Source organism: Coenobita brevimanus, chromosome 85 (genome assembly GCF_032717465.1).
Source record: "Coenobita brevimanus isolate Jiangsu-jjx chromosome 85, ASM3271746v2, whole genome shotgun sequence".
In the NCBI taxonomy this organism is placed as follows: Eukaryota; Metazoa; Arthropoda; class Malacostraca; order Decapoda; family Coenobitidae; genus Coenobita; species Coenobita brevimanus.
In genome coordinates, this window is record NC_137038.1 from 6,686,633 (window position 1) to 6,830,811 (window position 144,179).

General features: G+C 41.1%; 2 protein-coding genes across 2 annotated transcripts; one reads left to right on the forward strand and one right to left on the reverse strand.

Moving 5' to 3' along the window:
- Positions 1–8,722: 8,722 nt before the first annotated feature.
- Positions 8,723–101,846, reverse strand: HBS1 (translation elongation factor EF-1alpha (GTPase) HBS1). The gene is made up of 15 exons (XM_080280526.1): positions 101,759–101,846; positions 95,323–95,400; positions 94,173–94,285; positions 89,839–89,910; positions 88,388–88,604; positions 79,972–80,235; positions 74,962–75,100; positions 56,786–56,924; positions 55,258–55,364; positions 38,489–38,718; positions 35,982–36,215; positions 20,202–20,375; positions 18,881–19,083; positions 17,219–17,464; positions 8,723–8,944 (listed from the first exon to the last, which is right to left on the reverse strand). Exons 1-15 carry the CDS (start codon positions 101,799–101,801, stop codon positions 8,933–8,935), a joined length of 2,271 nt encoding a protein of 756 aa, XP_080136652.1. The 5' UTR covers positions 101,802–101,846; the 3' UTR covers positions 8,723–8,932.
- Positions 101,847–114,690: 12,844 nt separating this feature from the next.
- Positions 114,691–131,293, forward strand: LOC145410411 (uncharacterized). Its single transcript, XM_080280563.1, has 6 exons — positions 114,691–114,877; positions 125,728–125,969; positions 128,536–128,784; positions 129,072–129,255; positions 130,167–130,339; positions 131,073–131,293. The coding sequence occupies exons 1-6, from the start codon at positions 114,691–114,693 to the stop codon at positions 131,265–131,267; spliced, it is 1,230 nt and encodes a 409-aa protein (XP_080136689.1). The 3' UTR covers positions 131,268–131,293.
- The last annotated feature ends 12,886 nt before the right edge of the window (positions 131,294–144,179 follow it).

Below are 144,179 nucleotides of genomic sequence, written 5' to 3' on the forward strand. Positions count from 1 at the left end.
CAGACATAGTTCTTGGATAGCCAGTACCACTCTAGCCAACCTTTTAACTAAACCACCAGTGGTTGCCCGAGTTATTGTTGCTGTTGCAATCCAGGCTCATCTGGTTGTGAACCCAGTAGACCGCAGGAAGCTGACCACATCAACCAATTGTTCCCAGAGGTCTTTTGTTGAGGTCATGTCGCAACTGTATGGTGCACGAGATGTGTTGTGGTTTTGTTACTGTTTGTTTAACCTCAGTTTGTCTGGCTAAGCATACCCATCAACCACAGGTAGGCAAATGCATCTTTAGGATCATCCTGCATGTACACTCCCAAAAAAAGTATCGGTACTCTTACAGCACATATCATTCTGAAACATGGATGAAGCATTGCGATATATGGGGCATCCTTATATTATAAATGCAAATATTATCATTTAATTTTTAGAACTCAAATTTGCAAAAAGATTCACCTACTGGGTGGTATGTGTCTTGAGGCACCACATTTATAGACTCAAGTGTGTCTAAGTTGCTCATTTTCACAACCACCATACCTAAAGGGGTTGATACTTTTTTGGGAGGGTGTACATACACCATGTAGGGATCTAACACCCCCTTATAGACAGCGCCTCACAAGGGTCCCTCCCACAGCAAGGTGCAAGGAGATATATGGGTAGGTTTGGCTCTCAGGTGGATGCTGCAGCAGCTTCACCTATGGTGCACAGTGCTACCACATGCACCCATTCAGCACTGGTGTTGAGAGGGGCTGCATTGCAGTGTGGGCAAAGTGAAATGCTTGTGAGTTGTATTTTGTACTAGCATTGTAGCAGGGATGGCTAGGTGTACTAGTGTCTCTCTGGGTAAAGTAGTTAATGACGGGTAGGTTATATTTGTGTCTCAGTGGGCAGGGTAGTAGTTTTTGATAGAAGTATGTCTGGTGGTAAGTTCATGAAGGATGCAATTTGGCCCGAGGTTTGGTTGGCTGTGGTGACATGTGCTTATGAATGTTTGAAAAGTGTTGTGTTGGATGAAGGAGGGGATGGGTGTTGCCAAGATGTTTTATGCAGTTGTTCATTTCTTGTTCTCTATGGATGGTGATGCAACAGAAATTGCAAGGGTGAAATGAGACGAGTTGAAGCAGTGAACTGTGTGCCTCTCATGTTCGTATGATCTTCAACTGGAAGTATTTATGCTTCTTGATTTAAGTGACTGATAATTATTTGAGATCTTGATGCACTCTCTTATAATTCTTCAGGCTTTGTTTTGTGCAAAAACATAATGGATCATGCCACACTCCTGTCACCCACTGACAATTTAAGCCCTTTTCATGTAAGTACATCAGTGACATTGCTCAGCCTCCCACATTTTGAGAACAACCCATCTTGAAAGCATATACCTGAAGTGGTATCTGTCTTGCAATCTGGTCGTCTAGGACAATGACCTTACCCTGCCATATAAAAAAACTCAGTGCACCACTAATGGACCTCTCCTCTTGCCCCAGCAAAACAAAGTTGCTGTTATCAAATGTCATTGCACAGCAAGGAGGTGGGCAGCTCAGTCAATGCTTGGAGTCTCATTTGGTGACACTGGAGATACAGTACTATTGTATATAAACATCCAGCACTGACCTAAGTACCAAAATATTACACCACCTTGACTTTATAAGGAAGGGTTACCCAAATGATACCTCCCTGGCAGTTACAATCTCTGTGCCAGCAGCTCCTGCAGAGGTATGCCAACCCTTAACCATTGACTCTACCAGACCCTTTCATGGACTTGAACCTACAGTTTGTAAATTCTATGGCTCCATGGCTGGGTCCTCCACAATGGGAAGCTGGGAAAAGTTTGATGGTTTTTAGACTTACCAAATTCACAATGCTTTAGCCAATGAAAGTTGTGCAGTTTTACTACAACCTGTTTTGATAATCTGTGGCCTCAGATGACAAAAATGTGGCTGTATATTTTGGGTACATTCTCAGTTGAGAAAATTTCTGCAGCTGCAGATGTGTACATACTTTTATTGGAAGTGACCAAAAAAGTCTCTTGTTAATCAAGCTACAGTACATGCTGTCAAGGAAAGCAGGATTTTATTAACTTAAAATTAATCTTTTACATCACTCATATTTATTATTGAAGAGAAACAAGGGTATTAATAGAGGAAACTGATAACAGCTTATAAATAACATCAATGACAATCAACCACCTTTAACAATAAAGATGGGTGGTAACAAAGGGAAAAATAACAGCTGGGATAAAGTTGGTGTGCATCAGAAATCCTGAAACATAATGTTAGACAAGCCCGCCACTCCAGACTTAATTTCTCAATAAAGCATATAGACATGCAAGTTCGCAAGACTGAACTTGAATCAGCTGAGAGTGATATCTTGTCTAGGCTAGTCCAGTTTTCATTATTCAAATCAACACTGCAAACCTTGCCAGGCAAAATACACATGGATCTATTATTTTACAATTTTAAGTTTACATCTGCAGTTCCTTTCATTCCTGGCTCTAAGGTGCAACCAGAAATACCACAGGTAGAAAACCCTGACATTATCACTACGTAAGTTAAGAACTAGATGACATACTTTGCATATGCCTACAATGCAGCAGTCATAATGAAACATCCATCATATATATGGATTAAAATACCTAACATTTTTATTTCACAAATTATATGAAGGTGCATTTCTTTTCTGGACCCCACTCTGTTTTCATGGGTATGGTTGAAGCAGCTCTTACATCAATGTTCAGATTTGTGCAGTGCTTCACCTAATTACCATTATACATACACCCCACACTATGCCCGTTTTAGCCTACCTGTTCACATCATCTAAATATCCCCATAATTCACTATAGGATATTTTGTCCTATGGTGACATTACACATTCATCTCTGTCATATCAATACACTTTTATCTTGATATTCTCATTCCATATTGCCATTTTTTGTCTTTTTACCAGTTAGCATTATGCTTCTCACACATAAAACAACATCCTTCTCACACAAGTCCTTTTACTGTTAATGTATCATCATCCTTACGTCCTTTCAGTTTTATAGGAATTTAGCAAATTTTCACTAGAAAATAATGGAAACCTCAGACTGCACTATGAACCTGAGTCTTGGATACAATAATGTTCTTTTCTGGCTTAGCTATGGGTAAAATCAATTGAGTATTTTTATGATACTGGTCAGAAGAAATTATGAAAGTTACATAAATCATCCTTTTCAGAGCAGCAGTCAGAGGTGGTTTGCTTTTGTATAAATAATTCATTCATTCATTCATTATCCAATCCTGCGTTGTCCCATGAGCAGCATACGAGCCCAGGGCTAGGCAAGTTGGTTCTGACATTAAAGATGAGAGTGATCAGCCTCAGTCATCCATGAGTGGCATTACGTGAGCAATAAACCCCAACCATCCCTTGGTTATAAACCTGCACAGGCTCAATCCGATTGGAACGCCTTAATTACCCACTAAACCACCAGGCATCATAATCTGGTAATATGGTTACCACCCAGCATACTAAATGGAAACCTGGTGTACTGGAAACCATTTAGCTTGTCATTCAGTGTACAGTCATAATTTTGTAATTCTGTCATTAGAATTAAAACTTCCCCTTTGTCATATTTATTTTTACCATAAAAAAAAAAGGGGGGGGGGGCTATTAAAAAGGTACCACAATCTGTAAGTAGAGTTTCAGTGTTTATAGTACATATACAGTATACATAACTGAAGTACTGTACAACTTTCATGGCAATAAAAGTATCAGTAATACACACAATCAATACCACTGAAACCTGAATTTCAAAATACATAGCATTACTCCTTGTGCCTGATGAAAAAATTAGCCGAGAAGAAACTGTTCCTAACATATGTATTCTTTTGACTCCATCAGCCAACAGACATCTTTTGTATTTAAATCTTGCTGCTACCAGATTATTTTATTTAGCACATGAGAACATGCTAGTACTGTAGTTTTAAATAGTCTACAAGTCTGTCATCAGCATAACTATAATAAAGACATCATATTAAAGGGGCTAAATGAAAGCGGTAAAGAAACATGTTATCAGCTGTAATTTTAAGTGGCCCAAAACAGATTTTCAACACAGGAAAACCTTTACTACTGACTGACACAGTATATCACAAATTATTGTTAAATGATCTGCATTTTTATGATGCTTGTGACTAAGCCCTTCTGCTCCTTAAGTTGTACCTATTGGACATTTCTCAGGGAGTAATAGTGAACCATACCTGCTCAAACTCAGTTGCACTTCTGTTTGGAGCCTCTCAAGGATCAGTTCTAGGGCCAAGTCTATGTATAATTTACACTAACAGCTTGTCATCTTTGCTTGATGCAAATCATGCAGCCTATCACTTTAATGTTGATGACACTCAACTTTGTTGTTAATGACAAAAAAGACTAAAATGGAATCTCTGCCGTTTGACATTAATATCTGGATGGCCATGAGAACACTTAGCAAAATAATGGTAAAACCAAGATCACCATTACTCAAGGATGAAGATGGGGTGATGACACAGACTGCTCTGACTCGATACTGTTACTATACTGGCAAGTCACCACTTTGTCCAGTGAGCTTTGTACAAGGACTTAGCCCATGCATAATGAGAGGATACAGTTGGAACTGAATATGTCCTCTAGAACGTTCTTTCATCACCTCAGCTATATTCTTGGTTGCTTTCCCATGCTTCCCTCACTTGTCAGGTACATGGGGCCCCCCCCCAAGCATAAATTTCTTACAACAGTAAGCATTCATCAGTCACCAGTGCCAAATATAGACAGGACGCCATTCTTACATATTGTATAATCATTTTTAGTGGCTCACATTTCGTAAAGAATGGTTTGTGACTGGTGAAAGCCTTCTTCTTCAATTGGCTTTTGGCATCTTTAAACAGAAACTGAATCCACAAGTGACTGTAAGCATGGTGACTTATAACTTCCTAACTCCCCCAAATTTTAAAAAATTTTCTTTATTACATCCAAAGTAATCTCAGTAAAGTGGCTACAATGACAAGGAGGTCCAATCTTCCTTGCAGGTACAACATTCCCAGTAGAACTGCTAGTACTGTATATTCCTGCCCAGAATCATGAAGCCATTTGGTTTAAATTTCCTTCCACAAAACCTTATTAATCTGTTGTTTCCTTGATCATGAAGGTCCAGGCTGGTCCAATACTTCATTTTACACATCATCAACATCACTCACGATGCAGCAATAATCAAGATAAATGCTGTAAATCTATGCAACACAAAGTACATGCAAACTGAATGTTTATGCATGGGAGAGGCCCAAAGTGGAGATGAGAGACAGTCACTGATTTACTAAGAACTTCCTAACTGTGCACTCACTGGCTGAAGCTGCCTACATGATAACAGAAATGAGTGATGATTGGAGCACTCCTGGGCAGCCAAAATGTTAGCCTATTGCATGGGACTGGCTGACATGAGATATAAAAGGACAGAATAGACTTGGGTCTTTCTGGTCCTGTGGAGTGACCTGTGAACTGTTTCTGGGGGAGTAATGAACTATAGTTATTAATTCTGAACACCATTTCCACCATACTAACAAGGTCAGAAAAACTTACATCCAATTGTCATGGGGCAGAGGAAGTGTTGGGAACCCAGTACTATACATAACTCAATTTTTTGTCTGACAGCACTTATGTCTTTTTGGTCCCAGACCCCTCATTTAAGGTTTCAGTATATTTGGACTTCAGTACCACTCTTCCATACCTGTAATGAAAGGTCTGCATACTGAAATCAGTTCTCAAGAAACATGGATACAAATATGGTAATACTGTATACAGTTGTAAAACCTGTTCATAAAATCAGCAATTGGAAGATTCCATATATAAAAGCAACACTGCAAAACAGAATTTCCTACAAGAAACAAACTTGACCATCATTCTGAAAATATCCCTGCACCATACCTGTACTATTAAAATGTGCTCCATGAATATAACTTAAATTCTTATTAGACATACTTAAAGTATGTACGGTAATGTTTGATGCCAAAGACTATTCAAAATTCTTATTCCTGCTGTGGGTTTGGTTTCAAGCTGGCTATGCACAGTATTACTCCCCCTGCATCACTCATCCCAGCAAGTCTTCTTGCCAAGTTAACACATGTCCACCAACTGTTCAGTATAACCACAATATTCAGGCTGTCTAATTGGATGACGGAATTTTGAATAACAATTTTTAATACTGTATATTGTTCCACTGATTAGGAATTCAATCTGGCTTCTATATATGGGAATTTACAGGCCTCTCAGGATGCACTGCTGTAAATAATCTCAAATCTATATATCCTATGCCAGGTCTAGAACAGGTTTTATGTACTTTAAATGGGCAGAGAATAGAATCTTCAGTGATAAATCACCAGCAACGTATCTACAGTACTTACGCGTCAATCCACTGGCTGCAACATACGTCATGAGGTTGGTCTGACAGGCTGTGACATGCCTCATATTAGTGAGACTTTCAATATCATACCACAAAGATCCTTAGAGAGGAAGCATCACACAAATTTTCTGGCATATCAGACTAACTGTCATCTTTAATCCCCTTCCTCAAGGTTGAGCTCTGAGGCAAAAAATGGCAGCTTCCATGAGCTAATTTCATGCACTTCCTTACCCATTTACTGCAGCACCAGCATTGGAAGTATGGTAAGGCCTGTTTACAAAAACCTGTCCCTGATGATGAAATTGAGTGCAAGGTCAATAATAGTTATGGACAATGGAGGGAGAGAAACAGTGTCTGAAAGAGCATGTCATGCACATTTTATGATGCATTAGTCTACATGGCAATCCAATGAGCCTCTGACACTGTCATGTTTGCTGTTTTTCTGTACACTGGGGAACTTCTGATCAAAGTGACTTCAATACATTGCTAAACTGCGCAAAATTATTTCAAGGGTAGGTGTGCCATGTCATTTCCAAAGTACTAATGTAAACCTAAAGGCATTTCATGAAGGTTGCTAAATCTTCATAACTGCCACACCACCAGGGATTTCATGACCAGGGTATTTCACAGCCAATGGGTTAATGTTGATCTTCAGTTCAAAGAAGTCCCAGTACTGCTCTGAGATAATGCACCTTTTGAGACTTTTTTATTTTTTTAATAGTATTGTATTCTAAAGATCCTAACACTGCTTTGTGGTTGGACATAAGAAAGGGACCCATAAAAAATATAAACATGAATCTTGTAGGCCTCAAATCAGCATATACAAGAGCTCTATGGTATCTGTCATTTTTGCTTTGATCTGGCTTTATTTCAATTTTAATATCATAAAAATTAACGTAAATAACCGAAAGTACCATTCCTGTGTTACAAGAACCAATATGCTACTACAGTAAATGAATCAGGAATTGCTGTATTTGGATATTCAGCTTACAACAAATAAATGCATAGTAAACAGTGATGCAGTAAAACCAATAGGTTGCTCTTCATGGCACAAACTTCCATTAAGGCTTTACCAACATGACTTCTCTCCCTATGGTGACTGAAAAAATATGGAGAGAGTTGCAAGAATAATCATCATTATCACCTAATCCTGTGCTGCCCCATGAGAAGTGTAGGAGCCCGGGCCAGGCAAGTTGGTCCTGACATTTAAGATCAGAGTGACTAGCCTCCTTCATCCCTGAGTGGCAATACATGAGCAATAAACCCCAACCACCCCTTGGCTATGGAAACCTGCACAGGCCCAATCCGACTGGAGCGCCTTAACCCGCTGACTCCCGTTGACATGTATATACGTCCGAACGTTTTGTCACTGTGACTCCCACTGACGTATATAAATGAGGCACTGCAAGGTCCATCATTTGCACATTTTTCAAATTTCGTGTGTGATTTTTGGTACGTATACACGAGACACCTTCCTCTACCTGACGCCAGGCAGGGACAATGCCTTACCCAGCATGACCTCCACCCCCCCCTCCCCCCGCACACTTGTCTCAGCAATTCACCTGTTACCAGTGACCTGGCCAGTAAAGACATATCACACCACGGTATGAAATTCAAAGCCAGAATGATTCCCCAATCGATGACAATGTGGAGGACAAAGTTTACATAGCATTAGAAAAAGAAACAGTCAGAAATGATGGTCAGGTAATGTCACCAAAAAGGGTGAGGTATGTTGATGTATTTGGTGAGTGAAACAATGCTTATATTGCCTATATTACTGTGTGAAAACCAATACACTCTTGTACTACATATAAATTCATACCAAATAAATAAATAAATACCGTTTATGAGTGGTGTGGAATAGTTACCCCTCCCATAGAACTTGTTTTCTCTGGAGCCTGCCTCGTAGAAAACACAGTAAGGTATGGGGTACTGTTACCTGTATCCAGTATTTTAAACCTCAGGTGAGCGATTTCTCTATAAATTTTTAAAGTTTCTCACTAAAAACAGAGGTTTGGAAAAAAAAAAAAAAAAAAAAAAAAAAAAAAAAAAAAAAAAATGGTTGGGGGGGGGGGTCAATGGTGGAAAATCGGTTGGGATGGGGCAGGTTAATTACCCACTAAACCACCAGGTGCCTTAATTTGTTTATATGGTTACCATCCAGCTTGTCACTCAATGTACAGTCACCTATAGGCAGAAGGGAGAGGAGAGAATGAAGGAAAAAAAAAAGACAAAAGAGGGAGTGTAGGGTCACTTGTAGGCATAAGGAAGAGGAAAGAATGAAGGAAACAAAAACAGAAGAGGACAGAAGGAAAGAAGGAACGAAAAGAGGAATGGGCACTCATACGAGAGGAAGAAAATTTAAAAAATACATAATTGAAATAAAAGGGTTAAATGAAGCTTGTGCTGCCAGATTTCCTCACACCTGTTTCTTCCTGGCTCTCCTCTTCTTGTAAATGTAGCTCTAAGTAATTAGGTTCCTGAGGTCACTCCTGTTGGCTATCTCAACTTGTGCACCAGCATGTATACACCGATTTATGCCAAAATCTGCAAGAGGAGGAACATTAACTGCAGTGTGGTGAGACAGCAGTTAACAATATGGACTGCTAAGTAAAATCACAATGAGTAAAGAGAACAGCTCATAAGGCCATTAACAAATTTCTGAATGTTTGTATATTATGCCCACAGCAAGAAAAGACTTCTTGGGAGGAGACTGCTGGCCAGAATTTAACTCCCCTATGTAAAGATCAAATGGAGAAGGAGAATGTCTGTAAGAAGTGACGCACGTGGAAGATGACGTAATGCAATACGTGTAACTAAGTTTGCATGCATTAGTCTGCTTTCAGTTTGTCACTTGTACAACCAACAGGGTATGAACATCTACAACCATGTGAAAGGACATACGGTACTACCAATACCCACATTAAAATCCAGAGAACTTGGGTTCAAACCTTACACTCCAGAAACACTGTAGCTTCAAGTAAGTATATAGATTAAGTGTGGCTTCATATTTCTAGTACTACAATATTTTAGCATTTAAATGCTACTGGAAAGGGACATCTTCATGTGATGGCATTAATACAGCTAGGTGGTACCACTACCCAGTTATAAACATTCCTTAACTCCCTTTCTGTCCCCTGAAAGGAGACTGGTGAACTGCTGGAAAACAGGCAACTTCAGCCTGAAATCCACTGGGTTCATATTCAGATGAGCCAGGGACTAAAACAATAGCATTTCACTACTTTAGCCTTGCTACTCATTTGTTTTATATCTAGGTGCTGAGTTGGGTGGAGTTGCCTTGGACCATAACACTAGTGGAAAAATATTTGTATAATATCTGAAAAATAAATAAATAAATAAATAAACAATGTCTGTTACTGCAATTTGTGGTAGTTGCCCCCCTTTTTGATTTGCAGTTGATGTTAATACTGTACATGTAAAAGGCCAAAAAAACAAAAAAACAAAAAGGGGTGCATTTTGTATGGCCCATCACTTAGAGGTCTGGGTCCATACAAACTCAGAGGCACCACCACAATATCACACACGCAAGAACACACACGTAAATAAATGAAAATGTTTCCTGCATTTGGTATGCTAATTTCTTGGAAGAGAGGAAGAATATATTACAATGGAAAATCATGTTCCTACAGTAAGTCATATTCATGGACATTGATGAATAATGAACTGAGAAATAGGGAAGGGAACTTTTATTAAGCTACCAAGTCTTTTTGTTGTTTGTTTGGTAGGCATCAGGAAAATTTCCACTATACTGCTTGTATCAACTCCCTACTCTGCAACTGATGGGAATACAAAGGTGTCCTTTCCATCTGACTTATTACTGAACCTAAGATACAACTTCACTCACAACAGTCTTTTCTTTTGCCCATCTCAGTCATTTTCTTTCTTTTTTTTTACCATTTTCCCTTCTTTATCCCTCGGTTCACTGAACATAGATTTACTTCAATATGTTTCCTTCATTCTATCCTCTTCCTTCTGCCTATGGGTGACTTTACAATCCCTCTTCTGTCTTTCCTTCATTTTTTCCTCTTCCTTCTGCCAATGGGTGACTCTACATTAAGTGACAAGCCAAATGGTTTCCAGTACACCAGGAAACCATTTACAGTACTATGCTGGGTGGTAATCATATAACCAAATTATGGGACCTGGTGGTTTAGTGAGTAATTAAGGCATTCCAATCAGATTGAGCTGGTGCAGGTTTATATCCATGGGGTGGTTTCAGTTTATTGCTCACATAATGTCACTCAGGGATGAGTGAGGCTGGCCACTCTCATCCTGTATGTCAGGACAACTTGCTTAGCCCCGGGATCCTACGCTCCTCATGGGGCAACATGGGGGAAGATGGATGGATGGATGGATGGACCTGTCAAGCACAATTTAAGTCTCTTGCCTTTCCTGTAGATATTATATAGGTGTTTTATTACACTATATTACCTGTATTTTAATATGTATGTAGTGTGGTAGGGGGGGGCGCTCACCATCCACTCACTCGACGTAGTGCTGCTCTTGGGTGTCTGCTCTTTTCTCTCCTCTATCCTTCTTTCCTTCCATTCTCTTCTGTCTTTCTTTCCTTCATTCTTTCCTCATCCTTCTGCCTGTGGGTGACTCTACACTGAGTGACAAGCAAAATGGTTTCCTAGACACCAGGAAACCATTTACTGCTGGGTGGTAACCATATAACCAAATTTGGGCACCTGGTGGTTTAGTGGGTAATTAAGGCGCTCCAATCGGATTGAGCTGGTGAAGATTTTATGTCCAAGGTGTGGTTGGGGTTTATTGCTCAAGTAATGCTACTGAGGGATGAGTGAGGCTGGCCGTTCTCATCTTAAATGTCAGGACTAACTTGCCTAGCCCCAGGCTCCTACACTCCTCATGGGACAATGTAGGACTGGATGATGGATGGATGGAAGGACCATGTTCTACTAAACAAAAAAATCACAAACACTAGTTAGGGTGAGTGTAATGTACCATACATAGGTGCAATGAAATGCACACTCCTAAACTGTCAAATATGGACCAGGACTTACATGTTAGGCAGGAAGCAATTTAAGTAACTACATTATAACCAATGCCATGACTTTTATACTCACTTTTATTATGTCTTATCACTGATAGCCATTATCCTTACCCATTTCACAATGATCCTGAGTAATTAAGTTACACAAGGAATATAAATATAATAATGAAAAATTACATCAGGTGGGAGGGGAAATGAAAGTCTTACCCCCAGTTGGGATACGCAGGAGGTAGACATATGCCAAGTGGTGAGGAAATTAAAGTCTTACCCCCAGCTGGGATACGCAGGAGGTAGACATATGCCAAGTGGTGAGCTGATCAGTGACCCTACAGTGTTGCCAAAGATATTGGCTTCATTTATAGCGATTTTAGCGGAAAGGTACATTATGTCACCTCATGTAGGCCACGGAAACTCTACTCTCATTTCACTTTGTTTATAAAGGCTCCAACATGCTTGCGTGCATCTGCTCTGGTCGCATAATGGCGGCTTTCCATGTTGACCAGTATCTAATAGCCTCCCTATTCAGTTTCTTGTCCTTGAGGTCACACTCTATGACCTCACCTCAGGTCCTTTTTGGTCTGCTTCTTGCAACTTACCCCTAACATCTACACTCCTCACCCCCTGCACCCAACTCTCATCCTTCCTCCTCTCAACATGCCTAGACCATCTCAATCTACCCTCCTCATCACAAAACCAATACAGTACTGTACATTCAAGCCCCATCCTTCCTCTCAACTCTTCAACCGTAATTCTAGCCCTCTCAGGCCTCGTATTCCAGGATGCCCTACATATTCATCTAATCACTGCCATTGCTGTACGTTTGAGCTTACAAATATCCTCTTCCTTTACTGCCCATGTCTCACTATCATACAGCACTACAATCCTAACACGTGCCCTATACAAAGACCCCTTATCATGGAGGGAGAGCCCTCCAACGTACATTACAATACAACTGTATTATGTGACTGCTTGTAAGTAGTAACTGGAGAAAATACATTACATTGGTAGTTGATTTTCTGGTCAACATCCATGAATTAAACTAAGGTTTTACTGCAATTTGCTTAAACTCAATACTGCATGCATCACTAAGCACTCAACACTGCATGGGCAAAAACAAATTGGGTGGCAATGCAAAAATTAGTCGATATTACCATAAACACAAAAAACACCGAAAAATGCAAAATCTATCTATCTATCTAGCTATTGCCAGACGCCTGAATCGCGGTTCGGGGTGGCCAAAAACAAATCACCTCCACATCACCCTGTCCCCCACCATTTCACTGCCCTGCTCCCAATATGTACTGAAAAACTTCAACATAAGCATAACTAGTTATTTCACACCCTTTCAGCACCATTGACAATGTTTTTTGGTTAAAAAAAAAGTGCCATGTTGCATCACTGCAATACCTACATGTGACTAGTAATTGCTGCCTATATTTACGTAACTTCCGCGTTCGACTGCATGCCATGGAATGAGTCTAGGAAGCTGAAATTTGCACTGCCAGGTGCAACGGAACGTCCTCTTCAATATGGCAAGGAAAAAAAAAATCAATTTTTGAAACTTCACAAAATGGCCCCGGCATCAGCCAGGGAAGCACATAAAATTCCGGACCTACGGCCACAGAGGGATTAAAGATGTTTCTATTTGAGGCTATAAAACACTATCTGTTGCAAGAGCATATAATGTCAAACAATCTCCCCAAGGAGAGGGAACAAACTTGTCTTCTGCATCCAAGTTCACAACAGTGCCTTGTGTCAGACCATTCGTTGACTCTAAAAACTGGATCAAGAATAAATGCTACCATTAGATGACTCAAGAAGGCTGACTTGCAACCTAGGAAATGGCAAACACATATTTGGAAGTTCAAGAGGATAAAACAAGACGGTTTGAAGTCAGAAAAAGGTGGTCCATTATGAAGCATTCTGGATGGGTTAGATACAATTTTCATTAATCCCAACATAACAAGAAATCTCCCCTACAGTAAATCAAATACACAGTACAGTACAAGGTAATCTAAACTCCAGGTTTATCTGAATGTGGATCCAGTGGTGTGCAGGCTGAAGTTGCCACACTCCAGCAGCTTACCATCTTCCATTCAGGGAACAAGAAGGGAGCTAAGGAATGTTTGTACTGTATTACTAGGCAGTTCCACAGCCCAGTTATATCAGTGCCATCACATGATGGCATCCCTCTCCAGTACCACATCCTTGAGCTGAAGCAGATAATCATCATCATCATCATTATCATCTAATCCTGTGTTGCCCCCTAAAGAGTGTAGGAGCCCGGGGCTAGGCAAGTTGGTCTTGACATTTAAGATGAGAGTAACCGGCCTCACTCATCCCTAAGTGGCATTACATGAGTAATAAACCCCAACCACCCCTTGGATATAAACCTGCCCAGGCTCAGTCCGACTGGAGTGCCTTTATTACCCACTAAACCACCAGGTGCCATAATTTAAGCAATTAATAATGATAATAATAACAACCAAACAATGGCACCTAGTGGTTTAGTGGGTTGTTATGGCACTCCAACTGAAGTCAGCCTGCGCTGGTTCATATCCAAGGGGTGGTTGGGGTTTATTGCTCACATAATGCCACTCAGGGATGAGTTAGGCTGGTCACTTTCGACTCAAATGTCAGGACCAACTTGCCTAGCCATGGGCCCCTATGCTCCTCATGGGGCAACACACGTTTAGATGATGGATGTATGTATGTATAATAATGACAGGAGTGAGAGAGAGAAAAACAGGTTTTGGGATGAGTGAGCTGCATGAAGCAGTGGGAGAAGTGCCCAGGAGCTATAAAGTGATCATGATGGGCAATATGGAAGAGTTGGCACTGGTCCTGAGGATGACATAATGGGTTGTAATGGAGTACCAGGAGAAAATGATAATGGGAAGTGGCTGAAGGATGTGCCTGGAATGGAGGATGAGCATTTGTAACTCGTACTTCAAACACACAGATGCACATAAATGGTATCAAAGGAACAGGGATAGTGTTCAAAGGAGCCTGACTGATTATGTGCTTGTAGAGAGGTTGATGCTGGGAATGGTTGCTTATATGAGAGTAGTGAGACGACAATGTGGAGGTCTGTCAGATTATATGATTATGGTGTGCAAGATCAAGCTGAGAGGAGTGAGGTGGACCAAGAGAGAGAGAAGCATTTAGGTAGAAAGACTGAAAGTTGAGAAACTAAGGATCAAAGAAATTGCAGATGAATGCAGGACCAAAGTAGGGAAGGTGTTGGAATCAGTGAAATAGCATGAAATGGATCTGGACAATATGTGGATTGCATATAGGGACAGCTTAGTTAGGAATGCTAAAGGGGTGTGTGGTGTGCAAGAGTAACAACAAAGAAAGGTATGGCATGGTGGGATGAAGAGGTTAAGAGAGCAATGGAGGAAAAAAGCAAGTGGCTAGAATGGATACAGGACAGAGGTTTTAAACTGAAATAAGAACTGAATATATTGAGAGCAAGAAGCACATAAAGAGACTAGTGAAGGGGAAAAAGGAGGAGGTAAATGATGATCTAGGAAGAAAAATGAATGCAAATTCTGGAAAGAGGTGCAGAAATGTAGAAGAGACAGTGGAAAGAAATGGGACAGTGTGTAAAATGGTAGATTACTAACCCATGGGGATGAAGTATGGACCAGATGGAAAGAATATTTTGAAAGTCTGATGAATGAGAATGAAGAGAGCAAAGCGGCTTTAAACATGATTGGTTTTGGGAGTGTGCAGAGAAGGAATGCAGTGATTGGAAACGTGACACTGGCACAGGTGACGAACGCTGTGAAACGGCTGAAAAATGGGAAAGCAGCTGGAGATGATGAGGTGTATGCAGAGATGATTAAGTGTAGTGGAAAAAGCGGAATGAAGTACAGTACTTGTTGCAGATATGTATGAAGGCATGGATGAGTGAAACTGTGCCAGGAGAGTGGAAGAAGGCTTTGATTGTACTCCTGTACAAAAATAAAGGTAAGCAAAGTGAGTGCAAGAATTATCGTGGCATAAGTTTACTGAGTGTTGTAGGGAAGTATTTGAAAAAATTATTATAGAGAAGTAAGAGAGATATCAGAATCTTTGAGAGTGATGAACAGGGTGGCTTTAAGAGTGGCAGAGGATGTGTGGATCAAATATCTGCAGTAGGACAGATAATGGAAAAAGCTTGTGAGTAGGACTATAAAGTGTTTATGGCATTTATGGATCTGAAAAAAGCATACAACAAAGTAGACAGAGAAGGATTGTAGAAGGTTTTGTGCATGTATGGTGTAGATGGTAAGCTGCAAGGTGCTGTCAGGAGCTTTAAGATGGTAGTGATGCATGTGTAAGGGTAAAAGAGCATCTAAGTGAATGGCTCACTATCAATGCAGGCGTGTGGCAAGGTTGTGTGATGTCCCCAGGGTTGTTCGATACATGTATGGATGGGGTGATGAGAGAAGTAAAAACACAAGTAATGGAGGAAGGGATGGTGCTGGTAATGAATGGTGATGGATGGAATATCTTAAATTTTTGTATGCTGATGATGCGGTGCTACTAGCAAATACCGGACAAGAACTTGGTAGACTACTGCACTAATCTGTGAGTGTTGTGCCTTAAAAGTAAATGCAGAAAAGAGTAAAGTCATTGCAATCAAGAGAGAAGGTGACTCCCAGTGTGGTGTTACAGTGAATGGAGAGGAACTGGAATTGGTGAGAGAGTTCAAATACCTGGGTACAGTGATAGAAAAGAGAGGAAAATGCACTAAAGAAGTGGAAAGAAGAGTGACACAAGGAAGGAGAGTAGATGGTGCTATGAAGGCCTAGATAAGAAACAAAGGCTTGTGTTGCAGCTGCACAAGGCTTACATGAAGGAGTGTTAGTTCCAGCTTTAACATATGGATGTGAGACTATGGTGTGGCATGAAAATGAAAAGTCAAGAGTGAGAGCAGTGGAGATGGGACTGTTGAGGAATGTATATGGAGTACAAAGAGTGGACAGGATAGGAAATAATGTGATGCAGGAATGATGTGGAGTGAGGAAGTCTGTGGACGCCAGAATCGAAGAGAGTGTATTGAGATGGTATGATCATGTTGAGAGAATAGATAACAATAGAGTGGTGAAAAGGGTATATCGGAGTGAATTTGAAGGTGCGAGTAGGTGAGGTAGGCCAAGGAAAGGGTGGAAGGATATGGTGGATTAGTGTGTGAGAAAGAGAGGTATGGAAGTCGGTGGGGCTAGGCAACTGACAAGAGATCAAGCTGGCTGGATGAATGTTGTGAGAAGAAGCGCATGATCAAGGATTTGGCACCCCTTTTAATTGTGACAGTGGCCGGATTTACTCTATCGGATACATTTATGTGAAGCTACAGAATGTGGTGAAAGTTTTTGGTGTATCAGATAGAGCCAAGATTATGGGGGCTTGAATGATGACTGAATGGAAGTGTGGCCCATTGGACTGGGCAAACTTAGGCTATCTGGACATTCCTACTCCTCACCTTGTCCCAGAATGGGAAAGGAGGTCCAGATGATGAATGAATAATCCACCCATCCATCCATCCATCATCCAATTCTATGTCACCCCATGAGAAGCGCAGGAACCCGGGGCTAGGCAAGTTGGACCTGATATTTAAGATGAAAGTGCCCAGCCTCACTTATCCCTGAGTGGCATTATGTGAGCAATAAATCCCAACAACAACAACAATAATAATAATAATCATCATCATTATCATCATCCAGACCTCCTTTCCCAATAATAATAATAATAATAATGATAATACACGGGCAACGTACAGTGAGGAGTTACTGTACCTGCGTAATAAGTCCAGCTGCTACAGTTGTCCCAGCAGATCGCAACATGAAGCGTCCAAATTCTTTATAGTCCCTGAACAACTCTAAACACAATGGCCGAGTGAATTCCAGTTCAACTAGGGCAGCAGAATTTTTTACCAATGCCCTGGGCCGGCTTTTGACCAACTGGCCAGTGGTCTTGTGAAGCTGAGATACCAGCTTACGGATTCGGGCAGGTTCGGTGGTGGCTTGGTAGTGGAAGTCAACCTGGGGATTGAATCCAGATTAACCTCTTCACTGCTGTTGATAACAAAACTGGTAAAAGCCTATCCCGGTTTACCCTCTTTGGGGTGTAGGAGCCCAAGCCAAGGCTACTATAGTCCAGTACATTACAAATGACCAACTTCCTACATCACTTGGTGTGGTATCACCCAGAAGCCTATCCTCCTCATATTTCCCAGGATCTTCCCATTGGGAAGGACCTCGCATGAACCCTGAAGTGCTGTACCATAAGGGGGTACCAGTTCCTTACATAGTCTTTGTTCTGTACTGTACCTGCAGGACGGCCCCTAAGAAGCTGCTTACCTGTGGTCAATCAGTATGCTTGGCCAAAAAGACCTGGGGTAGACAACACAATACTCCCTATTCACAACAGCCATGTTCAAACATGATAAAAACCAACACAATTTCAAAGCAAAAGCTGTCTACTCATTACAAACAACATAATTTCTTTAGTACAGTTATGTCATAATGGTTGGTGGGGGCACTCACCATCCACTCACTTGATGTAGTGCTGCTCTCAGATGCCTGCTCTTTCCTTTCTTCCTTCCTTCTTTCGATCCTTCCTCTTCTGACTTTCTTTCCTTCATTCTTTCCTCTTCCTTCTATCTATGGGTGACTCTACACTGAGTGACATACCAAATGGTTTCCTGTACACCAGGAAACAATTTACTATGCTGGGTGGTAACCATACAACCAAAATATGGCGCCTGGTTTATTGGGCAATAAAGGCACTGCATTCGTATTGAGATGGCGCAGGTTTATATCCATAGGGTGGTTGGGGTTTACTGCTCACGCATTGCCACTCAGAGATGAGTAAGGCTGGTCACTCTCATCTTAAATGTCAGGACCAACTTGCCTAGACCTGGGCTCCTACACTCCAAATGGGGCAACACTGGATTAGATGATGGATGGATGGATGCCTTTCATACAGTGTACTGCTACTGCTACTACCAAACTATTTTACTTAGTTTTGGGGAGGTTTTTGGTGGTGAATGAATTATTGGATACTCACACTAATCTAATACAATCAAAGCTCTTATATTCTATTCATGCTATTTCCAAACAATTTTATTAAACTCAAGAGAAAGTCCTCACACTCGCAGTCAGAAGAGTTAAAACTACTGATTTATGAAACTAACAGCCATATACTTAAACCTGAAATCTTGGAATGGAAGGCAAGCCCCAGTTTTTGACAATATTTTCTAATATACATGATGAAGATAAAACATGTCTAGCCTCACAGTTTCATTTCTGGCTGTGGTCCACAAGTTGATCAAATCTAATAGGGTACCCAAGGTCATTCCATAAGTGACCATCAATTAATAGGTGCTTGTCTACAATTTCACACTCTCAGTTTTAAGCATACTAAGAGTATTGTGAAGTACATTTATTCTAACTCACCTGAGCACCTTTGATGAGTGGCACAACAATATTAAAGACGACAATGCGAGCCTGAACACGGGTGGCGAGGGGTATTGGGTGGGAAGGGTCACAAAGGAAGTCCCCAACATGTAGGGAAGATGGGTCAACACCTCCCACCATCAAGGTTACGTGGTCACCGGCAAATGCTGACCCCACCCCACCACCACTGTCTGTCTGAACAGCTGTGTGAGCAAGAAGTAAAGTACCATGATAAACAGGGAAGGAGAGTTCTACTGAGCAAAGTGGAAAATTGTTAAGGTGACTATAGTCAGTCTGCTTTCTCCTAATGGAACTGGGCCAATCCTACAACTTGAATAGTGTTGGTCAAAGGAAATTCAGTGAGAATTAGCTATAAGGCACCAATCAATCTTCTCAGTTACATCCATCCATCCATCATCCAATCCTACATTGCCCCATGAGGAGCATAGGACCCCGGGGTTAGGCAGGTGGTCCTGTCATATAAGATGGCAGTGACCAGCCTCACTCATCCCTGAGTGGCATTACATAGGCAATCAACCCCAACCACACCTTGGATATAAACCTTCACTGGCTCAATCCATTTGGAGCACAATAATTACCCACTAATCCACCTGGCGTCAAAATCTGGTTATATGGTTACCACCCAGAGTAGTAAATGGTTTCCTGGTGTACAGGAAACCATTTGGCTTGTCACTCAGTGTAGAGTCACCCACAGGCAGAAGGAAGAGGAAAGAATGAAGGAAAGAAAGACAGAAGAAGGAGTGTAAAGTTACCTGTAGGCAAAAGGACAAGGAAAGAATGAAGGAAAGGAAGACAGAAGAGGATGGAAGGAAAGAAGGATGAAGGAGAGGAAAGGGCAGACACCTGACAGCATCACTACATCGAGTGAGTTACTATTCAAATAAACTCTCCACTCTAACTACACTTGGCCATCTACTGACCTGAAAGGGACTGAGGATCTTTACCAAATTACAATATACATGTTATCTACATAACATTTACCTAGTGATCTCTCCACATAAATTCACATGACCTTCTCTATCGAATCAATTCCACTTTACCTTGCCCAAGAGTTGCTACCTCTTCACCTTCAATGCTGATGCTCAAAACTTAAATATGATACTGGTCAAAAAGACATGCAATAAAAAAAAAAAAAAAATCTTATTCAGCCACTGAAGTATGTGAAGTTAACTACAAACAAATTAGTCTCTTCAGAGTTGATGAACTATAGGTACAATTTCTGCCAAAGAAGTTTCTGAAATAAGCCGTAAAAGGACGACAGTCTCCATCAGGTCATGGTGGGCAAACTCTAATTACTTACATTTGACAGTAAGTACATCTCCCTGGGGCAGCAGAAGGAGTCGATCGCCAGCTTGAATATATCCCGTCTCCAATCGGCCAGACACACACATGCTGCTACCCTGGCCTTTGTAAATATCACCTGCACACATTCGGACTGGACGATTCACACCTCGCTCTGGCACTTGCATCTGGTCTATAGGTAAGCTGGTCAGTTGGTAAGCTAACTGTGATTTGCATTAAAATATAAATGTGTACAGTATTCAATGAAGAGTTGTGCTTTCCATTTTATTCTTGCTCATCATCATCGAAATCTCTCTTCCCATCTAAAGAAGGAGTATGGAAGGGTTAAGTGGGCAAGAAAAAAATAACTGATAGGAAAAACCAACCAAAAGTCTGCCCATACAAACAAGTCATACTCTCAATCACTCACCATTCAAGCCCCTGGATTCCTGACTCCACTCCACAGGCATAACATCTACAGTTATACACTTCATATCACCTATCAGTCTGAATCAATCCACAGACTATCACTTCACCAGGAAAGAATGAGTAGCAATCCCTAATTGTGCACCCTCCTGTGCATATTTCCTCCAAGCTGTTCAAGTGGCCATTAGATTCCTAGCTTTAACATTCTCCATACCTCACTTTCATACATATTCATTTACCATATCTATCCACTTTCTTGGCCTACCATGCCTCCTCCCACCTTCAAACTCACTTATGCTCATATACTGTACCTTTTTCACCACAATTCACAACCACTCTTTCCACATGACTATACCATCTAAGCACACTCTCTCCAACTCTGGTGTCCAGACTTCCTTACTACACATTTTTTACAAATCACATTATTCCTTATCCTGTCCACTCCACACATTCTTCAACGGCCCCATTTCCACTGCTCTCACTCTTGACTTTTCATATTAATGCTGCACCATACTCTCACAACCGAATATCACAGTAGGCACTGAAATTCCTTCATGTAAGCCTCTCACAGCCACCACACCCAGCCTTCTGTATCAAGACCTTCACAGAACCAGCTAACACTTTCCTTCCACGTGCCAATCAACTATCTACTTCTCTGCATACTGTATCTACCTTTCTTCTTAACCCCAGCCGTGCTCATCACCTCATATGAGGTGATATGCAGGCTACCCCTTGCTGCACTGATCGCCTCATAGGATGCAATAGGTCTCTGCGCCATAATTTCAAGAACGAGGAAATGTCAGTGGTTTCCACAGGAATGTTGACTTTCCCTCTACGCCATCAGAACTGTTGCCATGCCATGCCGTACCATAGTTGCCAAATACCACATATTTAGTAATTTAGATATGCAGGCCACCACTGGCCGCGCTGATTGCCTCATATGAGACAATGGGTCTACGCGCCATAATTTCAAGCATGAGGAAGCGTCAATGGTTTCCATGGGAATGTTGTGTCTCCCTCTATGCCACCAGAACTGTTGCCAAATACCGCATATTTAGTATTTTAGTTCTCGTTTGTAGTCCAGCAATGCAGAATTCACACCCGTCAACCTCCCATGGTGCTAGAGACTTATTGCCGCCCTCAAACCCACCCAAGAGGCATAAGTTACAAAAAGACGAGGGTGACGAAGAGTTTGAGCTCAGAAACACTTGATCTGATGACAAAAAATCTATCTATCTATTGCCAGACGCCTCAATCCCGTTTGGGGTGGCCACAAGCAAATCGCCCTGTCCCCTGCCATTTCACTGCCCTGCTCCCAACTCACACACCCCCTCTCTCATATACCTCTCCACCCCATCCCTCCATCTCATCCTCGGCCTCCCCCTCCCTCTTCCCCCCTCCACCTCATTCACATACACTCTCTTCATCAGTCTTTCACCCTCCACCCTCTCCACATGGCCAAACCACCTCAGTGTGTTCCTCATAACGCTTCTTATCACATCCACATCCACACCACAACGCTCCTTTATATCCTCATTCGTCAGCCTGTCTCTCCATGTGACTCCACAGGCTCCTCTTAAATAACTCATTTCCACTGCTCTCACTCTTGACTTGTGTCCTTCCAACAACGTCCAAGCTTCACTTCCATATGTTAGAGTTGGTACCACAATACTGTCATGTAGTAACTTTTTCACTTCCATGCTCACTTCCCTGTTTCTTATCACTGCTTTCAAAGAACCAGCAACCTTTCTTCCCTGCTGTACCCTTTCAAGCACTTCACCCTCCAAACTTCCATCCTTACTCATTACACTACCCAAGTACTTAAACGTACTCACATTTTCCAATTCCTCACCATCCAACCTCGCTGTACATTCACTGACTTCACCTCTCTCTCAAAGACCATCACTTTACTCTTCCCTACATTCACCTTTAGATTCCGTTTCTTACACACTCTCCCAAACTCATCCACCAAGCCTTGCAGCTCCCCTTTGTCTTCACTCAACAACACAGTATCATCTGCAAACAACAGTACAGGGAGTTTCCAAACACTATCCTCTCTCACCAGGGCCACTCCAACATCCATTACCCTACCTTGTACCTCTTTTATTACCCCATCCATCTACAGATTGAACAACCATGGAGACATGACACATCCCTGTTTCAATCCAACTTTCAAAGAGAAAAATTCACTTAGTTCACCATCCACATGCACTGCAGCCTTCGCACCATCGTACATACTCTTCACAGCATTCAACAACTTCCCATCTACTCCATATATTCTTAACACTTTCCACAATCCTTGTCTATCCACCCTGTCATATGCTTTCTCCAAATCCATGAAAGCCGCATACAACTTCTTTCCCTTCTCTAGAATCTTTTCTACTAAAGATCTAAGATTGAATATCTGATCTACACAACCTCTTCCCTTCCTAAAGCCTCTCTGTTCTTCTCCAACTAATTTCTCTGTTCTTTCTCTAACTCTGTCAATAAGTATCCTACCATACACTTTTCCTATTATACTAAGAAGACAAATGCCCCTATGATTACCACACACTTCTTTTTCCCCTTTTCCTTTGTACAAGGGAATAATTATACCTGACTTCCAATCCTCCGGGGCTCTACCTTCCTCCCAGGCCAATCTGCACATCTTCCACATCCATTCTACTACTATCTCTCCCCCATGGTTCAGCATTTCGCCACACACTCCATCAATTCCTGGGGCTTTCCCCGATTTAACTTTCTTCATTGCTTCCACAACTTCTATCCTACTGATTTCTTCCTGTCTTCTCACCTCCCTCCTTCTCCCAACCATTTCCCAGCCACTTATACTCGCATTACTTCCATCCTCTATGTTCAACAATTCCTTAAAGTGTTCTCTCCATCTGCTCACTTTTTCTCCCTTCTCCACTAGTAATCTACCATTTTTATCTTTCACTCCCCTGCTAACTTCATTTCCACCCTGTCTTACTCTTTTCACCTCTGTCCAGAACATTTTCTTACAGTCCCTCCACTTTACACTCAAATTCCTTCCAAATTCCTCATCCACTCTCTTCTTACTCTCTCTTACTAATCTTTTCACCTCTCTCTTTCTTTCTACATATAACTCTCTCTTCTGCCTCTCAACTTCTTCCACGCCCCTATTTCTCATCCATTCATTGTATGCTTTCTTCTTCTGTGCCACAGCCTGTCTCACCTCTTCAGTCCACCACGCTGTTCCTTGCACCTCCCTCCGTCTTCTCTTCCTTCCACACACCACATCACATGCTGCACATATTTCTTCTGTAAATATCCTACACACACATTCCACATCTCCCATCTGCTCCAATTCATATTTGCCCAATCGTTCCTCCACTTCTCTCTTATACTCTGCCTTTATCTCATCCTCTTGTAACCTTTCCACTCTCCTTGCAACTACTCCTTCCTCTCGTCTTTCCCTTCTTCTATTCCTCCATCTTACTTGAATCCTAATTCTGGCCACCACCAAGTAGTGGTCAGAAAGTCCACTCCCCCAACCTCTATAAGCTCTTGCATCCATTACACATTTTCGCATCCTTTCATCCACACACACATAATCAATCATTGCCTTCCTTTCATTCAGTTCACCACCCACCCTTCTCATAACTCGCCATGTATACCTGTGGATCATTTTATGCCTGAAGAGGGTATTGGCTATCACCAACCCCCTCCCAGCACAATTGTCCACTAACGCACTCCCATTCTCATCGATCTCAGCAGGCACACCCCACTCACCAACTATTCCATCCACCTTCACATTCCCAACTTTACCATTCATATCACCGATCAAAAACACTCATTCCTTCCAAACTTTTCCATGCACACTTCTACAACAACACTTCAAAAAATCAACTTAATATAAAAAATTCCTAAAACAATGACTAAGGGAAAGTAATCAGGCTGATAAAAATTTGCATGGCGTGGGTTATTCTCCCTCACCATCATGTCATATCCCAGGTCATAATCTCTCTCAGTAATCGTCACTTAATCTTACTCACAGAGGGCCACAATTTACAAAAGTCATGTGCATTCTCAGATCAAATACTGTTCACCACTGTGGAGTGGATGTGGAGCGGTTGCATTGAGGCGGTTGAACAAAATTCAAAATAAAGCCATTAGATTAATCAATAATCCTGCCATCACGCACGACCTTCCTCCATTATCAGTACGTAGAGTTGTTGCTTCTTTAGCATTATTTTATAGATATTTTTACCGTAAGTGTTCAGACGAACTGGCTTCAATTGTTCCTCCCCTTCACATTTTCTCCCGAAATACTCGGGCAGCTGGGAGCGCCCATGAATTCACACTCTCTCCCCCGCAATGCAGAATCTCTGCTTATCAAAATTCATTTATCGCCAGAACTACAGTACTACTCTCTGGAATTCACTTCCTGGGAGTTGTTTCCCACAAACATTTAATCCACTTCAATTCAAATCCAGTTGTTATAAATATTTTATGAATGGAAGATGTCTTTAGGCACATGGACTTATTTTTTTTTTCCCTTTGTTTTTCCTTCCTCCATTCATTATCTATTTAAAAAAAAATAAATTTACTTTCACAGCCAATGCTCACAGACATCTACAAAACTTTGCATCAATCTATCAAGCTCTTGTCCATTATTTGCAAGCAACATGGTATCATATCATCATGTTCAAACAGCACATCATATTTGCTTCTCCACCTGTATCATTCAATAACAATTCCATCCCTCTCTCCATTACTCAAGTTTTTAACTCACTCATAACCCCATCCATATATTTATGCCAGATTCGATCAAATGCCTTTGATAAGTTAAGTGCAATGGCAAAGCTTTCACCAAAGTCCCAAAATGAGGATAAACGGGAGTTTGAAAGGTAGGTGAGAAGATCGCCAGTGGAGCGTCCCTGATGTAACCCATATTGATGATCAGAAAGAAGGTTGTGATAGGAAAGATGCTTTACAATTTTTCTGTTAAGAATAGACTCAAAAACTTTTGAAATACAGGATGTTAAAACAATTGGACAACAGTTAGAAAGTTGTGAATGGTCACTCTTCTTTGGAACTGGCTGAATGAGAGCAAACCTCCAGCAAGCACAATAGGTACAAGTTGATACACAAAGGCGAAAGAGTTTACCTAGGCAGGGTGTAAGCATAGAAGCACAGTTCTTGAGGACAACAGGAGGGACCCCATCAGGTCCATATGCCTTGTTAGTATTGAGGCCAATGATGACAGAAAATATATCAGTTGAAGAAATTTTAATGTCAGCCATGAGGAAGGCAGAGGGGGGAACTGAGGGAGGAGCATCACTGGAATCGTCCAAGGTGGAACTGGAGGAAAAATTCTGAGCAAAGAGATCTGCTTTATGAGTAGAAGAAATAACTACAGAGCCATCAGAATAGAAAAGAGGAGGAAAGGATGATGAGGTAATGTTGTTAGAAAGGTTTTTGGCAAGGTGCCAGAAGGAGCGGGAATTATTCGAGTTGGAGAATTGAGAGCATTAAGTATGGATAAAATTATTTTTAGCAAAGCGAAAAACAGACTTAGCACAATTCCAGGCAGAAACATAAAATGTGATTCAGGGGTGGGTTGACTCTGGTACCTTTTTTATAGGCCTTCTCCTTGTTGTGGACAGCAACAGAACAAGTGTGATCAGACCAAGCCTTATTTGCATTAGTCAAAGGATATGAGAAAGGAATGTATGCTTCCATGCCTGAAAGAATAACCTCCATAATGCACATGGCACACTCAGATGGCTCCCGGTCATGAAAACGATAATCATTCTGAGGAAAATCAAAGAAGTACTGCCTGAGGGCCTCCCAGTCAGCAGCTCCAAAGTGCCACAACCGATGTTTCTTTGGAGGGTCCACAGGCAGTATGGTTTAATCATATCTCACTCAATCCTGCCATCTTTAAACATACTTAGGGTTTCATTCTCTTGAGACTTATCTTGGAAAGATTATACTACACCTCTTGTAAAATCAGCTTCCAAGAGATTAGACGTGCTAAGCCATCTCTGTACCTTCTTTACCCCTGCACAGCTGTTGACTTTATACATGAGTTTCATTCGCCCCTGTGTAGAATACAACTCTCATGTGTGGGGAGACTCCCCACATGCAGCTCTTTTCAACAGAGTGGAGTCAAAGGCTTTTCATCCCATTAACTCTCTTCCTCTTACTGGCTCCCTTCAACCTCTGTCTCTTTGCCGCACTGCTGCATCTTTATCTCTTTTCTATCACTACTTCAATGGTCACTTCTCCTCTGAACTGTCTGCTTGCATCCCTCCACCTCTATGACGGGCATGTATCACCTGTCTAGCAACAAACTCTCATCCCTTTTCTGTCCAACTCTCTAATGCCAGAGTTAACCATTACTCCCAGTCCTTCATTTATGCAACTGGTCAACTCTGTCTCCCTATGTCTGTATTTCCTACTTCCTGTGATCTCCAGTCTTTCAAACGCAGTGTGTCCAGGCATCTCTAAATGAATGGATCTTGAATTTGGCTCTCATTTGTATTGTTTTTGCTTTTTTTTCTTGGAAGGAAAAATTTGCAGGCTCCTGGCCTTTGGTTCCTTCTTCCCTACATAAAAATACACACACACACACACACACATATATATATATATATATATATATAATATATATTGTATAGTGAACAGGCATGAGGACATCACACAACCTTGCTTCACTCCAACAATGATCTTACACCACTCACTTGCTGTAGATTCTCATCTATCCCTGTGCAGGCTTCACTACTGTCATTGACACTTAACAGCATTCAACAGCTTACCATCCACACATACATGCAAAACCTTCCATTATCCCTCTCTGTTTACCTTGTTGTATGCTTTTCTCAAGATCCATATATCCATCCATCCATCCATCATCCAATCCTACGTTGCCCCATGAAGAGCGTAGGAGCCCGGGGCTAGGAAAATTGGTCCTGACATTTAAGATGAGAGTGATCAGCCTTGCTCATCCCTGAGTGGCATTACGTGAGCAATAAACCCCAACCACCATTTGGATATAAACCTTCACCAGCTCAATCCGATTGGAGCGCCACAATTACCCACTATCTATATATTTATTTCATTTCACAAGCCTCCTCCATGGTCCATCTCACCAGAAATATCTGATCCACACATCTTCAACCACTCCTAAAAACACCCTGTTGAATCAGTCCTTCTGTTATATCCCTTATTCTCTGTACGATAATTCTTCCATGTACCATTCCTGTAACACTAAACAGACTTATGCCACAATAATTTTTGCAATCACGTCACTCACCATTTTGTGGAGAGCATAATTACAAGCTGTTTTCCATGCTCCTGGTACAGTTCCACTCATCCCAGCTTTTTCTACATACCTCTAACAAAGACTTCATTCCATTCTCTCCACTGAACTTTATCATCTTTGTGTATGTTACAGAGAATTAGTGTAACCAGTGATTTCATGAAATTCCTAGTGAATTCGTGAAATAAGTTTAAACTGGGTTGGGTTAATTTAAGTTAGGTTAATTTAGGCTGCGGTCTGGTTAGGCTGGGATAATCTACGTTAAGTTTAGGTTATGTTAGGGTAGGCTAGTTAGGTTGGGTTAGGTTAGATTAATTTAGATAAGCACTAAACAAAACTTAGCATTCATCCCAGCCTAACCTAATCGCAGCATAAATTAACCTAACCTATATTAACCCATCCCTGTTTAAACTCATTTCACAAAATCACTAGGGATTTCATCAAAACACTGGTTACACAAATTCCCTGTACAATATACACTACATCAACACCTGTTGCCTTCCCATTCTTCATGTTTATTCCAACATTCTTTACTTTTGCCTCATCACATTTCCTGAAGCAACATTTCCTTCTCTGTACACCACCAACAATTGCTCAGTTCTCATTATTCCCATTCACCAGCCTTTCAAAATATTCTTTCCAAGTGATCCTTACTTCAATTCCATTGTTCAGCATTCTTCTACTTTCATCCCTCACAACCTTACATTTTCTTTCCACCTCTATTTCTACATTTTTTGCACCTCTTTCCAGAATAGTTTCATATTTTCAAATTAATTTGCATTCATTTTTCTTCCAAGATCATCACTTACATTGTTCTTTTCTCACTTTACTGGTATCTTTGCATATTTCTTACTCTCAAGTATTCCCCTCCCCTTTTTAGCTCCTTTTTTGCATTCATTCTAGTCACTGCTTCCTCTTTTCTTCCACTGTCATTTCAACCTCTCCAACCCTCCAAGATGAACCATTCTTTCTAGTTGCTAACCTCACAACATCACACAGCTTTGGCATTTGAAAGTTGTCCAGATCCATTTGTTTCCAATTTACTGACTCCAACTCCTCAACTACCTTAATCTGATATTCATCTGTCAATTCTTTGTTTCTCAGCATCTTCACTTTCAGTCTTTCACTCTGTTTACTCCTCTTGCTCTCTTTATCTATCTTGCTCCGCTATTTAAATCACACAATGTATAAATCAAAACAACCATGCTGTCAGCAATTCAACATTTTACCAATTCATCAAGAATACTCCCCCAGTATCCCTGCTTGTCGTACAAGGCGATTAAAAGGGTTGGCGGAGGGTTAGTGCCCCTCCCTGGAAAACAACTAACTAAAAAGACAAACAAGAAGCCTCGGACAAGGACTGACCAAACGATGACGACCCAGGACCGGACAAAGGACTTGGTAATGGCAACATGGAATGTACAAGGAGCGAATGATGAGGTGAAAGAGAGAGAGATTGCCCAGGTGCTTGAGGGTGCAAAAGTGGATGTATGTGGAATAATTGAAACAAAATGGAGAGAAGAAACTGTGAGAGAATGGGAGTATGGATGGGGTATATGTGCAGGAGTAGGTGAGAATGAGAGGGCAAAGGAAGGAGTATGTACTGTATAGTTGTGAGTAAAAGATGGAAGAAGAGCATAAGACAGTATGGATCACTTGGGTCAAGGATTGTGTGGGTAAGATTGAAAGTTGGAATACAATTGTGGGCGATTGTGTGTGTGTATGTGCCAACGCAAGATCGTGCTAGCAGAGTGAGAGAAGAGTTCTGGACAATTGTGGAAGTGTGCATGGAAAAGTTTGGAAGGAATGAGAGAGAGTTTTTGATCAGTGATATGAATGGTAAAGTAGGGAATGTGAAGGTGGATGGAATAGTTGGTGAGTGGGGTGTGCCTGCTGAGATAGATGAGAATAGCAGTGAGTTAGAGGACATTTGTGCTGGGAGGGGGTTGGTGATAGCCAATTCCCTCTTCTGGCATAAAATGATCCACAGGTATACATGGCGAGTGATGAGAAGGGTGGGTGGTGAAATGAATGAAAAGAAGGCAATGATTGATTATGTGTGTGTGGATGAAAGGATGTGAAGATGTGTAATGGATGCAAGAGCTTATAGAGATTGGGGGAGTGGACTTTCTGACCACTAATTGGTGGTGGCCAGAATTAGGATCCAAGTAAGATGGAGAAATAGAAGAAGGGAAAGACAAGAGGAAGGAGTAGTTGCAAGGAGAGTGGAAAGGTTACAAGAGGATGAGAAAAAGGCAGAGTATAAGAGAGAAGTGGAGGAACGATTGGGCAAATATGAATTGGAGCAGATGGGGGATGTGGAAGGTGTGTGCAGGATATTTACAGAAGAAATATGTGCAGCATGTGATGTGGTGTGTGGGAGGAAGAGAAGATGGGGGGGGGGGTGCAAGGAAAAGCGTGGTGGACTGAAGAGGTGAGACAGGCTGTGGCACAGAAGAAGAAAGCATACAGCGAATGAATGAGAAATAGGGGCATGGAAGAAGTTGAGAGGTGGAAGAAAGAGTTACATGTAGAAAGAAAAAGAGAGGTGAAAAGATTAGTAAGAGAGAGTAAGAAGAGAGTGGATGAGGAATTTGGAAGGAATTTGAGTGTAAAGTGGAGGGACTGTAAGAAAATGTTCTGGAAAGAGGTGAAGAGAGTAAGACAGGGTGGAAGTGTGGTTAGCAGGGGAATGAAAGATAAAAATGGTAGATTACTAGTGGAGATGGGAGAAAAAGTGAGCAGATGGAGAGAACACTTGAAGGAATTGTTGAACATACAAGATGGAAGTAATGTGAGTATAAGTGGCTGGGGAATGGCTGGGAGAAGGAGGGAGGTGAGAAGACAGAAAGAAATCAGTAAGATAGAAGCTGTGGAAGCAATGAAGAAAGTTAAATTGGGGAAAGCCCCAGGAATTGATGGAGTGTGTGGTGAAATGCTGAACCATGGGGGAGAGACAGTAGTAGAATGGATGTGGAAGATGTGTAGATTGGCCAAAAAGGAAAAGGGGAAAAAGAAGTGTGTGGTAATCATAGGGGCATTTGTCTTCTTAGTATAATAGGAAAAGTGTATGGTAGGATACTTATTGACAGAGTTAGAGAATGAACAGAGGAATTAGTTGAAGAACAGGGAGGCTTTAGGATGGGAAGAGGTTGTGTAGATCAGATATTCATTCTTAGATCTTTAATGGAAAAGTTTCTAGAGAAGGGAAAGAAGTTGTATGCGGCTTTCATGGATTTGGAGAAAGCATATGACAGGGTGGATCGACAAGGATTGTGGAAAGTATTAAGAATATATGGAGTAGATGGGAAGTTGGTGAATGCTGTGAAGAGTAGGTATGATGGTGCTAAGGCTGCAGTGCGTGTGGATGGTAAACTAAATGAATTTTTCTCTTTGAAAGTTGGGTTGAAACAGGGATGTGTCATGTTTCCATGGTTGTTCAATCTGTACATGGATGGGGTAATAAAAGAGGTACAAGGTAGGGTAATGGATGTTGGAGTGGCCCTGGTGAGAGAGGATAGTGTTTGGAAACTCCCTGTACTGTTGTTTGCAGATGATACTGTGTTGTTGAGTGACGACGAAGGGGAGCTGCAAGGCTTGGTGGATGAGTTTGGGAGTGTGTGTAAGAAACGGAATCTAAAGGTGAATGTAGGGAAGAGTAAAGTGATGGTCTTTGAGAGAGGTGAAGTCAGTGAATGTACAGCGAGGCTGGATAGTGAGGAATTGGAAAATGTGAGTACGTTTAAGTACTTGGGTAGTGTGATGAGTAAGGATGGAGGTTTGGTGGGTGAAGTGCTTGAAAGGGTACAGCAGGGAAGAAAGGTTGCTGGTTCTTTGAAAGCAGTGATAAGAAACAGGGAAGTGAGCATGGAAGTGAAAAAGTTACTACATGACAGTATTGTGATACCAACTCTAACGTATGGAAGTGAAGCTTGGATGTTGTTAGAAAGACACAAGTCAAGAGTGAGAGCAGTGGAAATGAGTTATTTAAGAGGAGCCTGTGGAATCACATGGAGAGACAGGCTGACGAATGAGGATATAAAGGAGCGTTGTGGTGTGGATGTGGATGTGATAGGAAGCGTTATGAGGAACACACTGAGGTGGTTTGGCCATGTGGAGAGGATGGAGGGTGAAAGACTGACGAAGAGAGTGTATGTGAGCGAGGTGGAGGGGGGAAGAGGGAGGGGGAGGCCGAGGATGAGATGGAGGGATGGGGTGGAGAGGTATATGAAAGAGGGGGGTGTGAGTTGGGAGCAGGGCAGTGAAATGGCGGAGGACAGGACAACGTGGAGGCAATTTGTTTGTGGCCACCCCAAACGTGATTGAGGCGTCTGGCAATAGATAGACAGATAGATTAAGGACGGATGCAGGACAGTGCTAAAAAGTTTAACATGAAAGCACTGTGGAGCTTATATAATATTTAGTCTTTCTTACCTTCTTGAAGTTTACCAATGTTAGACTGGAAAAATGGATGAAATGAATAGGTTTTGTGCAGAGTTATGAAAAGCCAACAAACTGGCACTAAATCAACTACCATATTTACTGGCGTATAGGGCAGAGCTTGACCCTCAAAAAAAAAAATGCCCAAAATTGGGGGTCGTCCTAAACACTGGGTATAAAATCCTAACTTCTACATTCTGTGGTTACGGGATCCATAGGAGTGATAGGGAACATTGCCAAACACTCACCTTGACCCTTGTTTCCCTGAATATAGTGCATATACTGTCAAAAACTCCTGAAATTACTAACACCATCATCAAACACAACTTGTTTTCTATATGAAGGCAAATTTTTATATAAAAAAAATAATATCTCCATGGATATGGCCATGAGGACATAAGAAAGATGAGTAACCTGCTGAGCCCACACCACGAACACCATCGTGTGTCTCAGCAGCGACTGGCTGGGTTGTTTTCAAATCACCACCAAGCGCAGAGTTGCCAGACCTGAAGCAGGGCTCATTACCACCAGTGATAAACAACAGTGACATTGCTGTTATTCCTGGTGGATTAACTTCAGTCCTACAACCACTTGATGTCTGTCTGAACAAATCATTCAAAGACCGCATCACTGAGCAACGGAATGAGTAGATGATCAGTGGTAAATAGTCGTATACAAGTGGTGGAAATATGCGTGTTCCAGGTCTGGATGTGCTGTGTGATTTTATTATCAAGGCATGGAATTATATTTATGTGGAAATAGTCATCAACTTTCAAGAATTGTGGAATATCCAATTCAGTGGATGGCATAGAAAATGACATTCTGTGGGGGGATGTGGAAGAGCAAGCTGATGCTGAAGCTACACTTTTGAATTCAGAGTTCGATCCTTACAAAAAAGAACTGCAAACTTTAACCCAGGATGAAGTTGATGAACTGATGATGTCAGATGTGGATGATACTGATTTTGAAGGTTTTTAATCACTGACAGTTGATGTGATGATTTTCATAAAATGTAACTTCCCCTTCACCTACTGTATAAAATTCACAGTAACATGATTTTAAGTTTTTAATGCAGTATGAATTTATATTCGAATACCAAATGTATAATCCATTTTGATATTGGAGGTGGTACAGGCAGCTTAGATGGCCTGCAAAACCAATACTCGTAGAAGCTGGTTTAAAGTAAAACCTAACCAAAGGCTGTGTTGCTTAGGAACGTGTTAACAGAATCACCTGATTGGTCAGTGGGAGGAGTGATAAAGGACTGGGGTTACTGGGGCAGCAAGCTGCCTGTGTCTAAAGAGCTGGGGCTCATCTTATACACAGAGTATACTTCTAAACCCACATTTTGTTTGGAAATATTGGAAGTAGTCTTATACACAGGTCGGCCTTATACACCGGCAAATATGGTACATGAGGGAAGCACCACACAGCAAATGAATTAACCTGTCTTATCTTATTATATCGTCACCCTCATAAAGATACAGCCAAAGTCATTTTTCGGCGATTTCTGGATTTTTGCCTAAATCAGTTCTTCATCACATGACACACCTATTAGTATAGCTGCCTTTGCCAGGTCTAGGGTGTGAGCGGTCTAAAATGCACCTCAGGTGTCTGCCAATGTCATTGAAAATTAAGAAAATGAGACAGTTTTCTTTTGATTCCCGAAAAGTAGAAAAAATGACTTAGGCAGGTTCTTCATGAGGGTGATGACATCCTAAGTGAGATTCGTTTTCATTTTTGAAGGCTCCAACATGCTTGCATGCGTCAGCCTTGGTCACCTAATCGCGGCTCTCCATGCGCACAATCTATTGCAGCCTCCATGTTCAGTTTCTTACCCCAGAAATCACACTTAATGACCTCATCCCACGTCTTTCTCGGTCTACTCCTCACAATCCCACCCCCAATATTAACACTTCTCACCTTCTGCACCCAATTATCATCCCCCATCCTCTCCACATGCCCAAACCACCTCAATCTACCTCTCCTCATCACAACACCAGTACACTCCAGTCCCATCCTACCTCTCAACTCTTCCATTGTAAACCCAGCCCCCCCAGGCCTTGCACACAGGGACACACTGCACATCCACCTGATCATTGTCATTTCTGTACGTCTGAGCCTGCGAATATCCTCCTCCTTTACTGCCCAAGTCTCACTATCATACAGCATTACACTCCTAACACATGCTGCATACAAAGATCCATTACCACGTAGGGAGAGTCCACTCAATGTCAGTAGAGGCACCTGCTCCCTAAACTTCTTCAAATCACTTCTCACCCTAGCCACAGAGCTAGCTCTAGCCCCAACTCCAGCATACAACATGTCTACTGAATAACAAAACTCTTCCACACACTCAAGAGACTCACCAGCAGGTTCAACCCTTTCACACCTGACAATCTCCACCTCCTCTTCCTGACATGCCGCACACACAAAATCAGCATTATCTCACAGTCTACCTCTGATACCACTACATCTCTCATGCACAAACTTATCACAAACACCACACAAGATGAAATTACTTTCCACGCCCTTGTGGCAAACTGCACATGACCACCCTCCCTCATCTTTGACAGTACTGCCACCAACCCTAGATATCGCCACTTTTGTTTTATCTGCATTTACCCTTAAGCCCTTGTGCCCCATACCATCTCTCCACTTCCTACATCTTTCCTCTGCCTCCCTTTCATTCTCTGCAATCAACACCAAATCATCAGCATACAACATCTCCCACGGGAGTCCGTTTCAGAAGTCACGTGAGGGGGCTTCAAGTACCATGATAAACAACGTGGGAGTCAAAACTGACCCCTGATGCACACCAAAGTTCACAGAAAACTCATCACTCAAATCCCCATTCACTCTTACCTGGGTGCGTGCACCCACATACATGGCCAAAACCATCCTAACCAGCCACTCCTCCAAGCCAAGCTTTCTCATTGGCCACTTCACCACCTCTCAAGAGACTCTGTCAAAGGCCTTTTCCAAATCAACAAAAACAAAATACAGATCCCTTTTCTTCCCGAAATATTTTTCCTGAAACTGTTGAACAATGAATATGGCATCAGTGGTCCTCCTGCCTGGCATAAACCCAAAATGCATCTCATCAATATTCACTCTTTCTCCAATCATACCTTCTAGAACTCTCTCCATTACTTTCATTATCTGATCTAAAAGCTTTATACCTCTATCATTTCCTCTCTCCAGGGCATCACCCTTCCCTTAGTACACATTTACAATTACACTCTTCAACCAATCATCTAGGACAACACACTCATATATAATCATATTTATCTGGTCAGTGACTAACCTCACCCCTATATCTCCTGAGGCCTTCAACAGTTCGGCAGTCAACCCAGACACACTTGTTGCCTTCCCCACCTGCATCCTACCTATTGCCTCACTCACAGTAGCAGCGTCAATCAGAGGCCAAGCGCCAAATACTGGATCTGCTGGCTCCAAACCTTCCCTGTCCCAGTCAAACTCCTCATTCACTGAGTGGCCATAATGCTCTCCATGCATCTTTAATATCCTCACTGTTCACCATTACCCTTCCTTCATCATTCTTCACACACTGCTCACCTATAATATCCAGATTATCCCTCTTCATCTGGTTTGTCAGATGAATATTAAATCCTTGTAAAAACTTACCTATGGCCTGTAGTAAAGTTGGGCCAGAATACCATGAACAAAGCCTTGCATCCTTCCCAGGCTCAACTAAGTTCTCTCCTGTGAGTCCTGAGCAAGGAATGTAAACAACATCACTGTCTTTAAATCCAATGGTCTTAAGGAACTGACGTAAACTATGGCGAATCTCCCGGAATCTTTCTTCAGACCACTCAGCTACATCTAGTTTGTTAACTGCAACGGTTAACTGTGATAACCCTGGAAAAAACGGAGAATTTGTAATAAATGAAAATTATCTAGCCAATATTAAACAACTGACATGGTACTACATGCTTCAATGCTGTGATTTCTTTTTTAAAGAATGCAGACACTTTCCACACAATTTTATTCAGCTTAAGAGAGCTCCATCACAAAAAAGTTTAATTGTATAGCATCAGATACCATCTACCAACCAACCCTATATTATTCTACCACTCAGTTTTTTTTCAGTGAGGCTAGGGAACTGACAGGAGATCGAGCTGGCTGGATGAATTTTGTGAGGAGAAGTGCATGATCAGGGATTTTTGGCACCCCTTTTAAAATGGCAGCGTCTGGATTGACTCTGTCGGATACGATTATGTGAAGCTACAGAACATGGTGAATGTTTTTGGCGTATCCAATAAAGCCAGGATTCTGGGGGCTTGAATGATGAGTGAATGGAAGCGTAGCCCATTGGACTGGGCAATTTTGGGCTGTCTGGACATTGCTACTCCTCACCCTGCCCTTGGGTGGGAAAGGAGGTCCGAATGATAATGATGATGATGGAAAGATGCACTTGACAGGTTGCTGATGACTGGCTGAAGGCAACATATCTGAATAACATTGTTGTATTCCAAATAATTCCCAGTAATTCCCAGTAATTATTTGAAATACAATGATGTTATCCTACATGTTGCATTCAGCCAATCATCACCAACCTGTCAAGTGCATCTTTGCCTCAATAAAAAAAACTGAGTGCAGGAGCATAAGGACTTTTTGTGTGTGAAATACTGAAACTTGTGACTTGGAAATTATGTCAGGCAAGGATGCTACCCCAAGTGGAAAGCATGATGGTACCATTTTGTATCAACTCTGTTAAGGGATAAATCAATATGCAATGGGTTTTCACTTCACATAACCCCATCATATAGCGAGTCCTGACTGTACAGTACAGTACAGTAAAACCTCAATATAATGGACTTCAATATATCATAATTCACTTTTATTGGACTCAAGGAGCCTACCAGACTAAATTCTTATGTGTCGGGAACAGTCCAGCCTGCCAGACCTCAGTACAGCTTGGGCAGGGGGATGGTGGAGGATGAGGATGTTTGGGTAGGTTGTTGTGACCTTAATAATGGGTGTTGGATGGGCATTGGGTGGTTGTCATGACCTTGATGATGTGAACTGGATGGGGAATGGGAGGTTGCGTGACCTTGATGATGGGCATTGGATGGTCATTGAGGGTTGTTGTGACCTTGATGATGGGCATTGGGTGGTTGTCGTGACCTTGATGATGGGAGTTGGATGGGTATTGGAGTGGGTTAGGATCTTGAGGATGCAGATTGCTGGATATGAGTTGGATAACAAGTAAAAAAAAAACAGTGCTAATGAAAAAATGAAGTTGGTACCACCTGGACTAATGTCTGATATATCGGAAAAAGTCCGGATGTCGCTTTTATCGGAAATTCGCTTTTTTCAGAATGGCTTGAGCCCCAATTAGTCCGTTATAGTGAGGTTTTACTGTGATATTTTGGAACACATTTATCAATTATCATGGAGACTGTCTATACCCTCAAAATATGCATTTCTTCCTGATAAGCAGCTGCTGCATCATTAAGTAAGAGCTAGACCTGATACTGTAGTAAAAGAAGTTAACTATTGTTAACCATTTCAATACCGTGGTGTAATTTATTTTGCAATAGTTACTGCCCAATGATTTTATTCATACTAGGCAAGGCTGATTGTACTGAATAAATTAATGAAACCTGTAACTAACCCTCCCAGTCTGAAAAGTCTGGGGATACCACAAATAAAATAAACACTGCCATTGGACTGGGTTAACTATTTCATTCAAATGGGATATTTCCTATCCTAATACTCTTATCACCAACCAGACAGTTTTACCCAGGTGAAGGCAGACATTTTAAACTGGAGGGGTCAGATACAGCCTTCATTAACTATTTCATCATCCACTCTGAGTTGTTAGCATCTTCACAATTAGAGGTTTGTCCCACGGTATATTAAACTGTCTGCTGTAGGCAAGGATAAAATAAAACCTACATCATCAGGTTGGTAGAGTTAACAAGAAAGGGAGAAGACAGCAAGGCCAGTAAATTTTATCTAATGATCTGATAAGCCTGTTCACATCACCTGCTCTGCTCTCAAAGCTATCAACCCCCACCAAATGATCTCATAAGAATAGCATGTTACCTGGTCCAGCCATCACTCAAAAGCTATCAAAACTTACTCAAACCTACCTAATCACTCTCACAACCCAATCTTAAACTCACCTAATGATCTGATAAGAATAGCATGTTCCCTGGTTTGGCCGCCGCTCTCAAATCCAGCCTCAAACTCGCCCTTGGAGGCATCAACCACCAGAACAGCCACATCGGCCCTGGCTGCCCCAGTGATCATGTTGGGTATAAAGTCACGGTGGCCTGGGGCATCAAGCAGGGTCACCACCTTGTTGTCAGTCTCAAAAACTCTTTGAGCCACGTCAACTGTGACTCCTCGTGATCTAAAGAAAAAGAATTTATATATATATATATATATATATATATATACTGTATATATATATATATATATATATATATATATATACTGTATATATATATATCCATCCATTCATCATCCAATCCTACATTGCCTCATGAGACGCGTAGAAGGCCGGGGCTAGGCAAGTCAGTCCTGACATTTAAGATGAGAGTGACCAGCCTCACTCATCCCTAAGTGGCATTACATGAACAATAAACCCCAACCACCCCTTGGATATAAAGCTTCACCGGCTCAATGCGATTGGAGCGCCGCAAATACCCACTAAACCACCAGGCACCATAATTTGGTAATATGATTACCACCCAGCATAGTAAATGGTTTCCTGGTATTATATATATATATATATATATCTATATATATCTATCTATATATATATATATATATATATATATATATATAAAACTGCATAAATAGTACAAAACAAATCCTCTGCAGCCTGGCTGGGCCATTTTGCACTTGCTCCCATAGGCTCCGCCCTCAAATCTCAGTCATTGCAGCTACCTGGGTTGTTTCAATCATTTCAGAATTACAATACAATGGCTGAATGTGTGGGAAATCTGTTTACACAGCCAAATGAGCAACACAGCCCCAGTGCAATTATATTCTTAAATTCAAAGTAATTGTGACTGAAGATCACCAATTTTCAGTGGTTCATGCTTTCCTACTGCCTGCCAGGAGTTGTTTCAATTACACATGATTGGATCAAAAACTATACATCTGCTTGCAATAGCTTTTGCACCACTGCATGCAGAACTATACATAGATGCCAATTATACATGTACTGTTGAGGAAAAACGTGATTTTGTAAGAAAGATAACTGTTCAAATAAGAGTCATTTTTCAACTGCACCTCCTGCTGCTTGAAATCCCACTGCCTGAAAATTTCAACTGACATGGAATTGAAATGGACCCATCTGTGTTCCAACTGCAACCATCCTGCCAAGTTTCACTGCAATCCTTTTTCCAGTTTTGACTGCACTACACTCAGACAGACAGAGAGACAAACACACACACACACACACACACACACACACACACACACACACACACACAGGGAGTCATCAGCGGTAGACGTCCGCAATTGGCGCTCCGTACGAAACCAACACGGCCAGTGGCATTACCTAAATTAGTATCTTTGAATGAGTCAAGCTCTGTACCAGGTTAGACTAAATGATTTTTCATTATTAAAAGGAAAAAAAAAAAAAAGTTTAAACAAGACTACAAACAAAGAACCACTAGGAAAAAAAAAATGCGCTGAGTCAGCTGGGTTTGTTTAGACTACAGCAACACGGGGAAAGTGTACATACTCTGTAAGTACATACTCTGTTCATTTAGTATTACAAAATGGATACATACTTCAGTAAAACAAATTTGGAAAAGAAAAGGGATAAAAGTAAAAAGCAAAATGATGATTTCTACCAAGAACTGGTTGAAGTGGAGACTCACAATAGACTGGTTGAACGTGTACACAAACTAGAAATGGCTTTCAAAAATGAAATTGATGAAATAAAGAAGCAAATGCACTTGCAAAAGGAAGAAATAGAAAAACTAGGAAGGGAGGCCAATAAGAAAGACACAACCATCAGTGAACTAACAGTGGAATTGAGTACGCTTAGGAAGAAAGTGAGTGAAATGGCAAGTACAGTAGTCAATCACGAGAGTGTTATGGAAGAGTTCAAAAATGACACAGAGACAATTAGGCAAGCAAGCAGTCTTATGGACCAGAGCAGTGATATTGAGGAGAAGATAACACAGGTGAACGAAGCTGTGCAAAGCTACAAAAATGATGCAGAAACCACGTATGCTGAAATGGTGAAAGTAAAGAAAGACTTAGAAACAAGGGTGGAGGAAAAAAGCATTAAAAAGGAAGTGAAAAGAATAATCCAAAACAATCCAAAGTTAGTCAGAAATTCAGTAGAGATAAACAAATCAATAGTAATCACTGGTATAGAAGAGGAAGAAGTTAAAAACAAGATCACAAGAGACAAAAAGGAGATGGCAAATGTAATGAGCTTAATGAAAGAAGTATCAGAGGAAATCTGTAGTAAAGACATAGAGGGACAAAAAAGGTTAGGGAAATACGAGAAAAGCAAGACAAGACCTCTAAAGGTGACTTTCCAGAGTGTAAACACCGTGGAAGAGATACTAAAAAATGCAAAGAATCTTATGGAAAAAGAGGAGTTCAAAAATGTATGGATAAAAAGATGCCTAACACAAGAGGAACTGGAATTACTGAAAGAAAAAAGGGAGGAAGCAAAAACAAAAAATAAGGGAAGATCAGAAGAGGAGAAGAAATTTTTTTACAAAGTAATAGGATTGCAGGTACGAAAGTGGTACACAAACAGGATGGAAGAAAAAGGAGGAAGGTAGTAGAACCATGTCATGACAAGTATATAAACAAGATGATAAAGTTGATGTACTCAAATGTGGATGGAATGGTATCTAAATTACTAGAGATGAATGATTATGTCAGAGAAAATGAACCACAAATAATATGCCTAACTGAAACAAGATTAACACCAAGGATATCCAGTGACATACTAAACTTAGAGGAATACAATATATGGAGAAGAGACAGAAATTTAAAAAAAGGAGGAGGAATTATAATATTAACTACGAAAAATCTAAAAGTCAAGGAAATAAAACTAGATATACCATCACAAGCAGAACTGATTGCAGTAGAGATCGACACATCTGAAGGTAAAGTAATTGTAGCCAATTTGTACATGCCACCCAGATCAAACACATGGGAAAGAGACGAATATGAGGACCTGGCAGAGAGTACAATTCAGAGTATAAGATCATTGCTACACAAAATGGAAGAGACATCGGAAAGAATTATACTAACTGGGGACTTCAATACAAATATAAATTGGAATACTCTAGATATAAATAGCCAAGAAAGCTGTTGGGACCAAATGCTCCTGGATCTCGTACAAGAGTTTTTCTTAACGCAACATGTGAGGGAAACCACCAGAAAAAGAGGACTTGATGTACCTTCAGTGCTAGATCTAATATTTACTAGGCAAGAAAATGATATTGACAGTTTAATATATCACCCTCCACTCGACAAAAGCGATCATGCAGTACTAAATTATAACTTCAGGATAGCATATGACATAGTACACAGCAATGACAGTTACAAAAAGAGCCTAAACTATAAAAAGGGAAATTATCAAGACCTAAAGAAGTATTTCTTAGAAGTTGATAGGGAAAATGAGCTTAGAGGACAAGATTTAAATGCTGTATATAAAAAATTTTGTGAATTTTATGAAATAGGAGTCCAGAAGTACATCCCACAGCACAAAGAAGCAGATAAGAAAATACAGAAATAGTTCAATACAGAATGTAAAAAATCAAAAGAAAGAAGAGATTTGTTGTGGAATAGATACAGAAGATACAATAGTGAAAGGGCGTATAATAATTACAAACAGGCAAGAAACAACTATACAAAAATAAGGAGGGAAGCCCAAAAACAGTTTGAGGAGGATATAAGAAATAAAAGTAGTGATCGACCAAAGCTGTTTTACAACTATATCAGAAGCAAAACCAAAGTAAAAGATATAATACAATCCATTACGGACGAGGGAATCAATTATACACAAGAGAAAGATATTTGTGAAGCACTAAATAAGAATTTCCAATTAGTTTTTACAGAAGAAAAAAATTCTGAGAGGGACTATGTGGAACATGCATGTCCACACATACTACCAGATATACAAATAGCAGAAAAAGTAATACAGGAGGAGTTAAGTAGATTAGACAGAGGAAAAGCAAGTGGTCCTGATGAAATTTCATGTTGGGTATTACGAGAATGTGCAAAGGAGTTAAGTAAACCATTATTTTTAATTTTCAAGAAATCCTTGAGTCAAGGGAAACTACCTGATATTTGGAAAAAAGCAAATATTGTCCCCTTATTCAAGAAAGGAAATAGACAAAATCCACTCAACTACTGACCAGTATCACTGACCAGTGTTGTAAGCAAGGTATTAGAAAAACTTGTAAGAAAAGCTTGGGTAAATCATCTAGAAGAACACAGTATGATAACAGAAAGACAGTTTGGTTTCAGAAAAGGAAAATCATGTGTTAATAATCTGTTGAGCTACTATGACAGAGTAACAAACACAATACAGGAAAGGGAAGGATGGGTGGACAGTATCTATTTAGATTTCAAGAAAGCTTTTGACACAGTACCACACCAAAGACTTTTATGGAAACTGTACCATCAAGGAGGAATTCGAGGCAAACTGTTTTGTTGGATGCAAGACTTTCTCATAAAAAGAGAAATGAGGACAGTACCAAGAGGAAACTACTCATCATGGAAAGAAGTGACTAGTGGAGTACCACAGGGTTCAGTGCTTGCACCAATCATGTTTTTAGTATATATAAATGATATAAAAAGTAACACTGGAAATGAGAGCTATCTGAATATGTTTGCAGATGATGCAAAAATACAAAGGAGAATTACTAACACAGACTCTTGTAAAGAGCTACAAGAAGAATTAAATAAACTTCAAGAATGGAGTAGTACATGGCAAATGGAATTCAATGTGGACAAGTGTCATGTAATCAAGTTCGGTAAAAGTTGAAAAAGACCTGATTGGGATTATAAGTTAGGAAATAAAACCCTATACACATCAGAAAGAGAGAAAGACCTAGGTGTGATTATCAATAACAGACTATCTCCGGCTGACCACATCAGCGAGAAGGTACGGAACATGTATACACTGCTTGCAAATATAAGAATAGCATTCACATACATAAATGAAGACATGCTAAGAAAGATAATAACATCATTCATTAGACCAACCCTGGAATATGCATCAGTAGTCTGGAGTCCTCATCTCAAAAAGCATATAGACAAGATTGAAAAAGTTCAAAGGGCCGCTACAAGATGGATACCAAGCTTAAGGGACCTAAGCTACGAAGAAAGACTAAATAAACTGAATCTACCAACACTACAGGAGAGAAGGAAAAGAGGTGACATGATAATGCTATATAAGTGCATATCAAGAAAGGAGAAAATAGACATAAATGATTACTTAACATATGGAGAAGCATCAGCAAGAGGACACTGCAAAAAACTATATAAGAAGAGAGGTGATAAAGACATAAGGAAATTCAGTTTCCCAAACAGAGCAATTGATCAATGGAATGCACTACCGAATAAAATAGCGTGTGCCAAAACAATTCACAAATTTAAGGATATGTACGATAAATATGGTTTAAGACACGGGACAGTACGAGCTTGACTCATTCCTGTAAAGATACAATTAGGCAAGAACACACAGCAAGAAATACAGTATGGGTACATTATATAAAAACTGCACTTACAAATCACGCTGAAATGATTACCGTATTAATTTTTTTTTAAGAATCAGAATACCACTGTTGCAAAAAATACTTAAGTGATCTTGAACCATAAATGAAAGCCTCATGCTCTAGTCAGTTAAGGCATTCTAAATAGAAGTGGTCCCCAGAGCTCACATCCTCAGCACTTTAAAGTGCATATAGTAGAACTCTTCTAACTCTAACCTCTCTAACTCGAATCCCGCATTACCTTGGGCAAGAAATCGGGGCAGACAAATCTGATGTAACTCAGATGAGTATAACTTAAATAACTGGCATGTGACTCGGACAATACGACAGCAAATATGTGTTTAAAGTGAATGATTTTCAGCTACATATATGTCTGTGTATATATATAAATATATATATACAGTGGATTCTCAAATTTTGATGGGGATATGTATCAAAAAACCGCATCGAAATTGAAAACATCGAAATTTAAACTGAACTTCTTATGGGAAAAATTAGTCTGGGTCTGGGGCCTCCGAACCTAACTACCTAAAATCATGATTTTTTGCCCACACCCCCTGTAAACTTTATGAATTATAATTGTGGTTAAGTAACTGGAGTTCTGCATTGTATTGCTATACTGTCAGCAAGTGCATACTTGGTGTATTTCTACCCTTTCCTCTATTGCCATTTTTCCTTTGGCTGCGAAGATTTAGACATGCCAGGCTGCTCTCGTCCATTACCACTGCTACCCGAAGCACCACTCTTGCTTGCCATCTTGAAACGGGTAAGTTGCAACGAAAATACAAAGAAAATACATACAACTGAATTGCAGTGAAATGCATGTCCACATGTGGAAGATACAGGCTGAAAGTGTAGCACCTGGCTGTAGAGGGCTGGCCGCTGGAAGGACAGTCGCAAGATGGCCGCCAACAATAGAGCATCGCCTTGCACATGGCTTGTTGTTGGTGGTGCCTACTCTCACCCGGGAACTCTTGTCCTTAAACAACATGACTATTTTTTTTCTTGGTCTCTATCGTTCATTTCTATGCTGCTCCTTATATTAATAATTACTGTACTTCTCTTCGGTTCATTATTCTGCCTACTGTATTTGTTACCACCTATAATTCATTTCGTTTTAGTATTTCTACTATTGATTCTCTTCCTTTAATTTCTCTTGTTATATCTTCGAGTTCTGAAAGTATTGATTAGTTAATAATAAGTATATTTACAGAATGACAGGGAATTGTCCAGGGGGCTAATTGTCCTGACAGGAAATCGTCCATGTTTTGACGGGGAATTATCTGACGGGTGAATTGACTGGACGGTGAATTGCCTCGGAACCATATCATCGTATGCTTCATATACTGTATGAATAAATGATGTTGATTTTCATTCTCTTCTTGACACGTCACATACAATATAAGGTTAGTCTCATACTTCTTATAATTTTCCCTCACTTCAAGCATTTTGGTTCGCATCAAAAATATTATCTTTGCTTGTTTTGGTTTGAGTCTGGCCCTAAGAGCACACGTCACGTACGATATTAGGTTAGGTTCATACTTTTTCTTAAATTTTTCCTTCACTTCTAGCGTTTTGGTTCGCATAAAAAATATTATCTTTGCTTGTTTTGGTTGGAGTCTGGCCCTGACAGCACATGTCACATACGATATTAGGTTAGGCTCACTCTTTTTCTTAAAATTTTCCTTCACTTCTAGCATTTTGGTTTGCATAAAAAACATTATCTTTGCTTGTTTTGGTTGGAGTCTGGCCCTGAGAGCACATGTCACATACGATATTAGAGCTGTGATTTCGCGAGAAATAAGTCAAATATTCTGATTGACTGACCAACTCAGCTGGGTTGATCTTCAGCGAGTGATCACCTATACAACAAACTATCAGCTGATCACTCTCCCTCCTCCCGCTCGTTCACCGACAACAACAAATATGGCGACATAAATAATTAATAAACAATGTCTACCTGTATATGGAAAGCACAGAAGCAACTGCATGACTCAGTATTTACTACTCAGTACACTCAATCCTCGTAAATCGCGTGTTCATAAATCACGGATTCGTAAATCACAGCTAGGTGGCTGTCAGATTGTTGGCAACCTTAAATCACTGTTAAGTCACAAAAATCGCAGACCTAGGCACCCAAGTGGGCCTTTTCCGAGGAAAACTGTAAACCGCAGCATTCAAACTGAAAATCGCGACCCAACAACCAATCACCGCATGTCCCTGGTGGCATATGTGCATACTAATGCCTCCATGTTGTTGTTGTTCTTGTCCCGCCAGTCCGCACACTACAGACCGTTGCCGTGGAGTACGAGAGTTACCTGCCTTTTTTGTGCAACTTCCCCCCACCTCCTACCTGCCATGGCCCCTCCCGACCCCCCGATGAAGCGCTTTAAGCAGTATGGCGTCAAGAAGCTGCCGCAGTTGTTGTACAGTCAACGTTTGGAGCTCATTTGTCGTGTTGAGAGGGGAGAGAAGTTTTCAAAGCTGGCGAAACAGTTTGGGAAGAACAAGTGCTGAGAGGTTCTAAGCTCTTCCCAACACCACCCCACTCCATTCACTTAAGCAAAATCATCATAGGATTAAGGTGAGATCCCTTAACATGGCTTATTTCTACTTAATACATGCACTGAATATTCCTAAATTTGTATGTTTGTGCTTGATGGTGCCTAGATAGGTGTAGGTGGAGTGCTGTGGGAGTGGGTTGGCCAAAGTCCAGACCCAAATTAATTTTTCACATGAGTTATTATTCATAAATCATGGAATTCGTAAATCACGGCAGTGGTCCAGACCCAAATTACCGCGATTTACAAGGACTGTGTACGTAATGACATTACAAAAGTTTGTTATCGTAACACCAGCCACACTACATTCACAAGCTGACACTATTATCAAAATGTTGAGCTTGTAAATCTTCGAACTTGTCTGCTTTCACCACATATACTTTGAGTACTTTAATTCTGTGAAGAAATTTGCAAGTTTAACTAAATAATAACCACCATATAATTCTTATTTACTTTGCCATGGTTAAATATGAGGAAAAGTGGGAAGAATGTGGAGAAGTACTGAGAATCAGCTGAGAGGTGTTTATGTTTGCGATCCAATGGCAGCAGGTTGGAAGGGGGCAACACTGCTCCCAACCACTGTTGAGGCAAAGTCAACCTGAAGGGTCCCGGTTGGAATTTGATGACGTCACAATGTCGGATTTTGTCCTCGCCTGGACAAGACAATGGCGCCCAAGTCAAAATTATGGCGTAACAAGTCAACAGAAGTAAACTTCAGTTGACTTTTAATTCTCGTGAAATCACGGCTTAAGTTAGGTTCATACTTTTTCTTATAATTTTCCTTCACTTCTAGCATTTTGGTTCGCATCAAAAATATTATCTTTGCTTGTTTTGGTTTGAGTCTGGCCCTGAAAGCATTGAAATACGTGACTTTGCATCAAAAAGTAAGGTAGGCAGACCACTCCAAAATGCATCGAAATTTGATTAATCAGCGCTCACCATCCACTCACTCGATGTAGTGCTGCTGTCGGGTGTCTACCCTTTCCTCTCCTCCATCCTTCTTTCATTCCATCCTCTTCTGTCTTCCTTTACTTCATTCTTTCTTTGTCCTTCTGCCTACAGGTAACTACACTCCCTCTTCTGTCTTTCTTTCCTTCATTCTTTCCTCTTTCTTCTGCCTGTGGGTGACTCTACACTGTGTGACAGGCCAAATGGTTTCCTGTACACCAGGAAACCATTTACTATGCTGAGTGGTAACCATATAACCAAATTTTGGCGCCTGGTGGTTTAGTGAGTAATTATTGCGCTCCAATCGGATCGAGCCGGTGATGGTTTATATTCAAGGGGTGGTTGGGGTTGATTGCTCATGTAATGCCACTCAGGGATGAGTGAGGCTGGTCACTCTCATCTTAATTGTTGGGACCAACTGCTTAGCCCCGGGCTCCTACGCTCCTCATGGGGTAATGTAGGATTGGATGATGGATGGATGGATGGAATTCTAAACTGTCAAATTTGAGACTTCACTGTATGTATATATATATATATATATATATATATATATATATCATCAGCCATTTGAGTATCCACTGCAGGACCGGCCTATCCCAACAGAAGTGGGGACGATACAGCCAATGTATCTGGCTTAGGCTGTCTGGTAGACACTATATACGGTGTGAAGTGCTTGTAAGTGTAATTGTAGTGTTGGAGTGGCTTTGGATGTGTGTGTAGTTTGTGAACCATGTGTAATCAGCCCACGCAAGCTGACTGGGTGCAAGCATACTTTATAGTATGCGACACTGGTTCAACCACAGCACCCCTGATGTCCACCAAGCAGTACGTGGCCAGGAGAATGCTCCCAAAGTTTTTTACCCAAGCGGGGCGTAAACCCTCGCTCTCCAGTGTACAAAAACACACACTTTACCACTGTACCACAGAGGCTATAGATAGATAGATAGATAGATAGATAGATAGACAGACAGATAGATAGATAGATGGACAGATAGATAGGCAGATACAGACAGACAGATAGATATAGATACAGATATAGATATACACTGGTATACATATATACATACATACACACACACACACACACACACACATATATACATATATATATATATATACAGTACATCCATCCATCATCCAACCTTACACTGCCCCATGAGGAGTGTGGGAGCCCACAGCTGGGCAGTTGGTCCCAACATTTAAGATGAGAGTGATCAGCCTCACTCATCCCTGAGTGGCAATACATGAGCAATCAACCCCAATCCCCCCTTGGATATAACTCTTCACTGGCTCAATCCGATTGGAGTGCAGTAATTACCCACTAAACCACCAGGTGCCATAATTTGATTATATGGTTACCACCCAGCATAATAAATAGTTTCCTGGTGTACAGTAAAACCCCTACAACTTGGCATAATACATGAGCAAGCCTTCCCGAGTTAGCCTATTTGCCGAGTTGTAGGAATGAACTTTAAGTTCCCCCCCCAGCACACACACACAAAAAAGGAAAATATGGAAAAAAATGGAAAAAAATTAAAAGTTTTTACAACAGACAGTAAAAGCTGCCTTACCATGATTCCAGGCAGATGTAGGGTGTATTCCAGGCATGGAGGAGGACTTTTGGTAGTTTTTGGAGGTGTTAGGGGGGCTCAAGATCACTTTTGGGGACACCTTTACTGTACTGTACTTGACACACTACACTATGTAAAGCACAATTAACACACTAAAGGCCATTACTGTAATGTATTTTTCACTTGTACTATACAGTACTGGGGAACTAAAACACTAAACACTTAAACATTACTGTACAACTCAACATCTTATCGAGTTGGGGGAATTATTGCCGACTCTCTTCCTCTCACGTGTGCATTTTTGGGAATTTTTGAATTTTGATTATTTAAATGAATATTTTGGAGCCTTCCTGAGTTGTAGAGGTTTCCGACTTGAAGGATGACAAATTGTAGAGGTTTTACTGTATATATATATATACATATACCGGTATATATATACAGTAAAAGTCCTATTATTCGGCAGCTGATTATTCGGTAGATCCGACATTTCGGCAGTTTTGAGAAATAGTCCCATTTACGAAAAGCGTTGATTGTTCGGCAGATGTCCGGAATCATCTCGGCAGTCTAGGAAGTGTTATCTGTGGCTCGTAGGCCTAATGTTTCATTACACTTCTGTATGTTCACTAATTTCTATATTTTTATTCAGATTCAGGTATAGTACTGTATTGATTACAATATTGCACAGTATCATACACTACAGTAACCACCCCCACCAAATTAGAGAAGGTTACGTTCCAAGCCCCCACACTAATTCTTGAAATTCATTCTTGATGCCTTCCTGAAAATGACACCGGTAATTGAGTAGCCCATGAACCACTGACACTGTAATGCATTACCCATAAATAAATGTTGCTTGTTAAATCAGTTTCCCCGTTGTTTTTAGCTGTACGGCTGTGACAGCTCTAGTATTTTTATTCCTCAGCATAATGGTGGAAGGGACTGTCCTGTTTAACTGAACCTAACCTAACCGAGTTTAACTGTACCTTATAATTTAACCAAACCTAACCTAACCTAAAGTCAGAAAAATACTTAAAAATAAACTGGAGGAATATGAATTGCTAAGGTCTCTCTGATGAAAGTTAAACGTACATTAAGTGCTCATTCTTTTGTTTGTTTTTGTGCTTAACGTGAAAGAGAGAGCATTGATGCAAACAGTAATATATCCCATTAATCCTTTAATAACCTCCGGCACTGAACAACCTTTTACAGTACCGATGTCAGTGATGTTAAGTTAGTGTGAGCTATAAAGAAAACTGAACAATTATGGGGAGGGAACGAAGGTCAGTGGTATGTTTACATGACTACGCTACGATTCCAAGCAGTTAGGCGGTCGGTTAATCTCAGATGTTTTCGCCCATTTGGTAAATACACCGTAACTTTATCAATCTTTCCGTGACTCATAGCGAATCATAGCATGGGTTTAGGAAGCTAAATAACACATTGCTAGGTGAGCCAGATGATTATCTTCCCATCTTTAAGAAAAATAAATTGATTTCAGAAGAATGGAAGAACTTTACGTACTCAGAAAGGGATTTAATTTCTTCCATTTTCTTATAAGATGTGAAGATAATCGTCTGGCGCACCTAGAAATGTGTTATTTAGCTCCCTAAACCCATGCTATGATTCGCTATGATTGACTGGAGAATTGATAAAGTTACGGTGCATTTACCAAACCGGCGAAAACATCTGAGATTAACTGACCCCCTGACTGCTGAGAATCGTAGCATAGAGTCGTGTAAACATACCAGTGACCTTCGTTCCATTCCCATAATTGTTCACAGTTTTTCCATAGCTCACTAACTCGACATCGGTACTTTAAAGGGTTGTTCAATGTCGGAAGTTATTAAGGGGTTCATGGAATACATTACTGTTTCCATCAGTACTCTCCTTTCACATGTAAAAAAAAAAAAACAAACAAACAAAAGAGTGAGTGCTAAATGTAATTTATGACTTTCATCAGAAAGACCTTACCAGTTCAGATCCCTTTATTTTATGCAATTTTCCGACTATTTTATTTTGTTTGGAAAAAGTACTGTATACAGTACTCACTCCAAACATATTTGTAATAATATAAGTAGTGATGAGTTCACCAATACAAGTGATGTACTGAGCTGGTAGGTAATATTCCGTATCATTTCGGCCATCCAGGAAGTGTTATCTGACTTGTAGGCCTACTGTGTCATTACCCTTGTATATGTTCACTAATATATATATATATATTTCAGATTCAGGTATAGTACTGTATTGATTGCAGTATTGTACAGTATACAGTACTCTCCCCGAACACAGTTGTAATACCGTACCATAAGTGGTGATAAGTGTTCACCAATATGTTTAAGGTACTGAGTGGGTAGGTTTTTGATTATTCGGCAAATCTAATTTCTCGGCATCATCCTGGTCCCATAGATGCCAAATAATGGGACTTGTACTGTATATATATATATATATATATATATATATATATATACATATATATTATGAATATCTACAGGTATATATATATATATATATATATATATATATATATATATATGTATTTTTAAGGCAAGATAAAGATATACAGGAAAGATGTCCAAAAAGACTTTCAACCCTTAGACTAAGCCTACCCCCAGACATAAACAACAGTGTATTTCTATCCTGAGAAAATCTGGAAATCCTTGAAAAGCTAAACAAAAGGGCATCTCCAACCTGAATCATAACTGAATATAAGATTTTGTAACAGTGTCTCTGATATAGGGAAAGCTAAAAACAATCTTTTGAGTAATGTAACCAAGTTTGGTGCTAGGAGTGCACAATCAGCAATGAAGCAATTTATGAGGCTTAACTAAGAAAATTTAGATGAGGCTGTTTATAAATAATACCAACAGCAATGTTCAGCGGGTGTTGGAGTTAGAGACACTGAAATTCAATCAGCTGCTGAATGTCTGGCACAACATATGAAATGTGAGGGTTTCAAGGCCAGTGCTGGGTGGCTATATAGAATTCAGAAAGACGTAACACAGTGAATCATAATTGTAGATAAACAAAAATTTTGAGGCTGTTCAAAATTACCTATTATAACTCTGACAACCTCATAACTTGGACAGTCTTCACTCCCCCCCCCCCCAGTTCTCAGAGTTAGAAGGGTTCTACTGCATTAATCATTACATAAGTATTAGCCACAGAGAAGACACAGTGGGGTTAGAAGGTGTACAGACATGGTAAATGTGTGTGTGAGAAAGAAAGGTATAGGCTTCAACAACTCTGGGGAAACAACAAATGATTGAGGAGACTGGATGAACTTTGTGTGGAAGAGTGTATGACCAGGGTTTGGCACCCCATTCTAACTTGGCGGTCACTGAACTGACTGTCAGACAGGTTAGTGTGAAGCTACATACGGAGGGTTTTTTACCAATCAAGTTGAGCCAATATTTTGGTGGCTTGACTGGCAAGTGAATGGAAGTGTGGCTCATTCAACTGAGCAAACTTTGTCTAATACTTTATTCTATTAATTTTGGGGGAGCTCTCTGAAGATGATGATGATGATTAATCATAGATCTTATCCCTGAAGTTAGGACAGAAATAATGTTGCCCAGTATTCCTGTGTGTGTGTAGCGTAGGCTAAAAGGGAGATTGTATTTAGGATTGGAAATCTTGATATATACAGATGAAGCTGCTTTCCTTATGAATAACAAATTGAAGAGAAAAAAAAATTATCATAAATATACCAACTCAAGCTGCACACATGCTAAGTTTGAGGTAGTGAAAGTGGCTCTGATTACTACATACACATCCTGTGATGGAAGAAGCATAGAGGAAAAAGCATTGACGAGGACAAGTCTTGGGATCGGCTTAAGTGATACAACACATTCCAAGACTGTATGCTTATGATGGAGAATCTGAATGGAAGAGCTGACATGGGCCTGTGAATGATATTATGGGTCATTCTGAAGTGCCATCAAGTGCAACATGAAGCCCTTGGGTAAGCAACTGTCTTTGCATATCCATACTATCACCATAAACTAGCCAAAAACAAAAATTGTTTGGGTACAATGCTGGTAAGATAGAGTTAGTGAAAATGTGTGCATGTTGCATTTGTTTCACTCAGCAGACAAAGTCAGTGTGAGACTCAGCAAACAATTTACTCTTTCTGCTTTATGACAATTTTAACCCCTAATCATTGGATGCTGGTCGGAATTGTCAAAATATCGGTGGTGGGGTGATGCCGAGTGTCAAAAGGAACCACACTTGTTTTCCCGGCACAGTTTGAAGTGGGCGCCACTTTATCTCGTCACCAAAAGCCCGGGGAAGACTCTCACAAGCACATCCAACCATACCTTAGTCATCCTTGTAACTCTGCCAGGTGTAGGATGATCTGTTCTTAACCTTTCTCGTCCAATTTTGTTCCTGCCTCACATGAACTTTTGCCTCATCCACCTCTGCCAAGCATCTGTCCAAGGATACTAGGAGAGGACTCAGTGACAGTGCCACAGGGCATGCCTTGGACACCACTGTGTCTAGTTTTTCTAGTAATGGAGACGTTATCACACTGAGTGCAAAGCCACAGTTGGAGTCACGGGCAGACACATGAACACATCCTGTTCTCACAGCGAAAATTTGTCCTCTTCCTCAAGTCAGTACTCATCAACAAAACAACCTAGACCTGGAGATACTTTCATTAACAAGAAGAGGAGTTGGTGAGTAATACTGTCTTTAATTCGTTTCCCTAACTACTATAGTTTCTGAGATATTAGGGTTAGAAGTATATACATATATTTTTTTTTCCATCTTGAGATGAGGTGCGAGCAGATTGTAGCCCGGCATCCAGGGGTTAAAAATCTTATTCTTGGAATCTCCAAACTATATAGCATTTCATGACTCAATGACCTCACACACAGAGAGAGAAGACAAAAAAATCCTTACACCAGTCACTGTGGAGTGTGTGCCTATGTGTATATGTAGGTTGTCAACTGATATGCCAGTAAAGAGGGGGGGGGGGACCGAGTTCCTCTTATTCCCCTCTTTTGGAGGGACTCAAAATTTCCTCAAATTATTCTCTTTTACTGCTTCCTTTTCTACCCTGTGGAGATACCAGGAAAAGGAATAAGAAAAAGGGATAGAAGTAGCACAAGGAGGAAATGTGGATAGAGAGAGAGAGAAATAAGAAAAGAGCTGGAAAAATGGGAGTTTGGTCGAGAAGAGAGAGAAGGATGGTAGATACAAGGTTGTCGACTATTCAAGTGAATTTTTCCCACTTCTCGATTCATTAAATCCACTCACCCATCATCCAATCCTATATTGCCTCATGAGAAGCGTAGGAACCCAGGGCTAGGCAGTTGGTCCCAACATTTAAGATGAGAGTGACCAGCCTCACTCATCCCTGAGTGGCATTACATGAGCAATCAACCCCAATCCCCCCTTGGATATAAATCTTCACCGGCTCAATCCGACTGGAGTGCAGTAATTACCCACTAAACCACCAGATGCCAAAATTTGGTTATATGGTTACCACCCAGCATAGCAAATGGTTTCCTGGTGTACAGGAAACCATTTGGCTTGTTACTCAGTGCAGAGTCACCCACACGCAGAAGGAAATGGAAAGAATGAAGGAAAGAAAGACAGAAGAGGGAGTGTAAAGTCACCCAAAGGCAGAAGGACAAGGAAAGAATGAAGGAAAGAAAGACAGAAGAGGGAGTGTAAAGTCACCCAAAGGCAGAAGGACAAGGAAAGAATGAAGGAAAGAAAGACAGAAGAGGATGGAAGGAAGGAAGGATGAAGGAGAGGAAAGGGGAGACACCCGAGCAGCACTACATTGAGTGAGTGGATGGTGAGTGTCCCCACCTACCACACAACCTCTTTAATATTACTATCTTATGTCTGTTTCACCTCTATACAGTGGCCTATGCTCTTAAAAACCATATCTGTTGTCTAACTGAGGTCATAAGGGGTCTTCTGTAGGTAAGTTGGGATCAAACCAGAGGGCTGGTTATCAAATTAGATTTTTCTAATGGAAAATGGATTTCAACATGTGTGCACTCTGCTTCCGTGGTACCCAACATTAACATGTTATCCATGCAAGAGAAGTGTTATTTATAAATAAAGAGGAAAAAAAAATTACACCAACCTCTCCTCTTCAGTATCATCCAGCACCCAGGCATACATAAATGACTGCTTGCCTAATTTGCGACTCTCCTGTTCATATTTATGCATCGTGCGCTGCCCAACATTCCCCTGAAATATAAACAAGAATTTAATTAATTGTCTTGTTAAGATCATACCCTTCACAATCATCATAACTATCACCATCATCATTACCAAAAACAGTAGTCAACTTCACTATCCTAAACGGCCTGCACACTGAGTCAAGTCAAAATGAAGAGAATCATGAATCTATATGATTCATCATTCTCACCCTATTCATCTTGTATGTACTGTAATTCTACAGAAGGGTGGGTCAATTCTAATCATACTGTGGAGGTATGCTTTCTAGAGATTGGTTAAGATCCATGAAAAATATGATCCACCCAATCAAAATACACTCCAGCCAAACAGGCAGGAGGAGGACCAGCCACTCAGCATAGCAACTCAAATTTAAACTTATGTGCCATCTAATGAAATTCTATGTTTTTTTTACAATTTTGTTTTCATTACTTTACTTTATGTTTCCTCTTATCAGTCAGCTGTTTCATGTCACATAACTGAGTGCCAGTTAAATGTTCTACTCTATTACTCTTTGTATCTGGCCACGTGTATATGACCCCATCCCTGATTCCTCATGAAGGCATCCATCTCCAGCATTATGATGGTAGTTTGAAACTTTTTCTAGACCACACAAGAAACGGCTTGCAATGACTATTGCTTGCGTGGTTTAGAAAGCTTTCCAACTAACAGCAGCAGATCTTCATTCCATGTGAAATCATTGCTACAATTTTTTTTTAGCCAGACGAAGAGGATGAGCACAAACTATAGCTTGCTTGTGTACACCTCCTTTTGTAAAGAGATGAAGCTGCTTGTAACACCTGTGCTATACACACAGGTTTCCACATTCCCATGTCAATACAAAGGGAACTGGTTTCCAGCCTCTTATTCCCACCCCTATAAATAGCATTTTATCATATGCAAGGAAAAAGAGAGTAGAATTTTCTTGCCTATCAATTACATTTTGTCTACCTTAATGTGGGAGAGATATTAATCTCTTTTGAGTTTATTTTCTGTAGCCCAATGGCAGAATACAACAATGTTGTGGTTCTATATCTATCCTATGTCAATTTTTCCATGGTTAGCAATGTATTTTTGTGTTTATCCCCTGCTACAGCTCAACACCCACTTGTTGACACATGACAAACAAGTATGGGTTGGTTATATGGTTACCACCCTGCACTGTAAATGGTTTCCTGGCTTACAGCAAATCATTAGGCTTGTCACTCAATGGAAAGCAACCTGAAAAGGAAAAAAAGAGTTATAAAAAGTGACAGGAAAGATGGGAGGGTAGACACAGAAAAAGAATGATAAAGGTGAAGGATGAAGTAGGCAGCACTACATCAAGTGAGTGGATGATGGTCTCCATCTAAAAGCTAAGTTAAAGTGGAGAGAGTATTGCTTTCTAACCAAAGCAGCCCACCACTCTAATTCCTACTCACTGGCATACTCACCCTAAGATAGAGAAGGTGACCCATAAGTGTAGACTTGCCAGCATCCACATGGCCCACCACCACCAGGTTTAGCAAAACTTTCCCTTCACCTCGCTGTTCTCGGTACTCTGAGCCCACATCAACGGCCTTATCCCTAATTCTGTACAGAGTTACCGGTACCAGGATTAGTGGCATCCTCTCTACGTGACAGATGAAGTCTGGGGTAATAAATTTAACATTAACAAATTACCAGAAATCTCTAATTCTGTACAGTACTAAGATACAAGGCTTACTGGTATCATATACAGTAGTGTGTGTGTGTGTGTGTGTGTGTGTGTGTGTGTGTGTGTGTGTGTGTGTGTGTGTGTGTGTGTGTGTGTGTGTGTGTGTGTGTGTGTGTGTGTGTGTGTGTGTGTGTGTGTGTGGCACAACTGACACAGTATTATAATTTCGATGAAACATAGCAGGATGGTTGGAGCTGGGTCACACAAGAGCATGTTTCAGTGACAACTGAATTATTCTCAAGGAGTGTTTTAGCCCCTAATAATTTCTTCACTGGTGCTATATTATATATAAAATGGGGCAGGGCATTTCTGTGGAGTTTCATGCATTTCCGTACAAGCAAGTCACAATGCATTTCCTTCTGCGTCAGTGCATAAATAACTTATTTTATGCAAAGTGAAGTGCAGTTCATAAATAGTTCTCATTTGGGCATGTGCTATGCATCCAGGTTAGGCTGTGAGACGTTTGTCTTCTCTATACGACAGATGAAGTTCTGGGACAGTAAACTTAACATCAACATCCTTTAAACAGAATTCTGCATCAAGATACAGTACCAGGCTTATACCCATATTCTCATCAGCTTAGAAAGACTCTCTTGCGCATCTTCCTCATCCGTTTATCCCTCCATATGACACACCAATATTCTCTTGTATATTGTTGTTCTTATTCATGCAGACTGTATCATGTAAATAAATGCAAGAGAAATACAAAGTCTAAAATGCAATGTAAACCGTTAAGAAACAGATGCTACAAACCTTCCTCAGCTGATGAGAACACAAACATTAGTGGCACCTTCTCTACACCCAGCATTTGTTAGCCATTTCTATCCAGCAATGTGTTTTACTGATAATTCTTGTTATCTCCAGATAATTTTACTCAGCTTTGTAGAAACATTTAGAGGTAGAGGGGTCAGACATATCCTTCATTTACTCCTTCACTACAAAATTTCTAAACAGAAAAAAATCATTTGGAAGTAGCATGAACAGAAGAATATGTCACTGGATTCAAAGGCTTAAAATGGGGGATTTTTATTTTTTTTTTTAACCACTGTTGCTAACCATACATTTATAATTTATTTTTAAAAAAATCAAATATATTAACACAGTGTATCTTAAAAACAAAAACTATGAACTTGCATCAACTTAGACAATTTCATGCAGTAAGAAAATTTCAAATATTGATCGCTTTATCATTATACGATTCTATACACATATTGGAGGGAAACTAATGACAGTGATTTTTATATACATATCCATTCATCCATCCATCATCCAATCTTGTGTTGCCAGAAGAGAAGCGCAGGAGCCTGGGGCTAGGCAAATTGGTCCTGGCATTTAAGATGAGAGCGACCAGCTTCACTCATCCCTGAGTGGCATTACGTGAGCAATAAACCCAAACCACCCAGTGGATATACACCCACCGCAAAATGACTTAGGACCTACACACAGAATTGCTAAGGGAGAGTTGTTTGGCTTTGCTTTGTGTTTGCACCTCTACCAAGTGAATTTTTTGGGCAGAAAGTAACTGGCAACTGCTCTGGTGTTGGCGGGAGGTGGCGAAACACTCAGCACATCAATGCTTGCCCAGAAGTGAGAATGGGAGTATACAGTATGTTCCCACCGCTCCGAGCTTGCACCTCCCCCTTTTTTCGTATGCATTACTGTTTGCTGTTATTTTCCTGGAGTCGAGTTGTCATGCCTGGAAAGTGCTGCTCAAGGGATGAGAGGGTCCGTATCATTGCACGTAGGCAGGATAATGTGCCTATCAACACGATCTGTGAACGTACTGGACACGCAGAGTCGCCCGTCATAAAGATTCTTGCTGCAAACTGCAGCCTGCCACCTGATGTCATACCAGAGCACAAGCATGGCCGTGGAAAGAAGAGGACAACTTCCAGAGGTACAGATACGCTTCTGAAGAGGGAAGTACGCAAGAATCCTCGACTGACAGCAGCAGAATTGAAGAGAATGCATCCCCAGCTGTTACAAGGCATCTCAATTCGAACTATCCAACACCAATTGCAGAAGGAGCTGGGTATACCAAGCTGCACCGCAGCCAAGAAACTGCTTCTTACTGACCACATGAAGAAGCAACGCATTCAGTTTGCCAAGAAGTATGCACATTGGACATCAGATGAGTGGAGAAAAATTATTTTTCCAATGAAAGCACATTTCAAGTGTTCCAGGTGCGTTCTGCCAAGGTTCGTCGCCCTGCCTCCCGTAGTCGATATGACCCTGCTTAAACAGTGCCGACTGTTAAGTATCCACAATCAATATTGGTATGGGGGGTTTTCTCAAGTGAAATGGGAAGGGGAGGCCTCTACTTTCTTCCTAGGAACATGATGATGAATGGTGGCCATACATTCAAGTTCTGAAAGATCATTTGTTAAACATTTTTGCTATTTATGGGTGCAACTTTTCATGCATGATTCAGCTCCATGTCACAAGTCATGAAAGGTGACAAAATGGTTTCAGAATAATCGGATTGAGGTCTTCGACTGACCTGGCAACAGTCCGGATCTTAATCCAATAGAAAACTGCTGGGCAAAGATGAAGAAAATCATGGCATAGAAGAAGACAACCAATCTGGACAACCTCAAGACTGAATAGACAACTGTTTGGTGCAAAGAAATGTCCTTAGATTACTTTGGAGTTCTAAGTGATTCCATGCTATAACGCAACCAACTGATCCTGAAAAACAAGGGAAACATGATTTCAAATTAATGAATGGCATTTCATGAACAAACATTGTGATATACTATGATTTCTGTGTTTTTTAATACCTTGTTGGGGGAGGTCCCAAGTCAATTTGCGGTAGCTATACCTGCACCGGGTCAATCAGACTCAAATGCCATAATTACCCACTAAACCACCAGGCACCATAATTTGGTTATATGGTTACCACCCAGCATAGTAAACAGTTTCCTGGTGGACAGGAAACCATTTGGCTTGTCATTCAGTGTAGTCACTCATATATATAATCGTATTTATCAGGTCAGTGACTAATCTCACTCCTATATCTCATGAGGCATTCACCATTTCAGTAGTGAATCCAGACACACTCACTGCCCTCCGCACCTGCATCCTGACTATTCCCTGCTAACAGTGGTAGTGTTAATCAAAGGTCAAGGGCCAAATTCTGGATCTGCTGGCTCCAAACTTTCCCTGTTCCAGTCAAACTCCTCATGCAACAACCAGTTGTAATGCTCTCTCCAGGCATCTTTAACCCCTTAACCGCAAGGCGTCACTTTCGTGACACTTGGGAGCAAGGGATCATACCGCAGGGCATCACTTTTGTGATTCTGTGTTATTTTGAATTCACCCGGGCTTTCAAGTGGTGGCTTGTATCATCTATCAGAACTGCCAATGTCCAACACTAGTCAGCACTCCTAATCTCATCTGTACTCCCATCCATTGTTGACAATTTTGCCATTTCTCCCCGTTCTTGACTCCCCTCCCTACCCCCCCTCCATTACCCTATCCTCTCGCCCGCCCGGCCGTGCTATGCTAAGTAAATCTTCCCTGGAATTTTACACTGATTTCATCCATTGAAACAAGTCCTATGCCCTATTCTTATACCAAATAATATATACAAGAAAGAAATAAGGTAAGTGAGAGTGCCATACACCTAGAATTGGCTAATTATCACCTGACAACACCTCACGTGCACTCGTTCGCCAATTTTTGCTGTTTATTTCCCCTTGAAATATGCTGTATAATCTATTTTCGTAATAAAAATATATATAAGAAAGGAAGGGATAAGCCTAAGTGATATTTACATTCACCTGGAACGACCTAATTATTGCAGGCCACCACACTGTATTCTACGCTAAGTAAATCTTCCCTGGAATTTTACACTGATTTCATCCATTGAAATAAGCCCTATGCCCTATTCTTATTCCAAATAATATATACAAAAAAGAAATAAGGTAAGTGATAGTGCCATACACCTGGAATTGGCTAATTATCACCTGACAACACCTCAAGTGCACTCGTTCGCTAATTTTTGCTGTTTATTTCCCCTTGAAATATGCCGTATAATCTATTTTCGTAATAAATATACATATAAGGAGGGAAGAGAGAAGCCTAAGTGATATTTATATTCACCTGGAACTACCTAATTTATAATGTATTGTCTAGATTTCCTGCCAATCATTTCACTGCTATATATTAGCTGCTGTCAAGAGGCTGACGTTGGCAGTAATGCATTTCCCTAGGTAGGCCACCCCGGCCCACCCCTATCAGTTCACTGTCATCTTCCAAAGTGAAGGTATGTCTGTTTGCTCCTGCTAACTTCAGCCACTTTTCACCCCCATGCAAAGGGCCCTGTGACCTTTACCCCCTACTGAACCTCGTGTGGAAAGAGGTAAAGAGCTGACAATTGATAAAAGAGTGACTACGATCTTTCTATTGAGTAAAACAGTGCAAGTGGAGTTGTAAATAATGTGTAAACACTACAGCAAGTGAAAGTAATGAATGTAAATATACGTGAACAGTGGAAAATAGTTTTATAAGTTACTTCAAGTGACAGTGCATAACACAGCGTAAATAAAATAAAAATGTAAATAACGTAAATAAAATAGAGAATGTAAATAGAAATGTAAATGAGTGGTATTATAAGAATACGAGTATATACCCTAGGAGTAATGAAAGTGAAAGTTTCACTCTAGCATGTATGAATACTATGAGTTATGAGAGTGAAGGTGAAAGTGACATTCACTCTCAATACTGGTATACAGGACAAGAAAGTGAATGCTACGTATTTTTACTGAAAGAAATTGAATCCCTACAGTGACAATAAACTACTATTACTGAAGGAAACTTATGGATAAAGACTGTAGATATATATAAGTGTTATATAGTAACAGAAATATAAACTGTGAGTGTTTTTATGAATAATAGACAACACTGGCAGCGAACGATCGGAAGTGGGATGGTCATACGCCCTCGTAATTTTCATTGCTTTCACAGTGTTTCTTTTTGGGGTTGGGAGTATGGATACCAAACTATTTGAGAATCATAGATTAGTGTTTCTAGTGATAATATCAGGCTGTGGTAATCATATTATGAGCTGTCGGGAAGTGTAAAGTGGAGACTTCGTTACCCAACTTCAGAGGTCTCCACAAGTCCTACGGTACTCGACAAAGGCTCAACAAACCCCCAAGGAGAAAGCTGAAGGTATGTGCCATAAGTATATGTGATTTTAATATTCTAGGACTAATAACTGATTTTTGGCAAATATTTTTAGAGAGTCTGTCGGAGCGCGAATATGCCCGCGGGAGCCGCAAGTCAAAGCAAAACAAGCCCGCGGTGTAAGGGTTAATATTCCCACTTTTCACAACTACCCTCCCTTCATCATTCTTCACACATTGCTCACCTATGATATCCCTATTCTCCCTCTTCATCCGATTTGCCACCTTAAATATCATATTCTTCCTTTCCACACGATATAGGTTATCAAGGAAAAGTCTCTGTGAATCAGACTTCGTCCTGTAAACCTCTTTTTTAGCCCTACACTTGGCAGCCAAGCATTCCTCTTTGTTACCACCCTTCTTCCATTCCTAGATGCATCTTCTTTTCACCTTAACTGCAGCTTCTACACCCTCATCCCACCACCAAGTTACTTTATGTCTTGGTGGGCCTCTTGTCCATCCACATACAGAATCAGTAACTCTCAAGAGGTTGCTCTTGAGGCTCTGTACTGTTCATTAACACTTCTGTCATCGTCTCCCTGTTCAGCCACCGCTCTCCTTATCTCCCTGTAAAAGGCATCTCTTCCTGCTTGGTTTTTCAACTTCCATATTTTCCTCCTAGGTGCAGTGGTCCTTGTTTTCATCATCCACTTCTTAAGCACTGTGTCACATATCAATAACTTGTGTTGCTGCACACACTCCTTGCTCCCTATAACTTCAACATCCCTCACTAACTTGCTATCAGCCCTTCTGATCAAGAAATAGTCTATCTGGCTGCTATTTCCCCGACTCGTATGTAATCAACCTACTCTATCCCTTAATAAAATGTGTGTTGCATACAATCATGTTCATTGCCTCTCCAAACTCAAGTATCCTTTCCACTTCCTCATTTCTTGCACCATATGCACATCTCCCATGTACTGCTTCATATCCTTGGGCTGCTTCACCTACATGACCACTTAAATCTCCTCTCTAAACAACAATCTCATCATCCCCCATACCACTTACTACATGTATTATGCCATTCCAAAATCTATCCTTCTCTACCTCATCCAAGCCTGCCTGTGGAGCATATGGTGATACAAATGCAACTATTTTCTCACTGAACAAAATTTTCACTACTATTACCCTATCACTTACCGGTACTTTCATAACATTCATGACATATTCCATCCCACCCATTTCTCACCAACCAACACACCCAAACCACCATAATCCATCTGTTCTACCCTGCCAAAACAACTTAAAATAACAATCCCTCACAGCAATCTTTCTGGCTGATCTACCCCTATATTGGATTTCTTGCACACATCTCACACCCACTCACCTCCTACTCAATGTCTTAACCACTTCCCCCATTCCAACTCTCAAACTTCTCACATTCCATGATGCCACACTGATTTCCCTGGGTGATTTAGCGTCCTCAGGCTTGCTTTGAAAGTCATTCCTTAACTTGGTCATCCATCCATCATCGAATCCTACGTTGCCCCATGAGAAGCATAGGAGCCCAGGGCTAGGCAGTTGGTCCCGACATTTAAGATGAGAGTGATCAGCCTCACTCATCCATGAGTGGCATTATATGAGTAATAAACCCCACCCACCCCTTGAATATAAACCTTCACCGGCTCAATCCAACTGGAGCGCAACAATTACCCATTAAACCACCAGGCGCCAAAATTTGGTTATATTGTTACCACCCAGCATGGTAAATGGTTTCCTGGTGTACAGGAAACCATTTGGCTTGTCACTTGGTGTAGAGTCACCCACAGGCAGAAGGAAGAAGAAAGAATGAAGAAGAGAAACACAGAAGAGGGAGTGTAAAGTCACTCGTAGGCAGAAGGACAAGGAAAGAATGAAGGAAAGAAGGATGGAGGAGAGGAAGGGTCAGACATCCGAGAGCAACACTACATCCAGTGAGTGGATGGTAAGTGCCCCCACCTACCACATAAACGGGGAAAGACATACCACACGCCCCACCCACTGCACTGTCCCAGGTCCAGGCAATGAATCTGGGACCCCTAGCTCACCAGCCTTGACCAGTGGCCGTGGTAGTGGCCTCAGGGCACCCTGCCAGAACAGCTACAGGGAAACCCTCCAAGCGCGCCTTGGCACTGTAACTGCCCCGCCATTATAAACCCATTGATAGAGCAACCTCCTGGGGGGCTACTCCCAGGTTCAGGCTCCTCTCTACTGGATGGAAGCGGCAGCCTGGTAACCGCAATGCCCTGTACCCTCTAGCACAGGTTTGAGCCCCATCTCACCCTTGCCCCACGATCTATGCTGGTGGAGCCATCGTCACGCCTCCCCTCAAAAAATCTGCCACTAGGTAGCAGGGGCAATGTTTTCTGGTCCCATGCCCTTGCTGGTGTCAACCCCTGTGACGTAGTGGGGTACGCTGTGTGATATGTGAGGTGCATGTGGTGTAGTGTATGAGATAAAGGAAGTGTTTGGGAGAATATAGTGGTCTACTCTCCATGTTAGTGTCACAGTGAAAAGGTCAGCAAAGGGGGATGGTTTGGTAGTTAGTGAAACAGGAGCTCCAGCTCTCCCTGTCATCAGCATTCCCATCCCCCTCGGGAGTACCACCCTGATCGGCTGGTGCTCCAGCCTCCTCCCTATTACATAAGTGTGTAATAAAGTCTATAAAGTATACTGTTATTACACTATACGTTTTAATGCACTGTATAAGGAGAGCAAAACAGGACCTACATTACTGTATAATAATAGGCTATGAAAATTATTCATCAGTTCATTTGTATCGCATCGTTTGTTAAGGCTCCAACATGCTTGCATGTGTCTGCCTTTGTTACCTCATGGCAGCTCTCCACAATGATCAACCTCTGGCAGCCTCCATATTCAGTCCCGTATCCCTGAGGTCACACTCTATGATCTCATCGCAGGTCTTTTTCTTCAGTCTGCCTCTCGCAATCCTACCTCAGACATTCACTCTTCTCACCAACTGTCATCCACCATCCTCTTAATATGTCCAAACCATCTCAATCTACCCCTCCTCATCACAACACTAATACATTCCAATCCCATCCTTCCTCTCAACTCTACAATCATAATCCTAGCCCCCCCCTTAGGCCTCACATTCAAGGAAGCACTACACATCCATCTAATCACTGTCATTTCTGTATATTTGAGCCTATGAATATCTTCTTCCTTTACTGCCCAGGTCTCACCATCATACAGCATTACACTCCTAACACATGCTGCATACAAAGATCTTTTAGCATGGAGGGGCAATCTTCTCAATGTCAGGAGAGGCAACAGCTCCCTGAACTTCCTCCAACCAGTTCTTACCCTAGTCCAGATCCACCTCCAGCACATAACATGTCCCCTAAATAACAAAACTCTTCCATACACTCAAGAGACTCACCACCATGATAAATCCTTTCATGTATATACAGTAAACCCACGATATAATGAACTAATTGGAGAAAGGGGTGGGTCGCTATAACCAAAAGTTCGTTATATATGATGGGTCGGTATTATCGACTGATTACCAAACTCAGTTCACTATAAAGGGAGAGAAGTTTGGTACTACGTGCTCAAACATATCCTAAGCTTACTCTATGAAGTTTTACACGGAGTATTCAATGGTTTACGAAGTAGTACATGTAAATACAATACTGTATGAAGTTGTACATATAAATACAATACCTATAATAAGAATACAGTATAATGCAGTACTGTTACAGTACACCTACAGTCCCAGGAAGGGATGCTCTTGAAGTACATTTACTGTGCCAGGAATGGATGCTGTTGTCACCGTGGGGTGATTCATGAACTTCCCCCTCATTTAGTGACCTTTGTTCGCAAAATTTGGGTGAAGTTCAGTCCCGATTTGGCCATTCATTATATCCAAAATTTGGAATACCGGGGTTCGTTATATCAAGGGTTTACTGTAGAGAGAGAGAGAGAGAAAACGAGACTGATATACTGTATGTATATACAGACAGATAGATACATAGATAGATAGATGATAGAAGATATATACCGTATATAGATAGATGATAGATGGATAGATAGATACTGGTGTGTGTGTGTGTGTGTGTGTGTGTGTGTGTGTGTGTGTGTGTATACATATATATATATATATATATATATATATATACAGTATATTGTGTTTGGCTCTTGGCCTTTGATTGACGCTGCTACTGTGAGTGAGGCAATAGGCACGGTGTAGGTGGGGAAGGCAGTAAGAGTGTCTGGGTTGACTGCTAAAATGATGAAGGCCTCAGGAGAATGAGGTTAGTCACTGATCTAATAAATATGATTATATATGAACGTGTTGTCCCAGATGATTGGCTGAAGTGTAACTGTAAATGTATACATGGGGAAGGGTGATGCCCTGGAAAGAGAAAATTATAGTCATAAAGCTTTTAGATCAGATAATGAAGGTAATGGAGAGAGTTCTTGAAGGTATGATTAAAGAAAGAGTAAATACTGATGAGATGTAATTTGGGTTTATGTCAAGCAAAGGGACAACTGTTGCCATATTCAGTGTTCGACAGCGTCAAGAAAAATATATAGAAAAGAAAGGGAACTGTACTTTGTTTTTGTTGATTTGGAGAAGGTCTTTGACAGAGTCCCATGAGTGGTGGTGAAGTGGAAAATGAGAAAGCTTGGGATGGAGGAGTGGCTGGTTAGGGTGGTCATGGCCATGTATGTGGGTGCTCATATCCAGGTAAGAGTGAATGCAGATTTGAGTGATGAGTTTTCTGTGAATGTTGGTGAGCACCAGGGGTCAGTCTTGAGTCCCTTGTTGTTTATCATGGTACCTGAAGCCCACTCACGTGACTTCAGATATGGACTCCCATAGGAGATGTTGTATGCTGATGATCTGACGTTGATTGCAGAGAATGAAAGGGAGGCAGAGGAAATATTTAGGAAGTGGACAGACGGTATGTGGCACAAGGGCTTAAGAGTATATGCAGATGAAACATAAGTGATGACATATAGGGTTGGTGGCAGTACTGTCAAAGAAGAGGGAGAGTGGCCATGTGCAATTTGCCCCACAGGCATGGGAAGTACAGTAATTCCATCTTGTGCAGTGTTTGTGATAAGTGGGTGCATAGGCAATGTAGTGGTATTAGAGGCAGACTGCAAAATAATGCTGATATGTGTGCGGCATGTTGGGGAGAGCAGGTGGTGATTGTCAGGCATGAAAGTATTGAACTTGTTGGTGAGTCACTGAGTGTGTGGAAGAGTTCTGTTATTTTGGAAACATGTTATGTGCTGGAGGTGTGGGAGGAGCTTGCTCTGTGGCCGGTGAGGAGTGGTTGGAAGAAGTTCAAGGGGCTGCTGCCTCTCCTGACATTAAGAGGGTTCTCCCTATGTGCTAAGGGATCTTTGTATGCAGCATGTGTTAGGAGCATACTGCCTCTCCTGACATTAAGAGGGTTCTCCCTATGTGCTAAGGGATCTTTGTATGCAGCATGCGTTAGGAGCGTAATACTGTATGGTAGTGAGACCTGGGCAGTAAAGGAAGTGGATAATCACAGGCTCAAACACAGAAATGACCACGATTAGGTGGATGTGCAGTGCATCCATGAGGCAAGGCCTGAGTGGGCTGGGTTTACGATGGAAGAGTTGAAAAGTAGGATGGGACTGGAGTGTATTGGTGTCGTGATGAGGAGAGGCAGATTTTATACGTTTCTGCCCAGAATCGTGCTAAGTCTGTTCTTCGCTCTGCTAAAAATAATTTCATCTGTACTAAATGCTCTCAACTCTCCAACTCGAATTCTTCCTGCTCCTTCTGGCACCTTGCCAAAAACCTTTCTAACAACTTTACCTCATCATCCTTCCCTCCTCTTTTCTACTCTGATGGCTCTGTAGCTATTTCTTCTACTCATAAAGCAGAGCTCTTCACTCAGATTTTCTCCTCCAATTCCACCTTAGACGATTCTGGTGCTGCTCCTCCCTCAGTTCCCCCCTCTGACTTCCTCATGGCTGACATTAAAATTTCTTCAGTTGATGTATTTTCTGCCATCACAGGCCTCAATACTAATAAGGCATATGGGCCTGATGGAGTCCATCCTGTTGTTCTCAAGAACTGTGCTTCAGTGCGTACACCCTGCCTAGGCAAACTCTTTAGACTTTGTCTATCAACTTGTACCTTTTCTTCTTGCTGGAAGTTTGCTCTCATTCAGCCAGTCCCAAAAAAGGGTGACCTTTCCCAACCTTCTAACTATTGTCCAATTGCTTTAACATCCTGTATCTCAAAAGTTTTCGAGTCAATTCTTATTAGAAAAATTTTAAAGCATCTTTCCTATCAAAACCTTCTTTCTGATCATCAGTATGAGTTCCATCAGGGATGCTCCACTGGCAATCTTCTCACCTACCTTTCAGACTCCTGGTCATCCTCCTTTCGTGACTTTGGCGAAAGCTCTGCCATTGCACTTGACATCTCAAAGGTTTTCGATCGAGTCTGGCATAAATCCTTAATTTCCAAACTGCCCTCTTACGGTTCCTATCCTTCTATCTGTGCCTTCATCTCTAGCTTCCTTTCTAGTCGTTTTATAGCCACTGTTGTAGACGGTCATCGATCTACTCCTAAATCTATTGACAGTGGTGTTCCTCAGGGCTCTGTCCTATCACCAACTCTCTTCTTTTTATTCATCAATGACCTAAGCTGTACATCTATCCCTATCCACTCATCCGCTGATGACTCCACCCTTCACCTTTCCATTCAGTTCCTGCAACGTCCATCTCAGCAGTTACTTCAACAAACAAGGGATGAGGCTATGACACACCTAATGTCTGACTTGGCTTGTATCTCTGACTGGGGTAAAAATAATCTGGTTGTTTTTAATACATCAAAGACTCAGTTTTTACACCTATCAACCTGACAAAATCTTCAACAGGTATACCCACTAATGTTTAATAATATTCAGCTTAATCCTGCATCATCCTTGAACATGCTTGGGGTTTCATTTACTCGGGACTTATCTTGGAAAGATCATATTACATCTCTTGTAAAATCTGCTTCCAAAAGATTGGGTGTGATAAGCCAACTCCGTTCCTTCTTTACCCCTGCACAATTGTTGACTCTATACAGGGGTTTTATACGCCTCTGTATGGAGTACAACTCTCATGTGTGGGGAGACTCCCCACATACAGCCCTTCTCAATAGGGTGGAGTCAAAGGCTTTTCGTCTCATTAACTCTCCTCCTCTTACTGACTCCCTTCAACCTCTGTCTCTTCGCCGCACTGTTGCATCTTTATCTCTTTTCTATCGCTACTGCAATAGTCACTGCTCCTCTGAACTGTCTGCATGCATTCCTCCACCTCTACGAAGGGCACGTAGCATCCGTCTAGCAGCAAACTCTCATCCCTTTTCTGTCCAACTCTCTAATGCATGAGTTAACCGTTACTCCCAGTCCTTCATTTATGCAACAGGTCAACTCTGGAACTGTCTCCCTCTGTCTGTATTTCCTGCTTCCTATGATCTCCACTCTTTCAAACACAGTGTGTCCAGGCATCTCGAAATGATCGGATTTTGAATTTGGCTCTCTCTTGTATTTTGTTTTTCTCTTGGAAGGAGCAATTTTGCGGGCTCGCAGCACGTGGTTCCTTCTTCCTCACATAAAAAAAAAAAAATTGAGGTGGTCTGGGCATGTGGAGAGGATGGGCGATGACAACTGGGTGCAGAAAGTGAGAAGCGTTAATATTGGGGATGAGGTTGCGAGGGGCAGACAATATTGGGTGTGGCGTTGCGAGGGCTAGACCGAAAAAGACTGGAACGAGGTCATTAAGTGTGACATCTGGGTTAAGGGACTGAACAGGGAGGCTGCCATAGATGTAGCAGCATGGAGGGCTGCCATTAGGTGACCAAGGCCGACGCATGCAAGCATGATGGAGCCTTCAAAAACGAAAACGAAATGAAAACGACAACATCCTCTGCCACTCCTAAAGCCACCTGTTCGTCACTCACTAGGACTTCTGACATCTCTCATACTTTCTCTATTACAAATCTTCCATATACCTTCCCTACAACACTCAACAGACTTATCATGATAATTCTTGGACTCACTTTGCTCACTTTTATTATTGTACAGGGGTACAATCACAGCCTTTTTCCACTTAACTGGCATTGTTTCACTCATCCATGGCTTCTTACATGTCTCCAACAAGCACTTCATTCCGCTCTCTCCACTGAACTTAATCATTTCTGCATACGACTCATCAACCCTCAGTTGCTATCCCATTTTTCAGCCGCTTCACAGCGTTCTTCACCTCTGTGAGTGTCATGTTTTCTGGCACTGCATTCCTTCTCTGTACACGCCCAAAACCAATCATGCTGCCAGTCGCTCTGCTCTCTCCATTCCCATCCATCAGACTTTCAAAATATTCTTTCCATATGGTCCTTATTTCATCCCCATGGGTTAATAATTTACCACTTACATCCTTCACACTTTCACATTTCTTTCCATTGTCACTTATACAATTCCACACCTCTTTCCAGAATAACTTCCTATTTTCAGAGTAATTTGCATTCGTTTTTCATCCTACAGTAGATCATCATTTACCTGTTTCTTTTTCCCCTTCACCAGTCTCTTTACATGATTCTTGCTCTCAATATATTCAGTTCTTATTTCAACTGAACCCCTGTCCTGTAACCACTCTAGCCACTTCTCCCTCTTTTCTTTCACTGTTCTCTTAACTTCTTCATCCCACCATGCTGCACCTGTCTTCTTTGTTGTTACTCCTGCCACATCACATATTGCTTTAGCATTCCTAACTGAGCAATCCCTACATGTATTCCATAGGTAGTCCAGATCTATTTCATTCCAATTTTCACTGATTCAAACTCATCCCTTACTCTGGCCCTGTATTCATCTGCCATTTCTTTGATACATATACTGTACACACACACACACACACACACACACACACATATATACAGTAATCCCTCCAATATCTGGACGCCCATTTTCCGGACATCCCCAATAACAGGACATTTTCGTCCCAGGATCCGATATTCCCAAAATGGGCCAAAAACAGCAAAAAATTAGAAAAAAATCCGACTTTTTCCCGCCCGTAATTTGAAGTTGGTGCGCACGGCGCGGGTGAGCTGTGTTTTGATGCGTTGTTCCGCCGAAGTCCGCTAGAGCGCCCCTGCATCCTCCCCACTTACCACCCGTCTCTTGTTGTGTGTGCATGCTCCTCGTCATGGCTGCCCACGTGCTCGCTTTTGTGGTGGTGCCTTACCTGCTGCAAGCTCTCCTGCTACTCTCGTGCCTCTCCTTCGTGTGTGTGATGAGAAGAGGAAGAGAGTGGTTTTGACTCTGGAGAAGAAGAGGGAGATATTGGACAAGGTGGATGTGGGATGGTCTACCTCGCATATCCTCCGTGAATTCAACCTGGCCCGGTCTACTTTGTTTGATATCAAGAGATCCCCCGACAAACTCATGCAGTCCACGGCTGACTTCTCGTCGAAAAGCAAACGCAACGTGGAGAGGAAGGTGGTGTATACTCCCAAGTATTCAGAAGTCGACCGCTCTACGTTGATTTGGTATCGACAGCAACGTGCTGCTGGTGTGATGGTGCGAGGCATGGAGCTGAAGGCTGCTGCTGAGAAGTTCGCAAGGCTTCACGACGCCCTAGACTTCAAGGCATCCGAAGGTTGGCTCTTCACGTTCAAGTTACGACATGGCCTTACCAACCGTAAGTCTCATGGCGAAGCTTTGGACGCCAACGAGGATGGAGTTGACGAGTTTCGGCACAAGATGAAGAGCTTGATCGACAGGGAGGGCCTAACTCATGGTCAAGTCTACAACGCTGACGAAACTGGCTTATTATATCGCTCTTTGTCTAAGAACACTCTAGCAAGGGAGACAGAGAAGAGTGTACCTGGCTGCAAGCTCTGCAAGCAACGGATATCTGCTTTGTGTTGTGCCAATGCTAACGGCATGCACCGGCTCAAGCCCGTTATTGTTGACCGTGCAAAGCAGCCTCGGTGTCTTCGTGGGGTGATGGATGTCCTTCCTGTCGTCTGGTACCATTCCTTGAAGGCATGGTTCACAGCCCAGATCTTCAAAGACTGGTTCCACCGCCATTTCGTCAAGGAGGTCATCCATTACCAGACGGAGAAACTGGGAATCCCACACGACCAGGTAAAGGGCCTCCTACCCCTCGACAATGCACCTGCCCACCCGTGCGACAAGGAGTTGGTGGCTGAGAATGGGCACATTAGGTGCATGTTTCTGCCACCTAATACTACTGCTCTCATCCAACCAATGGACCAAGGAGTGATCATTGCAACGAAGAGGCCGTACCAGCGGAAGTTCCTGGACGAGGTGAAGGTTGTCTTCAAGGACGAGGACGAGCGCAGGGAGGGACGGGACACACGAGGCCAGTGGACTTTGGAAAACATTCGCCGCTACAGCATCAAGTCTGCCATCTACAACTGGGCAAGTGCATGGAAGGAAATCCCTGTCAAGACTCTAGAAAATGGTTGGTCTCGTCCACTTCTCGGAACAGATGTGGAGCACAATTTCCTAGGTTTTGACGTGGCACTCCGGGAACACCTAGAGTTCGTTCTGGACTACCTGGAGCACCCGGACTGCGACAGGGAGATGGGACCCTTGGGACTTGTGAAGGAAGTGCGCGCTTTCAGGCAGCGCATCATTAATCGTCAAAATCGTCGTTCCTTGCGTCAATCAACGATTGACAGCGTTTTCAGGCCCATGACCCCTGCTGTGCCCTGCCCTGCCTCCACTTCATTGCCTCCCCAAGACAAGCCCTCATGCTGCGAGCCACAGCCCAGCACATCAGGCACGGTGGAGTCACCACTCGATGTGAGTTTGCGCCTATCTTCAGAGTTGTCTGCAGTGGGTACGCCATCACCACGACCCAGCGACGCACCCCTAGGTCACCTGCATGTGCTACTCTCAGACTCTGATAGTGATTAGACGCCAAGAACTTCTCCACTAGACCACATGGGAATTTACAGTGTTGTGTAGTGAAAAAAACAGTGCATAGTGTTAAGGATTTAGAGTTGTGAGTGAAAAGCAAAAAAAAATTAATGGACTGTAAATGTAACGTAAATTAACTTGAGTGTGTTTTGTTTAGAAAATGGTTTCAAGAGTGGAAAGACTTAAAGTGCAGAGTGCAACACTTATTTCATTAAGGTACAATGGAGAGCAAGTAAGACAAGAATGCACAGTGTTAAGAGAATGGAATTCTGAGTGCAAATGACTAAGTTCTGCGCAAAACTTCATGAACAGTGTACTGCAAGTGCTTCAGGAACTCCTCCTTACTGTCAGAGTCTGAGAGGAGGCGGGTTATTCATTGAGATGGCCAGGGACTTGCTGTAAGTACCCAGAATGTTTCATATTGTACTGTACTGTTTTTTCCATACTTACCTCTAACACCTCATTTCACTTTTTTATGTCCCTTATTGGTGTGAATAGTGTCTTAGGTGCTATGCATGTGCAGTAGGGAGATGTTTTTCTGAGTTAGGCTAGGTTAGGGTCCATAACTACAAGTCCAGGAGCCAGGGACTTGTTGTATGTACCCAGAATGATTAACATTGTATAAACCTACCCCAAAAACCTCATTTTATGGTTCTTTTGCATTTATTTCAGTCTTTTATGTCCCTTATTGGTGTGAATTGGGTCTTAAATAGGTGCTATGCATGTCCAGAGGGAGTTGTATAGGTGTTTTTCTGAGTTAGGGTCCATAAGTATAAGTCCAGAAGGCTGGGGCCCAATATCCGGACGGGATCAGTACCCGGACATGCCGTTGGCTCTATTACATCAGATATTGGAGGGACTACTGTACCGGGTATGTATATATAAAGAAACAGGCAACTATCAATACATATCCATTTTCTAAATTCTTTCTTCTGTCTTACATTCCTCTCCTTACCGCTTCATAGTCTAGCTGTTCCTTTCCTTTCATGCTTGAGAAAGAGGCTACTGAAACTTCAGTATCATCACCATCATGATCATCATCATGACCTTTTATCTTAAATTTACACAATGCTTATAATTCATCAGAAAGCAGTAGATGGTTTTATATTTCAGTATGTACTCAAAACATAAAAGCACTACCTGTAAGTGGTGAAGATGGTACTGTATATGTGAGTGAGTCTGATGGTCAGGGGAGGCATGAATGGACATTATGAGTAAGTGAGAAAGAAAGGCATGAAAGTTGAAGAAGCCAAGGTAATGACAAAGTAATGAAAGGCATGGATGAAGAATACATGACAAAAGCCTGGCACCCTATTTTAAACTGGTAGCTGACAAAATGACCATCTTAAACACCTCACGTGTATAAGCTAAGTGCATCTATAAAAAAATAAAAATAAAAAAAATAAAATAAATAACACCGTAACATGTGCAAATGGTTTTCCTTGTGAGGTGAAGCCAGGATCCTGATGACCTGATTGATAACTGGATTGCTGTGTACCCACTTAACAGGGTATCCTGTCAATCTCTCTCTCTCTCCATCTCTTTGATCCTACATTACCCCATCTTTCAGGTGAAAACAGAAGGTGAATAATGATAACAGCAGAAGGGTGAGGTACAGAAACACAAGGAAAGAACAAAACTTTTTCCAGACTAGTTTCACAAAAAGGCTCATTGGCAAAAACCAGTCAGGACTCTCATGCTTCTCCATATCACCCTTTTATAACTGTCCTAACCTCACAGTAATGAAAATAATGATAAGACATGCATTTTTATTTCATGTACATCTATATCACACTTACTTGGCAGGAGTCTTAGCTAAGGGTGTGGCACCTAGGTTGTCTCGCTCTTTATTAAAACCAGACCTCACAGGAGTGCTGGATCGAGACCGTTTAGACTCTTGATCCTCTTGGTTACTCTCAGCAGCAGGGGTGGCACCATCTTGAGAGAGGAATGAAATGGAATGAAACTGGTTTTTATTTCCTATATAAGACAAAGTGGAAGAATGATACCCACATATTAAACATTTGTTGTTATTGCTACGGCACTAGGCTCTCCTAGATGTAAACCCTGTGGACTGCAGGAAACCTGACAATTCAGCCAGGCATGCCCTGATATTTTAAAATTCAGGTAATGATGAAGGACTGTCTGTGTTGTGAAAGTAATGTGAACAAGGTAAATGTGTTGTAGTGTGAGGGGGAAACATTACATTTCATTTTTTGAACATGACAAATAAAGTGGAAGAATTACTGTATACCCAGATATGGAAATGTTATTTGTTCTGAAAATACAACAGTTTCAGGTCTGAGACATTTGGTGGTCTAGTGGTCTGAATGCCCTAGTCTGTGAAAACTCTGCATATACTGAAAAGAAGACTGGGGATTTTTCAATTATATACCAGCAATGCCAACAAGGAGAGTAGGCTGGTATCCTAGCCCTGAGTTCCAACACCTCAAAGGGATTGGCTGCTAATGTTTTTACCTAATATGACAATTAAACTTGAAAATTTATAACTACCATACATAAAGAAAATTCTGCAACATTAGAATGTGATGCTAGTCATGAACACGTGCTACAGAATGGATGTGGAACCAAAATACTATTATTCTGCAAATGCATTATGGGAAACAATCTGCAACAGGACAGAAAACTGCAAAGTTAACCCCTTCAACTCGATGATATACTGTTACTGTACATGTCATTCCTGGTATCCACAGACAATTACATTCTGAGCTTAGTAATATATAATTACTGTACATCTCTGGAAGTTAAATATGATCTTCAGTAACTTTATGCATCTCAATACCAGAGAGGGATGCCTTCATACACTGGTACTGATATTACTGGGTAGCTGCACTGCCGTTATATAAATGCCTTTCAACTCCTTCCCTACCCCTTGAGAGGAGGATGGTGAATTACATGAGAAGGGCAAATTCAGGCTCCAGCCCACTAGATTCATATCCTGACATGTCCAAAGCCATGGGGGGGAAAAAAAAAAAAAGTTCTAAAGTTGAATAAAATTGTCTGCAGGTACTGAAAAAAATATAACTTCTATAATTAGATTCAAGGGGTTAAGATACACAAACTACGATCATCTTTTACAATACACAGAGAATACTGCACATATGAATCATTATTTCTCACCAATCCACAGAAATTAGAAAACAACACAAAGTAACTCAAACTAAGTATTGTAAACTGTCATTAAAAGTACCCTTTTTAAGGTCATTTTATTTGAAGTCCACAATATTATGTATAAAGAGTGCATATTAAAGTTCCACTTAGTGCTGTAAATCAACAAGCAAAAGCCGATTAATATCAGTATTGGTATCGGAAGGGAATTATTAATTTTATCGGAATCGGTTGAGTATCGACAAAAAATAAATGAATGAATGTTTTACCATAAGATCCTTGACCCCAGGACTTATTTCTCCACCAATTTTGGTGTGAACTAATTCTGTAATGATAATTATTTTTGAATGATTGCATCTTGTCCCACATTCTGTTGACTGTCGTAAAAGGTAAAATGCTTGAACTAAAACATATGGAACATTTAGACCATAATATCACTGTGGTTAGTATGATGCTCAACACAAATATCTAGACAGCAGTTTTCTGTCAAGGAGCTGTGGTGAACAAGTAGCAACCTGCGAGTCAGGTGGCACGCACACATACAATGGCAGTGTTCCATCAACGGTATGACTTAGCTTTAACCCCTACACACTGGGGGTTTTCCGACATCACCCATTCCTCACTACGGGGTATCTCTGTGATTTTGGCAAAAATCCCCTTACTTCAAACCCTAATATCTGCCAAACTAAAATAGCTAGAGAAAACATTAAAAATACATATGACTAATCAACTCTTCCTCTTACATATGAAAGCATTTCCAGGTCTCCAGGTAGTCCTGTCAATGAGTAAGGATAAGTTAAAGATGACTGGCTTTCCATGTTTTGGCAGGCTGTTTCCGAGCACGCGCCACTGCCAGTGACCTTCGACTCGCTGGCTAACATTGGCAGCATGATCGGAGTGGTGCTTTTAACACTGCCCGGCCTTCCTTCGAGAAAACCAGGAATTTTCCACTCAATCTTCAACTTTTCCATACTCACTGTCATAAGAATGAATCATCACCCCTTTCATAGTGCCACTATGCCCTGTAGGTGTGTGGGAAAAATAATATCTCTTTGATTTTCTGTACTGACTTTCTGTGTCAGTTACAATAATTTCCCTCTGTTAAAGCACTTATTCAGTATTCACATTTGACATCACGATTACGGTACCTTGGGTATCCACCTACCCTGTGGTTGTCACAGAAAACGGTCAAGGGTTCAAAGGAAGACGCTTGCAGCAATACATGTCAACCGGAATTGTTCTGTGCCCAAAATCGTGACGGCTATACACATCAACCAGAGCACAGGGGTTAATAATTAATTTCAATGGTACAAGAGCTGTGAGCAGAAATTCAGTTTATTTTCATTTTTTTTTTAAATTAATCCTCAGTAAAATGCATATAAATAATATACACAATTATCAATGCCTTTCTTTGAGTTCAAGGAATTTAGTGCTAAATTAGGTTGGTACTTGCAAATCTTAATTTTGTTTAGCAGATGTAAAAACAATGCTGGTGCTTAAAAAAATCATATTAACTTAGTTAGGAATGCTATAGCGGTGTGTAGTGTGGTGAGGGTACCAACAAAGAAGAAAAGTAAGGCATGGTGGGGTGAAGAGGTTAAGAGGGCAATTGAGGAAAAGAGGAAGAAGTGGCTAGAGTGGTTACAGGACAGGGGTTCAATTGAAATAAAAACTGAATATATGACAGACTAACACAGGCACAGGAAGCTGCCCATTTTTTTTTTACACCATACTACTCGGTGAGAATAGATATAACGTGGCCAGAGGCCCCAAATTATGGTTCAAATAGTCATAACACGGCAAACTATGGTCATAACGCAGTGGGAACAGACATAACGCGGCCAGTGATAGTCACAGCTCAGGTTGCAACAGCCTATGATGTATGGCTGTACGTGTCTGCGCGGGGTGTCGTCATGGTCCACTGAGCATTCCTGCCCCAGCTGAACCTAGCCCCTCCCCTCACTCTGGCTGTACATGTGCTCTGTGTGATCCTTGCTTTTTTTTTTTTTTTTTTTTTTTTGAACTCCATTCCATCTCCCCCCAGCATGCCCACAACCTCTTCCATTCAAGGTGAGAAATCCTCTAGTGTTGGTAATGAAGTCTTTATTTGGTAGGTAAATGTCTTGGGAAAAAAAAACTGAAACTGTCCCACAAGGTAAATTTGGGGCTGGCTTAGGTACCGTGAAACCCTTTATCATGTAAACATATGGCCCTATAATGCGGAATTCTCATAAAACAGTCCTGTTGAGAAGCATAGGAACCTGGGGCTAGGCAAGTTGGTCCTCACATTTAAGAGGACAGTGACCAGCCTCACTCATCCCTGAGTGGCATTACATGAGCAATAAACCCCAACCATCCCTTGGATATAAACCTACACAAGCTAAATCCGACTGGAGCACTTTGATTACCCACTAAACCACCAGGTGCCATTATTTGGTTATATGGTTACTACCCAGCATAGTAAATAGCCTCCTGGTGTACAGGAAACCATCTGGCTTGTCACTCAGTGTAGAGTCACCCGTCACCCATAGGCAGAAGGAAGAGGATAGAATGAAGGAAAGAGAGACAAAAAACGGAGTGTAAGTCACCCGTAGGCAGAAGAAAGGGGAAAGAATGAAGGAGAGAAAGAAAGAAGATGGAGAGAAGAGAGGAAAGGGTAGACACCCAAAGCAGCACTACATCGTGTGAATGGATGGTGAGCACCCCCACGTATCACTAATATATATATGGGGCAGCATAGGATTGGATGATGGAGATACTGTATATATATATATATATATATATATATATATACATTACATAGCACATGCGAGTACCAAACTGCAAACCTTGTACATATAGCTCAGTAATGAAGAAGCACAGGCAAATTCTACACGTAACATTTTTCCATCAACTAAAGGATTGTATGACTGTATAAGCTGAGCTTCAACGAACCTGCTAAATGTTTTTCATCCCCTCATAGTTACTGTCCACTTATTGTCCCCATCTACTGCCTTCTTTCTATTTATATGCAGTGAATCACTACTGTACTTTATTCAGATTTCAATGAGAAGAGTGACTAAATATTACAACTAAATAAAGAATATAAAAACCAATGGGTGAGGGCAGTCTGCACTTTTTTTGACAGTGTGGGTACACTATTTAAGTACATGAAAACACATGGCCACCACACTTACACACCACCAGTACACAGTGTACTATATGCTCAACTTGCTGCTTTCCACCTTCGATAATTTCCCCCCCCCCCTCTCCTTTCCCACTCACCCACTCATTATATGAACCTTTAATGGATGTTAGTAAGACTATTAAGCTGCAAACACTGTCAAGGTAACAACATTATTTCACACAGAATTAGGCAAAACAATGACCAATATATTCAATGAGTCATTTTAATGTTTCCTCGTCCATATCTGGTATCCCGATATCAACAGTAAATATTGGTATCATTTCGGTGTCAGAAAAAAATGCAAATATCAGCAGTATGTCGGTTATACCACTAGCTCCACTCTTACCTATGAAGCTGATTTACTATTTCTCCCACTTTAAAGTACCAGTACAGTGCTTGTTATATGGTAATGTGTCACTAACACAAAAAGGGGGACTGCCTGTACAAGCAACAATGATAAGTTTCTACAAGCTTGACATCATAAGTAAAACCACACACAGCAAGTTGTACTCACCTTCTGCATCCAAAACAAATCCTCTGACCACCTTCGAGCTGCTTGAACCTCCTTTGGCTGGCGTTGCAAAAACAACTGGGGCAGGAGATTTTTCATCCATGGATCGATTGTCCGGGGTAGTAATAACAGCCACAGCTGAAGCTTCTTTCTGTACTCTATTGGTAGCTGCATTTGCTCGAGGTGCTTGTTTACCTCGGTCTTGGGGTTGTGCTGATGAGAGAGAGAGTTGCTCCACACCCTCTGCTGGGGTCACTCCTGTGCTTCCTGGTTGGAGATGTACAATACAGTCAATTCTCATTATAGAAGTAGTAATAGCAGCCTCAACCCTAGGCTCATCTGAACATGAACCTGGTGGACTGCAGGCAGAAGATGCCCTCCTCTTGCAGCTCACCATCACCATTTTAGGACATGTGGAGGGGACTGAGGACTTGTATTAATGGGCAACTCCACCATCTGGTAATGTTGGTGCCACTATATGATGACAACCACTTCCAGCACAACAGTCTCACTAGTCTTCCTTCCCCCATTTTTCTTTTTTCTTTTTTTTTTTTTCAAATTAAATCTCAGTAAAAAAAAAAAAAAATGCATATCAAACTTCCACTGCTACCTATATAGCTCATTTACCAGCTTCTACAGATTTACAATGGCAAGCATTTGTATATAAAAAGTTTTAATATTTTAGAGCACATCCCACGATTAAAACAAAGTCTGCCTGTATCTTACCAACAGAGAGGGAAGCTCACCAACAACATGACTGGGAAAAAAAAAAAAAAAACCTGATGAAGAAAATCACAGGAATTAGATAAGCATGCAGTATGTAAAGCCTGCTAGAAATAAAAGATTAATATACCAAGAAAAAAAAAAAAAAATACAATGCAGTGGCAGTGAAAAGGAGGACAGAACAGTACTTTTGGTTTATTTCTACTTCAAGGCTTTAAAACTGTACTTGGTAATGAATACGTAAGCCTCCTTTTTCATTATCCTGTGTAATGCTGTACTTCCCTCGAAGCCCACACACAGAAGTACTGTAATATCAGACATACACCTGTGAGCAGCATTATACTATTTATTGTTGAAAAAAAAAAAAAAAAAGCAGTGGAGATGGGACTGCTGAGGAATGTATGTGGAGTACAGAGGGTGGATAGGACACGAAATAGGCTAATGTGGTTCGTGAAACATGTGGAGTGAGGAAGTCTGTGGACACTAGAATCGAAGAGAGTGTACTGAGGTGGTATGGCCATGTGGAGAGAATGGATAACAACAGAGTGGTGAAAAAGGTATATCTGAGCAAATCTGAAGGTGGGAGGAGGCGAGGTGAGCCAAGGAGAAGATAGAGAAATATGGTGGATGAGTGTGTGAGGAAGAGGTTTGGAAGTCAGTGAGGCTAAGGAACTGATGAGATCGAGCTGACTGGATGAATGTTGTGAGAAGAAGTGCATGATCAGGGATTCGGCACCCTTTTTTAACGTGGCAGAGTCCAGACTGACTCTATTGGATACGTTTATGTGAAGATACAAACTTGGTGAATGTTTTTAGCGTATCCGATATAGCCAGGATTCTAGGGGCTTGAATGATAAGTGAAGGGAAGCGTGGCCCCATTGGACTAGGCAAATTTGGGCTGTCTGGACACTGCTACTCCTCATCCTGCCCTAGGGTGAGAAAGGAGGTCCAGATGATGATGGAAAAAAAAAAAAAAAAAAAAAAAAAAATCTGGCTACGTATACTGTAGGCATGCTGAGATAAGGAAAAACATATACAGTAAAGTCAAAAGTCTGCTGAGCATCTGTCAGTTAAAAATTTGACATCTTTACAGGCCAACAGCAGAAGAGAGTCAAGAGTGCCGGATGACCCCCCCCTCCCACTTGCTTAAAGGTTCATTTCTCACAGTCTGTTTTTTTTCAATATCAGTGGAAAAAGAGCCGTTCTCTATTGTTCTGACGTCTTGTGCTGCTCCTCAACATCACTTATGCATACACCCAGACCCCAATAGCAAGCATGCAGAAGACCCTTGACCAGCCAGCTGCTATGAAAGTCCAGATTCAGCATAAAATGACACCACCACCTTTGAAAAGTCTGGATATAGGCCTACTTTAATCACTCTAATCCAATCGTTTTGTTTTGTTTCGTTTTTAAAGGCTCCAACATGCTTACATGTGTTGGCCGTGGTCACCTAATGGCGGCTCTCCATGCTGCACGATCCATTGCAGCCTCCCTGTTCAGTCCCTTAACCCTGAGGTCACACTTAACCTCGTCCCATGTCTTTCTCGGTCTACCCCTCATAACCCCACCCTCAATATTAACACTTCTCACCTTCTTCACCCAATAATCATCCCCCATCCTCTCCACATGTCCAAACCATCTCAATCTACCTCTCCTCATCACAACACCAATACACTCCAGTCCCATCCTACCTCTCAACTCTTCCATCGTAAACCCAGCCCCTCCAGGCCTTGGACGCAGGGACGCACTGCACATCCACCCAATCATTGTCATTTCTATACGTCTGAGCCAGCGAATATCTTCCTCCTTCACTGCCCAGGTCTCACTACCATACAGCATTACACTCCTAACACATGCTGCATACAAAGACCCCTTAGCACGTAGGGAGAGTCCTCTCAATGTCAGGACAGGCAAGAGCTCCCTGAACTTCTTCCAACCACTTCTCACCCTAGCCACAGAGCTAGCTCCAGCCCCATCTCCAGCACACAACATGTCTCCCAAATAACAAAACTCTTACACACACTCAAGAGATTCACCAGCAAGTTCAATCCTTTCACGTCTGACAATCTCCACCTGCTCACCCCGACACGCCGTACACATAAAATCAGCATTATCTCGCAGTCTACCTCTGATACCACTACATCTCTTATGCACCCATTTATCACAAACACCGCACAAGATGGATTTACTTCCCACGCCCTTGTGGCAAACTGCACATGGCCACTCTCCCTTGTCTTTGACAGTACCGCCACCAACCCTAGATATCATCACTTTTGTTTTATCTGCATTTACCCTTAAACCCTTGTGCCCCATACCATCTCTCCACTTCCTAAACCTTTCCTCCGCCTCCCTTTCGTTCTCTGCAATCAACACCAAATCATCAGCATACAACAACTCCCACGGGAGTCCGTTTCTAAAGTCACGTGAAAGGGCTTCAAGTACCATGATAAACAACATGGGACTCAAGACTGACCCCTGATGCACACCAACATTCACAGAAAACTCATCACTCAAATCTCCATTCACTCTTACCTGGGTGTGAGCACCCACATACATAGCCATAACCACCCTAACCAGCCACTTCTCCAAGCCAAGCTTTCTCATTGCCCACTTCACCACCTCTCTAGGGACTCTGTCAAAGGCCTTTTCCAAATAAACAAAAACAAAGATCCCTTCTCCTACCAATATATTTTTCCTGAAGCTGTCGAACAATGAATATAGCATCAGTGGTCCCACTACCTGGCATAAACCCAAACTGCATCTCATCAATATTCACTCTTTCTCTAATCATGCCTTCTAAAACTCTCTCCATTACCTTCATTATCTGATCTAAAAGCTTTATACCTCTATAATTTCCTCTTTCCAGGGCATCACCCTTCCCTTTATACTGTACACATTTACAATTACACTCTTCAGCCAATCATCTGGGACAACACACTCATAAATAATCCTATTTATCAGGTCAGTGACTAAACTCACCCCTATATCGCCTGAGGCCTTCAGCATTTCGGCAGTCAACCCAGACACACCTGCTGCCTTCCCCACCCTCAGCCTGCCTATTGCCTCACTCACAGTAGCAGTATCAATCAGAGGCCAAGGGCCAGACACTGGATCTGCTGGCTCCAAACCTTCCCTGTCCCAGTCAAACTCCTCATTCAACAACCGGTTATAATGCTCTCTCCATGCATCTAATATCCTCACTGTTCACCACTACCCTTCCTTCATCATTCTTCACACACTGCTCACCTATAATATCCCGATTATCCCTCTTCACTTGACCTGCCACCCTAAATATCATATTTTTCCCTTCCCCATGATTTAGGTTATCAAGTAATAGTCTCTGTGACTCAGACTTTGCCCTGTATACCTCTCTTCTAGCCCTACGCTTGGCAGCCAAATAATCCTCTTTGCTATCTCCCTTCTTCCATTCCCGGAAAAGCCTTCTTTTCTCCTTAACTGCACTTTTTATTACATTGTTACTATCTCTAGGTGTTTTTAATTACATGAATCTCCTAGCAATGAAGAGTAATCAAGTCTATATCTAACCCTTCCAGTTCAAAAAGTCTCCCCCAAATTTGATTAAAATCATTTGGAGATAGATGTTGAGCTACCCTAGTCCGTCTATTCGAGCAGATCCATCAACTGCAGAGAAGATACCTCCCCTGCAGGGCCATCCCATGCAGCAAAATTATGTTCCCAGGAAGCTAACTGTGCCTCGCCACAGCGAAGTGCAGGGATTAGTGTGAAGGTTTGGTTTCAGGATGCCAAAAATGCATCTCTCCACCCAGATAACAGAGGTATCACAGTAGGCTTCATGCCACCCTGATATATGACTATATGGTTACTGTCCAACGTTATAAACGGTTTACTGGGTTACACGAAACCATTAAGCTTGTCACTCAGTATACAGCCGCATGAAGTGGAAAGAAAAGTAATAAACAGTGACAGGATGGATGTGAGAAACAGGAGGAGACGAAGTCAGACAGAAATAATTCACAGAAATTATTGAAAGAAGTAAGGAAGAACTATATCAAATGAGTGGATGATGGGCACCCCCAACTACCTGGAGAGAGTAAGGATAAAATATAAATAACACAATCAGATGTAAGGCAATAATTGCATTTTTCAGTGACCCTTATTCTTGGCATTCACAGACTTCTGGCATGGATGGCTTTATATACTGGAGACAGTGACATGTTTTCCCTCTCACAGTGAATTATAATTTTTTGCATATCACAGCAGCATTTCAAGTGTTTTCATTCGTCAAGCTCTGAGGGAGGTGGTAGTCAACTGGTTAGGGAAGTGACCTGTGTGAAAAGGAGTTCATATCTCAGACAATGGCAGTGAACAATTTGAAAATCTGAAATTTATGAAAACAGACATTACTGATCTTCCACTATAACTACAAACATGTCATAAAATCACTCTCATTAATACTGTACCAACATACCAATCCTGAGACAACCCTAGCACATATGCAACAGGTTCATTCTCTCTCTTTTTTTTTTTTTCCATACTTTCCTTTTCTATGGCAAACTTTTTCTATTTTCACCTCTTGCACCCATTTTCCCAATTACAGATTCTTCTTGTCTTCCTTGAGAACCTATTAAAAATTTCCACTTGGTTGTCTTCATGATCTATTAAGTTCTTCATCATCATCATCATCATTGTCCTGCCTCTTTTCCCACCTAGTGTTGGGGCAAGTTCAGGTCCACAAAGCAAGGAAAAGATAGAATATGATAGCAGAACCACTAAACAACAGAATGACCAATGAAATGGACCAAACACCTATTCATGCACCATTCAAGCCCCCAATATCCTGCTTCTATCTCACCGGTACAAAGACTATAGTTGTCGTGACATTTGGTGAAAACATCTGCTGAAAGGCTCAAGTTTTGGTGCGGTCTGCTCTGTGTCAATGAATGGTTGGTAGCACTGACCGAATTGCCATTTTCTCCAGGTGATGAGCTGGTGGATGCATGCGTATTTTTGTTAACTAAGCGAAACATATCTATACTGCATATTGTATTTTTTTCCGACTGCTACTTTTACTTTGATACAACATATATGAATGTTTCTCATCTGTTCTCTTTTTTTATGCCAAGTCGAGAACACTGCAATTCGGTTATCAAGACATGTCTGGAAATAAGTTTACTTCCTTAATAACTTCTACACATCTCAAGTTTGTATTTATAAGAAGTGATTGCCATTATCTGACACTACTACCAAACAAAGCTGTCCAAACTATTCTACATATGTGGATAGAGTTAATGTATGAAGATGATCGAATGTTTTGTTATGAGTGGTGAAATGAATCCCACAGGCTGGAGATCGAATACTTAATCAGTCTATGCACAACTTTATGTGCTTTATTCTAGATGCAATATGTCTTGTAAAGCATAAGCACTGCTTGCAGGTGTTGCCTATCATTGCTGTGATTAATACCTAGTCCAACATTCATGTGGTAACATGAGGGCAACCTGAACGATGACCGTTCTTTGTTGTGTCCCTCCTGAAATTGCACAAATCTTAATCCACCTTTCTACAGTTCTGCTTACACCGAATGTTTGCACCATATGTTTGGGTTTCTCTCCCACTATATAAAGGTATGTCATGCCCTCTCTCATCTTCCTAGTAGCTGTATGGATTTATCTGTCCTCTCCAAACCAAGGTATGGGAAGAAGTAAGATGTAACAGCCACGCAATCATTGTCTGACCAAATACAGTTCACATTTTTTCTCTCAGATGCAGCAATTCTCAAGAATGGATTTTAAGGCTTTGGAATGTCCTTGGTACATTTGTACTGTTATCCCATCAGCTGCAGATATGAGGCTCTAGGAAAGTCAGGTTAGCCAACCATGAATATGTAGCTGCGGTAAAGCTCTCATGATGTTTCGTGTGTTACACTTAATCTTCGGACAAAACTGTAACACAATTTTTGTCTTTGATTGTACACCTTTCTGCATGTAGCTTCATAAATATCAATCAGACAGAGTCAATTTTATGACTTATGCTAAAAAATAAAAAAAAAAGGGGGGGGGGGAAGGGGGAGATGTCAAGCTCGTCACAGACTCACCCTTACAAAACTCATCCAACCGGCTTGATCCCTTGTCAGCTGTCTAGTTTCCTTAACCCTCACAGCCTGTTCCCTCAGATACAGTACTCATTTCATATCTATCCATGTTCTTGGCCTAATACACCTACTCCCGCCCTCAAATTCACTCACATTCACCCTTTCCTCTACTAATGCATTCTCTCCACAACTATACCATCTAAGCATGCTCTCTTCAACTCTACTGTCCATGGATTTCCTCACTCTAAAGTTTCCAACAATCACAATTGTTACTTCTCATCTTGTTCACTCTAAGTACACCATATACATTACTCACTAACCTCATCTCCATGGCTGTAACTCTGGACTTTCTGTTTCCATGTCACACCAAAATCTTAACCATATATTAGTGTTGATACTGAAACTATTTCAAGCAATCATCTTGCAACTGCCACACTCAGACAATTATTTCATACCAAGGCATTCATAACTACAATAATTTTCCTTCTCTATGCCACTCTGATTTCCACTTCTTTTGACCTTTACCTCTTTCCTATCACTAAACTGAATTCCCTCATTAATTCCAGTCTTTCTGCAATTACCAACACATGTAGAAGACTGAATGATAAGTGAATGAATGTCTGCTTCATTTCACTAGGCATGTTTGTTGGTAGTTCTTCCATTATCACAAGATTTCTTTATCTTGTTTCCTGGCTCCTACTTTATCTCATCCTTATGTAATATATATATATATATATATATATATATATATATATCATCATCATCATCATCAGCCGTTTGAGTATCCACTGCAGGACCGGCATATCCCGATCGAAGTCGGGACGATACAGCCAATGTATCTCTACCAAGTGGCTTAGGCTGTCTAGTAGAGATTGTATGTAGGGTGAGAAGAGCTTGTATGTGTAATTGTAGTGTTGGAGTGGCTCTGGATGTGTGTGTAGTCTGTGAACCAAGTGTAATCGGCACGCGTATATATATATATATATATTATATATATTTGAAAGCAGTGATAAGAAACAGGGAAGTGAGCATGGAAGTGAAAAAGTTACTACATGACAGTATTGTGATACCAACTCTAACGTATGGAAGTGAAGCTTGGACATTGTTGGAAGGACACAAGTCAAGAGTGAGAGCAGTGGAAATGAGTTAAGAGGAGCCTGTGGAGCCACATGGAGAGACAGGCTGACGAATGAGGATATAAAGGAGCGTTGTGGTGTTGATGTGGATGTGATAGGAAGCGTTATGAGGAACACACTGAGGTGGTTTGGCCATGTGGAGAGGATGGAGGGTCAAAGACTGACGAAGAGAGTGTATGTGAGTGAGGTGGAGGGGGAAAGAGGGAGGGGGAGGCCGAGGATGAGATGGAGAGATGGGGTGGAGAGGTATATGAGAGAGGGGGGTGTGAGTTGGGAGCAGGGGAGTGAAATGGCGGGGGACAGGGCGACTTGGAGGCGATTTGTTTGTGGCCACCCCAAACAGGATTGAGGCGTCTGGCAATAGATAGATAGATAGATATTATATATATATATATATATATATATACACAGTATATATATATACACAGTATATATATACACAGTATATATATACACTGCTATGATGGTGAAAAACTAAAGTTGATACCTCTAGATCGTTGCCTCCTTTCCCTCTGCGGCAAGGGCTGACTGGTGGCAGCTGCAGCAGCTGTAGATGCTGCTGATGGAGCAGACTTGTTGAGCAGGGTGTTTAAAGCCGCCTCAAGTTGAAAGTTATGGGTGATGGCTATCCGGGTCAGCTCTGCATCGGAATACTGATCTCCTAAGATGTTATGAAGCTCATCCAGCACTGAGCTCAAGAGAATCTGCAATGAAGATGAAGTGTAAATAAAGCAGCACTGCAATAGCTACTATAAGCCAAACATACAAACTAAAATACAGGCTACTAATGACACAAGAATTCTAGTCAGTAATACCTACATCTACACCTACAACATCTCAACCTGTGTTGCCCCAAGGAGCATAGGAGCTGGGGCAAGGCAAGTCAGTCCTAGCATTTAAGATGAGAATGACCAGCCTCACTTATCCCTGAGTGACATTAAAAGAGCAACAAACTCCAACCACCACTTGGATATAAACCTACACAGGCTTAATCTGACTGGAGCGCCCTAATTGCCACTAAACCACGAGGTATTATAAGCTGGTTATAGGGTTACCACCCAGTGCAATAAATGGTTTCCTGGTGTACAGGAAACTATTTGGCTTGTCACTTAGTGCAGAGTCACCCGTAGACAGAAGGAAGAGGAAAGAATGAAAGAAAGACAGAAAAGGAAGAAGGGAATGAAAGATGGAAGAGAGGAAAGGGCAGTCACCAGAGAGCAGCACTACATCGAGTGAGAGCATGGTGAGTGAATACCACAACTGATAGATATGAAAAAGTGCTCAAACTACTAGAAGTGCCTGGAAATGGGAATGAACTTATAATTCATTCAAGACAAGAGAAGTGAGTTATCATAATCAACAAAGATGATAAACACAGAGGGTACATGATGATGCAGATGTAAACTCTGCAGAACTAGCCATCTGACTTTTGGTTTATGGATAAGATATGCAATTAATATACAAGAATGGATTGACATTTTTCTCCCCAGACCCTAGAGACACCAGCTGTTAATCAAAAAAGAGAAACCAGAGATGTGTAATATAGCATCAGTGCCCAGTCTGACTCACAAATAATGAAGTGGGGGATTTTCAAAGGTTTACTAAAAAGGGAATTTTTAAACTTAGCCCTCTGAATCAGCTTTGCAACTATGAGCAAATTAGGCAAAGACCCCACATGCAGCAACCACAGACAGCCATGTCATTATAAGGCCACATAAATGGATTTCATGTTCCATAATACATTCATTACATCTTATTTTCTTTTCCCATAATCTCTGTTCTCCCATCATTTTTATATCTACTGATTTACTTTTATTAATCAACCCACACAATACAATTCTTTCTACCCTTCACTCATTTCCTCTCCTTCCTCCCAACCATTACCATATACCCTTTTTATTCCTCTCTCACTCTTCTCTCCTCCTTCCCTCTACTCACCTCCTCTTCAGGTGAGAGTGGAGGCTTCTCATAGCCAGAAGAATCATGACGGCTCCGATCTTCAGAGTTACGCTGAAAAATTAAAACATCATATTAGACTGATACCAATATGTTAAATAATGATACTCCTGCCAAAATCCATTCCTTTACTGTTATTTCAGGAGAACAAAGCTTACATTACTCAGTCCCATTATTTACAGTGAGGGTGACCAGTCACTAACTCTTGAATGGCATTCTGTGAGCAATACAGCCCAGCCATTTCTCAAACTTAAACCCTTATGGACCAAATCTGGCTGGAGTTCTTAACTCCAGCTACTTTCGAGATGTCACAAAAATGGAGTGCTAATTCATATGGAACACAGAACCTATTGAAAAATGCATTAAAAACATCATATCAAACACTGTACTGTGATGTGCATAATCAGCATAAACACTGCTACCCTTTGCCTTCCACTTAGCAGCTGTGGCTCAGTGGGTTAGAGCGCTCCACTCTGACCGAAGGGTTGGAGGATCGAATCCACCCAAGGGTCACTGGTAGACATCAGGAAGGGCATCCGGTCATAAATGCTACACGCTCCCTTCCAAAAAGTCCTCTACCCAGGGGAAACACCTTAGTCCTTTGAGGATTCATTCATTCATTCATTCATTGCCAGACGCCATGTATCCCAGACGGGGTGGCCAAGGGCTTAGAGTTAATTGTTTTACAGGGAGGGGCACTAATCCTCCACCAACCCCACTTGACACGTAGGGATACCAGGGATAAAACCAATTTTTTTTTTTTTTTTTTTTTTTTTTTTTATAAATAGATTCTTCATTATGAAACCCCTATCCTATGGTGAGAAGAATCATTTGGATGAGGCCAGAATCATTCATGTATTCTGTCATTAACATCAAAGTAAAGGGGTTAACAGAGTGTTTTTCTAACTCTTTCAATACAGTTGCTCCATTCTACTGTAATGTGAATACAACTGTATGGCTGTATGGAGAATAAAATATAAGACATACAATACTCTGAATGCAGTCTCTTCTAATATTTCATTTTTCCTTTACATTCTTTTCATCACTCCCTATCTCTCCATCATTTTCCTCCTTATGTATCTCCTATGTGCCTCAATCTTTTTTCTGAATTCTTTTCTTCCATCACTCTTTCCCTCCCCTATTTCCCTTCCTCCTAAAGCATCTTGTACTGTGCTCCATTTAACTGTCCCTTCCTTTCCCTCCTTTGCTTTTAAGTTCTCCTCCTCTATACTTTAAATCTTCAGTGACTTTCATTTTGGCCTTGGTAACCTAATGGTGGCTCTCCATGCAGCTCGATCTCTGGCAGCCTCCCTACTCACTCCCTTATCCTTGAGGTCACACTCTAAGACCTCATCCCGAGTCTTTTTTGGTCTGCCTCGCCACTCAACCCCCAACGTTCAAACCTCTCACTTTCTGGACCAAATTGTCATCTCCCATCTGCTCCACATGCCCAAACCATCTCAATCTACTTCACCTTATCACAACAACTTTATGCGTCAGTCCTATCCTTCCTCTCAAATCTTCCATCATACACCTAGCCTCGCAAGGCCTTGCATTCGAGGACACACTGCACATCCGCCTAATCATTGTCATTTCTGTGTGTTTGAGCCTACAAATATCCTCTTCTTTTACTGCTCAAGTTTCCCTACCATACAGTATTACATTCCTAGCATATGCTTCAAACAAAGATCCCTTAGAGCATGCACGCACACGCACACACACACACACACACACACACTACACTTTTTTTTTTTTCTACTTTCTAACTTTCCTGTTATCATTGCCAATGTTATCATTCACTCCTTCAGTCCCTAGTTCAATGCCAATGTTATCATTCACTCCTTCAGTCCCTAGTTCAATATTCCACTCATGCTATCTATAGACAACATTATTGACCTTGGGAGAGACTTTCTGAACCAAAGGAGTTAGAGCCTTCATTAGCCTGTTCACTATTAGGGTGTTCTAAGCTGAATAAAATAAATGATACACACTGACCAAAGTGGTTAACTCTTTTAGCCCAGGAAAATCTTTTTTATTTTAACCCACCTACCACAATATGACACAATGCATCTTCAACCCTTCGACCCAATGATGTCTTATAAATGACATCTTGCTGTTTTGAAGATTTCAGCTGACTAAGGAAGGAAATGTAGTACAGTACTGAAAGAGTTTAATAAGGGCATAAAGGAAATGTAGTTATGAAAGAGTTTAACCCCTTAACCGCGGGGCGTCACTTTCGTGACGCTTGGGAGCAAGGGATCATACCACGGGGCATCGCTTTTGTGATTCTGTGTTATTTTGAATTCACCCGGGCTTCCAAGTGGGGGCTTGTATCATCTATCAGTACTGCCAATGTCCAACACTAGTCAGCACTCCTAATCTCATCTGTACTCCCATCCATTGTTGACAATTTAGCCATTTCTCCCTGTTCTTGACTCCCCTCCCTACCCCCCCTCCATTACCCTATCCTCTCGCCTGCCCGGCCGTGCTACAGCTAAGTAAATCTTTCCTGGAATTTTTCACTGATTTCATCCATTGAAATAAGCCCTATGCCCTATTCTTATACCAAATAATATATACAAGAAAGAAATAAGGTAAGTGAGAGTGCCATACACCTGGAATTGGCTAATTATCACCTGACAACACCTCACGTGCACTCGTTCGCTAATTTTCGCTGTTTTTTTTCCCCCTGAAATATGCTGCATAATCTATTTTCGTAATAAATATACATGTAAGGAGGGAAGGGAGAAGCCTAAGTGATATTTACATTCACCTGGAACTACCTAATTTATAATGAATTGTCTAGATTTCCTGCCAATCATTTGTGCTATACATAGCTGTTTCCAGAGCTAACATTGGTAGCACTGAATATCCCCTAAGTAGGCCTCTACCACGGCCCTCCCTTATCAGTTTACTCTCATCTTCCGAAGTAGAGGTACGTCTGTTTCTTCTTGCTGACTTCAGGGACTTTTTCACCCCCATGCAAAGGGCCCTGTGACCTTTACCCCCTACTAAACCTCGTGTGGAAAGAGGTAAAGGGCTGACAATTGATAAAAGAGTGACTACGATCTTTCTATTGAGTAAAACAGTGCAAGTGGAATTGTAAATAATGTGTAAATAATGTGTAAACAGCAAGTGAAAGTAATGAATGTAAATATAAGTGAACAGTGGAAAATAGTTTTATAAGTTACTTCAAGTGACAGTGCATAACACAGTGTAAATAAAATGGAAATGTAAATAACATAAATAAAATAGAGAACGTAAATAGAAATGTAAATGAGTAGTATTATAAGAATACGAGTATATATCCTAGGAGTAATGAAAGTGAAAGTTTCACTCTAGTATGTCTGAATACTATGAGTTATGAGAGTGAAGATGAAAGTGACATTCACTCTCAATGCTAGTATACAGGACGAGAAAGTGAATGCTACGTATTTTACTGAAAGAAACTGAATCCCTACAGTGACAATAAACTAATACTACTGAAGGAAACTTATGGATAAAGACTGTAGATATATATAAGTGTTATATAGTAATAGAAATATAAAGTGTGAGGGGTTTTATGAACAATAAATGACAGAGTACCAAGAGCGAACTAGTGCCAGTGCGACGGTCAGACGCGCTCGTAATTTTCATTGCTTTCACAGTGGTTTTTTTTTTGGAGTATGGATCCCAAACTACTTGAAAATCATAGAGTAGTGTTTATAGTGTTAATATCTGGCTGTGGTAATCATATTAAGGGTTGTCGGGAAGTGTAAAGTGGAGACTTCGTTACCCAACTTCAGAGGTCTCCACAAGTCCTACGGTAACTGACAAAGGCTCAACAAACATTCCAGGAGAAAGCTGAAGGTATGTGCCATAAGCATATGTAATTTTAATATTCTAGGACTAATAACTGATTTTTGGCAAATATTTTTTGAGAGTCTGTCGGAGCCCGAATAACCCCGCGGCACACGCAAAACATCGGTAAACATGCCCGCGGTGTAGGGGTTAATAACGCTATATCTAAACTTTCTTGTTCAAAAATACTCACATAACCTGAATACATTTGACTGAAGGAAGAAAAAAAAAAAAATGAAAATAGGTCACTGAAGTAAACAGGTTCAGAAAGAAATTTTGTTGTAACAGTTAATTACCACTATATCTAACTCTCATGTTAAAACAGGCATCGAAACAAAATAGAAGTGTTGACAGCAAGAATAAAATACATAAAGGTCACTAGCACAGAGGTCAACAACTTCAGTTCTTCACTCTTTCTCTCTTCCTTCCCTTTATCTTCTCTCTCTCTTCCTCCTCCTTGTCTCACTACTGCTTACCCTCCCTAGATCCCCTCCATCAACTTCCTCCTCCTCTTTAATGTCTTCACTGGTGGGGAAATACAGACCAAACCCATGAGTGGTCTCCCTGCTGGGGCTGTATAGGTATTGCTCTGGAAAAGAAAGAAAATATATATAAACACTCTCAGTCATTATTCTTCCTCTTCCTTCTCTCTCCCCAGTGTACTGTTGTATGTTTTTCTTTGACACTAGATGGTCTTCCTTTTCCAACAATACTCCCAGTATAGCTCCATCAAGTTTCCTATTTGTATTCTTTGAACCTGTCCACACCATGTCATTATATTACTGTATTCTTTATCCATTCAAGCATTCCACAACTCAGTCCTACTGCCAGTTCTTCCATTCCCAAACAGATGCTGCTGTGGTTCCAAGCCAATCTGGAATATTACCTGGTAAATCAAAAGATGAAGTTTTCTTTCTTGTGCAGTCTATGATCCTCCATTAGGAGGAGTGGGAATGAGTTCAGGAATGTCTGAATAACTGGGCATATCAGGACCCTTCCCTGATGGCAACCACAGGTATCTCCAGCACTCCATAATATTCAAAACTCGGTGCAGTGAGTCCACATTAAGTGTAAGGGGTGTATTCCAAAATATTAACCTTTTTTCACACAAATGGAAGCTACTGTAAACTAAGGGATGTGGTAAATCAGGTTTAAAGGTAGCAATAGAACTATAAAAAGCAATCATCCTGTAATTTACAATTAACATAAGTGCAAAAATAATTTAAAGGCAATATATAAAGAGGACATAGTGTATGTCAAATGTATACAGCATATGGAAACAATTCCAACGCCATCTTTCTTCTCTCCATGTCAGCCAATGAGCGGATTACTCAGTCACTGACCCAGCATTAAGATCAATGAGATTTACCATACCTATACAAATATACCCATGCCCGGTGAGATTTCTCCATGCCAAGTCTGCCAGTCAGACTTCTCCATGCCAAGTGAGACTTACCCATGGCTAAGCAGACTTCCCCATGCCTGGAAAAAGTCACCCATGCTCAGCTAGACTTACCCATGTGTAATCAGAGTTATGAATGCCCAATCAGACTCATACTTATCCAAGCCCCAGGTGACACCTACCCATATGCCCAATCTGATTTACCCATGGCCAATCAAACTTACCCATGCCTGGTGAGACACCATACTCGCTGTCATCGACTGAGTGGCCATACACATCTTCATCATACGCCTCATCGTACTCTGTTAAGAGAAGCAAAAATCAGTCATACAGCCATACAAATATGTATGGATTGATGTGTGTGTATATATATATATATATATATATATATATATATATATATATATATACAGTTGGCGCAATGGAAGTCTGGACCCTCTAATTCGCACCATATATTTGGCAGGGTCCAAGAAATATTGTAGGAAAATTCCTATAGTCGGTGGATTTTTTTCTGGTAGCTTCTAGCAACTTTGTAGGCTTACCACCAAATGCTGTGAGATTATGAGCTCAGTGCCTGCCTGACTTTTTTTTAAGAGAAGAACAATCGGGATTTAGAAAGGGTCGAGGTTGTGATGATCAGATTTTTATTGTAAAGCATCTAATGCAGCGTTGTGGTGTTGATGTGGATGTGATAGGAAGCGTTGTGAGGAACACACTGAGGTGGTTTGGCCATGTGGAGAGGATGGAGGGTGAAAGACTGACGAAGAGAGTGTATGTGAGTGAGGTGGAGGGTGGAAGAGGGAGGGGGAGACCAAGGATGAGATGGAGGGATGGGGTGGAGAGGTATATGAGAGAGGGGGGTGTGAGTTGGGAGCAGGGTAGTGAAATGGTGGGGGACAGGGCGACTTGGAGGCGATTTGTTTGTGGCCACCCCAAACGGGATTGAGGCGTCTGGCAATAGATAGATAGAGAGATAGATCTAATGCAACAAGCTAATGAGATGAAAATGCCACTTAGTATGTGTTTTGTGGATTCTGAAAAGGCGTTTGATAGTGTTTCACGTGGAGCTATGTTGAAAATTATGAGATTCTATGGTGTACCAGAGAAGTTTGTAAATATTATTAGAAGCCTGCATGAAGGTACTTTTTGTAAGGTAATGGTGGGTGGTTCTTTGAGTGATCCATTTCAAGTTAGGTCAGGAGTGATTCAAGGAGGAGTTCTTTCGCCATTGTTGTTTGTTATGGTTATGGATTATGTTATGAAAAAGGTTGTAAGGAGAACAGGTGCAGGAATTAACTGGAAAGAAAATAAGAAGCTGATGGATTTGGACTATGCTGATGATATTGTACTGATTTGTGGAAGTATTTATGAGATGCAGAGGGTGTTTGATTGTCTAGTGGAGGAAGGAGAAAAAGTGGGATTGGTAATAAATTGTGGAAAGACTAAAATTATTAATATGAATGTGGAGAACCAAATCGATTGTGTAACTGGGAATAATGAGGTGAAGAATGTAGAAAACTTTAAATATCTGGGAACGATTGTATCATCTAATGGATCATTAAACAATGAAATTGAGAAGAGGATTAGACAGGCTTGGCGAGCTGTTGGAATGTTGAAATCTGTTTGGAATAATAATATGCTTTCGGTACATACTAAAGTGAAAATTTACAAGTCCATGGTTAGGCCAATTTTAATTTATGGGCATGAGTCACGGTACAGTACAATTGCAACAGATCAGAAAGTATTAGGATTTGAGAATAAAATACTGAGAAGGATTCTTGGGGTAAAGTGGTAAGACAAGAGTTACAAATGCAAGAGTAAGGGATATTACGAAAGTGGAACCAGTTAATGAATATGTGAGACTGTCTCGCTGGAAGTGGCTGGGGCACATACTGTATACAGAAAAGAAGGTAGTTTAATACAGGATGTGCCTGAGTGGACTGCTAGAGGAAGAAGAGGTAGAGGTAGGCCGAGGGAAACCTGGTTGAGGACAATGAAAAAGGAAGCAGGAGAGGAGTGTTGGTGGGACCTGAAGGAGATGGCAAGAGACAAATATTGGTGGAGAGAGTTCATCGAGGCCCTGTGCATCCCGTGGGGTGTCACAGGAAATGATTGATTGATTGTATATATATATATATATGTAGTGCTGCTGCTTTGGATGTCTGCCCTTTCCTCCCTTCCTTCCTCTTCTGTCTTTCTTTCCTTCATTCTTTCCTCTTCCTTCTGCCTACAGGTGACTTACAATCCCTTTTCTGTCTTTCTTTCCTTCATTCTTTCCTCTTTCTTCTGCCTACAGGTGACTTACAATCCCTTTTCTGTCTTTTTTTCCTTCATTCTTTCCTCTTCTTTCAGCCTAAGGGTGACCCTACACTGAGTGACATGCCAAATGGTTTCCTGTACACCAGGTAACCATTTACTACGCTGGGCGGTCACCATATAATCAAATTATGGCGCCTGGTGGTATAGTGAGTAATAAAGGGGTGTTCCAATCGAATTGAGCTGGTGCAGGTTTATATCCAAGGGATGGTTGGGGTTTATTGCTCATGTAATGCCACCCAGGGATGAGTGAGGCTGGTCACTCTCATCTTAAATGTCAGGACCAACTTGCCTTGCCCCAGGCTATACACTCCACATGGGGCAACGTAGGATTGGATGATGGACAGATGGATGGATATACAGTATATATATATAGATGGATTGATATACAGTGTGTGTGTGTGTGTATATATATATATATATATACAGGAATATAATATCCCAGTTTAACAAAATAACTGGTTAGATAAAAACCCATCATTAGGTGGAGTATCGTATATTGGGGTAGTTTTAACATGTATGGTAATAAAGATGCATTTTTCTGCCTTGGGTTTCCCCCTCCCAACCAAGTTCAAAACCCACCCAAATGAGCCCCCAGAACAAGTTTAAAGCCAATCTAAATGGCCTAACAGCTGTAAAGGAAGCTAACCTACGCCTAACACCTAATATAACTCACTAAAACTAAAAATAAAATTTAAAAATCACCAAATATAAGTCTGGAAAAAATCAAGCTTAGTAAGCTGTACCCCAAAATGACAATGTTTACCCTACCTATGGCTAAAACACATTAAGTCTAAGAACAGTTTATAAATCAACCTAAACACACACTTTTTGTCTAAATTATAATAAAAATCAAAACCCATCATTAAACAGGGGCTGGACATCGTTTGGCAGGGTATGGTGGTATTTCTACCCCCATCATGAAGCCGGGCTATCGTATATTGAGGTATACCGAGGTATACCTGTCCTGTATATAGTCAAGTCGCCTATGGCGTGGACTTCTATAGCACGGTTTTCTATGACACGGCAAGGTGCCAGACCCATTTAAAAAAATAAATATCAAAAAAAAAAAAAAACATGCACTTACACTACCTATGGTGCAGGCACAGCAAGATTTGAAATGCGTGGACAAATTCCCCACTCCCATTTGTAAACAAAGAAGATGGCAACCACTTCAGCTCCATACTACAAGTGCTCCAACTGTGGACTCTTTTCTCTCTTACGAGGAGGTTAAACTTCACCAAATTCACTGTATTAGGTAATGAAACATTAAAGATATTTTGGGTGTTGTGACTAGTTTATAGGTTTGTTCATAAAACTGCTATGAACAGGTTAGTGACAAAGCACCTATCTCTGGGCTAAGACGAAGGTATAATGCCTCTCATCATCATCACGTATATAAGAATGATTATTGATGTGTTAATTGTGACTTTTGTTGAAACTTGAGCATACAGACTTTACCAAATAATCTTCTTCAATCATTGCTTGACCAGGCAGCCTCTGCCATCTTTAAAATTTTGGTCAGTCAGCTGATCTGTGTCTACTTGGCCGAGCTTTTTTTCACTCGATCCGCAACGCGTGGTATTGCCCAAGTAGACACAAGGCTGATCACCCTCCCATTTTTTGTGCCTATTATTATGTGTAAAACATGTACTGACTGTCTGCTTGATTGTGTGCATGTGCAAAGTGGGGAAAAATGGGGAAAAGTGGGGTGAAAAGGGGGACTTTGGGCGAACATCCAGAACCAGATTCAACTTTTCGAATAGGTTATTTGTATGGAACAGTTTTCTATGGCGCGGGCTTGGTCCAGAACCAATTTGCCGTGCCTTAGGCAACTTGACTGTGTATATATATATATATATATATATATATATATACAGGAAGCTCTCACATAATGCATGAACATTATCCCTGGAAGGTCCCACTTTATGAGATTTTCACATTACAGGGACATATGTTTACGTGTTAAAGGGCTTCATGGTACCCAAGCCAGCCCCAAGTTCGCCTTTTGGGCCAATTTTCAGGGATTTTTCCCAAGAAATTTAACTACCTAATAATGACTTCATTACATACAAACACTGGAGGATTCCTCACCTTGAACTGAAGAGGTTATGGGTTTCCTGGGGGGAGGGGGAGTAAAATTCCAAGGCAGGGCAGGACTCCTATTGGTCCCCACGTGGAAAAAAAAAAAAAAAAGTAAAGATAACACACAGCACGTGTGGAACCAGAGCGAAGGGAAAGGATAGGCTCAAGCGAGGCAGGAATGCTCAACAGACCATTGCGACACCCCGCGCAGACACGTGACAGCCATATGTCATTGGCTGATGCAACACACGCTATGACTATCGCTGCCCGCATTATGACCAATCTTTTCATGTAATGACTGTTTAAACCATAATTTGTGGCCTCAGGCCGCATAATCCCTATCATTGCAGTGTAGTGCGGTTTTCGAAAAAATTGGCAGATATTTCACTTGCGTCATATCTGCCATTTTCGTGTTTTGACCACTTCCTGACCTCAAAAATTGCCTTCTGTGTCGTGTTGTGTGAGGTTCATGCATTCAGAGTGCGTGTTAAGGGAGAGCTGTGTGTGTGTGTGTGTGTGTGTACTATATATATATATATTATATATATATTATATATATATATATATATATATATATATATATATATATAGCAATCCCACCACTATCCAATGTAATTGAGCCAAAGGCATGTCTGGCAAGAACAAAAGAAACACAGCCCTTGTAAAAATGTAAAAGATTCATGTCTAGCAATGAGGTTTGTTGATGGCACCTTCCACAACAAATCTGAGATATCAATCAAGTCAACTGCTACCATGGATTTTATTTCATGATTTATTCCTTCTTCATAAGCATAGATTCATATTCAATATAATGTTCAAATGTTATCGATAATATCTAATTACTACAGGCATTTTCCAACTCTGTTTTCAAAATTACAATGCCAGCCTTGATTTCCTTCACTCCCATGGTCACAGTATGTTTTAACTTTGGCCAGGTCCATACAGTACTATCAGAAAAGACAAGCATATAGAGGAGGATGACAACTGCACCTACCCTATGACAATGTTAAATAAGGCACCAGTGACAACTGCCATTATGACAATGCTGATAAATAAGGCATCAGTGACAACTGCCACTATGACAATGTTGTTAAATATGGCACCAGTGATAACTGCCACTATGATACGTTGATAAATAAGGCACCAGTGACAACAGTCACTATGACTATCTATCTATCTATTGCCAGATGCCACAATCCCATAAGGGGTGGCCACTGACTTTGAGTTATTTGTTTTACGGGGAGGGGCACTAACCCTCCACCAACCCACTTGCTGACACGTAGGAAGCACGTATGGTTCGGTTATATGGTTACCACCCAGCATTGTAAATGGTTTCTTGGCTTACAGGAAACCATTTGGCTTGTCACTCAATGTAATGCCACCTGTAAAGGAAAGAAAAGCAAAAAGGAGTGACAGGAAAGATGGGATAAATAGGAAGAGAGGAGGGCAGAAAAAAAAAAAAAAAAAAAGATAAAGGCTAAAGAAGAAGTAGGCAGCACTACATCGAGTGAGTGGATGATGGTCACCACCACCTACCACTACCAATGTTGATAAACAAGGCACCAGTATCTGTCAGCAGGATAGGGTTAGGTTAGGCTGGATTGACTTGGGTTGGATCAGGTTTCCCTCAGGCAATTTTCAGCTTTGCTTCTCTTGCAAATGACCTGTTTCATCATTCCTTCCACCATAAAATTTCTCAATCCCCCACAGGTCCACAATTATTTGTTGAGTACCATACAGGAGTTACACCAGTATCTGAAAAACTGCTCATTTCTGGCAGAAATGAAGATCAGGATTCATGACCAATTTTAAAAAATGGAAATAACTGTTTCAAGGTAAAAACAATTATGTCTAACACCCAAATAATACTTTTACCTATATTATCGCTAATGGTACAGTAGTTGTAACAAATTTCATAGAAAATTAAATATTAGCAAATACATCAACTGGCAAAAAAAAAAAATCTTCAGAATCTGTGGCTGTACAAAATCACACATCCCCCCCCCACCTCTATTTTCATATCGGAATCGAAACAGATGGACCCTCATTAGCAATCCGGCAGGTACTCTAACGTGAACGATGAGAAAACCCAGTGTCCTGGGAAAAACGGAAATAGTGTTCTTCAGTTTTTCTTGGTACAAAGATCGTGGCAAAATATACCTGAGAATAGGCAATGACTTAGAAATATGGCAGAATCTACTATTTTCCCTATGACTGCAGGTAATTGGTTGGTAACAAATTTAAGGATCCTCTACTTACCCTCGTCATAATCAAGCTTTCTAACATCTCTGTGCCGAGACATTGCTGATCAATGAAGTGTCAAACAATGTCGTAATGTTGTGATCCCTTCCTGCAGGCCAGAACCATGTTTGATGTGTCTCTGCTAGTCTACTCTCGCCTTGTATCCGCACATAACTGAAAAACAGTGCAGGATCTTACGAGTTATAAACACTAAATTCTGCAAGCAAAGTGTATTTACTGATAAGATCGACAGGTGTGGCATATAATCAGACAGCAGAAGAAAAAATATATATATTTTCCAAAGGACGTCAAAGCCAGAGCCATATACAATACTGGGAATGAGCCACTACGGCGATGGCCACAACTGCAGCGGGAACTTCAAAAACATTTACAGTATGTATCATATGTGGAGGAGTGGTTAGCATCGCTGTCTGCGAAGATCCTGGCCAGGGTTCGAACGCTAGCGTACTTAGGTGTTCATCCACCATCTATGGATTGGTAGGTAGAATAAGTACCTAGGGTAACACCTAGGGAAGGCAATTGTCGTAACCTGGATGATGCAGTGGCCCTGTACTCGGTAAATAACCCGCCACAGGCTCAAAAGCCTATGTTACAGAACCGCCGACCGCGACTCAGGGCCTCAGTGGTGACTGCCCACACCGTTACTTTTCCTTTTCGCTGCTGGGTATAACTCGCATTCAGATGGTAGAATCACACTCAGTATCCTCATGATGAAAAATGTTGGTATAACTCCTTCAACTCATGGCCTTTGGTTCCTTCTTCCTCGCATAAAAAAAAAAATGACAATTCATTCAAAAGCATATTAACTTTCAATAACCACCTCTGACCTGGTTAGTAAAATTTCAGCCTGACAGTGTTTCTCTTAGAATATTGCATTTAGGGATGCAATGAAATCATGGGTAGACAAGGGAAAGTTCCTGTTCATGCTGTACTGTCCAACGGGATAAAGGGAACTCTGTATTCGGGTATGCCGTGAAAAAATATTTCCCATATCCTCTGTAGAATCAATTACATACCATTCAGGGGCGAATTAACCTCTTTGAGGGCCCTAGGCTAAACTAGATATCGGGGTCCCCTACCACATGGCTATGCCAAGACATTAGCCTTTTTTTATTGCATTGTTTACATATTCCTTGTAAGATTTCAGAGTTAAAATTCCCCTCTGTTATCACTTATTAGTACCCTTGGTGTGGTGAATCTACAGATAATATTATCTATCATCACCCGCGTGACTGTTTCTGCTGTCTTATCCTTAATGAAGGGCTTACAGAGTTGTCTGCTACGTGGCTGGTGAGCCCTAACTCGGTCTTAGACCTGGAAAAGTAACATAACTATTGTGACTATTCTATATGGCTCGATAAATATACGAGAGCCAGCAAAACTACAGACCATTAAAGTCAATAAAATATGCATTGATAAAAAATATCACACCCATGAATGAATACTTTTGACTGGCTATTTTGCATATGCGTACACTGGGCTTCCATCCGGGAATCCCTTACACACACAGTCATTTCGTTATATTACAAGTGAGTTCAGTATCACATACCTTAAGAAATTATCACTAGCCACGAAGAGATACTGATTATATTTTTTGATAGGGGGAACTTATGCCAGCCGCAACAACGTTCCACGGTTGATCTGGTACGGGATATGTACCTAATTTTGCAGGGGTGACGGTATATAACTTTCGTGTTTCGCACAAAACTCACGTTTATCAATGTGCTCATACAAGTAATTTCATAATGATGGCCAATAGCATAACACCCGGGCCTGTCCGGCAGTCCTATCTTTGCCAGGATGTCCTGCATGTGGACTAAATCGTGTACTGTCCTTAAAATGTGAGATATCATTTCAGTAGGTACCACTAAGTCCACTATAAATAGTTGTCTGTTATTTCTTCTATGATTTGGTTGTCCTGGGTTTACCCTATATAAGGCATTGCTGACTACTGTGACTTGTTTGAGTGGTATATGTAGCCTGGGTAATTTATGTCCTCGTCACTCGAATTTGTATATAACTTTAGATCACGTTACGGAGGGTTCAAATCTCTGTGCTTGCCAGAGTTCGTCATCGTTGGGGATTGTTTCCCTTAGACTTAATGTAGCGACATGAGTTGTCGTTGGATACCGTGATAAGGCATCAGCTGCTGAATTTATTTTGCCCTGTATATAGTGAATAAGTACATCGTAATTTTCAACTGTACATTTCCATCTTGCTCTCCTCCCAGAGAGGAGTTTTTCTTGAAACATACCCACGAGTGGCTTATGATCTGCTTAAAGATGGATTTCGTAACGATATATCAAATCATCAAACTTTCTAATACAAAGGCCACTGCTAGAACCTCTGGGTCTGTAGCGCAATAGTTTTTCTCCGCACCTTTTATTTGTCTGCTAGCGAATGCAAATGACTGATATTTTCCACGCTTGTCGTCTTGCATCAGTACGGCCGAGGTGCATCTGTGCAAATTATAAATGGTTTTGTGAAACTGGGATTGGCCACGCAAGGTGCACGTGTAAGTTTATCTGTTAATTCATTAAATGCTATTTTTGTTCCTCTCCTCACTGAAATGTAGCTTGTCTTTTCAGTAGTTGGACGAAAGGTCTGATATTTTAGCAAATCCATGCATAAAAGCACGGTAGTAATCTGTTAGACCTAGAAACTGTCTCACTTCATCCACATTTGTTGGTTCATGGAAGTCTCTCACTGCTGTTATTTTATCGTCTGAGGTGTGGATACTTTCTGCATCCAGTCTGTAGTCTAGGAATTTAATTTCCTTAGAGCAAAATTTAAATTTTGACAGCTTTGTTTTTAAACCAGCATTGGCTAGCTTGTTAGGAGCTGGTCTAATTCCTGTAAATGTTAATTTATTGTGTGTTGCAATTATGATATCGTCCAGATTAACAAAAATGCCATCTCCTAGCATGCCCGATAATACAATATTCATTAATTGTTGGAATGTGCCTGGAGCCAATCGCAATCCCCATCGGCATTCTTTAATACTGATAATGTCCAGTATTTGTAGAGAAAGCAGTGTATTTGAGTGATTCGTCATCTAACTCATTTTGGTAATATCCACTAAACATAACGATCGTGGAAAGCACATTATTTTCTGGTCCAATATTTTGCAAAACGTCACTTAACGATGGCCTAGGCAACCGATCTGGGATTGTGTGTTGGTTTAATTTGCGATAATCAATGACCGCCCGCATTTCACCGTTATTCTTGGTCACAAAAAACAGTGGTGCGTTCCATGGCGACACTGATAGTTCAAAAATGCCCAATTTTAATATTTCATTAACTGGTTTGCTAGGATACGTTGTGAGTGTGCTACCCAATATGCTGGTACATATATTGGTTGTGTGTCTTGGAGTACGTTAATCTTGTGTATAATCAGGTTAGTATAACCTAATTTCTCACCAGGTAATGCAACTGTCTGTCGGCGTTTTTGACATAAATCTAGTAGATCATTTTCCTCATCAAATTTAGTGAGATTATCAAATTCTCCTTTGTGCAGTCTCTGTCTGTCGATTTTATCTTTTTTGATATTCCACCTATTGTTACTTCGCGTATAGGAGCTGAAAAGTCTCTACAAGTTCCTTTTTCGATCTGCACTTCTCCATTCATCTGATTAATTAGGAACACATGAGTTTCCCCATTGTTATTCATCCGACATACTGTAAGGCATTTTCCACAGAGTCCTTTCACTTTACAAGACTTTTCTAAGACAATAACAGTACAATTCTTCAATTTACTCTTTATCTTTCATAAATGATTTAGGTGAAATAAGTACCTCATTGGTGAGATGCGAGGGAATTAATGTGGGAAGTTTAATGTCACCTCGGTCCCTGGGTAGGGGGGATGGTAGATTAATCCCCAAGCTAGACCTCATCAGATCATAATTATGGCCCTGCTAGGGTCACAGGAGAGCGCTACCCCTCCCAGCACAGCAGCCACCGGGCGGGGCGTGAACTCGCAACCTCACGATTACGAGCCCGACACCCGACCACTGAGCTACCGCGCTCCCCTGGGGAAGGTGGAGATGGAAGGGAAGGGTCAGTTATCATAGTGAGTGCATGTGTATTCTCGTTTTCATTGAGGTCAGACTGAATCGTTCTGCTAAGGTCTGAGAGTCATCGCTCAAGTCCGTAGTATATATATTTATATAGCCCACGTGGGTTATCTTCTCTTCAGTATCACTGCTTTGGTCTATCAGACTACTTGCTTGCCTAACTGTCTCTATCATTTCTGAACTCCTCCAATTGTAATCGCCATTTCACTACCGTAGTCCTCCTAAGTGAAACTACCTCAAGTGACAACTCATCTATTGTTGTGTCTTTTTTGTTTAATTCCAGGGTTCCGGGGGCTTGGATGATGATTGAATGGAAGTGTGGCCTATTTGGATTAGGCAAGTTTGTGCTGTCTGGACATTGCTACTCCTCACCCTGCCCTTGGGTGGGAAAGGAGGTCCGGATGATGATGATGATGATGATGACTAATTTTTTTTTATTTTCTTCCTTCTGTATGCGTAATTCCTTCCTAATTTCATCTATTTCACTTTGAAAAGTTTTTCTCCAATTTATTCACTTTCTCTTCTAATTTATTACATGTTTCAAACAGTTCTGGCAAGAAATCACCATCCTGTGTTTTACCTTTATCCCTTCTCGTAACTTCTTCCATATTCACTTTACTAAAGATGGTGCTCATCTTGCTGTAATTCTCACTTAGAAAGATAACTTTTACTTACAAGTTTGCATCTCCCTACAACCCGCCAGGTGACAGACAACACCCAGCTGATGATGCGTTGTATTAGCGGAATCTTGCACTAATTGGATGTATTCTATCATTTGGACAACACTTTTGCATATACATGCTCTACTATATTAGAACATCACTTAATTTAACCTAGTACAGAGCTTGACTCATATTAAGATACTATTTAAGTGTTACCAATTAAGGCCCAAGGTGGCCAGTGCAGAGCGAAGTGACGGACGTCCTCCCTCTCTGCCTCTCTCACACTGTGTGTAATTCGCTGGGTCAGTCAGGATCACGTCATGGCTGTAATCATCAGCTTTTTACCCTCCAGGAAGAGAACTGAGGGCTCATATAGTCCGATCTAAGGGCAAAGCCTCGACCTTCACACATGCACACACCCATCCCCTTGCTCCAGGGGGACAGTAACCACTCGCTTCGTCAGTGAAACTTTTCGCATCCCGAGCAAGGCGCAAACCCCCATCTTAGCAGATCCTAGGTGAGAGCATTACCACTGAGCCGGCGAGCGGTGTGTGTGTGTGTGTGTGTGTGTGTGTGTGTGTGTGTGTGTGTGTGTGTGTGCGTGCGTGTGTGTGTGTGTGTGTGTGTGTGTGTGTGTGTGTGTGTGTGTGTGTGTGTGTGTGTGTGTGTTTTGTCCACAAAAGTACACATCAGGTGCATGTGCACGTATTGTCCTTGTGCAGAGATTTTGATTCAAGAAGTAATTTCATAATGGGTGTCGTTTCTATCTATCTACCTGGGGGTGTATATATATATATATATATATATATATATATATATATATATATATATATATATATATATATATATATATATATATATATATTGCCGTAGACATACTCTATGTACAGGATAGTGATGCATGTATAAAGATATAGGTATGTGTACAGACGTGCATACATATACATATGCTACATGCACAGCTATATGATTTATTCATATATACATACATATACATATATACTCTAAATAGATACATATACATGGTCACATACACAGGTAGATAGATAGAAACGACACCCATTATGAAATTACTTCTTGAATCAAAATCTCTGCACAAGGACAATATGTGCACATGCACCTGATGTGTACTTGTGTGGACAAAACACACACACACACACACACACACACACACACACACACACACACACGCACGCACACGCACACACGCACTCTCGCGCGCACACACACACACACACACACACACACACACACACACACACATATATATATATATATATATATATATATATATATATATATATATATATATATATATATATATATATATATATATAAAATCAGCCGTTTGAGTATCCACTGCAGGACCGGCCTATCCCGACCGAAGTCGGGAGGTTACAGCCAATGTATCTCTACCAAGTGGCTCAGGCTGTTTGGTAGAGATTGTATGTAGGGTGTGAAAAGCTTGCAAGTGTAACTGTAGTGTTGGAGTGGCTTTGGATGTGTGTGTAGTCTGTGAACCAAGTGTAATCGGCCTACGCAAGCCGACTGGGTGCAAGCATACTTTTATAGTAAGCGACACTGGTTCAGCCACAGCACCCCTTGTGTCCTCCAATGCAGTACGTGGCTGGGTGAACACTCCCAAAGTTTATTACCCTGGCGGGGCGCGAACCCTGGTTCCTCCGTGTACGAAACGCACACTAACACACACACACACACACACACACACACACACACACACACACACACACACACATTATATATATATATATATATATATATATATATATATATATATATCTATCTATCTATCTATATATATATATATATATATATATATATATATATATATACACACACACACACACAGAAAGAGAGAGAGAGATTCGTAGTATGTGTGCATATGTGCCTCTCTCTGCATACATATGTCCATATGTGTGTGTCAAAGTATCATTTTGTTCATTCCTAAACTTGTAACGATAATTACTGCAACAACATTGTACCATGTATGTGTCATTGTATGTCTTTGTTCATTACTGAGCTTGTAATGATAATTACTTCTTTCCTTTTGTGCCATAAGGTGTCAACGTTAACCCTTTGTTCTCATGCACCCTTCCCTGCTTGGCCTTCAGCGAAAATGTTCCCCAGAGTGTTGGGGCATTTAATGAACGGTAAATAAAGAACCTAAATTAAAAAAAAAAAAATGTTTAATCGTTCCAACTCCCTTCGATTTTTTACATTTGTTGGGTGACATTTCTGTTGAAGGAATCTCCTCTGACTTATTTTCTGTCCTAATTTATCCCATTGAAGTATGGCATTAGGATGATATTTTCCACTCTCGTTGTATTCAGGCCTAAATGCATGTTTACTCTAATTGCTAACTTCTCTACTATATAGAAAGTGTTAGTGAATGTTTTTGTAGTCTCAGTGAAATATGTCTACCTCAATACCAGTAAAAACTTTTACAGGTATTTCTTTGCCATCTACGGTATATAAATCTAAATTAGATTCCTCCACAAAAGTTACTATCCTTTTATTTCTAAAAATCCTCTCTAATTCATCTTGTGTTATTAAATTCACTGGTGAGCCTGAACCCCCCACCCCACCCCTTAAAAAAAAAAAAAAAATGAAATCTTTCCATCTTTACAGGAAGCGGAAACCAAAATTCACTGATTTCCGTGTATGCCTCCTAGTTGCACTCTAGGCTTGATTTTCTTTACGTATGGTCTTTTTTCTTTTTCTTTTATTGTGCAGGTCTGAGCTTCCCCTGATTTCAAAAGATATTAATCTCTCCACCGTCTTACGATTTGACGTCCAATGGCCTGTGGACTTATGTCTTCTACAATAAGACTCAAGTCCTTTTTCTTTTTCCTTATCCTCTTTGGTTTTAGTGTAACACTCAGATTATGTATGGCCTGGGTTGGCACAGTAATAATACTGTGTAGGCCTATCTCTCAAATATTTAAAACATTTTGGTTTTTATGTGGCACGGTTTCTGCTTGGACTACGCGCAATTTTTCTAGGCTGCCTGTAGCCTGGTGTTTGTGAACGGTGCCTTGATGTCTGATGTTGTTTTGTTTGTCTGTTTTCTAGTCGAAATCTCCTTTGTTCTGTACTTGTGCTAGATGTACTTACAGCTCCTACTGTATGTATTTCTCATCCTTGTTTTATTGGATTGTGGTGTTTCAGCCACTCTGGCTCTATTACAACTCAGTTCTGCGTAATAAAAAATCAGGTAAACAAGTTTCTAAATTATATGGGATTATCTTTGAGTTGAGGCTTGCAGAAGTGGAGAAAGCAGTAAAACAGTTAAAGAATAATAAGGCACCAGGGGAGGATGGTTTATTTCCGGAAATGTTTAAAGTGGAGGGGGATAGATTAATAATGATCTTGACCAAGCTATTCAATAAGATATGGGTGACGGGGTTACTACCATCAGTTTGGAAGAATGGTGTAATTGTTAAAGTTCCGAAGAAGGGAGACCTGAGTGAATGTGGTAATTGGAGAGGAATCTCTTTGTCACCGATAGCTTTGAAGGTATTCAGTAGAGTGTTGTTAAATAGGTTGGAGCCAGTGGTTGAGGGTATTCTGAGGGATGAACAGGCTGGTTTTAGAAAGGGACGTGGTTGCAATGATCAGATCTTTATAGTTAGGCATTTGATGCAGCAAGTTAATGAAATGAGAGTGCCGTTAAGTCTTTGTTTTGTTGATTTTGAAAAGGCTTTTGATAGTGTTTCGAGAGAGACTATGGGGAAGATCATGAGACATTATGGAATACCAGAGGAGTTTGTGAGGGTCATTATGAACATGCATGAGGACACATTTTGTAAAGTGATGGTTGATGGTTGTCTGAGTGATTCGTTTGAAGTCAAGTCCGTAGTAATTCAAGGTGGTGTTCTATCGCCTTTACTATTTATATTGGTCATTGATTACATTATGAAACGTGTTGGAACAGAAACCGGTGCAGGTATACTTTGGGGAGAGAACAGGAAACTTTTGGATTTAGATTATGAAGATCATATAGTTTTGATTTGTGATGGGCCAGAAGAGATGCAGAGAGTGTTGGACTGTTTGGTGAGTGAAGGTCGCAAGGTGGGTTTGGTTATTAATTGTGGAAAAACTGAAATAATCAATATGAATATGGAAAATGCGCAGGAATGTGTAATTGGAGGTATGGTTGTAAAGCAAGTTGATAGGTTTAAATATTTAGGTACTTATTTAGCCAAGGATGGTTCTTTGAACTTTGAATTCGAGGAAAGGTTAAAGAAGGCTAATCAGGCAATGGGAATGCTTAAAAATATTTGGAATAATAACAATTTCTCTGTGCATACAAAAATCAAACTTTATAAGGTAATGGTTAGGAGTATCTTAATTTATGGACACGAGTCTTGGTACAGCACAGTGACTATGGAAAATAAATTCTTGGTGTTTGAAAATAAAGCACTTAGAAGAATATTAGGAGTTAAGTGGTGGGAAAGGATACCAAATAGTAGAATTAGAGAAATAACGGGAGTGCAGCCAATCGATGAATATGTTAGATTCTCACGATGGAAGTGGCTAGGACATGTGTATAGGAGACAGGGAATAGTACGAGGTACACCAGGGTGGGTGGCACTTGGTAGGAGAGGTAGAGGAAGGCCAAAAGAGACGTGGGTGAGGACAATGAGACGGGAAGCTGGAGATGAGTGTTGGGGAGATCTTGAGGAGTTAGCACAAGATAGGATGTGGTGGTGTGAGTTCATCGAGGCCCTATGCATCCCCGAGGGTGCCACAGGAAATGATTGATTGATTGATTGATCTTTGCAATATTTACGATTCTCTGAGGCAGTTTTCATAACCCAGCAATATCCTAACCAATAAAATCAACTTAATGCATATTCCCCCAATAACTGTTATCCAATCTGAATTTTCTATGCTGGCTAATAATTCTTTTAATCTCGGACACATCAGCTGTGGTTTCACTTAAATCATGGGAAGTGTTACGTGTTTGTTTGACGAGATCTACGATTTTATGTAATTCTGGAGCAATAACTGTTAAAAAAATGACTACATTCAGAAAATTTATTTAGGAATTCTGTTTTAAATTCATTATATGCCCGAGCCCGTAAGAGTTTATCTGACTTGAGCAAGCTTCCAGCCGGACATCTCTCTTGACCAATTCTTGATGCAAAGACTGCTATTTTCTCTTTCTCATCCGTCATATTTCTTCTAACAAATAGTTGATCGCACTCATTTAGAACTGTCTGGATATCAATTCTATCTTCGTCAGTGCCTGACAATTTAAGGACATTTTTGTCTTCGTGATACATATATACTGGAAGTTGATTTCTGTGTGGATTGTGTGGATTCTGTGAGGAATGCTAATCACTGTCGCCTGTTGCACTAGCCATTGTGTTTGTTTGTTTGTCCAAGTTCACTTGAAATGCCGTGCTACTGAAATACAGGGAACTGTATCAAATGTGTATGCAGATCTGTGTACTCTGTTGAACAAATTGTTTGGGTCTACTAAATCTTCATAAATATGTAAGGACTGTCTATAAGCCTCGCTATAAAGATCTGAAAAACCTGGCCAAGATGCGTCATCATCCTCGACTACTCTTACAGATGATGTGTTTGTTTCTCGATCTCGTGTTTGTGGAGAGTTATGTGTGCTACTTCCGTTTTCTTCTCGTTCTGCTAACTGTGAGTCATTATTTTGTTTGTTTGGGATTTTTCTCTGTTTCCTCTGCCAATAAATGTAGTGTTTCTTTTTAACATATCGTAATAATACTAATCATTATATCTCATTAATGAGCACATATTGCTAATGAGTGTTGCTTAGTTATACTTATAAAACACGATTTTTATGTCTGTGCCTAATGTATAACTGTATCGCTTATGTATCGGCAATAATAAGATATGATAATGATATGAGTTCGGAATAAATGAATGATATAAAGGACTGGATGTGTAGGTCAGATAAATAGCCTACTGGGAAAAACAAGAGTAAAAGTACGTTCAAACTCACTGATGTGGCAAAAAAAAGTATTGGATGATAGATTAGACAGTATATATGAGAAAAGACAAAGAAATTCCTGCAATGAGCTTAATCCAGTGGTTCTCAGCTGGTGGTCCATGGACCAATGGTGACCTACGGTGAACTTTTGGGTGGTCCACAGGACGTTCACTATTTTGGTAATAAACTGGAGATTGATGCATATATTATTAAATTTAATGAAATTTCAGTAAGAAGAATTTTATCAAAATAAATAACTGGCCATTCATTTTATTGTATTATTCCTATTGATTATTCCAGTATGACTGGTACTTACCCAAATCTGTCAACACATGCAGTCAGATGTCTTCTGCCATTTGAATCAACTTCCATGTGTGAGAGCAGATTTTCATGTTTGTTGTCCAGTAAGTCCAAACAGAGGAATCGGCTTGCAGTGGAAAGCGATATTCATTGTGCATTATCAAGTACCACTCCTAACATTGAAAAGCTTGTCAGTGAGAATAGAATCCAAAAGTCTGGTTGCAAAGAAAAATGTTAGTTATATACTCCTACATAATTTCAAAATTCTGTTTGTTAGAAATAACAGCAAAATGTCAGAGAAGTGTTCATGTATTACTGGAAATTATGTTTGGAAGAAATATATTTCAGACCAAAATGTCAGCTGTCTACTGTTTTATGTCATTTCTCGAAATTCTGTTTTAAGAAATATATTTCTAACCAAAATGTTTGTTGTCTATGCTTTATTTATCATTACTCAAAAATGAAATGGTCCACGATATCTTTTTTAATTGGGCTGGTGGTCCATGGCCTGAAACGAATTGAGAACCACTGGCTTAATCCATGCAGTTGCGGATTAAGCACTAGCCTGACTAGGTTGCAGCCTTGGGCCCCGCCCTTGAATTTTGGTGAGTGACCCCCCTATTCTTCCACTTTCTTTCACACTCTTGCTCTACAGTTTACACATTACCTGTCACACACGCTGATGTTAACTGTCTGGCTGGGAATTGCCGAGTTTGCAATTTATTTCGGCTAACGGCTGACTATTTTATTATGGTCTAAGGGGTAGAGGGAGGGACAGAAACTTGCAGAGCTAACCAACTGTGTATACGAGAACTGAGCAGAAAATGGGTGTTGAAAAAGGGTGCTGCGTGACCGTCATACTACAGAATTTAAAAAGAGTTGTAGCCAGTGTGTGTGTGTGTGTGTGTGTGTGTGTGTGTGTGTGTGTGTGTGTGTGTGTGTGTGTGTGTGTGTGTGTGTGTGTGTGTGTGTGTGTGTGTGTGTGTGTGTGTGTGTGTGTGTGTGTGAGAGAGAGAGAGAGAGAGAGAGAGAGAGAGGTGAAGAAAAAGAAGCCCTGGAGAAGGGGAGAGAGATGGAGGTGGGGAGGGGAAAAGGAGAATGGAAGGATGGAGGGTTAAAGAGCGGGAGAGGGGACAGAGGGAGGGGTGGGGAGAGAGAAAGGAGTGGGGGAGAGGGATCGAGAGGACGGGTGAGATGTGAGAGAAAAGGGAGGGAGGGAGGGAGGGAGGGAGGGAGAATAAGGTATCGGTAGGGCAGGACAGTGAGAGAGAGAGAGAGAGTAAAGGAAGGAGGGTGGGAGGGAAGGAGGGATGGAGGATGAGGAGGAGAGAAGGGAGGGAGGGGTAGAAAGATGGGAGAGACAAGGGAAGAGACAACAGAAAGACAGGGGAGGGGGAAGAAATGAGAGGGGGGGGAGGGAGAGGGGGAGAGAAACGACAGAGTGAAGATACCGAGAGAAACCCTAGTAATATTAAGCGTAAGTCACTCGCTCTCCAGCACTGAGAGAGAACGGGTCCACTCTCTTGCCACTCTCAACAACAAAAACATCACCTTGACTCTCACACCTAAAGATGAGTTGAGGTAGGACCTAGAAAAAGGAGAAGAGAAAGTACAAAGAGGGTGAAGCCAAATTACTATCAACAAACTCACCTCAAGCCATAATATTACCAACAACAAATGCTCCTCAGGCTAAAATACTATCACCATACAAGAATAACACCTCAGGCCTGAGTATTAACCATCAAACATTAAAAATTCAGTTCAGTTCAATTCAGTCCTGAGTTTTCACAATTCTCCTCAAGCCAAAATATTACCACCATAGCCAACCTCAATAACAACACACCTCAAAGCGGAAAATATACGAACAAACACACCTTAAGCGAGAATATTACCCACAAACATGAAGGCTAAAGAAGGCACTATGAAGGAAACCAATGGAAAGTCAATGATCAAAGGCGATCCGATGGCGGTTACGTGGACGGAGAAGTACAGCGGCACTCTGGAAAAGTATTGGAACCGACTGCCGAATTTCATAGGCTCCTTCATTGCTAGTGTGGCTGTCTTCATTTTGGGATCCACCATCAGAGGTAAGGCAAAGCACTGTATATATGGTAGCTTTGGAGAATTCGCAGTGCCTCTTTCTCAGCGATTTGTTTTGCCTGGTACATCTTTTTCATTCTCTTATACGCACACCTTACTGATGCAGACTATGACGATACTGCAAATATACATATAACATAAATGAGAAAACTGGAGTGTAATAAACATAATAAATCGCTGAGAAAAATGTTCTGTGAAGTCTCCTGTGCCACGCAGAATACAGATTATATACCACAAATTTTCTTTGGTTGGAAATCTTAACCACTTCACCACGTATTATATTTTACTAGCACTGTTCCCCGGCATTGACATGATGGCCCAGCTACGGATATTTTCTTCTGGAGTTCGTGTCGGGGCCTGTACCTCCTCCACCAGCATCCACGCCTCCTTCCTCTTGGGCCATGTCGATGATTTACATGGTCCACAATGTAAATGTACAAGATATCTCATTCCATTATCTTGAAAACAGTGGATATTATGAGGGTGGAGATGGGAGTTAAGCCCCCTCCCCAACCCCCAAGTGAAATTCCTGTGGTGCTTACGGCTTAATCAAGCCAATAAGTATATCTGTCTATAGCCAGACACCTTAATCCCACAAAGGGTGATTACAAACTAGTCGCCTCCATGTCGCCCTATCCTCTGTCATATGGCTGTTCTATCTCCAGTTCACACCCTCTCTCACATAGCTCTCCACTCCATCCATCGATCTCAATTTAGGTTTTCCCCTTCCCATCCTCCTCAGTCACATACAATCTTCAGGCCAGTCTCTCATTCTCCATTCTTTCCACATGGCCAGACCATCTCAGAGTATTTCACTTAATGCCGTCAGCAACATCCACATCACCACCACAACGTGCAGTGATGTTATTCCTAAAGCAGCCAGCATTAGCGATACGTTGAATAAACTGGGATCCTGTTCTGCACTTGGTGTTTTTTCTGTACAACACCACATCGTTTTGTCTGTCTGCCTCTCCATGTTAGTCCACAGATTCCTTTCAAATAACGCATTTCTACTGCTCACACTCTTGACTTGTGTACTTCCAGCAAGATCCAAGCTCCACTTCCGTAAGTTAGGGTGGGGATCACAATACTGTTATGCAGCTACTTTTTTTTTTTTTTTTACTTCCATACGTACTTCCCTATTCCATATGACTGCTTTCAGTGAACCAGCAATTTTTCTTCCCTGCTGTACGCTTTCCTGCACTTAATCCTCTAAATTTCCATACTTACTCATCACATTGCCTAAAAGCTTGAATGCGCCCATATTCTCCATTTCCTGACCAGCCAGCCTTACTGTGCATTCTGAGACTTCATTTATCTTATTGCTTTATCTTGGACACCGGATATTTTCTTACCGGGTTGGGACTGAAGGAACCTCTAACCCCATACGTAGTGTCGGTGGTACCTGTAGATTATTTTCGCACTTGCGAGTATCTATAGCCACGTAAATCTTTGTTTTGTTATGAAAACGAGGTTTGGAGAAGCATCTCGCCCAAACCCCACACGCTATCCATTTGGTGCTAGTGGCCTTCCTCTGGACTATGTCAATTACCCAAATATTCACCAAAATAGCTTGAAAACTGATGTCGTGCATTTCGGACAAATAAATATACTGACAGATACTGTGAATTATTATACTATATAAATTCTCCATGCAGGCACAAATTTTGTTCCGTCAAAAATAAACCAGTTTTAGTCTGAAAAGATTACTGTTTCTTCAACCACGCACAATTTCCTTACCTAGAACTTATGTCAATACGAAAACGTCCATTTTCGTTCCTAGTACCTACAGCGCTTAATAACGGCTTGTGGAACAAACTTTAACTCCGTCAGTCAGATGACATATTTTCTATTTCATTTTTGCTTTCTCCAGACGACTTTATTCACCTTACGATAGATATTTCAAACTGGAATGGTTATATACAGCATTCGGTAACTCCTGTACTTGGAATTTGCGGAAGGAAACACCAAAGGCAGAGAAAGGGCCATGGGATTAAGCTTGATATTTATGATGTTCTTTTATACTAGTACCGGCCCTGAATTCTTTTTTTTTTCTTTTCTTTTCTTTGCATTGGGCATTTTTCTCCAAGCTGTCACAAACCACCCTCTCCTTTCTTAACTAGACATCTTTCCTAAGCTGAATTAAACTGTCTGGTAGCAGCTAAAATAAATTAAATATGACGTTTTCTTCGTCTGTTTAAGCTTTTCTTATTCATACTCCCAGAAAGGTGGATGGTGGACTGCAAGAAGTTAATGCGGGGCTACAACAACAACAACAACAACAACAACAACAACTACTACTACTACTACTGCCACTACTACAACTACAAATACAATTACTTTTACACACACACACACACACACACACACACACACACACACACACACACACACACACACACACACACACACACACACACACACACACACACACACACACACACACTCCCGTGATCTTTGGCTGAAAGTTTGTCTCCGGATGTGCGTCACTGTTTATCACGTCACCCAGATAACAAACTATACATTTTATTATTCTCACCTTCAGATGATTTTAGTTAGTTTAGGAGAGACTTGTCGAACTGGACGGCTCCGATACAGTTTTTATCAGTCCCCTTCATTATGTGGATGGATCACAATCAGCCAATCAATCAATTAATCAATCAATCAAGCAGTCAACAGAAACTAACCAAAAATCTAAGGCAAATGCTACCCTTGTTTCAGATACTGCACATGCCATATAGATGATAATGTACTGTACTGTATATGTATCCTGATTACAAAAACTTTATATCATGCAAAGAAAATTGAAATAACTGTATATCCATTTATACATTTATCCACTGGAATATATTTATCCTGAGATGAAAGAATCCAGCTCTATCACACATCTGATAATGACAGGGCTTGAAGTCTTAATGGCCCAGACCCTGTAAGATAAACACAATTGATAAAACTTGCCTTCAGCCCAACAGAAGAGTACCTAGCAAACAATGATTACATTAGGCTACTCAGGTCGATAATAATAACAACAACAATAATAATAATAATAATAATAATAATCTATATTATAACGGTCTGATTTCTGTATGTCTGTTGGTTTGTTTGTTACCGTAACAGCAAAAATGGCGCACCGCAACGTAATTTTTGCTAGAGAAAGTACAATAAAAAAATTTCCAGTCCAATCGGGCCACCGGTTCCCAATTTATGACTCATTTCTGGCCTTTTGTCATAGAGCGCAAGCCGCCAAAGGCGGCTTTTAAGTGAGCAATAATAGTGATAATTATTTGTTAAAAGTCAGATCTTACAAGGAAGTCACTAACACTCGAAATACGATTGCATCTTTACAACTGCAACAGTTGTGGCAGTATACATACATACACATATACATCTGCATATAATATATATATATATATATATATATATATATATATATATATATATATATATATATATATATATATATATATATATATATACGGTATATTTGATAAGGACATGTTAGTTAACATGATTAAGGCGTTATTATGTAGCATACACTCTAAAACTGGAGGTTGCTCTATTGTGCTTCAAGAAGAACAGCAACAACGAAAAAAGTAAACGTATGCAGTTCTCACATACTTCGAACAGGTAATATGTGTAATGAAAAAAAAAGATCAAAATATAAATGAATAATTAAAGTAACTGTATGCAAGATAACGGCAGAGTTGCATAAATCCAGTGTGTATCCAAGCATTAAGAGAATTATGTCAGACGAGATATTGATAATGAATGCTGATGGTGAAGAAACTTTATCTTATCAGATTAGGGAAGGTGGAGGCCGAACGCTCCTGGTAACATCGGGTCACCCAGCATATTCCAAAAGGGTAGAGATAAAAAAAAAAAAAAGTAAGTCCTTGTTATGCAATTTAACATTGATGTTCTCCAAAATATCACAACTTTTTACAACACAACTGGGCCTGTGTATTGGGCAAACTGGGAAATGGACCGTGCAGGGGGCAATCAATCTTTACTTGGCAGTTTTTCTGTGATGTGGGCTTCACAAACAACAAAAAAGGGGACATGTTAAGCGTCTACCTATCTGTCAATACCCAGACGTCTCAATCCTAAAAGGAAAAGCCACAAACAAATCTCCTCCATGTCGCCCCGTCCCCCGCCATTTCGCTTCCCCCCCCCCCAGCTCACACACACCCTCCCTCATATACCTCTCCACTTCATCCCTCCATCTCATCCTCGGTCTCCCTCTCCCGCTCCTCCCCGTCACCCCACTCACACACACTCGCCTCGTCAGTCTCTGTTATCCTCTACAAGGCGTTTGGACCCCAGGCTTTTGGCTATTTGTCCAGATGTATTATGGGCAGGAGACCAACCTACTACCATGGCAACCTTTTACATGATATACAACCCTCACCACTCTTTTAGTACACGCGCGTCAAGTACTGTATCACTCTCTCTCTCTCTTTCTCTCTGCCTGAGCGTTAGGAGCGGCATTATTTCTCTTTTTCATCATTTAACATATCTATTTATCACATATATAAATAACTAGCTTGCGCCTGTCCGGAACACAACTGGTTACTTCCATTATAAGCTTCAGCAACGCCCACGGCAACAATAACAACTACTACTACTACTACCACGACAACCACAACCACCAGTCACTACCACCATCACTACTACTATCACCACCACCACAACCACCACACCACCACCACTACTACTACTACTACTGCTATTATTACTACTACCACAATCCTCAGTACACTCAGGATAAATACATGGACAGACTCTGGGAAACAAAAAGAAAATTCTCCTTACTTTACAAGCAATACATCATGTCAGTGATGTCCTATGACTCCGTCTCCTCAACCTCCTCAGTAAATCGCCGTTCTGTATATCATTTTTGCACTATGCGTTAACTTTGATTTTCTCAGGATGTTCAATTACTCTTCCATTTTTTTTCTCTCTCTCTACCTTCTCCTAACCTAACTTAGACTAACAGGTTAACCTCACTGACTAACATACTAACATATCCTGATATTGAGAACACAGACCTAACCTAGACTTCCCTGAGTAAGGGAAAGTGCAAAAATGGTACACAGAACGGAAACCAGCTCCTCGTCATGGGCTCCCATCCTCTCTACTACCCACTACAACACCTTGCAAACCATACAGAACAATGCCCTATGCATCACCACCGGCTTTACTAAAACCACTCTCACAGCTCAATTACACTCTGAAACTAAAGTTCTCCCTGTCAGAGACTACCTTGATACGAGGGGCACACGATTCTGTGCAACTACCTGTTCTAGTACACAGCACGCCTGTCACTGCATGACAGACACACGCAACACACCTAAGTACATAAAACTATCACCACACAAACATTATCAAACCCTCTACAGAAATATCTCACCTTCTGCTAGCAGGGAAATACACCTACGAACTCACTTCGCGTGCAAGGCAATAAAACACGTCGATCATAACACCATACTACAAGCCCTCCCTCTTAATATCCACCCATCAGATGTGTCTTGAAAAAGAGATGATCGAGTTCGTTTAGCTAGGCTTAGAGCGGTACATCACCCAGCTCTCCTCAGCTACCACCTTGGAACTGGGTTGGGTGGAATCACAGATGACACGTTCCCGGCTTACAGACTTGACCCACACAATATAACACATATAATGGAGCACTGCCCAGCACCTGCCACACTAATATGTAGACTCAGCATCAATGATGTAGGGATGCAATCGGGCAACTTCACACGGGGGAAGCTGCTTGCCTGTGGTTGTTGGGTCTCCTCGATCAGACGGACAACAACAACAACAACAACAACAACAACAACAACAACAACTATTACTACTACTATTATTACTACTACTACTACTGCTGCTGCTTGTGCTACTACTACTACTACTACTACTACTACTACTACTACTACTACCACTACTACTACTACTACTACTGGTACTACTACTACTACCCCCATCACCACTATCAGTGCCCTGCCTACCTATCTCCCCAGCATCCTTTCACTATATCTGTTTTCCTGAGGCCTTTGTCAGTCATGACGTCACTTAGCTACGCACTCACTCACAAGAAAGTAAACTTGTTATCTCCGAGAACACCCCCCTCCCCTCTCTCTCTCTCTCTCTCTCTCTCTCTCTCTCTCTCTCTCGTCACTGTCACTACAATGCCGTGTTAGTTTAGTTAATGCTTGATGGAGAAAGACGCCTTCAGGTGGTGGCATCGATATGACCCAGAGGCGATCGGCTAAAGAAAGGTCCCTCATTCTCCACCCTATTCCCGGACAGAAGGATGGTGGATGGCAGAAGGGCAGCTCTGACCTGTAGTCCACTGGGATTATATTTAGATGAGCCTGGGGTTGCAGTTAACAATAGAATCATCACAGATCGTTTGGTTCCCCTCATTATGTCATCCTGATATTCGCTCTGATTAGACTACGAAGAGTTTGGTAGCTTTATGAGTAAGGATGAACGCATATACAAGTCATTTTTACACAACATACAGGAGGCTTGGGAAAGTTTATACATACGGTCCTGGTCTCTATATAAGCAATCCAAACGCTACTTAAGTTTGGGATACTTTATAAATGCGGGTTTGATATTTATACAAACAATCCTAACCGCTGCCTAAGCTTGGGAAAGTTTATAAATACGGGCTTAGTCTCTATGTAAGTGCTCCAACACGCTATTTAAGCTGGGGAGAGTTTATACATACAGTCCTGGTCTCTTTACTTCTGCATGGGAGAGTTTATCAATACGTCCTCCGTCTGGCTCTACTCCTAAGCACACAAGCAACACAGAGATAAGATTAGGTGAGATGTGTGAGGTTTAGTTGAGTAATGTCAGCCTGAAGTTCACTGGGAGCAGTTCTGGCATCTTACACCACGTCCCGCCACATGGTTTATTTATTTATTTATTCATTTATTTCAGCTACGAGTGAGATATAGGAGCCTGAGTGTTAATAATGTACTCTTTTTACATTAGCCTGACCCAGGTTTTCGTTCTGTCGTAGCATAGTGGCAAAAAAAGATAACACCATGGCTCTGCATCCTTCCCATAGCACTTCATTGTGGTTAGCAGCATATTCATTTGTTAATTTCTTGCTCAGTTCAGCTTTCAAGATGGAGAGGTGGCAATTTTAGGCCACTGTTAATTTCTTGCAACAATTCAGCATTCAAGATGAAGAGGTGGCAATTTTTGGCCAAGCTAGAATAAAACGCGTATGGTAATATTAGATTTTTCATATTCACGGGATCTCTAGTATTAAATTTCTGTTAAGTGTTAATACTGGCTGGTGACAGATTGCAAACGATATGATACTGCACCTTTTTTACTCTAACTTGGCCTGAAATTGCCATCTCTGCTTCTTGAATGCTGTGCTGTAACAATAGGTTAGCACAGATTATGTTGCTAGCCACGAAGAAGTGCCGTGGAAAGATCATACAGCCGCATTTTTGTCTTCTTCTGTCCTTGTCGTAAATGAAACAAGCTACAAAAGGACGAAAATCAGGTCCAAATTAGGTCGAAAGGAGTACCATAACCCTCTCACGGTCGGGACAAATCTAATAATTTATTCCAAGCAATCTCACATGGTTTTATCAGTCAGAGAAACTTGAGTGTTGATAATATTAGAAAAAGATACAGAGAATTACGAGAACACAAAGGAAACTTAAAGCGAAGTGTCAGTGATAAGGCGGGAATATAAACATCAACCGCTTCATAAAGTACCAGTATTTATTTTTATTCATGATTTTTCTGTTTTACTCTATTTTTAATCTAGTTTGTAATATTTGATCTAGAGGAGACTTATCGAACTGGATGGGTTAGATACAGCCTTCATTAACCCCTTCACTACACCAGGCCTTTCCTACCATGAATAAAACCATATAGAGGTGGCAAGAATTAAATGAAAAATGCGACATCTGACTGAGGGGATTAATTTCCCGCCTAAACTTGAATCCCGTAAGACTTCCTATATATACTCCTTTCGCGTATACTTGGCCCAGATTTTCGTCCTCCTACATCTTAGTTCACTACATTACTCAGGCTCTACATCCATTCCATAACTCTTCTTCGTGACTAATACCATGTTCTAACGTTAATCTAATGTTGCAACTCAGCATTCAAGATAGAGACATGACAACCCTAAGCCAAATTAAAATGAATGGAGTAGAGTTTATTCTTGCTGTTATCAGACGATTTTATTCACCTTAGAAAATGTTTCTCGTTGTGAAGGGGTTTACTCAAGGCCAAATCTAACCCCTCCAGTTCAGAGTAGCCTATATCCTAAACTGGGTAAATTTTGAGTATATCCTAAACTGAATAAATTCCGAGTATATCCTACATTGAATAAATTCCGAGTATATCCTACACTGAATAAATTCCGAGTATATCCAACACTGAATATCTTACACTGAATAAATTCCGAGTATATTCTACACTGAATAAAGTCCGAGTATATCCTACACTAAATAAAATCGTCAGAGATGGCAAGCACTTAACGAAACAGACGCCGAGGGGCTGAAGGGGTTATGTAGAAGACCCTTTGTTTAAAATTTTACTTTGGCTCGTTGTTTTGTTATTTTGTTGTTGTTGCTGTGGCCCCAAGTTCATCAGATTATGAACCCAGTGGACTGCAGGCTGAAGTTTAGCTTAGCTCACGGACAAAAGCAGTCAGATTGGAGGTTAAATTTCACTAGTAACCACGGAGATTCATTCCTACCACATAACTATGGTCTATAGATTTTCACGCAACCACAATTTAGCATCTAAGTTGCTGGAGTGGCCCAGTTCCGTCACATGAAAACAAACTGCTTATAGTTAGGACAGGGACTTAATCATAAATCTGTTTGTTAATCCTGGCCCTATTCACGCTCTTCATAAATACGATGTCTGACGTTACACATGCTGGGAAATTCCACCGTCTCGAGTGCACTGATAAGCGAGCTTGGCCTAACAAACAAACACGACGATAGCAGATAATCTGATAAAAAATAAAAAGGCGGCCACTCTTTCTAGATATAGAGTACCGTACCCATGCTGAAAATGGGGTGGTGGTGGTGGGCTAAGGGTCAAGGTGAGGGTCAAAGTGGTGGCAAGGACGGACGGTGATACAAGACAAAGGAGCTCAAGTGTATGTGCATATATATATATATATATATATATATATATATATATATATATATATATATATATATACTCACATATATTTGTGTGTGTGTGTGTGTGTGTGTGTGTGTGTGTGTGTGTGTGTGTGTGTGTGTGTGTGTGAGTAAAGGGCAATAGGTCAACTGACCCTGTGATATTGATGATGATGATGATGATAATGATGATGATGATGATACAAATCATCTCGGAAACTCTAAAATGTGAAAGTACATAAAAATCTAGAATTTCGTAATTTTGTTGGTTGTGTTGGGATACTATGGAGAGAGAGAGAGAGAGAGAGAGAGAGAGAGAGAGAGAGAGGTTCTACGTGGAAGGAGGGAGAAGGACAAGGAGTCACAGCTCCCTCCATTGTTTCTCTATCTCCCGTCCATTGTGCCCATCAGACACAGCCGCTAAAAAAAGGGGGAGAAAAAATGCGCTACCTCAAGCACACATTTTTCTCACTATTAACGCGAATATTGTTTTTTGGAGTCTTCATCATCGTCACGGATCCTCCTCATCACCCTGTACTCATTTCCTATTTATTCCACTTACTTATCTGTGACTGACTCTGATATGCCGACGAAACTGCTTAATGGGGATAATATTGACACTCTTAGGCTAGTATAATGCATTCTATGGTGATTTAAATTGCTTGTGTGTTGCTGAAAAAATAGAAACTTTAGTTGATTCATTTAAACTGGCGGGAGATTTTTGTCCTCCAGCTTATTTACGTAGCCCTTTTACAAAACAAACACATAAATAAATAAATAAAAAAGAAAGTATTACAGCTCTACATCCTTTCCATATCACTTCTTCGTGATTAGTACCATATTCTGGTGCTTATCTCGTTCCAACTCAGCAAAGTGGAGAAATGGAAGTTAGGAAGTTTAGGCTTGTACTCGTTTTACCCTAACTTGGCCCCAAACTGCTATCTCTCCATCTTGAATGCCAAGCTATACCGGTGTATCAGCACTTGCATGTGATGCAAGTCACGAATAAGTGCTATGGCAAGGATGCAGATACGCAGAATCGCCTTTGTCTGCCTCAGAGCTATGTGGAATAAGCTAAAAAGGGATGGAAATATGGACCTAGCAAACAAAAGACGTGACGTGATGGTGAGAGTTAATTTCCAGCATGATAAGTGAAATTACAAGAACAACAGCTTTGTGTCTTGCCCTTGGTTCAACAAAGTGAGTAACCGCATGCGTCTGGTCACGTTCTGAATGACGTGTAGATGGAGGTGTGTGGAATTACCAGTCATGTGCATTTCCGAAACCGAAGGACCCTTTTGGTGTGTGTGTGTGTGTGTGTGTGTGTGTGTGTGTGTGTGTGTGTGTGTGTGTGTGTGTGTGTGTGTGTGTGTGTGTGTGTGTGTGTGTGTGTGTGTGTGTGTGTGTGTGTGTGTGTGTGTGTGTGTGTGTGAGAGAGAGAGAGAGAGAGAGAGAGAGATCTACAGTATGTCATATTCCAACCCTACTGAACCCAGCCTAACCTGATATAAGTTAATCTCACCTAACCTCCCCTAGCCTAACCTAATCAAGTCTAACCTAACGTCTCCTAACCCATGCTAACCCCAATGAACCTAATCCTACCTCTCCTAACCCACCCTAACCCCAGTGAACCTAGCCTCACCTAACCAACACCCTCTCTCTGGTCCGGTCCACAGGAGAATGGCTACACATCCTGGTCCATTTTCTCAAGGCATTCCAGAACGATGAAGTCTCCAACGCCACCAGCACCCCCTCCCCCCTCAGTACGGCCCCCAGTCCCTCCCAGTACAGTAACAGGAGCGTGGGTGTACTGGGGATCGACCTGGCTGAATACCGGTTAGAGGGACTGGGATTTTACTGGGTGGCTGCGATAACGGTGTCCTACGTGGCATACCTTGGCATTGGTGGATTTCTGCATGTGAGTTATATACTGACCTATGTTTATCCACGATCCTCTCACTGTTTGTTTCATTTCTGTTACTGTTACTTCCACTACTATCACTACTACTATTACTACTGCTACTGATAATAATAATCTATCTATCTATCTGTTTATTGCCAGACGCCATAATCCCGTACTGGGTGGCCGTTTTATGAAGAGGGGCTCTAACCCTTCGCCAACCCACTTGTTGACACGTAGGGAGCACATAACCTATAAGTTGCTTATATGGTTATCACCCAGCGCTGTAAATGATTTCTTACATACAAGAAACCATTAGGCTTGTCACTCAATGTAATGCCACCTGAAAAGGAAAGAATATTAATAAAATGTGACAGGAAAGAAGGGAGAAAGAGGAAGAGTGGAAGGTAGACACAGAAAAATATTGATAAAGGTGAAGGAAGAAGTAGGCAACACTACATCAAGAGAGTGAATGATGGTTGCCACCACCTACCACCATAATAATAATAATAATAAAAATAATAATAATGACGAGAGGGTAAAAACTAAAGTCAGGGTGCTAGGCAGACCTAATCAAGTTACTCTAATCAGTTCATGGGAATAATTATTACATTATCACAGTCTTTTACATAACCTGAAATACAATGGTAACAATTACCGACGATAATATTAACCGGCACACGAAGTAAAAAAGTTCAGGAATCGCTGTGTTAGAGTTAGAGAGAGAAGAATTATTGTACATTATTGCCTATACTGAGTGGAATAAATGGAAATGGAACATATTATGAGATGTAGTGTAGAGGAGAGGAGAGGAGAGGAGAGGAGGGAAGTAGGGAGAAGTGAGGGGAGACACGGGGGGAAGTAGGGGGGTGTGAGGAGAGAAAGAGAGAGAGGGAAGTAGAGATGAGTGAGAAGAAGAGAGAGGGAGGGAAGAGGGTCCAAGTCAGGCCGAAACTGTTTTATCTCCCCCCCCCAAAAAAAAAAAAAAAAATCCATAAGTAAGTTTAATTATTCCATTCGAGTTACTCACAGCACTGTTAAATAAGGACAGAGTTAACGATACTGGTTCACCGTACCACTCGTAGTTTATTTTTATAATACATTCACAGTAATCAATTAAATCCGAGTTATGCCTGTTTACATACTGTGATAAAGTGACGCAATACCGAGCAAGAATGTTAAGTAGTTCGTGCTTATCTCCCCCCCCCCCCGACACACACACACGAAACGTTAAAATGTTATCTCAGTCTGCCCTTTCTAAATGGTTTCCATTACTACGGTTACCACCACCCAAGCCCCAAAATTATGGGTACAGTCAAATACTAAAATCCAATTGTCTCCTTGCCTCAATTTCAACCTTAGATTAACGGACACTTGAACATGAGACTATGAACTGAGGTGTATAGTAATAATTCCTCCATGGGTGATATTATGCACCTTTGCCCACAAAGTCTCGTCTCTTTTAAGCATCCATGAATTAAACAGTGAGAAAGGGAAGGGGAGGCGAACGTGCTTTAATGTCTAGCTGTACATTTAGCCTGAGTACAACAACATCCTGTCTTCGTCGCATTATGTATTTTCCACAAGTTACGTACAGCTGAGCTGAATACATGAACATCCCGTCTTTGTTGCATTACGTATTTTCCGCAAGTTACGTACATTGACTCCTGCCACATGGGTCTCTGCTAGGGAGAATAAAATCGTGTAGGTACAAAAAGACAAATGACCGTGTTGACAGGTTTAATTTACAGAATATCAAAAGATAATTCACCTCAAAAGGGGCCAGGCTTGATGACAAGATTAAGAGTGCACAGACCTACACTTCAGCATACTATGATAGAACTGTCTCGAGTTACTACCTATACTCTGATCACTTTAACCAGGGGTAAAATAGTCTCCTTCATCTTCAGTGCTATGATGTCACAGAGGATTAGTACTAGAACATGGTGCTAATCACGAAGAAGTACTCCGGATAGTATGTAGGAGTGTAATGTTTTATTCTGACACTGAGCTGCGGGAAATAAGCCCAAAAAAGGACGAAAATCTCCACCAAGATAAAGTGAATAATCTATAATTATCCCCACTCCCACAACTACAGTTTCATGGGACAGAGGACTTCGGAAGGTTTAGACAAGAGAAGTGGAATTACCTGCATCTTGTCAAATAGGGATGGAAGCTGCAGAGGAAAAATCACACTTATATCTTCTCACTGTTTAATACAGCAACGATCATTACCAGTATCACAGTCTCTCTTACCTACATCACCATATACCGGTACATCTTCACTTTTATACAGATCTCCGCTGTGACACAAAAATAAGCTAGATGATTGAGCATATACGGTACGAACAAGCGCAATAAACAATATTTTTTATCTACTACATGATTCCACAAAGGTTCCAGTGTTCCCGGGGTTGAGGGTGGGGGGTATGTCCCTTTTCCACATCATAACAAGAATAGGTCAGAGGAGTGAAAGTGAGCACAGTAAATTCATGTTCCTAGATTTGAAGCGTTCGTTTCATGAAATACTTTTAGCCTTATTCTGGAAGTCTGAATTATTAGTTTGCATTTTTCTCTCGCGCAGTGGTACTACTACGTGCGCCAAAGGGACAGGTCAGAGGAATGGAAGTGCCAGCCTAATAAATTCATGTCTCCGGACTTGGAGCGTCACGAGATACTTTTAGGCTCGTTCTCCCTGCTGATCGGCTCCACCCTATCGGCCATCATCTCGTGCTACATAATGAACGGCGGCTGGACCACCATCTACTATAACATCAGTGACTATGGATGGCTCTGGTACATCCTCTCATGGCCCGTCGTCTTTATCTGGCAGGTAAGTGAGATTTGGGAGTAGAGTCTGTAACCTAGGGGACTTCGTAGTATCTCTTCTGTATTATTATTTCAATGCAGAGATGTCTAGACACATTGCATTTAAAAGACTGGAGATCATAGGCAGAGGGAAACAGAGAATGAAGAGAACAGTTCCAAATAGCATCAAGTACCACAGCAGTTCTATGGAATAGCAACAATAATGGTTCAAGCTCCTACTGACCCTTGCAGGACTATCTAACCTACCACCTACCATTTCAGGCCTACCTAACCTACCACCTACCATTCCAGGACTACCTAACGTACTGGCACCACCGCATGTACCATCTTCCGTCCCTGTACAAGCACTTCCACAAGCTCCACCACAAGTACAAGCAGCCCACGGCCTTCAGTGTTACCGCCATCCACCCGCTTGAGTTCGTCCACATGCAGGCCGTTCTTATCAGCCCAATGTTCCTCTTCCCCGTCCATTGGAGTGAGTATAACGTCCTTGCATTAATATGTTCTGCGTTAAGTATACCATTCTCTGTTTATTTTACTCCTTACACTTTTTCGCGGCATAAAATTCCCATCTCCCCATCTTGAATGGAGAACTACATAATGAAATTAATACTAGAAAAGATGCTATCGGAAGGATGCTGGGCCGTAGCACTGTCTTTTTCTGCCAGTGAGCAACGGGATATAATCCGTCAAGTTAAACTGAATGAATTATAGACGTAAAAGTGCTCTCTCTCCATGTTGAATGTTGAAATTAACACTAGAACATGGCGCTAGTCACGAAGATGTACTGTGGAAAGGATGGAGGGTCGTAGTACTGTTTTATTCTGCCATTAAGCTACAAGGAACAGGCTGCACGAGGACAAAAATCTCCGCCAAGTTAAAGTGAATGTGCTATAGGTTATGTTTTTACCCTTACTCAGAATTCCTTCCTCCTGTTGACCTGTCCCTGAATTACATATAATTACAAATATTTTTTTTATTTCTTATGGTGACTCTTCTCCTATACTATCCCCTCTCTTGGTTATGATTCTATGAAGGTCAGACTGGTGGACTCAGTCTGTTCACCTAACTGGGGTACGTGGATGTAAACCGACTAATGCGGGTCGTCGTAAAGGGAAAGGATGACTAAGAAAAAAGTCAGCGTTAATGACCTTCGGGTGGCTAAGAGGCATTATTATTATTATTATTATTATTATTATTATTATTATTATTACTATTATTTGCCCCTCCTGCCAACCATCCACGCAATTATCCTTCTAAAAATTAATAGTTCTTTCCAAATACCTTTACCTCACTTTTGTACCTCTCCATTTATATCTTCACACTACTTTTGCACCTCTCCGTTCTTTCCATACACCTTCACACTACTCTTGCATCCCTCCTCAGCGACGTTCGTGGTGATCCTGATGTACCTCTACTACCACGGGATCATCGACCACTCCGGCATCAATTTCAAGGCCCAGTGGTGGCAGCCGTGGCAGCCTGATTGTATTTTCCACGACAACCACCATCAGTACTTCCACGTCAACTTTGGGTTCAACTGCGAGCTCTGGGACAAGGTGAGAGAGAGAGAGAGAGAGAGAGAGAGAGAGAGAGAGTGTGTGTGTGTGTGTGTGTGTGTGTGTGTGTGTGTGTGTGTGTGTGTGTGTGTGTGTGTGTGTGTGTTGTTTTTAATGCGTCTGACTCTGGGCATAGGATTAACATTAGGGACCTCTGATAATCACTGAAGAGGTGCTACACGTGCATATTGGGTATGTCACATCACGCCAGTTATGAATTATGATACACCGATACTATTATTCTGGTAAGATCGCTTGTAAATATTGCTCCTGACTTAACACTAGACTAAGAGTATGACAGACAAAAATGTAGAACAGTTAACGTGGAGTTGTCACATTTCTTTGCACTCCTAGAATTTTCGATGCCAATATATTAAATAAAGTCTTATCTTTAAATGGCAAGATGTGAGTTTTTAATATCCTGCCATCCACTCATTCAATGCAGTGTTACCTTCAGGCGACTTTACACAGGGTGACAAGCCACATGGTTTCCTTTAATTTAGAAACTCATTTGCTACGTTGTGTGGTCACTAGTAAATGGTCACTTAGTAGTCTAGTGAGTTCAGGCCTTCTGACCAGATGTGGTAGTCAGAGTTTGCTGGGCCTGGTCACCCGCCTGAAACGTATACAATGAGTAGGGTAACCCTGTATGCTTCTGATGAGGTAGGACAGGAGTGGATGATGGATGAACAGAACTATTTGAATTAACAGTTTTCCTTCTACTTACCCACAGATCCATGGGACGTACCGACAGAAGAACAAGGTGTACCGCGAGGACATCTTCTACGGGCAGGGTAAGGACCTGAGTGAGTGTTCCCGCCAAGAGCTGCAGTCCGACCTGGAGGAGAGACAGTCTGAGAACACCATGGCATACAGGGGCAACATGAAGGACGACCAGGTGCAGGCGGTCAAGAAAAGGCTCAAGTAGTGAAGGCAGTGATTTAGAGGAAGAGAGAAAACACCATGGCATAATTATAAGGCGCAATAAAAAGCATATGCGTGATAAGGAAAAAGAATGAGATATAAGACACAAAGAAAATAGATGAGTAATAATGAAAAAAAAAAAACATGATTCAGAAAGAAAATAGTAGAGAGAAAAAGTCAAAGAAAAGATGAGAGTCGTTGGATAATAAGACGCATAAAACAGTGCTTGAAAAAGAAATTGCTCAAAACCAAGACACAAAGAGCAAAGGTACAACCAAGAGCAAAAATTTACCGACAATCCTCTGCCAGTATTGTGTCCTGCCTTCCAAATTTCTCACTCCTCCCCAAGCGACAGGGTATCAGTCCACTAAATACTCTTTTGTTGTCTGCCTCACATTGCTATCAAATATATAACGCTTTGCACTGCCACAGCCGGTAGAGAAGCGTCGGTGAATTTTTGCTAATGGCTGTATAATTTAAAAAGATGACGAAACAGAACGAACAGATGAAAATAAATAATATGGACGACAGGTTGTGTATCTGGCGTAAACCCTGGTGATTTGCTTCACTGTGATTGCTACTTGTCACCACCGCTAAGGAGGTTGTGTTTTTGGCTTGGTTTGCTTGTCTGTCTTTTTGAAATTTTACGAAAAAACTACTAGATGGAAATGTACTAAATTTGGAATGACGACTGAGGCTCATAAAAAGAATAAGCCATTAATTTACGGGCGAAAAAGGTAAAAGGTCAAGATAAAAAGGGGGGATTTCTTTGGCGGAGGTAGGCTCTACGCGCTCCTTGAGTGCGTTTGTAATTGTCTGTGATGTAACTTGACGCTACCTCACTACTGATATCCTGCTCTGTACACTTTGCAAGAAATACATAGAATACAGTATCGGAACAGCTGGGCATGACTGATTTCTGAGTGAACACTGTGGTTTTTGTCATCTTGACTTGGTTTATATCTTAATGGTCCATAACACCAAACTGTATGGTACTCGGCCTTCTGGTACCTAAAGCTTCAACAACCATAATTTTTATTTACAGATTCAAAGGGCAATTTTCACATATACCGTTCTTTGTGTCATAGTGTAAAATGATTTCTGTGTTTGGACACAGAATGACCAATATATAACGCTTCACTTCCACTCCAGAGGGCAGTTTCATGTGTGTTATGGGGACGGCTCAGTCAGTGTTATCAGTATCTACCCTGCATCATTTATTCACTCCCTACTCTAAATGCCATAACCACACCCACACTGACAGTCATCCCCCCGGCACATAAGCTACTGTCACGTGAGTTTCTAGTGAAGTGCTATTTCCAGGCCACGATATGTTTTTCGCCGAGTGTACAGAGGTCACAAGGAGCTGCATTCTCGTTGCCAAAGGAGGTCTCGTAGCATTTTTTCCGTAGCGATTTCTTTGCATAGTACACATTACTTTCTTATTGTATACGTTATTTATGTTTCTAAATTAACAGTTAGCATCAGTAATTTACGAGCACAAAACTATATAAAAGTGTAGCATCATTAGCATGCAAAATTAATCGCTCAGGAAGAGGTGATACGAAATCTTAACCATCGAGGGTATGGAGCTATAACACATTCACACTTACTTTGTTCTATTGTAGGAGCGAGAAAGAGCTGTGTATATATATTGTATATTGTAACTTAGAGAGAGAGAGAGAGAGAGAGAGAGAGAGAGAGAGAGAGAGAGAGAGAGAGAGAGAGAGAGAGAGAGAATTTCGTACGGAGGAGTATATGACAAGGGTTTGGCACCCCTTTTTTAACTTGACAGTCGTCGGATTGATTCTGGTGGAGCGAGGATTCTGAGGGCTTAAATGGTGAATGAATGACTGTGTGGCTCATTTCACTGTGCACGTTGTTAATTAGTCCACCTACTGTCATTTTTTTTCTTTTTCTTGTTTTTTGGTCTCTCACCTTACCTGCAGGTGAGAAAATGAGGTGGGATGATGATGATGATAGAAGGAGAGAGAGAGAGAGAGAGAGAGAGAGAGAGAGAGAGAGAATTATCTGTATATAACATGTTGTATAATCTTGTGTTTTAATATGGGCATTTCAAATTATAAAAACTATATTTTGCATATGATTATAATGAATAAAAGCAATATGCAAGACAACATTACATGAGTTCTATCATTTTCCTCATACTGTAATCAAAGTACTGTATAGTCAAGTACACAGAGCTTTATTTTTTTTACACTGACACAAAAACAAGTGAAATTCAATATGGCAGTCATTATGTTAAATAGACAACAGTATATATGGGCTCTCAGTACGTTGATATTTCAGATTCCACATGCAATAGTTATATCTGTGGCCGCGGTATGCTCATTTTAACTATATTCACCAGACATGAGTGTAGCTATGTGCAGAATGTTATTTGATCCATCAGGAGGAGACAGGAGTAGAGGAGCTTGAACGGTGAGTGAATGGGGGGTGTGGATCATTCAAATGGGCAAACGTTGGTTAGCATCTCAGTGTCGTATTTTTTTTTTTTTCCGTCTCTGGACCCTATCTCACCACACCTGGGATTGGGAGAGGAAGTCTGGATGATGATGATGATGGTGAATTTGATTTAAAAAAAAAAAAAAAATGAGACGGAGCAAAATGGGTGGGCAGGACAGGCTGGGATGGTGGTGGGAAGTGGGTGAAGATCACAAAAATACACCCTGTGAAGAGAAGCATAGTAATGTATGTGGGGCGGAGTCGTACATGGGAAATTCTGTGATGAGGAGGGGGGGAAGTTGCAGAAAGTGCAGTAGTCGTGACTTATTCTGCTGTCGAGCTACATGAAATAAACTGCAAAGGAACGAAAATCTAGTTCAAGTTAAAGTCATACTGTAATACCCTCCACAGGCTCGTTCATCACAATCTTCTACTCGACCATTACACTATCTTCAATAACATACTGTAGTTCATTCCTTCATCATCTCTCTGGAGTCTCCCCCCTCCTCTCTCTCTCTCTCTCTCTCTCTCTCTCTTACTGGGCACAGATATTGACTTCACGCACCTACTTTATTTTTCCCAAAGAAGACTATCTATTGTGCAGCCCACACAAATGCCCGTATGTGGTAAAGGGGAGCCTCAGTATGCATACCGGTACAGTACTTATAAAACAGCAGGGAATTGTTGAATTTTTATCACCAAATCCTTTTCTATCTCATATGCTCCCCACCTCTCAATAAATTCTTTTCATAATTTCATCTCTCTCTCTCTCTCTCTCTCTCTCTCTCTCTGCTACACACCAATAACCTGTGAGGGAGGTCACGTCCTACAACTGATAAGAGATAACAGATGCACCACCACAGTATCACAGCGCCGACCAGCAGATGGAGTGAGGGGAAGGGGCAGACAGAGAACCAGATGGAGAGGTGATAATATGAGATTTGCTGAGACATGATGAAACAGGCTAACACCTAACAAATCAGAGTGAGGCCAAATGAGAGATGATGATGATGATGATGATGATGATGATGAGGAGGAGGAGGAGGAGGATGGTAGTGGTGGTAAGGGTATGTACAGTAATGATTACGATGATGATGATGATGATGATGCTAGTGGCGGTAGAGGGTTAGTAAAAGTTTTGATTCATTAGTGTTGTAATTCTGATCATCATTTCAACATTCAGATTTTTATTTTTTCCTTTTCAAAATTTTATTAAGACAGTCAAATCTGGCTCAGTTTTTGCAAGTGACAGAGAATTCAGACGATTCAAGTTCGGGAACATGAGAACAAGAAAGGTCTTGCGTATACACAACAATCACCTTTGGCTTTGAAATTAGTACAGAGAAAGTAGGGGAAAACAAAAAAGAGTTTGTTGTCAGTCGCCTCAGACAGATGAGTCTCAGGTAGGAAGAGGTGAGGTTTAGAGGAGAGGTGGTGCTCAACGGAAAGTTAGAGGAAAGGCGGCGAATGTTGCAGCAATGAAGAAGACAGTGGTTCCAGGCATCTCGCTGGGTCGTCACCGGGAGAGGGGCGGATGGGGGGGGGACATTTATGGCCCCCCTCTCCCTGGAGACTCCGGAGCTTGGTTAGTAGATATCATGGTTGGTTGGGAAATTTTTGAATTGGAAGTGAGGTGTGTAATGTGCATGTAGATTGGTGTTGGCAGTTAGGGGAACTTGTATTTGACAGCATGCTGACCTACTATCTGTGTAACTGAAACACTAAAAAAGTTCAGCAAAGTGGGATGGTCAGGAGCTAGGCCCGTGAGCTGATGAAATGGGAGCTCCAGCTCTCCCGGTCATCAGCCTTCCATCCACCTTCGAAGTACCGCCCTGCTCGACTGGTGCTATGGTCTACTACCTGACCTTTGCCACCTATCACTTGTCATTCAAATAAATTAGTCGTTTAATCCTTAACTACACTCGTTTCATCTTAACTTGGCCCAGATTTTCGTCCTTTTGCAAATACGCAGCTCAGTGGCTGAAAAGGTCAATACTACTGTACAACTCTAAATTCTCGCTATAGCACGCTTTGATTTAGTGTTACAATCCAGCATTCAAGGAGGAGAGATGGCAATTTTAGGCCATGTTAAAGCAAAATGTGTATAGTCAAACAATCAATTTAATCTGTTGTAAATTCAGTTCATAAGTCAATCAGTCGGTAAATCCATCCATCAGTAAGTGAGCTGAGTTGGTTAAGAATTGCCTGTGTGTGTGTAATTCACCGGGTAATTCACCGGGTCGGTCAGGATCACTTGATGGTCGTGATCGTCAGCTTTTACCCTCCCGGAAGGGAGCTGAGAGCTCATATAGTCCGATCTAAGGGCAAGGCTGTGACCTTCACACACGCACACACCCGTCCCCTTGCTCAAGGGGGACAGTAACCACCCACTTCGTCAGTGAAACTTTTCGCAACCTGAGCGAGGCGCGAACTCCCGTCCACCAGTTGGCAAGCGAGAACGTTACCACTGCACCAGCGAGCGGTGTGTGTGTGTGTGTGTGTGTGTGTGTGTGTGTGTGTGTGTGTGTGTGTGTGTGTGTGTGTGTGTGTGTGTGTGTGTGTGTGTGTGTGTGTGTGTGTGTGTGTGTGTGTGTTGCTGGTATTGTAGGCAGTGCTGTATGCTTCGTAGCACATTTTTCTTACCACTTTATTATGTCTGTTACATTTTGATATCCACTTTCACGTTATTTACAAGTTCTTAGTACCAGCATCGCATGAGAGAATATTGAGGTGTTCTGTGTATATAAAAATCCATGAGAAAGAGACCGTGTTGCGAAATTTACAAAGACACTCATATTACGTCTCTGTAAGTCGTATTCTTGTCGTTTAAGGAGGCTTCTCAGCATGTTTTCCTTACCAGTTTATTTCTGTGTCACGTGCTATTATCTTGTCTGTTATTAGTGCAGTTTTGTCCACAGTAATAAGATATAATTGAGGCAAGAACAGAAAGATGCAGTTGGGAAAGTAAATCGCTGAGGTGGATGAAAGGCTCTTAAGTGGAGGAGATTATGTGCCTATGAGAATGTACGATAGCGGGTGGTGTGATGGAGGGTGTGAACTTTGAACCCGACCAACACATCACACCTGTCTCGTCTCGCCCTGCCTCGCCCCCCCCTTACCCTGCTCTCGTTCGCATGCACCACACACGGTCACATGCACCAAACACATATGCACTACACAAGTACACATGCACCACACACGTGCACATGAACCAAGCATATACCCATACACATACACCACACACGTTCACATGCACCACATACATACACATGCACTACGCACGTATGCATGCACCATATACGTACAGTACATATGTACCACCCACATCCATATGTACACATGTATTAAGACACATGCAAGCTTACACATACACATGTAGCCTACCCCACACGCTCATAAAACCTACACTTGCGCCACAACACACAAACACAGGTACCACCGCATACGTACGAATACACCATCCTCCCTCACACTGTAGCCTACACACATCAAAGAAAACTTTTTTTTTTCTTAATTTGCGTCACGAAATCTGAGAAAATTATTATTATGACATACCGGTATTCCAAGTCTCCATGACTGTCTTGTCCACAACTGGAAACTTTGACAGGAGTGCATTTGACCCCTCTTACAAAATGATGTACAGTACAAGCAGCTGATTTTGCATCTGAAACTGAATGTATCAAAATGTATCAAATTCTAGGCAGAAGCACTTTTATCGCATTTATCGTCAGTTCCTTAAGTGAATATTTTAAACATCATTCACAATACAGTACCGTACAAGGGAAGAGGGGGTAAGGGCGACAGGGAAGGCTGTGTTCCGATCTCCTCTCCCTTTCCTTGTAATAACTCAGTTTCGATATGCCACGTTCATACTTGATAATGTGTATTCTGTTAAGCTTTATGTACGTATAAGAAACCATCAAAATTATGTATTCTCCAGCAGCTTTGATATTAATAGCATGTGAAAACAATGAAAGCGAATTCGTCTGATATCCGTCCTATTTAAATTCATGTGTAACGTCAGGTAAATGAAAGCAACGTGGATTTGCCTTATCTTTCTTGACCATGAGAAATGTTATATAGAGTTAATCCTACACCCCGCCCAAACGAGAAATCTACAACATACAGCTTCACAGTGTGCCCATCTCTAGGCCGCGTCCACATCAAATGCTTACTGACGAGGGAGGAAGTTCTTTGTCGCCGTAACCCACAAGAGTTATCGCTCGCACCCGTCTGGGTCCACTAGGGGCGTCTGTACAGCGATGCATAACCCCCGCCCACTCCAGTAAGCCTTTGGTACGAACGAGGCCCAACCACCATCATAGCCTGTCTCATCCAGTTCTCTCTGTTCACCCATCTCTTTTCCTGTAACCTCTCCAACACGCGCGCGCGCACACGCACGCACGCGCACGCACACACACACACACACACACACACACACACACACACACACACACACACACACACACACACACACACACACACACACACACAATTTCAGAGGGAATACAGCAACTTATCCATCCCATCGTGAATACCGGTACCTCTCATCAAAAAAATGCATCTTCTCAAGGTGTTCTCGGACCGTCCTGTCTTACCACCCATCATCATCTCAGCCAATGTTAGGCCACGGTTTTCCATCTACATTAGTCCAGACCCATTTCTGCTCTGATGTGATATAATTATGAAAATAGCTGCTGTGGCTACTAGGTCAAGCCGTTCTGCATCGCCCACCTTCACAGGGTATAGAGTCTCAGTCGTGCAGAACATCCATCATTCCACCCTACCCTATCCACCCCGACAAGACCTGAAACATTAGATCGATACTACACCATGTTAATCACTGCACGGATGAGGCTGATATTTAGCACACGCCCTCCTAAACAAGACTCGAACGACTTCTGTAGACCTTAATTGATCTGACGGATCTGAAAAACCTTGTGTGGAAAATTTCCAAAGTCGTCCTTTGATGCGATAACTCCCACACCTGCAGTACGTAACCAGCGGGCAAATTCCACCCCTCGCGGAGTGTGATGTTAACACCTCACTCTCGGAGAAGCAAACAATGATTCTGCAAGTTCTTGATTTAGTTCGCTACTGTGGTGATTCAGCTCAGTAGGGAGCACTTCACTACTACAGGTCAGCCCTAAGTTGAATACAACCGTCTGATAGTAGCCTGACCAAAATGAGAGACGCCAAGGAACTGAAAGAGTTAAGTAACATGCATGACCTAACGACCTGAATGGATCTAACTGTATCTGAATGGCCTGGAACTGAGTTAAACTGACTTGGGTGTAACCTCTTCACTCTGAAGACGTGTTCAGTACTTCATCCTTGGTTAAAGACTGGCGAATTCTCTCTCTCTCTCTCTCTCTAAGGGGGAAGGGGAGCAGAGGGAAACAAAAAAGCATTATATACATATATTGGTGTTACGCCGTGTCCATTTTTTTCGATAAGGGCTAAGGCGTTGCCTCTAGGTAGAAGACCTATATCGGCACACATTATTATACATAATTTGTGGTAGGTGGGAGCGCTCGCCATCCACTCACTCGATGAAGCGCTGCTCTCAGGTGTATGCCCTTTCCCCCCTCCATCCTTCTTTCCTTCCATCCTTTCCTGTTTTTCTTTTCTTCATTCTTTCCTCGACTTTCTCCCTACGGGTGACTTTACACACCCTCTTCTGTCTTTCCTTCATTCTTCTTCTTCCTTGCGCCTGTGGGTGACCCTACACTGAGTGACAAGCCAAATGGTTTCCTGTACACCAGGAAACCATTTACTACGCTGGGTGGTAACTATATACCCAAATTATGGCTCCTGGTGGTTTAATGGGTAATTAAGGCGCTCCAGTCGGATTGAGCCGGTGAAGGTTTATATCGAAGGGATGGTTGGAGTTTACTGCTCGCGTACTAGTAATGACACTCAGGGATGAGTGAGGCTGGTCACTCTCAACTTAAATATCAGGACCAACTTGCCTAACCCCGGGCTCCTACGCTCCTCATGGGGCAACGTAGGATTTGATGATGGATGGATGCATGAATGCTTTGTGTTACAGAACATGTTGGTACACAATACACTGAATGATTAATATTATGACTCAATATACCGAATGGTGTCGAGTTACCTTCATTGGTTAACCTACATCTGTAGCTACCCTCTACATAAAAGTAAGAGGCATCAACCGCTTGACTGTCAATGCCTTGTTTCACGCAATCACCAAACATATTATTTATGTAATAAGAGCCTTCGAACTGGAGGGGTTCGATATCTCTGCACTAAGTATTAAGCTCACACAAACACACACACACACACACACACACACACACATCTATCTCTATCTATCTATACAGATAGATAGATATATGAACTGAGAAGAGCCCAAGACACAAGCTGAACAAAACGCTGCACAGTAATTCACCAACACAGCTGTAAACGTAACTTAAACCTATTTAAGTTAGAAACATGATTATTATGATATCTGAATCTAGGAATCGTATGCTTAAACCGTAAAAGGCGAAGTATAATGCAAACTCATCATTTCTCATGTGTTTCTAGAGACGTGACGAAGGCAAATATTTGGAGGTCTTAATATAGTCGTTGCTGACTGCAGTTTGCAACTTGGGATGCCGGCTAACCTTACCTGGTAATTCCAAAGGTTTCACAAATGACCTACAAATATTAGAGGTTTGTATTTCTCTTCGCGATTTAAGGTTTAAGTATACGGACATATGTGTTACGCCCTGTACTCCTGATTGAAGAACACTTCGTCCCCTAATGCCGATAACGTATGCACCTGGCTGACGAATGCCCACGAAACATGCTTGTGAAACATTTAGTGGCGAAAGAGTAAATTTTTACAAGTTGCCAATACACCTCCCAGGTTGTGCAGTATATTTTTCTGGACCTAACCTAACCTAACCTAATCTAATGCAGCGCAATGCTTACCTTAGGTATCACACTATCCGTTTATGGTGGTAATATCCATGAATCTCATACTGGCAACTTGTAAAATAATACCGGCGAAAGTTTGCCCCTGGGTAAGTATTTCTTTTCGCATCCCGCGTAACCAAGCGCACATGTCATGCAAGCAACATCTGAGACTGGTTCGAGTTCGACACTGATACAGTACAGTAACAACCTCCAATAAAAACTCATATTATCCCAAATGAAACGCTGGGAAAACGGAGCTCAACACTTACACTGGAATGTGGCGATGTGTATCACATCATTTCACTGAAATGTGGCGAGGTTTATCACATCATAGTTAAGAAAATATGAAGTGTGTCAGTGGACGTTTCGGCCTGTCATTTAGGCCGAAACATCCAAACTGGCAAACGGCCAAATCGCCTAACGGCCTAACCATACGGCCTAAATTGTTTACAGCCTAAATAACCAAACTTCATCAAGATGACACTGCTGAAGTTAGGTTAGTTTGGTAAGGTCAGGTTGGTACAATTTTATATAATTTTATCACCCTTCGGACTGAGCATCTCACGGCCTAGAGGTCCCTACCTAAACGTCAGACGGCCTAAACTCCAAACAACCTAAAGTCCTAACGGCCTAACAGGATCACGTCCGAAAATAATACGACCTAATAGTTCTGAATTCATGGAGGAGAGGTGGCGTCATGTAGGTTGTCTCGTCGGTTGTTAACATGCTTCCGCCCTTCGCTTCTTTATATAATACTTAACCTGTTTTTTTTTTTTTTCCCTAGGATTATTCACACGAAGTGAGCATCATCTAACAAACAGGCAGATTAGCAAGCTGTCATTCTACTGGAGGTCGTTCAGCTGTATCTAATGTTAGTTGCAGCTAACCGGGCAGACACAACTAGACCTGCCTCCATGTTATTATGAACGAAATTTAGTTAAAACTGTTTTCAAAAGTATCCAAGTAACAGTTCATTATATCCAAAGGGGAACCTCTCAGTCGAGTTAGTGCCATGCGCCACAAGCAAGATAAACCCGTGCCATCTTTTGGCATCAACGTTTTAGATCACATCCCAAGTAATCTTTCCTCTTTCTGTGCCGTTTGTAATGTCCATACGAATTATTCGGTTTTGTGGATACTGTGTATATGGTTTCCTGTGGGCAGCTTCATAAAACACTGTGCTGAGCAGATCAAACATGTAAATTGTTAATCTTTCCTAACTGTCCAAGGTTAGATTATTTTGAAATGAATGTACAGTAACTTCAGTAACTTACATATTACGAAATCCACTTGGGTACTATTGATAAACAGCCTCACGAATTTAGTACTGTATCTCCGAGGACGAAGGCCACTTATGTAATTCGGTGGTCCAGCTAACAGAACGACTGATGACCTCTCCACAATTTCTTCTCGATGGCAACAGTAGACACACAGTGTTGCCTTCACTTTTGGTATACCAACCCCGGGCCCTCAAAGGATCGCTCCCACCGCTCCCCAGTGTCATTTTAGTTTAAAAACTTATATATATATATATATATATATATATATATATATATATATATATATATATATATATATATATATATATATATATATGTGTGTGTGTGTGTGTGTGTGTGTGTGTGTGTGTGTGTGTGTGGAGACAATTAGATATTCACAGGTTGCTGAAGGTAGTCTATAAATAATAATATAATAATAACAGTGACGTGAATAACAAAACTGTAACATGAAGAATATATCACTCGGGTTAGGCTATACCTCCGCCAATGCCTACACCAGACATTTCATATCACCACCAAAATTTAATCAACTTTTTTTTTTTTTTTTTGGCCTTGGCCTAAAACCCACATACACAAAACATTTCACTGAAATGTATCAATAACTTTTTTAGATATATTGTGGGAAAAAATAAAAAATAAAAAAAGCCTTAAACCAGGACTCACCAAAATTTAATCAACCCTTCCTGGCAGATGAGCCACAAATCCACAAAATTTAACTTAATCCATTGATGATGAGACTAGACTGGTCAGCTGGTTGAAAGACCAGGAGGGGAGGAAGGGTCAATGTCACTGGGAGGTCCTTCAGTCATCAAACCAAATGTATAACCTGATAGAAGGAGAGGGAAAATAAAGGACAAAAAAACATGGAAACATCAAGGAGAGAGGTGGGACATTAAAAGAGAAGAGGAGAGTAAGGAGAAAAATACTGGAGACAAAGAGACCCCATTTAGTTGCCTCATAGGACAAGCAGGGGCACTAGGGAAATATTCTTTTCCCCCCCCTCCCAAGGAGAGAGAAAGAGAGAGAATTCTTAGTACATGTTGGCCTCTAGAAAACTACTTCAGGCTATTTATTGTTTAGTCTAGGAAACCTCTATCACACCTAGGTAATGAATTATATGTCAAGGATTGCATTAATGACCTTCTATTGTAAAAATCTTACTTCATACTGTACCATTTCCTGTACTAAACAACTTACATTCATAGAATATTGTATTATTAAATGACCTGACCTGGGCACCACGCTGCACACAAAATCTATCTGTCTACCAGTGGCCAGACAGCATAATCCCATAGGGGTGGTTATTAGTCTTTGACAGTGTTGTTTTACGGGGAAGGGAACTAACCCTCTGCCAACCCACTTGCTGACACAGAGAACACTTATGGGTTGGTTACATGGTTACCACCAGCACTACAACATGTGATTGGATGATGGTTGCCACCATCTACCACAAAATCATTATTCCTAATTCATCTTTTGTTGTGAAAATTTAAAAGCTAAGGAAAACAACCATATTTTCTGTATTACATCATGAAAACTGTATGCAGATATAATGTTTATGTGCCTTTCACCATTATTCACACAAAATCATTCCTGTTTTATGTTACTGCATAAACACGTACGAACTTATGAAAACATACCCATTAATATTTTCAATATTACATCAAGAATGCTTTGTGCAAAAAATATATACTGTACATATACTGTATATAATGTGCCTTTCACCAATATTAAAAACAAATTAAATATTGAAACAAAATTCCTAAATATTAAAACAAAAGTAAGTTATCTTACTGGGTGAAAACTTAAGAACAAAAGGAAAACAACCACATTCATATTTTATACCATGAAACTATCTGCTTTTATGTCTTCTGTATCTAGTATAGAGCTCCTTTTCAGTTTACCCTACACATTATTGCTTGGTATCTTACTGCATATTATTTAAGCAAACAATGTCACTGACAAAATAATATAATAGTACAAGATAGTGTTAAGGTACATTTGGCAAAATAAATTGCTGCATATGAGATGATATGAAGCATCTTCTCTCACTTAAAATATGGCTCATGGGGTATCATTTGATGGTATGTACATTTTTAATCATCCTACCCCACAAAACCATTTACCTGTCTATCACTAGATGCCTTGATCCTGTTAGGGGTGGCCACAAACAAATCACTTCCACATCACCTTGTCATTCACCTTCCCATACAACCACTTACCTGTGTAAGGTGAAAATGGTT

What these genes read in the sequence shown, in the direction of transcription:
- LOC145410411 (XM_080280563.1), top strand. Translation starts at nt 114,691, where the DNA reads ATGAAGGCTAAAGAAGGCACTATGAAGGAAACCAATGGAAAGTCAATG. An exon ending in GCATTGGTGGATTTCTGCAT is followed by an intron (nt 125,970 to 128,535) that starts GTGAGTTATATA and finishes TCTCTCGCGCAG; the next exon opens with TGGTACTACTACGTGCGCCA. An exon ending in CCGTCGTCTTTATCTGGCAG is followed by an intron (nt 128,785 to 129,071) that starts GTAAGTGAGATT and finishes CTACCATTCCAG; the next exon opens with GACTACCTAACGTACTGGCA.
- HBS1 (XM_080280526.1), bottom strand. Translation starts at nt 101,801, where the DNA reads ATGTCTCGGCACAGAGATGTTAGAAAGCTTGATTATGACGAGG. An exon ending in ATGGAGGGGATCTAGGGAGG is followed by an intron (nt 89,911 to 94,172) that starts GTAAGCAGTAGT and finishes TTAATTTTTCAG; the next exon opens with CGTAACTCTGAAGATCGGAG. An exon ending in AACTTTACTACAGGCCATAG is followed by an intron (nt 20,376 to 35,981) that starts GTAAGTTTTTAC and finishes GCTTACCTATAG; the next exon opens with ACCAGATGCAAGTGCCAGAG.